Genomic DNA, 144,179 nt, shown 5'->3' with positions numbered 1-144,179 from the left:
CACCTTGTCGGAATGTAATGACTGTTTGTTGTTTGTGCATGTTTGCTTTTCTTCATTTTGTCACTTTGTATTTGTGAGTCAGCGAGTGATTGCGGCAGCTCTGTCCTTCGCTCTTTTCTGACAGACTTGATTTAGCAGGGCAATAGCTCTAATCCAAAACCAGTGATCAAATTGTCACGGCATACTGCGAACATGCTCAAAATGTGACAAGTCTGGAGAACACGCTAATGGTATCACTCATGTTAATGACACAGCATGCTTTCCCGATGGCTTCTTTTTTCTCTGCGGATATTAAACCAGGGAGAAATACATAGCTTAACAGAGGAAAATCCTTTTTTTTTCACTGTTTGTTTTCAATAATGGGAGAAGGAATACATGAATCGGGGTCAGAGCTCAGCCTGGCAGACAAATAAGGCCTATAGGTAGGAGAAGAAAGGGATTGGATTGAAACGAAGGAGGATTGGACTTAGCCGAAGTGAGTGAGGGAAGCAAGGAAAAGTTCAATGGTATGGGGATGAATGTTAATACGGTCAACGATATCTTCAACCGTGGGGACTAGAGTCATGAGGATGGAGCTTTCCCGAGGTGTTTTAATGACAGAGGGAAGCTCACTGGCGGCAGAGTGGCAGACGCCCTGAATTTTTCATTGCGGGCTTCACGGTGAGATGACCAAAAGACACCTTGATACACTCGCATCTTCTCCTCCGAGAGCAAGCCTTCATCAGCCATCCGGCCCACCTCATGCGCAGGAGGTGATGAGATGAAGTCAGGAGGAAATAAAAGTCCAAATTGTTTGGGGAAAGGGGAGCATAGGAAAGTTAATACTGAAGAACTTGCAAGCGTACTTATGATGTTGTGAAAACATTTGATGGATACGGCTGATAATCTAGCAGAAATTAATATTATATCCGTGCAACGAAATTGAATTTGGCGAGCCATTCCCATGACAACCGCACACTACATTTAATGGACTTTCATACATTTCACGGTATTGAAGCACCTCTTAATAAAGCTAACAAATGGGTCCTCCCTGAACCTTCTCATCAAGACATTTCGCTTCACACCTCCAGTTTATTTTTAACATTTGTACCCCCAAATCTACGGGTGGCCAACTGACAGCCCCCAAGCCCCATGTGGCCCTCGCCCACACTTTCACTGATTAATCCTCCCCAATAGGGGGGGGCAGTTTTTTTTTTTTTTTTTTTTTTTGAGGCGGTATTAAAAATATGATTCCCTTGCTACGAGATGTCCAACACATTTGTGCTTTGGCACCTACAAATTCACAGTCATTTTCAACATTTTCTTCCTTTTTTAATGCAAATAATTAAAAAAAAAAGTCATATAGCCTTTCAGGAAGTCTTACGTTTTTAGGAAGCGCGTGGTTCCTTTGGCCCGCCAGTATCGCTGAAGAAAAGGTTTTTGATAGAAAACTCCTCAGAGCCTTGCGTCGGTAGTTATGTTTTAGCGCCGTGACGATGCCGTGTTCATCAAGAAGAACATGCATACATTAGGGGAAAAGGTGGCTTTGTTGTCTGACATGTCGAATGGCAAACCCCTGTCAATCATGTAATAAACACACCGCATCTCTATTTATAATCCATGAGAAACACAAGTGAAGCGAAGGCAAGGAAAAGCACGAACAACAAGATGAATAGCAACCTTCCTCTATAAAGTGGGTATTTGAGATGTGCCAATGATATTCCCTTCCATTGCTTAACACGCCTTTTGTTAACGTTATACACAATTAATGAGCTCTGACATCGGCGTACAGTTCATTTCATCTCTCGGAACAGCTTACAGATGATGTTTCTAAAGATCGTTTGGAAATTATAGCATCTCCTGATTGTACTTTTCCCACCATGTGTTATTCCCCAGCTAAATTGTTTAGGTATGTAATATTGAATATCCCATAACCTTTCATAAGTGCTATAAAACGACTGTGAAGCCTTGGAGACACAACCACAGCGGATCATCTGAAATCCACTTTGCCTGTGATGTCAGCCATACAGAAAATCCCTTTTGGCCTCCTTCCTATAACGACTGCAATTAGACGAGGTAAAATGATAATGTTTTCGTCTTTAGCGTCCCTTTGGTAAACATTGCCGTTAGGATCAATTAACCAGCGGCTAATGAGCAAAGTGGGGTTCTGTCTTAATATTGCACTGCTGTTCATTGGCATTTTTTAATTAATGAGTTTTAATGTAAAAATTGCCAAAGTTTTTAATTGTTTTTCTTTTCGGGTGGGGGAGGAGGGAGATCATAGTCTTAATTATAAAGTAAGGGGTTTAAAGTGAGGGGGATTTAGACTTTTAATTAAAGTGGAATTTGATGTAAGCAACAGACTGGCTTCATTTTCGACAAAATTCCCCGCCACGGCTCCGCTTTCTTTGGCGATCGCTTTTCCTCATCAGCCCTAATGGTGTCAATGTCTGCCTCCTTGTGGGGTGTTGCTATTGGGAGAAGGATTAGGGATTTTGAGAGTTCTCTTCTCAAATTGGTGGGGAGAAAGAGGAACCTTGTTAGGGTTTGCTCATTTATAGGAGTTTCCAGATTGAATTAGTGAGCTTCCCATAAATAATCCTATGTTTCTTACCCCCTTTTCACAGCCTGCACACGTTTCCTTTCTCTCTCTTCATCCACCTCCTTCATCCTCCTCGTCAATCCCTTAATAGCACATAAAGTTGTTTTCATAGGGGTGATGAATTAGGCTGAAGTGATTAGTGTGGTGTGAAATGTGATTACATACACTAGCTTTGCTGATTTGTTGAACAGATGCCCTCTGCAAGCCCTACTTTAGTATGTTACAGTGTTTAACTAGTCATCCCCCAGAGCTAGAGGTCCCGGTAGACTTTCTCAGGTTAATTGGCTTGATTATGGATATACGGTACCTCCAGGATCTTGCCGAGAATGCAATCGGCGGTTCATTAGCTATGAGGGCTAGCTCATGGCAAATCACGCATAGACATCATTCATATGCACAATCAAGGTCGTATTCATCAGGTTTTTTTTTTTTTTTTATCACAGTGGTATCTTGATTTCAATAATGAATACAATTTTCATGATATTTAGGCAACATTTTAATTTGAAAAATTCTTTTGCGGTGAAAATATTTTATTCTTCGTGTTAGTAAATATTAGTGTATATTCTTATCATAACATTTCGGAATGTGACTGTTCTTTTTGAGTTAACTGAGAAATTTCATATTGAGTCTATTTCAGGATTTATTAATATTGCTAATTATTGTTAAAAGTCATAATTCCAAGCATATATTAATAATTTCTAATTAGTGTCAAGGGCAATGAGTCCTTGTACAAAGTAATTTGTCATTTTTCAAATTATAAAATGAAGAGAGTCTAAACTAAAATTGTTTAAAAATTGTTAGAATTAGTCCTGTGAAGAGATTAAAAAATAATCTTAATTCATAGAGATCTGTATTTAAAAAAAAAAAAAAAAAAAAGCTTTGTTATTGTGACAGATCTAAAGATTGGTATACAAAAACAAAAAGTAATTTGTTTTCTTTTTAACAGATGCAGTTGTAACAATTTACCTTGTGCTGCATTTAAAACTAGTCCTAATCCATCCCATCATGAACAATGTTGTTACTTTTGATTTATTCATTGCAAAATAATTAAAAAGTAACATTAAAAACATTTTCCCTTCTGTTCGTCACAGAATTATTGGAGTGTTCAAGAGTTCAGTTTTGCAAACATCTTGGCTATAGCTCGCCACATTAGCATCTTTAATGCTGCAGCTGGGTACTTTGCATTTATGTGGTAGGCTAAATTGAGCTGCTTCTGTGGTTAAGTGAGCTTCTTAAAAGAAATACATATCAAAGGTGTCATCGAGGCATTTTATTAACGTTAATTTTACCATTCAGACCGACAACTCTCTGATGCTCTTCTATTTTCATGTTTTCTACTCCTGAACATGCCCTCCCACCAACATGAGCCTATCAGATTATGCCAAACACATCAACAGCAGCACTTCAGGGTGTGATTAACCTCTGTTTTACAAATCCTAACAACTCAAGCAAAGAAAAAGAAAACCAATCTAATGAGCATACAGAACTCATAAAGTTAGAGATGAAAAATGAGATTAAAGATAATGCTTTAAGTATGACTATAATTAATTGGTCACTCGTTAGTCTGTTAATCTTACCTGCGTAGTTGTAATCTGCCAAATTGGTTTTCCAGATGAAAATGCTGCACTGCTGTGTGCAGATCAGACTACAAATGATCCCACCATAGCAGAAACTAGAAAAAAAATGTAGGAAAAATTTAAAATTGGTTCAAATGCAGGCACTAGCGCTATATTTAGAAATGTAATGCATTTGCAGTTGATTATAATAAAGCTAGGGGAAAAAAGGGGCGTGTAAATGTGTAATTCTTGATTCTTGTGATATTGTTGTTAAGGTGGGGGGAAAAAAATCTTCTGGAGAATATGTATCCTCTAAAAGTGAATAGCATTAGCAAGTGAGCTGATGCCGCCTGTTGTCGTTCTCCTTCCGCTCCTGTTGCTGTGATTATGCCAATCACTTTCATTAGCATGCCTCGCCATTATTGTGATTTCATGCTTTCTTACATGCATGCTAATGACTAGCACCCAGCTGTAGGTTGATTTACGCTGCCCAAACTATCTCTCGCTATTACTCAAACCCTCTGACACTGAATTAACCCAACTCATCAGTATACCGTATTCATAAACTCTGATCCAATCCTGATGAACAACAATCTAGCATCCTAATCAGCCTTTATCAATTTTAGTTTATGAGACTCATCCGTTTTTTTTCTTGCTGTGCCTTGAATTAATTTCATCTCCTCCTTTTTTCTTATTTTTTATCTTTTATCAAACAGTAAAAAGTAGATTTAGTATTGCCAGTCTTTCTTTCGTTCCTCCAAATAGCATTTTGTTGCTTGCCAACATTTGCGTAACTTGTCTACTAGACTTTACACGATCAGTATTTTTTGGGCCAATCACCAAATTTAAAAATATTTGATAACCGTCACTGGTCAGCTCACAAGATAGGACAATTTAAATATATTTGTTTATTTTATGTAGACTGTTTGTAGAGTATCAACAAAAATATTTATGCAATATGTATAAAATATAACACTTTTATCTTGCTTTATTGTTCTTTGCTATGTTCCCCAAACTGACAGTAATACAAAAGTAAAAATTTCAATGAAAGCGATCAAGAACTAACCAGACATAAAGTTCAGTAAGGCACACAATCTGAGCCAGATGTATGTAATTAAATTACTCTACTGTAATTAAATTACCATGCAGCACCAAGAATATTCTGTAAATAAAGAGCTGATGCTCCAGAAATCATTCTATAACGATAAACAGTCACACTCGAGCAAATACATAGCATAATGTTGCCTACATCAAATTGCCTAAATGATCAATTATGTCATGGCAAATTATGCCCACGTGTAAAGTGCACATGATTATACTTGAAAAAATGCCAAATATTGTCCGATCACAATCAAGTTGATCGGATCGGTGTGAAGTCGACCGCATATGTTTATCCCACTCTAGCTAATCTGCACAACAGTCCCCTCTCAACATTTACTGTTTGCATTAATACCTATTGTTCCCTTTATCTAACGCTTATCGCCTCCCCTCTCATGTGTCTCTCGGCTTGGCTCAATGTTTCCCTTCTGCACATTAACCGCTTACTTAAAAGAACGAAATGAGTGCAAGGGGACTTATAGAAAAGGATACTGACAATGTTGTTCGGAGGCAAGCTCCGCCATCTGAGAATTTTAAAGAAATACAGGGTTTGCAATTTTTTAAAAAGAGAAACATATTTGGTGCTTTAAGAAGATCCTTTTGGAAAGACATGTTTTGTGTTTTGTATTTATTATTATCATTTCATTACAAGGCAAGGCAATCAAAGGGTTTCTAGAAGCATGACACATACTGCCATGTAAAGTTTTGCCCTCATGTTCCAGATGTAGGAAAACAAATCAAGGCAAAACAAATGTTACTGTATATTAAAAGACAAAGCTATATCTTTTACCGATGCAGCACAATGAAGAAGAAGAAGACCTGATCCCAACTATCTCATTGATCTTAACTGATTTTTATTATTTGAATAAAGATATGCCAAGACTATACCTTTTTTGAATCAGCAGTTTTTCGAATCAAGTTAAAGAAAAAAAAGATTCTTGGCTTCAGACTTTATGAAATTGCATAAATCATATCCAATCCAAACCCAGTGCCAATCAGCTAAAAAAATTACGTCATAAGGCTCGATTTTCGATCATGTTGATTGGATCCCGACAAGCCGATTTCATTTGTCTTTTGATTGTGAGCTGTTCATGCTCTTCAATTTTTATTTTATCCGGTTGGATTTCAAGGTACATAAACTCCTGTTTTTTTTTTTTTTTTTCTTAATTTCCCAAAGCTTACTTGAACAGCCAATTTGTCATGATTAGTCCTACATGGCACCGTGATAATGACAAACGGTGGAATGAATATTCATTAGTTGCTCTCCATCCACTGGGATTTTTCCAAAAATACAGTAAATAGTAAAACAGAAAATGTGGCTAATACATTATACAGTCAAAGTCTGGTTTCATTTAGAATGACTGCATTTATAGCGAGCTATTCAAAGACACAGCTAATCATATACTGTTCTGCGCTTTTTGTGTTGGTAAACATATGGCTGCTACATCCCTCAGAATGTTTTCTGTGTGGCATGGCCAAGGTTTTTCAACTATTTTTTTTTTTTTATTGCTGGAACTCAGTTGAATGAATTTGATTATTCGTTTGGTTTCTAATGCATTGCATTTGCTGACGCTTCTCTTAACACTCTACCGAGGATTTGAAGTGGAAAATAACACAAGGTTTGCTTTAAACAGAATACGTTTCCATCCCACTGCACAGCTTTGAGACAGAGACTTGCGCGTGTTGGAAAATTGTTCAACAAAATTGTGTATTTTTGCCACGTGCTCCTGGATATTGGTGTGAAGAAATAGTTACACTTTGGGTTTTCCAAGTTGTGCTGATGTAGAGGTGATTTTACAGAAGGGAACCATTTTCACTTTGGCTGGCCTTTAACTCTGCAGGTTATTAATTCCTCGTAGTGCTGTGCGGTGTATATATGGGAGTGCCACGTAGTAATGGAGGTTGTATTAGGAGGCTGGGTTGAGTTTTTGGTAGCACTTACTGCAATTTTACCACACTGGTGCTGCACACTTCAATCACTTCATTATACAATCTTAACATTACTGCAGGCTTTGTTGCCAATTTGAGTCGTTCTTTTCATTTGTATTGCCCAAGGAGGTTATCCTGTTCAATGATGAGAAGAATGTTCATTGTTTATGTATATGTTTATGTGTTGTTGCATGAACAAGCGTACCTAGGTTTGACAATTTGCTACTATTTCTAGAATGCAAGGTGAAAAGTCAACCCAATTCCAACCACCCCAATTTATACAGTATGTCCAACCGTTACATTCGTCTTCATTCACACGTACAGTTTACGCTAATGAGGTGCATTCAAAATAACTTGATCGACTTTTTCTGGGAAAAATCCTGGTGCACGCAAAATAGATTCCCACTCTATTGCAGGAGAGCCCAGCCTGAACAAATCCAGAAGTGTGAGAAGTTGCTGTAAAGGTGAAGAGGGACACAGGGACGAAGCAGAATTGACCTAGAAGTGACATGAGTGAAGAGACAAACTTATTAAGAAAGCAGCTGGGAAAGACGATCTGGAGAAAAGCGAGACAGAGGCAAGAAAAGAGACGGGAGGTAGATGGACGGAGAAGGCTGGGTGAGAGATTGATGATGGAGAGTGAGAAACTAATTCTCACTTCACTCTGGGCAGGAAGATTAAGGAAGATTAGAGAGATAAAGAGACGAAGGGAGAGAGATGGAGTGATAACTACCACTGCATGCAATACAAAGATCTTTGAATGCATAATGTCCACAGTGACAGAGAGGGAGAGATTTTGAAATAGAATGGAGAAAATGGGCAATAAATGCACCGGGAAAGAGTTAAGAACAAAGAGGTGACTTGGCAATAAATGAACAGATAAGCTCACAAGTAAATCAGGCACAGAGGGGTCCTAATAGCGCTGATCTGCAGGTGTATAAACGTCTTTTATCTCAGAGACCATTTTAGCTAGCGTGCTGATATCCATGCTTCAGAAGAGCGGCTACGGAATCCAGGTCATCTCCATACCTCCTTGGATATTTTCCTTTGGGATTTATTCTCCTGTACGGACCAAGTCTGTGTGACGGTCTCTTTTACATTCTGTTCTTTAGCTTGCAAAAAAAAATAAAATAAACGGGGGACCTAATTTCCATGCCACTGTCATCTATTTATTCACACTTTCGAGTCTCTCTGCAAAAATTTCAGTAGCTATAGGCGGCTGAATATGTTTAAGGAGAAAGAGGGAGGGAAGGAACAGAGTTTCATGATAGAGACATGGACCAACTGTATCCAGTGGTGTGTACGCAACACAAACGCTTTGATGTTTTCCAACGTATACCCACAAAAATCCTTGAGCAAGCACGGGACTGTCTATAGGAGAAGGGAAAAAGGAGAGGGAGACTTCTGCAGTGGTAGTCTCGATCCGTTATGCAGGATTATAGTGTAAGCTTCTTCACGGACCTAGATGTGGATTTTATGCAGGAAACACACATGGCTTTTCTGCACATAGTGGCCCTGTTATCCCAGCGCCATATTAGAGACAAAAGCAATGGGTGGAGGAAGGCGCCAAAGGGGTTCTTCTCCTGCGGTCTTCATTCTGTGATGTCTGGCATCCAAATCCCTAAAGCCTCGGAGTCGGGGGCTTCCAGGGTACAAGTTTGAGTGTGACTTTCACTCTCATGCGTGTCCTGGAGGTGGGCTCATTACCACATCTGCACTAAGGAGGAGGTCACTCCACAAGGTGACAAGAGACTTTCTGTCTGTCCCACATGCGATTCTTTTTTCCAGGGCTCCTTCATTCCTCATTCTTGCTCTGTATTAAGCCACATTTATAGCTGTACTGGTCCCAGATCATTGCAAATTGCATGAATGCGCCCTGCAGGAAAAAAAAATGTCTGGAAAATGTAACACTGCCAAACTTTGATCTCATACATCACCCTGCAACACACCACTGAGTTAGGCAAATGCAGCTCGGAAATCTTCCCTCCACACACACCCACAGCCATCTTGTGCTTCTTTGAACCAGCGAGGAAGAGACAAATATAAACAATGCTTCCGCAAATATTATTGGAAAGGGAAAAAAAAAGGCTAAAGCGCAGTTTTTGCCCATGTAGCAGCGGCTGTTTTCAGTCGATGACTGCTTCTGCTCAAATTTCTCGATGCACAGTTTTTCTTCTACCTATCCAATACGCATATTAACGTACATGGCAACCTAGTTGAGGGAGACATATAAACAAATCGTTACTGCAGCCGAAGTAGACAGACAATAAATCAACACGCATTTTAGGTCATGTAATTAAGATGACAAAAACAAGAAGCGAAGGATGGTGGGTGTGTACTCCTGGAAGTCTGTGACTGACTGATATTAATGTGGAAGATCCATTGGTGTGACAAAACAAGCTTCCGGGCCTGAATGTCCACATGTAATTCAGCACACACTCAAGAGGTGACCCAATGCGGCAGTATTGAACCAACCTGTTTATTTTTATGTTGTTTTTGCGTGAGCAGCAGAAAACATCCTCTTTTTTTTTTTTTTTTTTTACTTTCTGATGGCCCATCCAAATTCACTCATATGTGTTGTTGGTGACAGATAGATTTTAGTTAATAATTAGTCCATCTTGCAATTTTTTTTATGTCAGATGTCCTTGTTAACGTCACAAGTGAGCTGGAACTTATATCTCTCAACTATAAGGCAATTGTGAGAACCACTTGCTCACTAGCGATGCCCCTAATGCATACCCTGCATTATAGTGCTGTGATGTTGGGTTGGGTTGAGTGTTTCTTGCCTTATGTTCGCATGAATAAGGTAGCAATTATCACACATATCGAAGTGTGATGAAATTTGTTCTCCGCCTTTGATTCAAGTACTATACTCACTTGTGCTCAGCATGACTCGGAGTGAGTTTAATGAACTCTCACAGAGTAGGACATAGAAATTATGGGGCTGCATTGCTCAGTGGTAGAGTCGTCCTTCGATCGAGATGTTGCGAATTTGAACCCCCCACTATTGTGAGCATGTTGAAGTGTCCTTGATGCTGGGTCATCAGTAAATAAATGAGATGTCAGTGTAAAGTGCTTTGAGCACCTAATGTTATATACAGTGAGTGTAAGTCTATTTTCAAAACATCCATTTTCATTCTGTCCACCAAAAAGCAATGACTGATACGTAGAAAGATTTTGGAAATGATTTGATGAAACCAAATCAGAACATGTCAACTCAAGTTACATAAGAAGGAGATCGTATTTTTTTTCAGGGCTCACTATATTGCTGCAACGTCAAGCAAACAAGTTTATAAAATTTGGTCACCCTACATTAGGTAGGGTGGTAGATAATTAATTGTTATGATTTCACCATGTTAATTTAACCATTTTAATATCGAGACACAGATTGGGTGAGCGTTTTTTTTTTTTTTTTAAATATGCCTTGGGTTACGAATAAGTGATTTACACAACATTATAGTAACATAGTTTGGATCAGTAATTTTGGAGTTTTCAATTCAGTGATGCAGGCAAACCTGTTGCGGAAAAAACAAAAGGGCAAAATGACTTCTAGTATTCTAATAGCATGTCAGAGAGGCGATTTTTCTTATCTAGCCAGGAACGCATTTCTTTTTAACAACCGACAGGTAGTATAACTAGATGTGTTGTTGATGTCAAAGAAGGTGGGACTGCTTATTGATGTACACATGAAAGTGTTAAATAATTTATCATTGCCCTTTTTGCTAAAAGATTCTAACTACCTGTGGTTTATAGTTTTTTCTTTTGCCTGTTTTTTTCCTATCTTTGCATCGAGGTGTTGTCAACTTGTCACAGATATATCGATATAAATACAGGCTGCACAGGATCATGAAGTACAGGAACATTGCCCCCAGACAGGTTTAGCAATTATGTGCTTTTTTTTTGGCTAAGAGTCAAAAGTAGACATAGGAATAACTACTTTTTCCATATAGAGAACAAGTTGAAGTACTTCTTAAAAGGTGAAGGGACATTCTTGTGCTGTAAAACTTTTAGAACCACACAACTGAATCCCCCACAATAAGAAGACCAGTAGCATAGCCTCTCTTTCAATACAACATATTATTCAAGCTGTTTCCCACTCATTCGATTAGAGACTCTCTACTTTACATTTAAACTTCACTTCTAATATGTCTTCAGTGAATTAGTCTTAATTTTTCAAAACAGTCAATTAATAAAATTCTTCAGCGAATTTGCTGAGGATGATATCCTTAATTTAATGTGATGATGGCAATAGATCAGCGGTCACCAATGTGGTGCCCACGGGCACCAGGTAGCCCCCAAAGATCACATGAGTAGCTCACAGGCTTGTTCTACAAAAGATGGTGATTTTCTATCAATTTTAAAAATCAATTATACATGTATACATTTACATTACATATTACACTTGATTTACATAGTCACTATAGCTGTTCCTTAATTATTGTGAAAAATCATTGACATGATCAGTGTCTTCACATAAACTGGTCCCCCTCCGTATTACTCAGTACCAAAAAAGTAGCTTTCAGTTTCAAAAAGGTTGGTGACCCCTGCAATAGATTGAGGTAGACTAAGTTGAGTCCGTCACAGAAGGCCCAGGCACCAAATGCGCCGCCTGCTACCGGATTTTTGGAATGTTGTAACAACATGTAATATCAAATCTAATCTTCTAAACCCTAGTGAGGATTTAAAAACACACACACACAAACAAAAACAAGCATTGAAGTTTGCAAAGCACAACAAAGGCATGTTGAATCTTTGTGATGGTCATTAAAAACAAGCTGCTTGAGTTCGCCATTTTCACAGTCTCACGGGAGATAGACATGCAAATCTTACCCAGATGTACTTTTAGGGGAAAAAATATGGTCAGATTGAGGATGATTATCGGGTGTCGTTATTCACTTTCCTTCAAGGCCAATAGGACGTTTCTAAAGCAGCCCCCTCCTGCTTGGCAAACCATCACTCATTATCACAGACAACCTTGGCGGTCTTGTATTAAAATGCATCTGAATCAACACTTACCAACCTTAGAGTCTCAACAGCAACAACCTTGAGATGTTAAAATGCAGTGAAAGCCAGCGTTATTCATTAAAACTTAAATATCTTCAAGTGCTGTGCAACAAAGGCTTTTCTTGAAGTGGACTTACAGGGAAAATTGTAAAAATGTGATAATAGAAAAAGTAAATACACTGTACAATATGTTCATATATTTATGAAATTGAAATAGGAATATCAAATATGTCCTAATTTTGCATTATGGGAGTCCATGCTAAGCCAATCAACAAAGTCAGTGAAAGGCTTGCAAATGTCGTAAGTTGGCCGCAAGCGCCACCCGGCAGTTTTGGGATGTCAAAACAAACATTTCTATTGCACCCCGTTCGCAAGTTGCCATTGAAAGGATTCATGCAAAAAATCGGGGAAATTGCAAGACAAAACATAAGGTTTTCAATATGTCCACAATTGACAATATTTTTTCCATTTGAATTCTTTTAAATTTCCCGCTTGTGCTCCATCATAATGGAGAAATGCAATGTGTTTACTTTACCGCACCCCCTTTACCCTTTGTTTATACATAGATTGTTGTTGTACGGAAACACCTTGACCTGTTTAGTGGGAGGGAAAAAAAGAATAATATAAAAGATGATATCACATAGGTCGTCTCGTCAAGGTCAGAGGAATCTCCAAACATGTCCCGCTCTGTACACTCAAGGGCACCCTGCGATTTCTCACCAGTGCTCTCAGTACACATTTCCAACTCTCTGGTGGCCACTTTTCCTTTCTTTAAGAGAGGTTTGTAGGTTGGGATGAGGAAAATAATGCTATCACCAAAGAAGCCAAAAGGGGACACAAAAAGGGAAGGACCGACTAAAAAGGCTTTTTGAACCCACAGTGTCCGTAAGACTTCACTGCGGTCCCCTGAAGGAAAACATCTCTCCTGCAATATTTTGGCTGGATTTTTATTCTTTTTTTAAAACTCATTCCCATAAGAGCTTTTCACACATGTTTAGGTAATCATCTATAATATTATATGCCAATATTCAAGAGTCATCGGGTAATGCAACAAGCAAGCATCCCCAGACCAAAGGAATTTTTTTTAATATAAAAAAAAAACAAAAACTGGCTTTACTTAGATCCATTAGGAGGTCCTACCTAACTGGCTAGTTATAACCTATGCCTATATGTATAACTATAGTTATAGTTATACTTATAGGCATCTTACGGTACCATAACTTGGGTCAGTAGTTCGTTGAGTCTAGTAGGGCAAGAGATGTGATGCTGAAAGTTGGTCTGGGTATTATAGTAGAATCCAATGACTGAAATCAACGGGATCTCGCCTAGAGCTTATGTGTAACATTTATATACAAGTAACATATATACACAAAACATATTTTATATATATCAGCTGACATTGCGGTGCCATATTTGTAGCAGTTCTGAGGACATCTAGCTGAATGGCAGCCAGCTTGTTGAAAGGATCCCTTAGCTTTTTGATGCCGCATATGCAGCCAGGCAGAAGAGGGAGCGAGACAAGCTTGTTAGGCATCAGGTGTAATTGCAGTAAGGGTTTTGGCAGCAGATGACTCAACATTTAGGGAAAAAAGAAAAAGAGCCCGATGTCTTACCAAGAAAGACATTGGCAACAATCAGAGCATGTGCCCGACACTAAAACAGCCACTGACCTTTGCGCATGAAGATCATTGACGCTGATGAGCCTCATTTCTCATCAGGGAGGCCTGAAGGTGAAGTGACATCAGATGTTGTTGCTGTTGGGGAACACTCTAATCATTTGCAATAGCTGTAAGATGGAAGTATGTAAGCTTTGTTTACATGTGATTTGATGCCCTATTATAGGATTCACTTCAAGCATCTCTGTCCAGACTAATAGAAATTGCACATCTATGATTGTTTTGAAACCATTTGTTTTTGTATTCAACTAAAAGAAGCAAAACATTTTACAAGATGAATATGCTCAGGGAATATAATACCTCGGCTCTTTTAATCATTGTAAGTATCCTATTATTACAGAAAATATTTTATATATATATATATATATACTGTCTCATAAACGTTGTCCAAAGTAATACCTTTTACTGAAACATACATTTACTTTATTTTTACTCTTGTCATTGATTAGGTTTTTTTTTTTTTTTTTTTTTTTTTTAAGACACCATCACCGCTTAGACTGTAAGGATATTTTCTAATTCGGAACAGCTTTTGGGCACTGTGGTTATTGTATACGTAAAATGTAAGAACGTTTTGTTCAGTAACATTTTTATTAGTTGATAATAATTAGAATAATAATTCATTGAGTTTTTTTTCTTTTTTAGCTTTAAAGTGCGACCGAAATGGAGACGTTGTTACAATATATTACCAGGAACAGATTATTACTTTTTCTTCTCATTTCTTTTTTTTTTTTGGTCTGTTTTGGACAATTTCCACCTTTGGCTATGACAGTGTGCACCTTTACAAGCACTTTGTTTTAAAAAAAAAAAAAAAAAGCTTAATTGTGTCCTCTATATTTAAAATTTTCACCCATTTTGCATCTTGCTGAAGAGTTTGCATTATTGCAGCATTTGTGCCACGCTATTTTATTCGACAGTGAATATCAGCATGACTGGACTTTCGCCGTATGTCTACGATGATACAACTGCAAAGAGCTTTGCCTCAGCATGACAGACGACAGCCGGTGATAAAGTAAAACGATGCGAGAGAGAGGACAAAATGGGTCAGGAGCTTTGAACCATTCCCTCTGTATGCGTGTTAGTCACCAACGGATGACTGAACGGGTGTTAGGAAACTGAAGTTCTTTTTTTTTGTTTACATTCAAACTCAGCTTGTAGCAAACACAAGTCCCGTCATGTACAATGCGTTCACGAGGTTACAATGTCAACATCTATGATTCCAGCGCTCAGCCTTGCAGACTTCACACTTGTGCCTCTTTCTTATCGAAAGACTTCACACAATGTGGACTGTAACAAGAAGGGAAATTGCCTCCCCTGTATGATAAGTCACTGTAAAGGGAGTGCTTGTATTGTGTTTTATATTATATGTACAGCACTTGTTAAACTGCTCCAGACGTAAAATTGAGTGGCAGTGAGTAAGGACAAGTGAGGTAGAGTTATCATTTTCTCCAGCGCACAAAATCAAAATGGCCATTTTGTGTTTATAGTCACAAATTAAAATAAAAATCCAGAAGCTTGAAACTAAACATGCCACTTTCAGCTCTCCTTCAATGGCTGGCCCTAAAACCTAAACGGCAATGAACACAATTTATTTGCAAGCTGTTATGTGTTACTGTAAGCACTCAAACTGGCTTGAAGGATAATGTGCAGTAGTAATAATTAACATTTATACGCACCAGTGACTGACATCACAACCAATCATGGTCTTGGCCTTTAACTTACATCGCGTTTTTCTACATTTGGTGCTTAAAACACGTTACACTAACACAACTACTGATAGCACCGTTACTGAGGGTTCAGTGTCTTGCTCAAGGACACTTCAACATAGTCTCAATGGTAATGGACAGGGAGCAAACACACGCTTGAGAGATGAACCTGCTACCATTGAGCCAGGATGGCCCACAATCATATTTGTACTGCTGTAATGCTGTCCTCCTCAAATAGTGGGGCCGGCTCCCCTGGGTGGGGGTGTGTGATGAGGTGCAAGAGGGGGCTCGATTTGGTTTTGCCATGTGAAGTGTAATCTCAATACAATAAGGATTTGCATCTTTTTTTTTTTTTAACTTCAGGCACTTTGATGCACTTGGCTCTTTTTTCTGTTTTAGACTAACTTGTAACCGCTACAAACGCTGCAAAAAGGTAGTTAATAGTTGTTGAAAGTTGATCTACGTTAAAGTCTGCACGATGAGGGGGCATATAAGCTTTTCTCCTTTCCAGGGGAGGGACTTTGCACAAGATAATTGAGAAGCGCTACTGTAATTATTGACATCTATTCAATTCAGTGATGCAGCCAAAGACAGATGGCAGGCGATCCAGACTACGCAGAAAGGTAGAACTGAAAAGGAATCTTAAATGTAAATCAACTTGAAATCAAGTCAGTGAGGCACAGCCGTGTGGACACCACATGGTCCAAATACAATGTGGCATTGTTGTACTGGTTATAATATTGCAGAAATGTAATAATCAGTAACTGTGTTTACGTACTCCAGAAAAACAGTGACGATTATGTTAACTGTACTCATAAAATTGTTCTTAATATTAGCCAAGAAAATGTTATACATACCTCTATGATATAATCTATGATACAATTTGTCACACAGTAATAAAAAAAAATCAATAACAAATATGTTTTGGACTCTCAAGTAAAAGGGAAAGTTACTTGCATCATGACATATTTGGGATTGAGTTTCAAATTTGGGATTGAATTTGCACCACCACCATTTGCTTGGATGTTTTCTTTCTTTTTCTTTCCGTATACATTCCAAGTCAAGCATTCTCAGCTGATTAAAGACTGAGCGGCCCATGGATGTGATACTGAGTTATGGTTAGCGTTCTTTGTGACCTTGAGCAAGCTTAATGGCATTGGAAATCGACTGATGGATTGTTTGTTTGTCTAGTTTTAACCCCGTATTCAATGCTGTGAATATTAAGTTTAATGTGCAAGTCCACCTTTTCGCACATTTTGTTGTTTTAATCAAAGTTAATAGTAAGTTATGAAACAACTCAACACATTTTATAGTTTACAAGAGGACTTAAAATATTGATACTGCGTGAGGACATGCACTGTGTCTCATCGATGTCAACGATGAACTGTAAATAGCACAGAGAATGGAGAACATAGTCTGAATTTTGGCATGCGAATGTAGCCCACATGACTCACTAATTGCTGCACGGTTTTTGCGTTTGGATTCAATGAGGTATTGTTTTACCCTTTGTAAGATAGTGCTTCAGCTCAGTTTAAAAATAGCTGGAAAAGGTTTCATTATTTTTCCTATTATTGTAATTTCATGTTCTTTTGATAAGTTCAAGCGGTCTGATTATTTGCATTATGTAAGTCCAGTTTATGAGGCAAATGAAGCTTCAAATTACAAGCCATCATTGGGTCAGAGTTGGCGTATCTGCACAGTGTGTCTGCATTGAATGTTACAGCCACACAAAGCGGACTGAGAACTACTTGAACTCACGCCAAGGCAGTAAAATATGGGCCACAAATGTTGTCCCTGTCACGACCCACTGGCATTGTGGTTCTCTGAACTGTCTCCTGTCAGGATTTATTAGATTTTTATTGCACCTCTCACTTTGTACAGTGTAACCTAAGATAGAGCAGCACCGGCAGATGGGGGGTAGGATCTTGTATTTGAGGTTAAGAGACTGTTACATCAACTTCAAACAAGTACAGTAGCAGCCAAAGTTAAAACTTCTATCTTGAGTAAGTGAATCATCTCATAGATAGATTTGAATTAATACTTGATAAAAAAAAAAGAGAACCTATTAAAATTTCATTCAGACCTTGGAGGTGTGAATGTTCTTTGTTTTTTTTTTTCTGATGTAATCTTCAAAGCAAATATAAAACCCTCATGGCTTTTCTTGTGACTTTTCTTAGTTTGTTTCTTAATCTTAATTATAGCAACAAGGAATTATCCACGTTCTAAACAATATACACAAATTCATACGTTTTTAAACAAAAACAAGCGCTTCAAAAACACCAGATTAAATGTTACAATACATTACATTTCGAGTGAGGCGATGTTCCAAACAGCAGAAAGGAAAACTTTATGATACGAAGATAGCTTTTCCTTGTTTTTGCTGTTGTAGTCATATCTTGGGTTTCCGTATAGTGTTCAAGTCATCCGTAGTAATTGAAAGCTCCTGTATGTGTTCCCAAGAAGCGCAATGATATCCAACCAAATTAATGAACAAGGGAATCTCATGTTGCGTTTAATTTAAATGTGAATTTTGATATTTCAAGTTTTGTTTTATTTATTTTTTTTGTCTTTTATACGTTAGGTAATTTTCATAATATGAAGAAAAAAACTGTACAGAAGCGACCATATCTTGAGATTTGTCTCTATTTGCTGTAAGAGGTTTTTAATGCTATAAGAGGGTTAATAACAGTTTTTTTACAACATTCTAATTAAATGCAAATTGACTGGAACATGAAGCAACTAATTGGTAAATTGGTGTTGTGGCGACTCTTGTGTGAAATGTTGTTTGCCTTTATTTTGTTCAGTTTTGTATGGATGCGTTATTGTCTTTAGTGACACATTTTTATGCAGCAAGTGGCAGGAACAAAACAGATGTTACATGATCTATCTTCGGGGGTTGCTGAAGGAACCGCGCCTAGAGATACCACTAAGAATGTACAGTAGTTCCAATGGTTGATGCATCACACATGAATGGCACATCACTCGGTTTTAGGGCTTTTTTTTTCAATCAAAAATGCCGTGTGCAGTTCAAAGGGTATTTAACTGAAAAAAAAATATACCAGATATTACATCACTCAAAAATCAATTCTGGCTCTCAACCTTTTCAGAAGTACTGTCCTAGAACACAGAACATGGTTCATAAAAAGAATAGATCACTGTCGAACAAATCAATTGTTACCACTGTAATGCAAACTGATCGTGCTTCCATAAAACTGTGTGTTGTTAGTCAGACCTGACCTTTGACCTCACTTTTTTCCCCTGAAGAAACTTCTCCCAGACATACTCCAAATGTTGTAAAGAAGAGTGAAAGCCATTATAGTGACAAAATGCTGACCAATATCTTATTTTCTTCAACTGTGTAGGTCTGAGGGGACTTTTGCCTTCATATGTAAACCCATTTCATTGATCTATGGGGTTCAATAGTATGAGCACTATTGATTGTAACATCCTACTGTTTACTATAAGTTGGCAAAGGATTTTTGTGCTTATTTGGCATGACTTCTTCTCCCAAGAGGCATGGGCACCTCCTGTCATCCGTCAATATAGCTGAACCCAAGGCTGGGACATATTTGAATTCATACATTCAAAAAGGAATGGCCTCCTGCTGTTTTTTCCCTTTCCTTGCTTACTGACAAGTATACTTTCATCTGCCAAAGTTCAAGGCAAGGGTGACGAAGCTGCATGATGCTTTGCACTTAAACACACCGAGTTGCTCTTCCAACGACGGCCGCACGCCTCTCACTTATACTCCGCCTGCAACGTACTTCATCAGAACTTTTTTATTTCCCCCTTATCATTTTTGCTGTTGTTTGCCCTTATAAATCCATGCATATTTCTTTTTAGGTGCAACTTTTCTTGTGTGTGAGTAGACTCCAGTTTTCTCTTTGACATCTCTGAGTCCAGAGAGGCAGTCCCCTGAGCTTTCTTTACTTTCCCAAGCAGCCTGAAGGATTTTGGTTTGTTTGGGGATTTTTTTTCTTTTTTTTTCGGGTGGGTGTGAATTTCTGTTTATTCTGAGCCTCTTCAAAATGTGCTTTTGAGAAGCTGGATGATAGTAGTCTTTGAGCAGAGCATTTTTTAGCATGTAAGTAGAAAAGTACATGATGCGTGTTTTTTGTCTAGTTTATTGTTTTGGAATGGGTGTGCGTGGGCTTTCTACTGTGTCAATGTCTTTCTGTGCGTGGCGGGAACGTTAGCAGAACTAAAAGAGGATTGACAGTGAGCAAGCGGGCAAATCGTAATTACAATTTCCAGTCTCGTTAGTCAGGTGACAGGGAACAATCAATGGCAAGGATCTGCCTCCAATACGAACACGCCTTGAGATCATTTGCGTTTTAAGTGGGTTGGGACTGGTAGTGGAAATTTAATTAAGATATTTATGGCACCAATTAATCAAATCACAGAGAGACCCGCTGCAGATATACTGTTTTCCAAAGATACTCACAGCTACAATAATGTGCGCCTCGAAAAAGGAAAAAAAAATAGCGCCTAGGCTACACATTTTTTAAAACCTCTCGTTTAAGAAGAACCCTGTGGTGTTTCCCACTACTGTCATGTTTATTTACTTGAATTCATGGTGCTACATGTACTATAACAAGCAAAATCTCTGCTTGGATATTTGCTCTTCTATGAGCTCAAGATCAACGATTTAAACCTTACATTATATAAAACTATAAAGAGAAAATATGAGCCGTGCGCGCTTCAAACCACTGCATCTAATTATCTTCCCGTACTGCAGCATCCTGTATATCTCACTGCCCAAGATAATAATATTACAGTGTTAAGTTAGACATTGAAAAAAAAAAAGAAAAAATAGTTCCATGGTGCTTGTGCTGCTGGTAAAATAATAGTAATAGAAAATTGAACTATCAAAGCCCTCTGAAATATTCGCACATCCACATTTGAAAAAAGCAAAAAAAAGTCTTAAAAATAATTGACCAAAAGAGGAAAAATGGTCAAGAGGGATGCAACCCTAAGACAGAAGCCTACATTATAAGAAAAAAGTGTGTGTAAAAAGAGAATTGTGCAGTGGTTTGTCCAATAGAAAATTGGAATAGAAGCAGAATAGAAAACAGTGGCCGGACGACCTTTGTGTTTTTGTCCACTGTATAAAAATGTGTACCTTTAGCTAAGCCATTTATTAGCGTCTACAGTAAGTACAATATCTCATGTTATAGCTTACCTTGAAAATTGACTAGGAAATAACTGATTTGGTGTAATATGGAATAACCGTCGCGGCAAATGCTCCTCCACAAAAAATTGGTGCTCAGCTGTGCTATGTTGATATGCTGCCCTACATCCCACAACCTGCCCTAGGCTTGTTAACAAGGTGCCCGTAGCAATGATTGCCTGGCCATCAAAATCTCTGCTGATAAGTTCCTCTGGGAGGAGAAAGGGCTCTGTCATTGAATTCACCCTGATCAGCACCTCATGCTGTACATTGGTGATAACACACATCCAAACCTCCGTAATGACTCCTGTGATGATTATATCCTGTCAAATGAAACTGACATTTTGCGGTTACTCCGTTGTCAATACGTTGCATTCTCTCTGCCGTTGTTTCGGCAGATTCATATGCAGAATTGTGTGGCGATAGCCTTGTTGTCGAGAGGCGAGACTCCTGTCACTTTTGATGCTGCAAGGCCCCAGGAATGAGATTGGCTGATTGATTGAAGCGTCAGCGCTCAAAGGGTGAGGGACACGCTGACAGCCTAGTGATTGACACGGATGAGGGGGAGACAAACTAGCTAGCGAGTGGGCATGATGCTAAAACAAAAGCAAGTTAAAGTGCAGTCAGATAAGGACCTAAAAGGAGGACAGGTGGTTTTCTAGGTGACGTGGGAAGAGAGAAAACAGTTGAGAATGGATTATCTTTTCTTCCTTCTTCGCTTGTGATTACAAGTTTGTTGAGAGCAATAAAGAGACAGATGAGAGAGAGAGTGTGGAAAAAGGGTGCAGAACATTCCCCCCAGCTGTACCCTAACTTCAGTCAGGCCTTGTGAACTGCTGACAGGATCTGACATTGCCAAAGAGAAGGAAGTGTCACCAGCAAAACATACTGCTCAGGCTCGGATGGAAATTGTGCTTGTGATGTGAAACCAAATGCCTGCACTATATGGAATTTACTTTTTGGGGTGGGCGGGGGTTCTCAATGTCAGTGAAGGATTCTGCCAAGTTATCTAATCTCTCCAATCGAATATCTCTTCAAATCTTGCTTATACTGCCTCCTGAGTCACACGGTACTCTAGGATTCTGCAACCACCCACATTTCTGATGGTGCACATGCACTGAAGTGTCAAATGTATATAGGCAGTGATAACTGAATATTATTGAATTTATTTCTGTAAAGTAGGCATTGGTATTGTTGTGCATCATATGCAGTTGCCACAATGTTAGGTTCCCAGCATTATAACAGATTTTTTTCATTGCAGTTTTACTTTGATTGGATTTTTTTTTCAATTTCATTTAGTTTTAATTAGTTTTTGAATTGGCTTTGTTAGTTTTCATAATATTATTTTATTCATTTTTTTAAATGCTGACTTTTATTTTATTTTATCTATTTTTAATGCTGACTTTTCATTTAGTTTTTATTAATTCCAGTGTTAGTTTTGTTATTTATTAGAGGATATTTGTCAAGCACAAGCTAAAAAAAGCGTTACAAGAAGTATTGTGAAATAAACACAAAACAAAGGGAAACATTAAAGCATTGTGTTGATTTAACAACTAGAATATCACGAACCATCCACAAATCAAGTAAATGCACTGCATAAAAGTCCATAGTACATGAAGTACAATGAATGTGGTCCATAACACAGCTTCTAAGATTAACAAAATTAAAAGAATTTTCCACTCGTGGAATTCTCCAGGATCAACCAAAATAAATGACTTTACCTAACCCGAAGAAAGAATGTATTTCTACATGTGCGTGGCAAAACAAATGAGATGAGTGTGTGAGTGAGTGAGTGCCATTTTGATATGGTATAGAAACTTAATTTATCTTTGTATAAATTCCATCTGCTCTCTTTAGGTTGGTTGGCACTGAGTTGTTGCAAGCTACAATACAACAAAGAAAAGACTATATTTAACCTTTTTTGACTATAAGCACCTTGACATTTTGGTTTAATGTTTGCAATTCTCCTTCTGATCGTATTTTACATATTTTTTGGTTCAATTCATAGATTAATTTAGTTACTTTGGTTCATGTATTAGTGGCTCGGTGAAGCAGTGGTTAGCACGTCCGCCTCATGGTTCGGGGACCCGAGTCGAAATACACCTTGGAAGTATTACCTGACTTATTTATCTTTTCCTTACATGTATGGCTGCCCTCTTGTTTTCTCATCAATCTATTCGTCTTTATTTCAGTCAGTATCCGTCTGTTTCATGTTGATTTAACTGCATGTCAATATAAACTGAAGTTTCCTCTAAGATGCAACATATTCCTTAAAAAATTATGAATGAGAGTGAAACTTAACAATGAAAAGTATAAAAACTAAAGAAAAATTTAACCGATATGTACACATTTTTGTCAGTTGACTAAATTTATCATTACTTTAAATACAAATAATATGAAATTTAACTGATATCTACAAATTTGTGTCAGTTGACTAAATTTATCATTACTTTAAATACAAATATAATAAAACTCTAGCATCATATACATCCAAAACTTCAAATTCCTACAGACTTTAATCATTAAAACTATTCTGGCTCTGCACTTTTAGCCCCATATTGCCTATAAAGCTATTTTAAAAAATAAATAACAACAATGACGCAGCGCTAAAGTTCATTTATGTTGGACAGGAGTTGGTAACTTTTAGTACTGCATAAAATTGTATTTTAAGAAGGAAATTTGGACTCACAAATAACTAATCTAATCTAATCTTAGTTTTTTTCATGGCCACGTGCGAAAAAAAAATGTAATCTTATTTTTCCATTTGCAGTATTTTACAATTATTGGAAGAATGAATTTTTTATGAATATCTGGACTGGAAATGTCTTGCAATGATCTGGGCTGTACACTTTATTCTTGATGCAGTGGAAGAATTTTTATTGATGCAAATATGAACATTTTCCCGGTGGAGTGTTTTCCTTCCCGAGCAACATTGAGCAACAGCTTTACTGTATTTTACCGGAGTAAGCGCCTATCCTGACATTTTTTTTACATGTTTTACGGTAATGTGACACACTACCCGATTATTACTTGTTACATTCAAAAGCATATGTTACTAAAATACCACTCTTGACTGTTTTATTACAAATCCTGCAGACTGATTGATGCATGACATTTTGATTTGGTGTAGGATTTCTCTGCGGGACTCACATTATGAAAGAGACATGCAGAAAGAATCAGTCAAAAGTGTCTGACAGCGACAAGAATGTGCCTCAGCATCAATGGCTTCCATCTGTATTGACGTAGTAAGTGACTGATCAAAGTCCAATGTTAATCCAGCTAATAATTAAGCATGAAAAGGAAATTAAACTGGTTGGTCAATGTCTGCACAGTCAGAAATTCCTGACAAGCGTTTGCGTTATGAAAGGCTAAGAGCATTTTTGTAATGTTGTGACATCTTTAGCACAGCTATGTAAACCAGAAGAACTGTGGTTCATTTTGTTCCTGCAGTTTAAGGATGTGAAGAATAATACTTGACCATTATAGTGGTATGAATTGATGTGTTCTGGGCCTTGTCATGCCCTTGTGCTTGTGAAATGTGATTGCTGTTCTCTTAATGGGTCTGTCATACCCTCTTGTCTTTGTGTGTCCTTACCTGTCTCTGAAGCTCCACTTTTAATTAACCGAGTGCAATGATTAAAGTTTTAACTTCATTATCTTTATCTTTTTCTCTCAGGATGTTCAACCCTCTTGAAAACTGAATGATAATCTCAGCAGGAGGAGTGGAATAAAACAAAAACGAAAAGCAGAGAGAGAGACCCGGAGAGATAGACGGACATATTAAGTACTGTAGGGGAAACGAGGAACGAGTGACTGATACCTGCCCTCCAGCTCATTGAAGGGCGTAGATTGAAAGAGTGACAGGTGGGGCATGAAAAGAGGGAAAGCTGCAGGTATAATGAAGACAGCTGGAAAACAAGACTTGGCTCATAGCAAATCTTGCTCCAATTAGGACATCTCAGTTCGAGGCAAGATGATTACAAGAAATCTGCTGCTGTTGGTTTCCATCTGTCTGTGGGATGGGCTGTGGGGAGGGACTTTGGCCAGCAAGATTGTGCGGATGAGAGGAGTAGGTGGCTCGCACGTGATAAAGATGGAGGAGAACAGAGCTCCCAACCAATGGGAAGGAAGCATGGCCACGAATGTCATGCCTGTGGTGACTCTTCGAAACCTGATAAGCCGTGCGCACGCAGGTGACACTGGACCTATTCCTCGCACCAAATCACTGCCCAATCGCGCCGCTCCATCTGCTGTCATCAAGGAGAGGCTATCTATCAAGCCTAAGCGTGAGGTCGAGTCCGTCAACAAGAAAGAGGTGACTCTGCGCAAGGATTTAAGTCAGAAGATAAAGAACAATACGAAGAATGCTGACTCTAAAATAGGAAAAGCAATCACATTGCACCATAAGGTTGATTTACATTCCAATAAAACCCGCATTAGATTAAGTCCAAAAACCAAAAGCAGAGCTGATTTGAGTGTTCATGCAACAGGTGTGCCAGAGAAGGGACTGGTTGAAGTAAACCGAAAATTAAACCTCAGCGGAAGTTATGAGGTTCTGAAAGTGCTGTCAAAAGAGAACCTCGTGAGGATAGTGAATTCCCAGATGCAGAATGTTCCGAATCTGAACTTTCCCAGCAAGGGTAGCCGGAGTAGAAAGAGAGATTTGATTGACGTTAATCACAGACAGTTAGAGGCGCTGAAAATGTCAAGACAAGACACATCCATCACACAGTCACATGCTGGTTTTGATAATCAGACCACATTTCAATATCTAAATCCGGCCAGCACTCCAGGCCTTAATCGGGACCAGAGTTCCGACACTCATATCAACCCAATGGTGAACGCGCCAGGCTTGAGCCAAGACATTTTGGAGCCACAGGTTTCAGACGACGGCGACAGCAAGAAAAAGCATCTTGTTTTACTGTCACCGCTTCTTGAAAAAGAAGTGGTGAGCTCGGACAAAGAACTACCCATCAACCAAACACAAACTCCTCTTCAATTGACAAAACATTTACCACTGTATGTTCCCTCTGAAACAAATGGCTCCACTCCATCTGTGCTGACAATGCAACCCCAGGGAGCACGACCTGGGAACAGAACAGCAGATTCCCACAGAGGCCTATTAACAGAGTCAGCTCAGGCTGCTCAGACAGAGCTCAGCACAGCTCACTACTCAGTAGATGAAGACAGAAAACTCGTCAACAGCAGCCATGTCCTCAGGCTCCATCCAGCTCCGGAATGGAGCCACTCAGCCAAAGGTGCTGGCGTGCAGGTGAAAGAACCCGACGACGAGGGTGGCCTGGTATTTGAAGAGCTGGAGTCCGAGGACGAGGCGAGTGATCGCCTGGAAGGAAAGAGGTCCCGCTCTCGCAGCAGGAGAAGTTGGATTTGGAACCAGTTCTTTGTGATCGAAGAATACGCTGGACCCGAACCTGTGCTTATTGGCCGGGTAAGTAAAACAAGCATTACGTTTACCATATAAATGTATATGGGATGATCTTACTCTGAATATTTTATTAATTTATGAGAGGCGTTTCTATTATAAGCCCCTTACATGGAACATTTAACCTCAGGTCCCCTCAGGTACTTATCTTACAAGATGTGTTTTGCATAATCCAAGCCTGCAGTTTTTTATGCATTGTTATAAACTTGCAATTGGAATCGATTACCATTGCTCCAGTGTAACGCTGTGCCTTCAAGGAAGCGGTAAAACTTCCAACGAATCAATGGTTAACTGAGGTACAACATAATCCCTAGATTCCATCTGACCAAGGGGCTACTCATGATCACTACCAATCTGTTCCCACCTTTGGGGATTGACATATCCACAGGAATTAATAGTCCTACTTTCCCTCCTCCAACATTGATCGACACCCCAAGGCAGAACTCAACAGTGTTCCTTCATTTCACTGCATGTCAGTTCAAGTCCCCCATGGTCACAGATGCCAGTAATGCCATTTCTTTCCGGTTGATTTGCACTTAGTTCAACAGGATTTATCACCGAATTGTCAGCACAACAAACAATGGACCATAGTCATATCACTCTCTCGAGTAATTTATTAGTTACTGACTGGTCGCAAGTCACCTCTGCCAAATGCACTCTCTCACTTAAAAGAGAAGGATCCGAATGACAATGAGGTCATGACAACTGGACACAATAGTCCAAGTACAACATTTTTCTTACCTTAATGTCCAACAAATGTCTCAGTACCCAGCGGCAGTGCAGTTGATGAGTTAATTTGTCAGCTTATGTAGCTATATTTTGCAAAGCAAATGAATAATAATGAGCCCTGCGTAACTGCCGCGGGCAGTTTTAAACTTCACAGTGGGAATCGGCTGTATTTGATGGCTGGATGGAATCGATGATCAAAATACCCAGTGTGTTGAGTAGTTACAAGATTCATTAAAAGGTCACCTCTATGCAGCCTTTACAACCCCCACTGACAAGTTCACACAGTAACTGATGCTATTAGGATGTCTTTCTACTGCAGACATCTGCAATAACTATCATGCTCATCAGTTCAAGTTCATGAGAGGGGTTGTGCTTATTCGCAGACGGCACGAATCGGTGTTATTGGTGGGTCCCTTTCGCGAGCTTGTCCATCAGCTGACTTTTTAATTTCACATTTGTGTGAATTTTGTACAATGCCATGACTGGGCAGCGAACATTTTCTATTGAGTGTTTTCGCAATTTTTTAAATCCCCATACATGGGACCATGTATTTGCTACGCCGCACTGAAAACTTACTTTTGTAAGGCACAGTTTAGGTGATGAAATCCTGCTGGAAAGGGTTCTTAAGAGAGTGGGAAGTGGCGCAAAATCAAAAAAGGTCACCAATGATGACTCCAAGTTTTGAAAGCAAATTTTGTGAAAATACGAGCATGCGACTCATGTCTCTATTTTTATTGTTTCGTGAATATTTAGAGGGAAAGAGAAAGATTAAAAAGAGAGGCGTGATTACATCATATGGGAGCATCTCTGACTTGGCTGTCAACAACAATGATCACGGAGAGAGTGCTGATTGATGTTTTTGGGGTTTGGAAGTACATTGCTCACATTTGCTGACCGTATGTCAAAATGACAAAAAAATATTGAACTCGGACTAAACTCGAGAACTAGAGTCCCGCCATCAAGATATTTTACAGTTCAACTTGCTTGTAAAACAATGTACCTACCCTATGAATATATTTCAGCCTCACTGATGGTACTCAAGGAGGGAATAAATCCAGACCACACACTCAGTGGCACATTATGATGCTGACATTTGGAGTATACCCAGATCACTATTATGTGAGTATTCCGGGCTGAAAATGCATACGATTAGACCCAGTTGTATTAGACAGTGACGGCGCACAAGAGAGAAAAATGCTCTTAGAAATCCTATTATGCTTATGAATTTTTAATCTCCTGATCTGCATCCGTGTAGGCCAGCAATATAGGTAAGGAGATAAATGTGAACGCTCTGCCTTGTTTTTACCCTATTAGGGACCTGATTATGTTTTAATGGAGAGATGGTGAGCGTTAAAAGTCAACTTTGCAGTAAAGGCTCAAACAATTGCTAGTAGCGCACACGCACTTCTTTAGTTTACTACCGTGAGGATGATACATGAATACAATTATTGTGTATGCAGAGGATGTAATTCTATTTTTATGCGAGGCCCTTTTGAAAATCTGCACTCTAACATTGAATTATGGCGTTTTTGTGTGATCCCAGAAAATTCGGTTAGGATAAATCTCTAAAGCTGGAAACGGGAGCCAAGGCTATAATCTACGATGTCAATAGAGGACAAATGCACCCTACTAAACCAAAAATGATCTAAGGGCTACCTTTGTGGAACCAGTGACAGCGCTGATCATAAATTTTAAAGGGTGCTTCCTCTGCTTTCACTGTGTTTTAAAGTACAATAAAAAATTGATGTTAAAACAAAAAGAGGCCGGCACTAAGGCGTGAGTTGTCCTCCTGAGTGCCCCTTGATATGTCCTTCAAGGATCAAGTGTTTGTTGACTGTGACATGTTGCTTCAGGATAGTTGCTCAGGTTCACCAGAATTGTGTAAACAAGCAATTACTGACATTGTCTGACTCAGTCTTCCAGTCTACAACAGCACTCTCAATTTGTGTGTTACACAACCCCTTCCACAGAAGCGTTCCCAAATACATACAGGCACATACTGTTAACACGCTCGTACATTCACAGATGATGCTGCATTTTCTCACACCGAAGCGTCTCTGCTCTATAATTGTGAATTTAATTGATGCTGTCACATGGTCTGCAATGGAGTTTCAAGTGATTGCAGCAGCTATGGGGGGTGGGGAACTTCTGAGCTTTCTTTAGGGCAAAAGGCGCCTCAGCAGAGATAGGATTAAGAAGAACATTCATTCCTGATCAGCCCGAATTCTTCTGTGCAGTACATCACACTTGACGTGAATAGGGGTTGCCTTACTACGTACTCTATTTGACCTTGATGAAACCTCATGCATCCGAGCTGGTGAGCTAGCAATTTATGGGATGCTGCTTCAGGTATCGCGATCATTGTCTTAAACAGATGTATTGAAGTCCCGTTGTAATAAATAAACAACATTGGAATTTTCATCTGCTGTGACCAGAGTTCCTGTCAGTCATTAGGTTTGTGCAAATACCTCATTGCTTACGATGTATTTTCTCAAAAGCAATGGATGGGCGCGTTGAAGGTTCTCTGTAAATTGGCTCAATTAGAGATGACAAAAGCATGTGATTAGCGTTTAGTCGACTTGAAGCTTTAAATGTCGATGTGCAGGAGTGAAGCTGACGAGTCGACTAATTGATTCAATGTCAGTCGGTATGCGCTTCTTGTCGGAGCTCCGTCAGGCCAATATTTTTCAAGCTCAGGGATAATGCAAGGATTATTGTTTTTTGTCAAGGGACAGCCTTATTCACTTGAAATGTTCAGGTATGACGCAGGCGGATGTAAGTTAAGTCACAGGTCACATCAAGCACATGACCCATCTCATCTTTCTGACAGTATCCATTTTCAAGCTATCCATATAATAAAAGTTTTTCTTTCTTTTGCTCTATGTCAAACTGATAGGTTTACCTTGTCACCCTTTTAACCGTTGTCACATTTCTCCATGTGTGGCACCTCTGGGTGTAATGTGCACTTGCATAATATTATGAAAGCACTCAGGAGGTTGGCGACGTGATGCAATAAACTGAAAGAGGCTGTCACATAAAGTTAAGTGCTGGCTTGTATGTTTTCCTCTGATGCTCATTCTTAGTGAAGACACAGGCACCATGAAGCAGTGGCAAAAAGTACTATACACAATTTATACATAATTTAATACATGAGCGATGTTGACACTTTTACATTAGTGTTTCTGTTCAACAAGCAACTTATATATATATATATATATATATATATATATATATATATATATATATACATATATATATATATATATATATCGCATCTCAGATTTTTTCACATCTCACTCCTCGGACATCCAACTACTGCAGTGCACATATTTACTCATACCTCATACAGTAACTGAACTGTTGTCCCTTTCCGTTCCCATTCCCATTGAATGTAGTCACGGAGAGCCGTGGTAATATTTGCGGCACCCAGAAGTCAAATTAAAGTGAAAGCTGTAGATGTCCAAACATGATAACAATGACAGTTTACACTTGAATTTCCAATTTATTAGAAGAAATCTATGTCATAGATTTCCAACGGTCCAGTGAAGGTCTTTTATCCTCTCCCTTGGCTCTATCCAACAGCGTGCGTGTTTTACGATTGAAATGGGCACTGCTTCCTTGGTCTACCTAATAGTGAGAGGTGGGAGTAGATTACAAAATCACGTGTCTTGTAGGAGTGCTCATCTACCTCATGAAAGCATGTCTGGGTGCTGAGAATCTAAACGCAGCTGTCGGTGATTACATTAAAAGGTGTATTCGGTGACTAATGATTTGAGTAAATTTATATACTGCAGTAATAATTGTCTTAAATATGTATAGTATGACGACATTTTAAAAGAAACACACAAACACGCACATGTATTATTATATCAATTCTAAAACAAACATAATCCTAACCCACTTTGGTATAGTATAGAACTTTCTGCTTTCACACAGCTTTTGTAAAACTACTCAAAACTATTTTATAGCCAGATCTTTTGATTGGACAGCAAGAACAACTTGCAGTTACTGTTGACACACCTCAATTAAGGAAAACCTTATTCACATGCTGAGTGGTAATGCGCACCATCCTTATGGATACAATCTAAGTACAATCAATGCCCTCACTTTTACAGCACTATTACAAGTGCAATGAATTCATGAGCCCACTCTGTAGTGAAATCGGTAGGTAGCTAATGAAAGCTGTGAGATAAGAGGGAAGGAGTAAAGTTGAGACCAGACTAATGTAAGAGTTTTGTAACTGCACTGAGATATTATTGTGGTGTACTTTCAGAATATGGTTATTATTACGGTTGACTTCAATATGACATTTATAATTATGGATGAACATTTTCATAAGTGATTGCTTGTCTGATGTAAATTCATGGAGGTAAACTCATGCTAAAAAGAATTCTGATCTCATGATCAAGAGGAGGTCATTAAATCACCAAACAGGTGCATATTCTGTCGCTTAGTTAATGTTGTCAATAATAGTTTTCTGTCAACAATTATAAAACTAATCCATAACTTGTTGTAAAGCATGTGCACATTGCAAGAAAATGATTGTGGTTTTATTTATTTATTTATTTTTGTACTATGCATCCACGCATAGGACCTTGATTTTCATGCAGGTACCATGCGCCTGTCTGCCAGTTTTACTGAATGGTTTGCACTCAACTTGGCATTCTAGTGTTGTGTGCCCTTAAAGATGACAATTTAGTGGCTGAAAGTTGAAAGGTTTAAATTTAAGCCTGCTCGATCACGTCTATCGAGATTTGGGTAAAATTTAATTGGGCGGATTGTGTGCCTTGTTCCGATGTGAGTAGCCTTTGTATTTCATCTACAAATATGACAATTGTGCGCATCAAATCCTTCTACTGGATTGCATGAATATAATCTAGTTTTCAATAAAACTACAGTTGACACATTCCTAGAAGGGACATCTATGTATTGAAAAACTACATTTTGATTTTTAGCAGAGCAGATGAAAGCTTTTGCACCCTGATTTTTAATACTTAATAAACATTGTGCTATATATAACGTAAAAAAGATTATTTTTTTTTTTTTAATGTCAATGAATAATATATGTGGAATGTAGCTTTTAGGCTGGCGTAGAAACAAGAAATAACAATTGTCTAAGAGTGTGCCCAGCAGTAGCGTAATCACACAGCTCCTTCTCAGCAGACCTATAACGCAGTCTTTTTGCTCACATTTGCGTTTAAACTGAGCTTTCTCTCCTGAAGAAATCATTTAGCCTCCAGGTTTCAACGCAGACGAGGTGTGACAGTAATTAGTGATTAAATGGTGTTTGGTGGTGGGTCGTGGGGGAGAATGGTTCATATAACTTAAGGCAAAGAGAACCATTACCAGAGGACGAAGAAGGGTTAATATGAGAGAAAATTGGCATAATTGGAGAGAGAACAGAAAGAGGTTAGATGTGGCACGGCAAGCATCAAGTTAAAGGTATGTAGCAAAGGCTAAGGGGAGAATCCAATGCACAAGGTCACAAAGGGTTAATTGCTTACAACTTGCAAAGGAAAAAAAAGTCTTTTAAAAAGAGGAGGGAAAATGGTGAGACATCGCTCACACAGTCTGCCAAGGCCTAAACCAAGCCGGAGAAAGACAGACATCAGACAGTCGGAACAGGTTATTAAGAAGTACACTCCAAATCCAGGCAATCAGTAGAGATGTTTACAAGCGTATCACACTGCAGAAACACTGTCTCGTCGCCCTCATTTGTCCTCATGATTCTTGCATTCAAGTAAATGTTCAAAATTTGGATACATTATTTGTAGTGCTTTCAAATGAAATGTTACTGACATCTAGCTAAACCACAAATGCAAACCCTGAACTTTGGTCGCAGTGTGTGCGTGAGATATAAAGCACGTAGGTGCACAAGGTGACCAACAGCGGTGAGATGACCAATCACACTTCTCTTGTCCATGGTTAAACATTGAGAACGCAGCACATTGAATGCAAGGCCTGCGATGTCCTCTGTTATGACCTGGGTCAGTGGTCACGATGGTGTTATGTACAGTGTTTGAAAGAAGAAGAAAAAAAAAAGAAATCAAGGCTTTTGTGTGTATTTTAAATGTGTGTGTGTATATATATATATATATATATATATATATATATATATATATGCATTCTGTATATGCGCCCAAACAAACAGACCACGTGGCATTTATCCTATTATCTTTTTATTATTTGTAGAAGAAGTCGTCTTGCACAATGTGCAATGAGCGACAATGAAATTGCATCCTGTATGACTTATGTAAGAGAACTATTGTTCATTTTAATTAGAATATAACATTTTAAATGTTTTTATGCTCAAATTATTATTGTTGTAATTATTCTTTTACCATCTAGGTACCACACTTTCTGAGAGCCAAGGTTGTTGTGCAGTTATGTATAAATAAATGTGAATTGAGTTTGAACTAATTACATGACATTCGAAAGGGTTTTCATTCGCCAAAATTAAACAGTTGTTCCAGCTGGGGCTCAGACTCATGGCAGTAAAATGATCACCCTTCACTGGAAAAGCCACAGGCAGTAATCACTCAGCCATGGCACTGGCCACTCCTAAATAGCATTGGGTATGTGGTATAAAAGATGCCAGAAAGGTCATATTCTGCAAATAGTTCAAGACTTTGAAAGGTACAATTAACATTGTTTGCATTTTAGAACATAAAATGAATGTGATGTTTCAAGTTCCATCTAATTTCAGTGGAAGAGAAGTGAATAAGACTGCCAAGGAATTGAAGTCATTATTACTGTATTTTCCGCACTATAAGGCACACCTAAAAGCCTTACTTTTTTTAAAAAAAAAAGCTGATGGTGCGCCTTATAATCAGGTGCACCTTATATATGGATCATAATTGAGATTGGGATTCATAGATGGGGAATGAACTGCTAAAGTAAGCTTTACCTGTTTCTTTTGTGTGTTTACAGTTGAACAAGGTTGGTCATATTGACATTGAGTTATTATGCTATTGAGAGTTTACAGTTATTATTTGAGTATTACTATATTGTGACTGAAAAAGTTTTAAAATATGTCATTAATTGAGGGTGTGCCTTATAATCCGGTGCGCCTTATATATGGAAAAAGGTTTAAAATATGTCATTGACTGAGGGTGCTCCTTATAGTGCGGAAAATATGGTACTCATAGTGAAATGAGAGCTTTGTGACCATGCCCAAGTGATTATATGGACGCGAGTGTGGCTCTTTGGCACCTCTTTCTCCTGTGACTTGAAGAACCCTGGGAGCCGGGTTGTTTAAGGGCATGGTAAGCCAGACGGAATCAGCTTGAGCGTGATCACCACAAAGCAGATGCTTTTGTTATTCGTAAAGGTGCTTGCTTATTTTGGAATCTGCTCCCATGAACCAGCTTTAAATGAGAATAAATTTTTACTTTGGTAAATGTTATGTTTGTGCATATTCAAATCATGTTTCTTCTAATGCAAAATGAACGTTTGATTGTGATAGTACAAACTTTTATTACGAAATCTTAAAAACTATAATCTCCCCAAATTTCTATAGCGAGAGTACATTGTATATGACACCTCTGAAATGGAAACATATGACTTAGATTAATTTCAGGTTCTTGGAATAAGAATCAAACTGAATAATCAATCGACTTTTAAGTGTGGGTGCGGTGCCGGGCAAAATCATCAACTCACCGGATGCGATATTAATGTATTAGTAGTGAGTTTCCTGCTAACACTTTGCACCATTTAACTGTCACGGACGATTTGCAGTGAGCTCTGGATTTAATTATTCGAGCCTGTCTGTCACAAGACCAAGATGGAAAACAATTCAGCAGCTATCAGAGGAAGTGTATCAAATAACGGATGTGAAAAATGTCTGCAAAAAGAGTTTTCTGGGAAATTTCCTTGCCAAGGACCCAAAATGTCAATGATTTTTCTCTCTAAATGGTTGATTTTGTCACACTCTTACTGGCAGCACTATCTTTGCCCATAAAGCCCTTTTTGCATTGCAATGAAGACTGAATGTGTTTGCTTGCCGGTAACTATGGTAACAGAGGAAGAACAATGATTTCAAGCATCACCGTCCCTTTAAACCTGTTATTCTAACTCAATCAGCATGACAAAGTGATCTCAAACCTTGTCATCAACTCTTTCACCTGTGCCAACGAGAGAATCTTCTGTGTTAGGGCTCAACTGCAGTGGGAATGTGTAGGGTGGCTGAATTTCATTTTCATTGTGAATAGGGATTTTGCAAATAATTTCAACTCATCTGATCATGTGATTGCATTGTGGAGTACTGTACATTCATATTGCCATCATAAAAAATGAGGCAGTAGATTTTGTGAAAATTAATATTTGTGTCACCCTCAAAACCTTTGGCCACGGCTATACAAGGACATTGAATTTATAGCGTGTTGTTATGGAATATGTACTCACTTTATAATTTTTTTACTATATAAAGCAAACTGTCAGGCATTTTGCTGTGGCAGGTTTGCCAAACATGTCAAAATCACCAATGTGCACTTGTGAAATTGATGAGACCTAAAAATGTCAAGCCACTAATAATAAAGTACATGAAGACAAATGCAATGTTTTCATTTTTAAGACTTCAAAGAAATTAATACCTAAAACATATGCACATTTAAAACGCAACATGGTATAAATTTGATGTTTTTGGTTTAGTAAACCTTTCTTCTGCTCATAGAATTGATTCATTTTCTTAATCAGCAAAAAATACTTGATACACTGTCTTTACTCGAGCTTGATAGTTTATTATTCTTTTGACAGTGCTACAGTTGCCAAACCAAATCCATTCTGTTGAACCTTAATAAAATAAACAAGCAAATCAAAGGTATTGTTCAGACAGAACAATTCACACCCTGCTTACATGAGCTGGCTTGTCATCTGCTTCATTCATGCTTCACAATCGCTGGCGCCCTCTCAGCTGTCTCATTTGAAACTTCCAATCACATTCATGAAGATGTGTGGGGCAGCCATAGTGAGCTGGCACCCTTTATTGTCTCTGAAGTCCAACCCTATCTCTGCCTGCACTGTCATAACGATTAACTATGCTAATTTTATACAGAGATGCATTGAGTACTGTATGTTCATCTTGAGGTAAATAGTCATCCTGCCAGGCAAGGCTGCCGCGTTTCGCTGCATCACAGTCTCGAAAAGTTTCGCAATAAATGCAGTCATTTTCATCCAGAGTCGAGTAATAATTGAGACGTGCTGTTGCCCTTGGAATGCATACTGCCAATCGATAGTCAGGGGTGTACTATTCTGGACCGGTGTGGTGGACTGTTGAACTACCAGCTGGCTGACCAGCAATGGGACAGTTTGTTACCGGGCCATTGCCAGGGCAAGGTGAACCAGTAAAATTAAACGATTTCTGTTGTCGTTATTTTTTTACAGTGGAAAATTTACCTACAAGTAATGAATGATATCTTTGTTCGTCAAGTATGATAGAGGGAACTACTATCATGAATTTTCACCACTAGCCTGATATGCATATGCATTGTCACTCACTGTTAGTAGTCTTGAGGGCCTTGTTTTTTTTTACATTGCATAGTAGATATAATGTTGCTTACTTGTACTGTTAATAAATATTTAATGATAGTTTGACCCTGGTACTGTTTATTAATTCATTTCCAATGGGAAATTTTATTCAGAGAGATTTACAGTTTCAGTGTGCATTTTTGAACAGTCGTTTGTTGTTGAGAATTTTCATGGTGGGGAGAAAGCATGGTGGAAAAGACAATAGTAAGAATAGAATAGCAAACACATACAAGCAGCAATTGGTAATAACTGATGTGTGGTTGCAAGAACCATGAGGAGTGAGGCGAGGATTGAGGCGGAGTAGCGTCGAGACTAGTCTTTTTCAAGTTCCAAGAAACACAGTGAGATAGTTGAAACCCACGACCAGTTTAAATTAAAATAAAAAAAAATTGTGAATGGTTACTACCATAACACGCCTCTAAATATATGTATTTTATGCATATGTTCAGGCTGACTCTGCCATCTAATGCAAGAGCCCTTGACTCTTCTGCCGTTCAATATTCAGAATAATATATTTCTATTAACAAACATGAATTTAAGTGAAGCAGCACTGTATCTCCTTCGGCAACCCCGATGATTTCTCACTTAACGCTAGTTTACCAAGCGAGCCCCGAGGGAGTAATCTAGGCGTGCTGACAAATTCTCGCGGGGCCGAGCTGTAATTGACACTTCACTATTCAGATCTGTGTTGAAATGAGCAAATATAGTTATCTATGACACGTGAATCAGAATGTCACCTTGTCGAAGGAAAGTATTAACAAACCCTGTTGGCCATTATATTATCTGTATCTGTGGGTCTCAAACATTTTTTTTTAATGATTTATCTTTTTTGAAATATTGTTTCAGCGTGTACCTCCTAATGAGCCCAAAGCATTTTTGGGTGTAAAAAAAAAAAAAAGAAGAAAATATGACTGCTGTGCCATCTGTGTATGATTGATCAAACTTTGTGCATTTATACATTTGTAGTGGCATCTGAAGGCATATTTTATTCAACATCTCAAGAGTATAATTTTGTCACATCATCTGTCTTATCTGTTTTATTTCTAGCTCATGACAATGCATATCCGTCTTAAACTTAACAAATTAAAGATGTAAAATGTTTTGCAAAGGTATTACAATAACACAATTTAACAATAATTTCATTAATTTTCGAATTATTTTGCTCTTAATTTGAAAAGAAAAAAACGTTTTGTCACTGTCATTAAATTTGATTTTACCTGCAGAAACCCTGTTAAAACTTACACCCACCGAAGTGACCTCACGTATCCCCATTGAGAATCACTGATCCTTAGCATTGACACCGTTTTAAAGGGTTTCCCCAAGTCACAAAAATTTACTGCACCTCTACAAACTGCAACGTTGTATCAATCTAGCACCTAGTCTGCACACAATACCAAATCAAAGAGGTCACAGCAGTTGTAACTTTGATGGGAAGGACTCCTCTGTTTACAGTTGCTGTTATAGTTAGCATCAGTCAGCTAAGTAGTGCATCAGGAGTGAAAAGTGTGAAAAGGTTTCAAAATAACATTCTGTACAGAAAGTAAATCGTGCTAGCTGCCTTAATTTTAATCTTTTGAATATGGCTTGTTAATTGCATCCTGTTTTGTCCATTTGTCTATTGCTTGCTTTTTTCCTTTTGCCAAGTTAAATTATTTCTTATTTTAAGTGCATTCACTTGGATTTTTTTAAAATCAAATGTAATATGGATGTTGCTGGGGGGATGCTAAACTATGTTATGCTGATACACTAAGAACAATAATTCCATGTCTTTATTAAAATGTTGTGAACTGATGTTGGCCAGTCTGAGGACATGTACATAAAACAATTGAAAACAAAGTTCTGTATAGTTCAATAATAATATAATAATATAACAATACTACTACTACTACTACTACTAATAATACTAATATGAATAATAATATGAATAAGAATATGAACAGCATGATTAACAAGAGTAGAGTAGGTCCCCGACTAGAAACGAACCTCCTGCATAGGTGGTGACATGCTTTGAAATATATAGCATGTAACAACTTGCCCTTTAAATGTAACAGCAATGAGTTAAAACCTCAGTGGCCTTTTCCAAGCTTGTTTCCCTTGGCTAAAAATATGTTGTGAAGTGTTCTTCACCAGAGCGGTGAAGTGAAGCAATAAAGTACAATCAACCAGCATGCAAACAAATGCAGCCCCATTCCCTCTCACATCAGCTAATTATGATAATGAAAATTGGAATTTGCATTTTCGGAGTCTAAAAGCATCATTTTGTCCTGAATAATGTATTGCCGGGCAAGGGAATAATATTGTGATGCATCGAAAAGGCTTACGATGTCATCTGAAAAGTCTAATAATGCTCAATAATGAATGTGTATGGATGCGTGTGTGTCCAAGTAGAAGCTCACAGCATAGCCTCTGGAGACAGGCTCTATTAGATCAAGTGAAAACAGGGGTAGAACATTGTCCACGCAACAGAATTAAGTGTTCTGTTGCTTGAATATAGAAAAGTTGACCAGTAGTTAGAATATCTAGCGCGCAATTTTGAGGTTCCCCGTTCAAATCTGGGTTCTGGTCTTCTTGTGTGGAGTTTGATTGTGTGATGATTGATTATTTGAAGACTTGTTTTGGTGTTGTTGTTTATCTATACGAGTATATGAGTGTTATCCGAGACAGAAGAATTGCCCCAAGATCTGCTGGGATAAGCTTCATGTAACCTAAAGACCGGATATTGGACAATGCAATATCAGAGGTTCGTTATAGTTTGAGGGGCACAAATGTGTGTCTCTGTAAAATGTGTTAATTTATGAAATAATTATGGAATTGATCTGAAAAAAAAGTGAATCGTTTACTGTGTTTAAAGAAAGGTGAATTAAGGCCGTGTTACAAAAATACATGAATCATGCATTAACTTGAGATCCTGCACAAATCTTGGAATTATTAAGAGGTGTGTGTTTTTCTGTTTTAAGATATTATAATAATGATGATAACCTAGTGTCTGAATATGATGTGAGGAATAATACAAAAAGAATAAGGGGTAGACTTCAATAAGTTTTTGTACTTCTTCCTGCTCCTGTAGAAACAGTTGAATCTGTTGTGATATCTATTGAGCCTTTTCAGCTTTTAACTTTTATTTTTATCTTATTCATTCATTTCACCATGTAACGGGTTCAAATGTTCAATAAATCATCCATCCATCCATCCATCCTTCCATCCATCCATCCACCCATCCATTTTCTATAGCTGCTTATCCTCACTAGGGTTGCTGGCTCGCTGGTGTCTATCCCAGCTGGTTTCGGGCAGTAGGCGGGCGACACCCCGGACTGGTTGCCAACCAATTGCAGGGCGCACAGAGACAAACGACTATTCATGCTCGCAATCACACCTAAGGGCAATTCGGAGTGTCCAATGTACCTACTGTGCACGTTTTTGGAATGTAGAAGGAGACCAGAAAGCCCGGAGAGAATCCATGCGGGCACAGGGAGAACATGCAAACGCCACACATGAAGGACAGGGCTAGCCAGACTTGAACCCAGCACCCCAAAACAGACGTGTTAGTAAACCCTTCAATAAATCAATAAATCAATTAAAATAAAAAAAAAAAAAAAACAATAAATGGATTGTGGATAAATGGAATGTATGCTTAACAACAGTGATGAATGCTAAACAGTGATTTGCTTTTCTTTTTCATACGTTTAAACCAAGTCACTTTTCATTGTAATACCGAGCCTGAGTAATGAAGTTTCATAAGAGAATTTTCTCAGCGAGAGAGAAAAAAAAACAAAAAAAAAACCCACGCCTACCGTGAAAGTGTATGATAAGTGGAAAAACATAATCTGACAGAATTTGAAAGTTGTCGCAGTACAAAGGTGGTTGGAAAAGTGCTCCCTCGGAGCTGCAGTCTTCCTCCTTGGTGCTGAATATGAATGTCTCAGTCTGAGGGTGGGAAGGTGTTTATACTTTTGTGTGCCGGCACAAGGAGAGCAGCGTGATGAGGATGTATGAATTTGAATGCAAATAGATGTTCCTGTGTCACACCTGCGTGAGACACTAATTGCAAATGATTCACGGTTGTTTTGTTTTACGTTAAAGTGGCTTGTTTTACCGTGTTTTCCTGCCATTATGTTGTTTACGGGCAATGCTTTTACATGGACAGATGGCTTGTTAGTTATCAACGCAAGTTGGAACACTTGAATGAAGTTTTTCGCATCAATTTACCGCCATCACTACGACCTTGTGTCCTACTTACAGCACTGTACACTATACATTTCCATTTAAATACATGTATTTTCCCTTAAGTTGTTTGCTTTAAGAGCAATGTACATTCATGCAAAGGATCATTTGGTAAACATGGGGAAATCTTTGCCTGATTGCTTTATTCATATACTACTCTTCGTGAGAGGTCTTTTATTATTATTTTCATTTATAATTTCAGTTTCATCATTTTCTTAACTGCTTAACAACATTTACAATGACAGTTACATAAAACAAAATTCATTTATATTTAACCACATGTCATCCGTCACATACACAAGTAAAAAGTAAATTTTTACCGAGTTTATGATATAATGCCTTTTGTAATATATATAATGCCTTGTCCATTTGTTACTTGAATGCAGTTACCTCTTTACCCGCAGAAATGTAAGCAGATTGCTTTGCTCAACTGTGTGCAATCGATTTATTCATTCAAATCAAATTTTAAACACAAAATAACGCAAACATCTCTTCATACTTAATTCTACACATTACTTTTAATTTTAGACCTGTACAATGTATGCACTGAGCGAGATTGTGTGAAGTATGCAATTCAGTTCATGAAACACAGCACAAACATTGACTTCCCAGCCATGCGCTAGTTATTTGGTCTTCTGTGTTTATATATTTGACAAATCAATATAAAACAGTATTTGATGTAATTAATTCTCTGTCTCAATATATGCAGCCCTACAGGAGAAATACAGGATGCTGCGATTTCTCTCAAATCACCTTTAGGGATAATTTGGTTTTACAGCTGAAAAAAAAGATGTTAAAATATTGGCAGGTATGACAAAGATGGTTTGCAAACCGCAGCTAACACGAGCTGTGTGCAATTTGGTAAGCTATTCAATTTTAAGAGATATCCCAGCAATAGCTGAAAAATGATCCGGCACTTCTTTTATATTTACATTTGCACACTAGACCATTAATTTTGTTGTTGTCTGCTGAGTAATAAGACAGCATTTTGAAAAGCGGAAAATTCATGTTAGGCATTATTTCATATTATACGTTTTCACACAAATCTGTTTTGCAGACAATCTCGTGAGACATCTTGTCTGGTGGGATATGTGTCTCGTCACATCTCTAATAAATAGATCATGTATAGCTGCTACACAAAATCATTTATCATAAGAAAAAAAACATGAAAATGAATTGAAGCGTTAACTTGTAAACATAATTTGAATCCAGACACGGTGTAGGTCTGAGTTATCCTTGACTCTAGGTGAAGCCAGATGGAGATCCAGCATAAATGATCACAGCTAGTCATAAGAGTTGTTGACTTTAATTATGTTGCTTAGATCATGGCCTGAGCTTTGCGCTGCTTTATCAGCCAACGCACATTTCCTGGCCTGCTCTCAACAGTTTCCTTCTTTCTCCTCACCAGGTTATGTCTCGTCTATAACACACAGCTACAAACCCCATACAGAGGCACACTCTTAAATTTTGTGTTACACTCCCTATTCGCTCTACAATGACAGTGCCAAGTACAGGATTTGGCATGGATACCTTGGAACCATTACTCTTTTAGTCACATTTACCCCAGCCATTTTTTACTTGAAGAGTCCTTTTCTCAAAACCGGCTCCTCAAATTGACAATGTGTTGGGACACCTTGCCAAAAGACCTAATGCACAAGAAAGAAATCATAACCTTTGAATACACAGTTGGGGTAAAATAAATAAATAAATAAAGTAGGGCTTGTTTTTTTGGAAATGTATTTGTAATTTTAAAATGTTTTCAATTCATCTTCCATGTGTTCTACGACTCAAAAATTTCCTTTGTAGTAATAGATGCTTTTTTTCTTTTTTTTTTAAATTAGAGATACACTTTTTAATTCGCAGTACTTCACCTAAAGCTCTTTACATCAAAGGCATTTGACACCAAAGGGAAAACATTAAAAGACACCAGGGAGCTGAAATTTCACCCAGATGGTGACAACAAATAAAGGTTCAACATGGCACAACCACTTAATTGTCACACTAGCAGGAGTGTGCAATCCCTTAGCGAGTACAATGTGGAAGAAAATAACCACTAAATGATCAAAATACTGCATAAGGGTTAACAAAGTAAAAACTGAACTAAAGCACTTTCTATGGAATTTCAAAGGTTAACCTCACAAATCTAATCCTAGCAGTTTCACCACCTTGAATATTATTTGTACGAAACAAGACTTTTATGCAAGTACTCATACAGAGACAACCTGAAATGCCAGCGTGCTATGTTAGCCTCGTTAATTGAAGTGTCTAAATGACAGACATGTTTCAATACACTGCATGTCACAACTTGCTCATTACCCAACCTAGGTTAATTTATTTTTTCAATGCCATAATGGGCTAACAATACACAGGCTCTGAAATAAAAAGCCAATGGATATTTCTATCCATGAAAACTGATTTTCAGTTCCATTGTCATATATACACGCCATTGTTCAGCACAATGCGCAAGCTTCGTTTTGTTTTCGTTTCCTTGCCATCCACACATGGAATGTGCTCATGCCTTTGTCCCTCCGACCTTCATATTGCCAAAGGCTTGAATCTCAAAAAAGGACATGTCCTCACTACCTATTTTCATATCTATGGGTATGATTTTCAAAGTTGTATTCTTTTAGTGAACTGGAAACTAAGCTCGCTTGAATCTCTGTTGTGTTGACGCTTATTATAATATATACAACTTTCTGTCAGAAAAAAGAACACATCACAAAATGAAGATTGAAGAAAGATAAAGAAACTAAAGATTTGGTCTCCCTTTTGCTGCATTTTGCTGTCTATCGAGTTGTCGACTACTACATGTTTATGGCGTCTATGTGTGGAAAATGTTCTGTCCATGCAACCACAAGGACATTTCTAAGGCTGGGGGTCATTGTTAATGGATAGGAGGGCCTGCTTAACGTGCATCCAAAAGGTTCTTGATGTGATAGAGGTCACTGCCCTCAAATCCTTACACAGCAGTGTCACCCAAGCACGCCTTAGAATGAGACAATGTTAAGCTAGAGCAAACTGCCTGAAGAAAAACGTTGTCCAAAAGGTCTTGAATTGAAATTCAGATTGTCCTGATGTACCTCTCCCAAAACATCCTAGATGAGTTAGTTGATTTAGGGATATGTGTCAACATTTTTACCCACTCGTTTCTCTTTAATTGCTTTAAAGCTATCTTTGGCTATCTGGGCAGAAAACATGATTTAATAATGCGGGGCCTCAGAAAATGTTGCCTTTGTATTGCTGTTCTTTCTTCCAACAACTCTTTGAATTGATGGACCTGCTATAAATCGATGGGCTCTCCCTATTGCCCTCCTTCACACTCTATAGCAAATAGTAAAGAGCCGGCTTATTCTGTGATACATGTAGTAGCCATGTGGTATCATTTGGACAGACCTGCGGTGCTTTTAGTTATCCAATTGGCTTGCAGATTTTTTAAAATCAGCAAACACAGGATGATCAGTATGCTCTGCTGCACAGACGTACAGACAAGATCAGGGGGTATTATCAACTGTGCAATCTCTGAGCTCTCTAATGCCCTTCACCACCATGCTACTCCCGCTAGAATTTCATGTCTCGTCAATTTCATTCAGCAACCACATATACATGAACGAGAAAAATGGGGCTGTGCAAAACATCACACCTTCCGTGTGTTCTACGATTTATTATGCAGCATAAACAACATATTGTGCAGATGCGGCATTACTATAGTTGAGAATAAGATTTTTATTTGGCTAAAAACAAGCCATAATCAACGGAGGAGTATTATACACAAGTACATTGCCATTACAAAAAAAAAAAAAAAGTGGCAAAGCACTGAGGAAAATCTTGTATTTTCATTTCAATATGAAATTTAATGTCTACCATTGCAAAAGTTTATATTAAAATGGCATGATTATGGTGTTCCATGTGCTCCATGATTGTTGACAGCGGCAGCAATATATATATATATATATATATATATATATATATATATATATATATATATATATATATATATATATATATATATATATATAGTATTATAAGTATAGTATATAGTGTTTTGTGATGTGACTCCTCACACAGAACACAATGTGTTTTATAACAATACTTAACCATATTTATTTTTTCACATGTGCTTGTGGGAAAAATTTATGTGACCCATGTCTTCTGTCTGTAATAATCTGCATTTACCTTCAGTGATTAATTTAAACAAATTAATACATTATATTGTGTGAGCAACCTCAGAACACAATACAGACTTGAACAATTTAGGAATTCTTATGTCAAATTGCCCAATGCACAGGGACGAGTGGACAACGGTCACTTTTTGCAATTGTCGGGTTGCCATCTGCGTTGTGTTTGTGTATTGGCCCACAATACAAACAGCCGAACTGCAATAACAGAACAGAAGAAGACATAGCTGGAACAACAAAAAGGAACTCTAAAGTTGTAGTGACAGTAAACACTGACAAAATCAAAAGGCAAAGGTGGCTATAGCAATTGTGACCGACAAAAAGGAACTCTGATGTTGTAGTGACAGTAAACAATGACAAATCAAAGGCAAAGGCGGCTATGGCAATTGTGATGACTCAGCAATACTTTGGCACCTTTCTTCTGTGTCTACCCTTGATTGTCAATGTAATCTATGAAGCTGTGCCTATCCACATCAGCTCAGGTGAAACAAAAACAACAGTAATGTGGGACATGGAAGATAAGATGAGGCATGTTTTGTTTACTTTTTCTGGTGGAGGGGAGGGCTTGCTGGATGTTCTTTGAACTCCCCAACTGGTTTGGGAACGTGAGAGCAAGGCAAACTATGCACGGACATGCAAAGCCCACACAGGCCTGATCCAATATCTAAAGCCAGAAAATTGTTTCTTTATTTTTTTGCTTTGTATTAATCTTTGGGGCGGAGATAATGTTGAGAGGTCAGTGTTAAATAGATATGAAGCAGCTTCTCCTGCTGCAGAATGAATTTGAGGAAACCTTTCGATCACGACTGCCACCACTCACTCTGGTAATGACGCCGGGCTTCATTAAGAAGCTCATTAAGTCCTGTCGTTAAGCAGCAGGGCTGTTAAGGCTTTGATTGTTAATGGCTCTTCATTCTGAGGCTGCAGAAACCAGGATTCCCAGGAGGTTCTGGCCGGTCCATCGCCCTAGTGTTTTTGGTCACGTCATGAGGTGGAGAATGGGGGAAAACTAAAATTTGTCTCGGTAAAAACGTTTTTAAAAAAAGTTGTAAAGGGAACATAAGGTTGAAAAAGTCAAAGGGAAATTTGGGCTTTCCTACTGAAGCCGTAATCCCTACGACCCAACCCTAGATGAGCGGTAGATAATAAATGGATGGTGCCACTTTAAATTTCAAGGTGTTCAGATTCTCATTTTCCACTTCTTGAATCAGATCTTACCATCTGGATCGACTACCACTTCACAGCCATATTGCTGTTTTACAGTACATACTCCGTACGCAATAACTTGCACACAGAATAGAATAGAATAGAATAGAATAGAATAGAATTAAATACCGTTACAGCAGGTATACAAAGAAATTTGGAATTTCAGAGAAATAGGAAAAAAGGATAGGGTGCATTCTACATAACACTCAGGAAAAAAAAAAAAAGTTTTATTTATTTTTATTCTTTTTGGGTTTTTTTCCGTCACCTGAATTTGGTTATGTGACATTCGCAAGCTAAGCAGTGATTGGTCACTCCGTGAGACATGAGCAACAGTGATCTCATTTTTATTTGTCAGCTAGTGGTAAAATGCTGGGATAAATAAATACTGGTAGATTTGGCCTCTTGCTTCATATTCCAAAAGTTAGCTGTCCTTGTATCACTTTGTAACGGTGTTGGCTATGTTTGACTCTACCAAGAGTTTAAAAAAAAAGGGATGGATGGAATTCAAGGTGAGCAATATAAAAGGCAAAATCAAAACACACTCACTCACGCACGCACGCACACGCAATTAATTTAAAACCAACTGTCTGAATAACACGCACAACGGCATTCATGTTGATTGTTATCTAATTACTCTCAACAATATAACAACTTGAGCAACAACTTGAATTCATAACCTTATTTCTGGATTTTAGTGCAAGTGCTGCATTGAGGAAATAACGTGCAGTGCAAGAGATTGATTCTGCACCAGAACTTCTGTAGGTGTCCACTGAGGGGGAACAAGGCGAAGGAAAGAGAGATTGGACGATAGCTTTTACTGACAAGGTGCTGTCACGGGCCATTGGCTCGTGTTGAGGTGAAATAGCCATTGTAGATCCGGGAAGTGATTGGGCAAAGGTGCTAATTGATGATTATGAGAGATTGAGTCCAATACAAATAGGCAGGTGCACATAATCCGTTTCAATAATCAACAATCAATGACATAGTCTTTCCAGAGCTTGAGTCTAACTGGCCTCATGTTGTGCAGTTTACCCGACTAATGTGTTTTGGCCGCTTTGAAATTGAAGAGCAAGTTACAAACTGCCACCTGTTGCTATACACGTTTTAGCATTGTGGAAGATATGCTGCAATCAGTGTAGGAGAAAACTTGTGGTCTATCCCACAGCTTCTTTTTCTGCATTTCTATAAATTGCTCACATGCGTATGTGAGTGCTGACGTGAAATACGCTCATTCTTGGCGATGACATGTTTCAGTGCAATCTGTCTACAACAGAATCTCTGCCATAAATATGTAGTTGATGTAGGTGTAGTGTGGGCTCCAGTAAACATAGAAGTGGTGATAAGACCCGCATTTAGAAAATAGATTATTAGTCAGCACATAGTCAGCAATGACAGATGACTGTGAACAAATGTCTGAAGCACCTGACAGAGTAGCTGCCTGGAATTTCGTGACGACTGTTTGGACAAAAATACCTATTTGCAATAGTGGTTGCAGCCGGATTTATCTAGTCTACTCATCATGGAAATTCCTTAAATTATGTTGTTTTTTTATTTTATATTTTTTTATTTTAAATCTTTCAGTGATTTTTAGTGGAAATTACTACTTTTTTTATACTCTTGTGTTCATTTCAATCAATATCAATATTTGATGTACAGTATGTAGTACATGTGTCCTGTTCTGAATTTAAAAGTTACATATCAGAGGAAAACAGACATGAATGTGTGCATAAATGGTTGTTCGTCTCTGTGTGCCCTGCAATTGGCTGGAAACCAGTTCAGGGTGTCCGCCGCCTACTGCCGGAAGTCAGCTGGGATAGGCACCGGCAAGCCTGCGGCCCTTGTGAGAATAAACGGCTCTAGAAAATAGATGGATGGATATTAAAGGAAAGCATGCTATTAAAATTTCTAAATTTACAATTGAAGGTAGCAGTTTTATTCATCTGTTTTATTCATCTGTCTGCTTTTGGGTCCAAATTCTTCTTGGGTCCAAAGGGTGTCTTATAACTGTGATCTAGATAAGTGCATGAACCTATTTGTGTTATTTTAAATGATAGTGACATGCATAATGTTCTGTATGATTCTGTCAAAATAATTACAACATTTCAATTGAGAATTAGCCTCAGTGTGTCGTGTGGGTTATCAGTCATCCAGATTACTGTAATCCACATAAGAAGTGCATCTCATTTTTAACCAAAACGGCTTCTTATTCTTTGATCTAGAATTGACATTAGATTTGTAATGAATTGTTGGGAGTATCTTTTGATTGGTAGTCAGTTGGGAATGCTTTTTCCCGATTGGTGAGTTGGCATAAAGATAGTTTGTCAACAAAATAGCTCACAAAAATAAGTGAAGCCGTCTTCCTTTGCCTCATATTCAATCAGAGTTGTTTCCATTGGAAGACCGCAATGTGATGTTCTGCTGTTGTTGTTTTTGAATTTGAATTGAATTTAATGTAAGACATTTTAATACATGGCTGTTGAATGTCATACTTTCCCCTTAGTTGTCCTCATTGATCGAGAGGCAACATATGGCCATCTATTTTTTGGAGAGGAAAAAGATGTTCAGGTTTTTGCAGCAACTTTGTAGCTTCAAGATCATTTTGTCATTCTTTATTTTAATCTTGGTAAAATACATTTCAAAAACTGACTTCTGCCCTACTGTGATTTTTCTCTTAGCAAAAGTACTTTTCTGTTTCCATGCAACATTGCTTTCTCGAGCTTATAGACTTTGCCGTTTCACATTAGCTGTAGGGGTGAATTGCCTATTCTTACTTTTTTTTTTTTTTTTTAGTCACAGGTGCCATTCAGGCCACTAATGCTGGTGAGGAGAGAGTGTTCCTTTATATTACCTTCAGCTGAAGCCCCGGCTGCTCCGCTACGCTAGCAGCAACCCACTAGGAGTTAATCTAATAAAACTCAACAGAAGGCTGAGATCGATACAGCCTGTCCCTCTGCCGCGCACTCTGGACTCAGCCCCATACATTCCTATTAGTTAGGGAATAATTGATTGGTCGACTGTTCATTATTCCTTTGATTTGGAGTTTTCATTAAATTGCCAGGGCGCTCCACGTGCATGTGCTGGTAATTTCCCTACACCCAGTCACTGCTTGGATGTGAAAACAGACTTAAAGAGGGGACGGCATGTGCTGTGAGGAAGGGTGTGGGGATTGCGGACCCAAAGACAAGGATGCTGGGAGGTTGATGTGCAAAAAATAAAAATCTAATCCAGTAAAGAAGCAACAAAGATCAGAGCAAAAACAGCAAACAAAATAACAAACTCAAATAAGCATAAAGACTATGATACCAGACTCAGAAAACCAATAATTGTAACTCAGGGAATCAATGACAGTGTGAACAATGACATGGCAAGAATCGAAAAGGAACGATCTGGCAAGAATCGAAAAGGAACAGGAAACCAAATATAATCCAATAAGACAACGATGAACACCTGGACTGGACATACACCTGCACCACGCAGGGAGCTGATTGGATAACACGGGGGAGCAGGTTGACAGGTACAAGTACAGGGGCTCGCAATCAAATGTACTAAACAAATGAACTAACAAGTTACAAGAAAACAATGAACAACTAGAAAGAAAATGAAATCCAACACAAGCCCAAGACACGAAAGGAACAAACAACACTGATACCCCCTTCAGAAAAATAACTGCAGGATTGAAGGGGATGAGTTTTTTTTTTTTCGTCTTTATTGATTTTTAAACTGGGCTCAGTGACAGTGTTTTCATTTGCATACCTAATTTTGATGAAGTAGTTTCCTGTCAATGCTCCAGTCTGTTGGAAGGATTTTCAGCTGCGTCCCCACTTGGAACAGGATAAGAAGTAGAGAAAATGGCTGAATCTTGTGTTTAACCTGGTGTTTACTCTTAACTTTTCTCTTGTCTATTTCCTCCCACCTAGCTCCACACTGACATGGACAGGAATGATGGACGCACTAAATATGTCCTACGTGGCGAGGGAGCCGGCTCTGTCTTTGTGATCGATGAGAAGACAGGAAACATCCACGTCACCAAGCCGCTGGACCGCGAGGAGAAGGATGAGTACCGTCTCATTGCCACGGCCACAGACAGGCAGACGGACCGTGCCCTCGAGCCCTCGTCACAATTCATAATTCGGGTGCAGGACATCAACGACAACCCACCTGTCTTTGACGAAGGCCCCTACAGCGCCACTGTACCAGAGATGGCAAACATAGGTATGATATCTTTTTTAGTTTTGTTACGTCAATATCAAAAATTACCAGCACCAACAACAATATGCAATAACAACAATATATTATTGTGGACCTTTTTTTTTTAATTACAATTGTCTAATCGCAATATTAAAGTCTATCAACCTCAGTCAGTTACTGGCATAGCGATCAAAGTTTGCAATATCGTGGCGTTCATTTGATGAACCAATATGGACCTGGTCGCTAACCTGATAGTAACTTTTACCATGGTTGGGCTAATTCAGTGCTTCTCAATTAGTTTTTGCAAAGTCCTCCTCGGAAAGAGAAAATATTTTGCACCCCCGCGTCAAAGTCCACCAAAAAAAATAAAGAATGGGCCACGCAACCGTGTTGTCAACAACAAAGAGGCAATCGAGGCAATTGACAAAAGTGTATTTTGCGATGTGCTCTAAAACTAAATCGAATTAGATGTACTGTATATGTAATCATTTTAAGCCTTGTACATGACATGAAATTACTTATTCTAATGTTGACTTATGACTAATGTTATTCAAACCCAAATATGTGAAGAAAATTGGTTTTAATAATGCGGTTATTAGTAGACCCAGCCTTTTGTAGGGTTTGAAAACAAGAAAAAAAAAACTCGACTTGTACTCGGAGAAATACAATAGTCTGAAACTGAAAAAAAAAAAAAAAAACTTCAAGTGCATCATAGTGCCAGAAATAAAAAATAACCTCCATTTAAAATAAAAACATTTTTGATCTCATTGTTTGATGCTGGCAAAAAAATATTAAATCACTAAATAATAATACATGTAAATTGATACAGAAAAGTATCATTGGCTGGCAAGCAGACCAGGATGTCCCCCGTCTACTGCCCGAAGAAGACTGGGACTGCCGCCGGCAAACAGCTTTAGAAAAAGGATGGATGATTGGATGGATGATCTGGAAAATTAACATTAATAAACATTTTAACCTGAAGAAGGTGTAAAACATAGTTTAGATTTTTTTTTCTAATGCACATTTAAAAAGACCGGAGTCAACCAAAGTGCTGGACAATGAAATAAACGTACAAATAGAAACATAGAAATTACGTTTTTTGGAACTCCCGCACAGGCTTTGGCGAAGAGAGCGCTACTAAACCACCTGGTGCAGTAGATGCACAATCCCACGTCACATTGCATATGCTTTACCTTTCGCGTCACAATACAGTCTTTAGATTCCAAATGCAACTAACAGTCAAATGTCACCAGTGTACAGGTTTTATTTACTAACTTGAATGTAATCTAAGGGATGTAGTTTCTGTTTTAAAAAGGATGAAAAAAAGCAATGTGAACAGCAATGTCTTTGAAGCTTTGACATGAGTCATCTTTTAAAGCGCACGAGTGTAGTGATGTGACAGTCGTGAATGAGACGAGTCTTTTGAATGGGTCTTCACTGTTAACGAGGGCACTGGGTCTTTGTAAGGTGTGGTTAATTCCCAGGTTTGTGAAGTCCCCTCAAAGGGCCAAAAGTCCCATCACTACACAACTGGTTCACTGCTCCAAAATGATGGGTGTTTTCCATCAAAGCATGCATGTAGGTTTTTTTTGTCCTATGAAAGTAAATGTTTTAGACTTTTGAAAAATCTATTTCGGATGAACAGATTAACAGAAATGTTAGCATCTAACCAGTGTGGTGTGGAACAGTATTGTATAGCGCATTTTTGTCAATATTTATGACAAAAATGACTTATTATTATGAGTGTCTGAAATGATAAAATATCTCCCTCATCAGTTGAATCAAGACACTATATTTTGCAATCAACAAAAAATATCTTCCCTCGCCACCTTGTCCTCCTCCTTCCATTCAAAATTGTCCACCATTGTGACTGTGACAGAGTGCTTAAAAAACAAAAAAAAAAACATATTTAAATATTTTTCTAACCCTATTTACATTTGTATGCCCAATTTGATACATATACCAATGAACCTGTGCGATACAATTTCATCCGACAAACCGATTGTCACTGTTCCGAGCTCTCCAACGTTTATTTAAGATTTGCAGTGTGCACAATCTGCCTTTTTAAGATGTCAGTTATTCATATTCAGGTTATGCATAATGTGTCGCTCCTACTTCCGCAGTTTCTGACTAGCCTGAACCTCTCAGGACGTTCTCTTCTCATTATAGAACTCACCTTCTATTTAAAGGAAAAGGAGAATCCAATGTCATTGGTCACAAATGTAACCTGCCTTGACCTCACTTGCAATTAATGTATTCCGCACACTAATAATAATTCTGCTCCAGTTCATCCGCTGTTGCAAAGGGCTATGCTTGTGAACATAAATCATAATTTGTGAGGGAAAACAAACAAACAAATAAGCCACTCCCAATTGTGCTGTTATTTTTTGACGTGATATTACGGAAGAGAATCTAAGCAAACTTTTTAATAATATTTAGCATTTGATATTTTCCGAAATAACATAAAGCCCCTTCACCACAGATTCCGGCTTTGCACCCTGACATTTTGTGCTTTTTATGGTAAGTGTTACTAATTTCACCATTTGTTGATATGTGGCAGTATTGTTTTAAATTTAAATCCTGTGAACAATGCTTAAATTCTGCCTACCAATGCCATGCTGTTGTTTGTCAGCATAATTGGTTCGCTATGTTATGTCAGTAGTCATGTTACTCACCTTGCTGGTCACTTCCCGGTTACCCGCACTGTACATAATGCAATCTTATCAGTGTGGCTGGCTTGATATGGATCCTGTACTATAAATATAAATGGTTGTTTGCCTATAAAGTATACGCCGCACAAATGAATGGTGGCCAGTCCACAATGAGCTCTACCACATGCGCAAAGTCTGCTGGGATGAGTAGCAGCTCACCTATAACCCTCATCAGGGCAAGTAGACAGGAAGGTAGATGGATTGATTGATTGAAATGTTCAATAACCTAGCTCCCTTGGCAGAAAAAAATGTAACATACTGACAGCAGAAGCATGTCAGAGCCAAAGTGACCCCGTAATATTTCCGTGACCGCTAAAGGATCATGTAAAATATGACGGATGTGCTTGGAATAGGAATGAAGAGACCTGGTGAGAGATAGGAAGAGTTTTTTTACATATATTGCAGGGACATTTGCAGTGACAGAATCACTTTTTAAAGTGGTAATTCAAAGCATGGCTGCAGAGAACCTGTATATACAAAAAGTGCTCTAATCTTCATTTAAACTCATTCCTGCCCCTTGAAAAGACCTTCGATTTTGAGGAAGCAATCTTGCTTGCTAAAAGGAATATTAAATATAGCAGTGACCAGCCGTGCATTTCCCACCATTTGGCTCCAAAACAGCAAACCAATCCGATGCAAACAACAGGCATAACCAGCAAAAGCATTTACAGAGTTTCTCAGAAGGTGAGAGCACCGGCTTTTTGCGCATTTTGTAATTTGTTAGACAGAGTTACACTTCGCTAGTCATTCCAGCCGCTGATTTTCCACGCCATGCCCACCTGCAAATTTGGCGACAAAAAAACTAGACAAATAAACTCAGAGGTGGTACAATGCGTGGTACAAGTGATGTCATGTGATTTTGGTAGATTTGCTAAAGGTGTAGGCAGACAAATTCGGGACTGTGGTGGGTAACATATTTCATTCCTAAACCATCAACACACCCAGGGAACACTGCAATGCAAGTTATCCAATTCCATTGGCGATAACACACCCCACACACAACATGCATGATTTCCATAAACAATTTGAAATTTAGCCTCTTCAGACCAATGCACACTTTTCCCACTTTGCCTCCGTCCATTTCAGATCAACAAGGGCTCAGAGAGGCCAATGACATTTCTTGATATGTGGCTTTTGCGTTGCATGATACAATTTTAACCAGCATTTGTACAGTAGCTGTAACAACAAATTCTGTTAACTTAAAATGTTTTTTGATGGATTTCTCAGCCCATGTGACAATATCCTTTAAGATGCTGGCTTTTAATGCTGTGCCGCCTGAGAGATCCAAGTCACGGACATTTAATGTTGGTTTTCAGCTTTGCCGCTTACGTCCGGAGATTTCTCCCTGAGTGTTTGATAATTATGGACCATAGATGATGAAATCCCTGAATTCCTTGAAAGTACACTGAGAAACGTTATACAGTAGGGCTATTTTCTCACGCAACTGTTCACAAAGTAGTGAAACTTGCACCATCTATGCTTGGTAACAACTGAGCCGTTTGGGGATGCTCCCTTTATACGTAGTGATGCCACTCATTTTTCCTATTAACCTTTTCACCTGTGGAATGTTCTAAACAGGTATTTTTGGAGCCTTCAGAGATTCCCAGTCTTTTGTTTAAAAGTGTTTCAGGCATCCAAATCAAAATGATAGTATATTTGCAAAATAAATAAATAAAAAAAAACCCAGAATAACCCTAATTGGTTTTGAAGTTAAACATTTTGTTTTTGTCATACATTCAACTGAACATTGGTTGATTTTTTTATTTTGTTTCCAATTTTGTTTTAATCAATGTCCCAATGCTACTGGAATTGAGGTTTGTACATTCTGTATTTAATCAGTTTCAGGGTCAAACTACTCAATTTGGACAGGCACCCATACCAACGCAAATCTCTTGTTTCCCATGCTGCTATGATTCAAACATATATAAAGTAACAGTTGCTGTCATGATTCCCTTTCTTCCTCCCACATTGTTTGGCTTGAGACTCACAGAAAAAAAAAACTCATCTGTTCTTAAGTATAAATATAGAATTTGTGTGTGCTGGTCTATATGAATGCAAAACGTCTGAAAGAAATGCGTTCTGGATTTTGTTTATATCCATTTTTTCTGCTAACTAATTCAAAAAATGCCGCTGCCAAATTGACACTCCGTGAGCCGTAGAAAGAAGATTTAGGGGAGTAAGAGGGGGACCGTGAAAGCGGCAGACGGTCCGACCGAAGGAGGGAGCAAAAAGAAATTGGAGACGGAGATGAAGAGAAATGAAGTGAGACAGTGGGAGTCAGAGGGTGGGGGGACGTTAACAGTAGCAGAGTGAGGGGGTGTGTTTGTGTGGGTGTTTAGATTAGGTGAATAAAATATTTGTCACACGTTTGTGTGGAAAAAGATAACAAATGCATGTGTGGGAGAGGGTGGATAGAGGATGTTTGGGTATAAAGCTTTCTAATACACCTAAAGTGGTGAAGTATATTCCTATTTTGCTCCAGATATACCTTATTTTTTCTTGTCCAGGTCCTATTTCTCAAGCTCAAATCCTTCTGTTTTTCTCCTCTTCATGTCCCCCTCCCATCCACCCCTTTTTCTCTCCTTCCTGCAGGCACTTCGATAATCCAGGTGACAGCGACAGATGCTGATGACCCGACCTATGGGAACAGTGCCAGACTAGTGTACACACTGGTGCAGGGCCAGCAGTACTTCTCTGTTGATCCCCAGACAGGTGAGTGTGTTCCTATTCATGATTGTGAGTGTGTGTGCTTCCATCTGCAGCTCAATCCTCGATCAACACTCCCAAGCCAAAATATGCGGAACGATACTCAGCCCTCTGAGTTAGTCTTGATGCTGTGTCAGCAGCGGGTGACACTGACTACATTTACATACACAAATTAATCGAGATGCTGACAGATTGTGGTCTCGTTCCTATTTTTACTATTCTCTGTGCAGTTCGAGTTTATGAGGTGCACTGGGTTCAGTTTGATTGGCCAAACTACACCTGCCTGCAAACGCTACGTGGTGACGATGCTCCCTGAAGCTCATACAGTTATGGAGTTTTCATCAAGAAATACATTGCGGTCCACAGATTATTGGTGACTGGGGCAAGTTAAGTGGTTAAATTGGAAACTTTACTACAAAGGAGGTCTGCATTAGCTCTTCACTGTAAAGAGAAAATTGTAAAATGAACAGTGTCAACAAATGTACGTAGTAAATTTCATAATTACATTTTACTCTAAAAACTGTGAATTTGCTCCCTCCTTAAACAGTTCTTTTTTTTCCTTTATATTTAATCAGGGACAGTAGACATGAATCAAAATTTCGATTAAAGCACCACTTTTACCGAAACATCTTGCTTCCAGCTGTATTCCCTTTGCAAGGTGTCAAATGCATTAGCTGAAAAATAGAACTGCATCAACATTATTAATTAAAAAAACACGTCACATTACATACACTTTACTACAAGAAAGGAAGCACCACTTAAGAGTATTTGAAAGTTAAATTTACCTTTGGAAGAGAATAAAACCTTTAGACTAAATCTAAGTGTAAATTTTACTCTGTTTACACCAAATATAGAATTTTAAGAGCAAAATGTAATTTGTAATTTGTGTAGATGAACTATTACTGTACTTCAAATGGATGGTGTTCACACTAATAAAAAGGCGCTGTTGACCATTAGTTTTCCTTATAGGGTTTTGTTTTCCTTCCAACATTATACCAAAAAAGAACATCTTTAACCTTATGTAGCATGAACATTCAGTTATCCCCCCCAGTAGTTACAGTACAGTAGATGTTGTACCCGTCAGCTACTGAGGATGGCATATGGCACACCCGGCTTCAATGTTTGAGCAATGGAAATGTATACATGCCTGAGGAATTTGGTTACCAATCGATTAGGCTCGGGGTGTTAATGCAACTATGAGATGTTTCCAGGCATTTTACAAGTTTGGTTTATCGCAATACAGTATTTTTGTTTCCGTATTTTGTTGTGCATCTGTATGTATTGAGTGGTAAAAGACTTTGAGTAAAGGCAGAAAAGGTTATTGTCATTGGGTTAGACATCAATTCAAGAGTTCAGAATTCTCCCTTGGAAATGATTTTGTATGGTTCTCAAATGGGCACTAGAGGTTGTGTGTTGTTGCTCAGTTTTTTTTTCCCCTGACCCATCAATCTTAGGGTTGTACTGTACTTAAAGAATAATAGCACATTTGGGCAAATCGGGTCCCACGGCCCACGCCTGGTCCATTCACAGTCTTTGAGCGGCCCTTGCAATATTTATTAAGTATGTGTGTCAACAATGAAAGCAACAGCAGCAACCTGTTTTTAATTTTGCCAACTTTATAGAGATGTTGCTGCTGAATTTAGCATTTGCTTCGGCTTGTTGAATTAGCTTCTTTGTTGCTATCGTTAAAATAGAATAGAATAGAATAGAATGTCTTTATTGTCATTGTACAAAGGTATGCAACAAAATTGGGAGACTTACTGTATTATATGCGCAATAAATAGAATAAATATTTTATAAAGTATAAATCAAATAGCATAGCAAGCTTACTTTTATTGTTATTTTCATTGTGTTTTTGTTTTGTTCTTATTCAGAGATAAAAAGTTGTTTCTGAATCTGTTTGCCCGGCTTGTTTGAGCCAAACAGAGGGCAACAGTTTGAAGGCATGATGACCAGGATTTGTTCGTCTGACAATCTTCCTCGTTCTGCTCAGATAGTGAGAGCTGGTAATATCAACCTCAGGGAGATTAAGGAGCATCCAGTGATTTTCTGGGCAGTGTTGGTCACTATCTGCAGTGCTTTCCTATTGACTGTAGTGCACTCCATGTGCCACACCGTGATGCAATGCACTAGGATGCTCTCAATGGTGGTTTGGTAGAAGTTCACCAACAACCGCTCCTCAAGGCAGTTTTTCTTTAACGCTCTCAGGAGGTAAAGTTGCTGCTGGGCTTTCTCCACCATCACCTTCGTGGTGATGTTCCAGGAGATATCGTCGAAGATGTGGACTCCCAGGTGCTTGAATGAGTGGAGTCGGCCAGACAACTCACACATGCTCTTCCATTTTCATGTCTTCCTCCTGCCCTCCTATGAGAGCTAGAGTCCTCTTCAGGGTGTGACTGACCTTGTTTTTTCAACCACAACAAGCCTAGTGCAAGAAGTCCCATGCATAAACACTGATCTGCTCAGCATACAGAAAGGAGAAAAGGGAGAGATTAAAAATTAGATCAATGCGATTAATAAAATAACACTTTAACACAATCTATAATTAATTGATTACAATTAATCTGTCTAATTGATCCCACAGTTATTTAAATGTGATTATATATTTTTTTAACTGTTTTAATTTTTATTTCTTGATGACAAACTACAAGTAGTAGCATCCTATTAAAACTATTACTATTACCATGTTTCAGGTTAGAATAATGGTGTGGTCCTCAATAACCATTTAATTTTCTCACATGGTGCTATCATGAAATTCAGTGCTCCCCTGTCTTTAAGTAATTAACTACACGCCCAACTTAAATTTCAGGATCCACAGCATATCATGATACTGTCGCAAAACTTCAAATTTAATGATTTAAAAGTCAGTCCATTTTATTCAGATCTTTCTTGAGACCCAGCCTATTAATTAATATCCACTGTTGTATCTTATTAGAGTAGCTTGTGTGATTCAAAGATATAGACCAAAATAATGTCCACTACAGTGGACACAAATGAATAGTCTGTGTCTCAGGGGTATATAGTGTAGTACCAATTTGCAATAATAGTTTTCTCAAGAACCTTTACTCATTGAGCAGGTGAAGATTCACGTTTATACTTATCACAGCTTTCAAAATGGGGATTTGCTTGTGTTAAAAAAAGATGCAAAAAGACGGAAAGACAAAAAAAGCAAGTTTGCTCAAGATGGTCGACTGCAAATACATCTTGTCTATGCAAACACGTGGATTTAGTCATGAGTGGCATGCTCACAAACACACAGCTTGTGGAAGTGTGGGTAAACACAACTAAAGCAACATACAAATCCAGGTGAGCGTGCAAACATGTGGCACACCCCGAAAAACGCCAAGATTTCCTTTGCCTGTCTTTTTCTTAGCCCTGCTCTTGCCATAATTCTTTGCTCATCGGATTCACACTGGCAAACCAACACAAATTGACATATTCCCCTGTGTACGTTCCAAGTTGTCTTTGTCACTCATCTATCTTCCCTCCTCTAGTCCTGAGCACTCAGCTTTACCCTCCCGCGTGCCCTGGTCCACGCATGTTCATTCCGATATAAGTCGGAAGAAATATACTCTTGCTTTTAAGGGTCTGTGTTCATGCAACAAAAGCTTGCAGTAGCTCTGATGTGACCTCTGGATGAGGTAAATCAAAAAGAAGTGTGTCAGCAATGGTCTTTAGACTGCTACACAGATTACTAAGAGCTCAAAGGACTTGTTTGCTGTGTGTGTTCTCACTATCCCTCCGCTATATAAGGTGTCACTCAAGGACAAGTGGAAGTCCATCGTAGTGGAGGGCACCTTAGTTTTTTTTTAATTTTATTGGATCACAGTGTTATGGTTATCAATGAGCATTCAACCTTTGAGTGAAATTGTGGATCAGAGGTGAAGGATTTGGATTTCTGTTTGACACATACTCTATCGATTGGCTAACACTCACAGCATTCAAGTCAAGACGAGGCTGCGGATATTTGTAAGACACCCTTTATGTAGTCTATATGCGTAAAAGGCTGATGCAGGTAAAAGGTGTGTTGCTCAGTCAATGTCAATCATCGCTGAATGATTGCTGATTTCATGCTTTTGAGGTAGGCCAAAGACCTCCGCAGCTTTTTTGATTTTAATTGTTCCACGCAAGATGCTCGCTCGATGTGTAGTAGATGTGGCAATGTTTAGTATTCCAAACATGTCTAACCTCTTCTCACTGCTGTCTCCTTTTTTTCAATCACCCTCTTCCTCAATGGCTCAATCACTGGTAGACAAATTCAAAATGCATCCATACACTCGACCACACTTGTGAAATATGCTGAGAAATGTTGGACATTCTTATTTATTCAGAACAGCTCGATTGAAAATGACCGAATGTGATCTGCCAAGTCACCCAGACCGCAGCAAAGCCTGCAATTTATGTGCCCACACAAGTCACACAATGAGGTCATTTACACAGAGGTAATCAATGTGGAAGGCATCTCAACGTGCCATTACCGTAAGAGATACAGAACAATATATTCTGCTCTCTGACTGCCTGTCTTTCATGGGTTGTCATTTTCCCCTATGTTGGCTTTAACACACACACACAATGGTACCTTGAGAAGTGAAATTATGAAGTTTTTTTTGTATCTTAAAAACAGGTTCATATGACATACAACATATACAGATGTAGTTTTACAAACACCCAAAAAGAGTATTAAGTGAAAAAGCTTATTATACTTATTATTTATCATTGTGGTTTAACTTTGATTGACTTACAGTATATTTTACCTACAGCATTTTGTTACAGCTTAAATTTCTGTTTAGGTGCTCTGGATAAGTAAAACTGGACACAGAGTGGTCGTCCAATAATGCACAGAAGTGATGAAAAAATGAAAAAAGAAAAGAACTGCGGGTTGAAAATAAATGGTGGGAGAGAGGTGATATTCAGAAGAAGGTTTGGTGCTTGCCCAAAGATTAAAGAAGCTACAGTATCACGTTTTGTATTTTGAATGTGCATGTTCAGTTTTCCATTTTAAAGTACATGGAAGGATGTTGCAGAATATAACTGCAATTACACTCTAAGATCCAAAGTTCCTGAAATAACTGTTGAAACATTAAAAGATGAGAAATTACTAGAGGGCTCATATCATGCTTTAATACATATATAAATGCCCATAGATGAGAGGGAGAAGGAGGCAGTGCATCATGCTGTCCTCTGGCAGTCTAATGCTGCAGAACTCAGGAAGAGTTCAAGGCATGTCTGACTCAGCCTTCACTAGAATACGAGCCGACCTAAAAAAGGAAGAATTGAGGATAAAGAGAACGAGCCTTCCTTGCAAACTAAAAGTGGAAGATGTTTCCATAGGAGATTAGCCAAATTGCTGAAACTGCTCACTGGCATTCCGTCTTTTACAGACAAGGAATCAAAAGCAGGTGCTCTAATGATATAATTAGGTACCATGATTTTTTTTTAAATATGGTCATGTGAAAATATAATCACACATGGCTTGAAAAGAGGTGTTTTGTGTCACTCATTGCTTTGTAAAATGTGGACATCATGAGATGGGCCTCTGAAGGTTTCTTATTTTCCCCAATTGGGGTTTTTGAGTTTTTTCTTCCTCTTCTAGGAGCTTTGTTCAGGGGATGCTGTTAAGTATTTATGATGAAAAGAAGTCTATGTATGACTCCTTTTCACCTGTGAAGCCCTTTGAGACTTCAGTTATTCAGGCGTGAACAAATAAACTTGATTGATTGATTACTGTTTATTTGATGTGCACTGACATGCCAAGGAAACCTCATCAGCATAATGTCATAACATGTCACCTACATACTAAATAAGTAACCTTCAAAATAAAAATACCAAATAATACATGACATCAGAGCAATAGCTTTATTAGGCTTTTATTTTGAAGTGTTTACTCAGACCAGTTGTTACATTCCTATTAGATAGATACATCCTTGTCATTCTTTTGTCACAAAATATTGCCATCACATTACATAGCTACCAAAATTACCATGCCATTGAATAATCATATTGAATCACTCAATAAGGAAACGGAAAAGCAATAATAGAAATGTAGTCTTAAAAAATATAGCCTTTTTCGCTATCAGTGATTAATTCGAGATTCCTAGTGATGGACCAGGCTTTATATCATTTGTAGGTCATTTCCTTTTAACAGCAGTTTATACGTGTAACGTATTCAATAAAAAGCTGTGCTGTCGATTAAATATTTTGTACATGAAACTGCTCTTTGCAGTCAAATGTAATTGTAATTATTTACAATTACATTTTAATTGGATTGATGATTTATTATCAGCATTTCAGCAGTGAAACAAAACATTGCTTTAACTGTTAAAAAATGCTGAATAAGGGACAACAAGGTCCTGAAATTGAATAATTGCTGAAAACATTAATATACTGCATAAATTGGTTAATAAATGATGAGTAACTATATGTGCACATTTTAATGAGGTTTAGGATTCGCATTGAATATTCTGGTTTCCTGATGTTAGCACCAAGTTGAAGCTGTGAAAGGATTTTAATATAGCAATACTTTTATTGTTGTGACTGTATTTTGCATTAGTGTATGACTGCACTGCATAATACTGAGTGCATAGTTATAGTACACAAGGAGACGAAATTATTAAATGTTTTTCAGTAAAATTTTACCTCATTGCAAACTAAACAACAATAATAAACATATTTCTTTATTACTGTTTGGGCTGCTACTAACTGCATGATGCTTCTGAATCTAACTAGGACCCTGCGGTACATTGGACAAAATTAATGATCAGACTCCCTGAGATTTTAATTGTGAATTTGCAACCTAAGTTTCGCCAGACAATAGGATGTACTGTAATGTTTTTTTAATCCTTTAAAAGATGAACAACACTCAAGGATGACACAGACTGCATATGCAAGAAGACATAGGTGATAAAAAATAGTAAATGAGAAAATATTGAAAGGAGAGATCTCTCTCGTTCACTTAGATTTTACCAGTGCAGTATATTTCCTGCTTGTGTACATTTTCACTCCTGAAACAGAATGAAAAAACAATGATTCAATAATGATAAAATTTAATACCAAAAAGAGAATGAACAAACATGATAAGAAAATACAAAATTCCAAGTCAAACCTCAAAAAAACATTACCAGAAAGTATCAACAAAAAACGTGGAATAATGGGGTGGACGTGTCCATGGAAAATGTAGGATTTGCACTTCCAATGGGCAAGACCCGGAAATGATAACTTGTGAAGACTCGACTTGATCGACTGGACCAAGCGAACGCGTCAGGAAGTGGTTTGATGGTTTGGTGGGTGCAAAGCGCAATGGTGATCACCTGTCATTTCACCTTTTGTGAACTCCTGTTACATCTATGTGTGCAATCGCAATTGTTTTTTGAGCACTGTTGCAACTCTACCTATGCGAAAAAGGAGGATTTCCCCTGTTTGGGAACATTTTGATTTGATGGCTTCAAATCAGGATAAAAAAGACTGGTTTTGGTATTATAGCTAAATAAAAATTCATAACAAATTATACTTACCCACTTGTTGTCATCTTCTTCAACAAATAGCCATAGCATTCACAATACTGTTGAATTCTTGGACTTCTGGACCACTTGATGGCGCCATAGAGCAGCATGAAACTTTGAAACATGTGCAAAGCTTCATGAAACCTCATTTGGCCATTACGATTATGGCCAAAAATACTTATTGGGATGAATCACAAGACAATGAGATACAGCAAAGACAAGAACGGAGCGCAGAACAACTAGGAGAACACAGTTGAGAAAACGTCATCCCTCTGTTTCAACTGCACTTAAATAATCCGCTGATGACTGATGATCTGCAGGTATGCAACCAGAGAATCCCCCCGGTAGAGAATCGGGAAGCTCTTAAACAAAGGACAAAAATAGCCACAAAAGGGACCGAGAGCAGACACACAACATGATACATGATATGCTATAGTTAGCTATGTTGCTACATGCACCAACTGCACCTAAAACCAGTATCTGAGATTTATGAAATCTCATGGCGGATTCCCATGTAGAGTGGAGTTTAGCTGCATGACTCAATGTCAAAAGTGACTGACTTTTTGCGATATTCACCAGGTATTCTGCGCACAGCTGTCCCGGACATGGACAGGGAAACCCAGGACGAATACCTTGTGGTCCTCCAAGCCAAGGACATGGGAGGCCACTTGGGCGGATTATCCGGTACCACCACCGTGACGGTTACTCTGTCCGACGTCAACGACAACCCTCCACGTTTCACTCAGAGTGAGTAACTTAGCCTCTCAGGCTACTCCATAAAGGAAATGAACAGCAGTATGTTGGACATTTGGGAGTAAATATAGAAATTCAGAATTATGATCTGCCTAACCCCTTTGCTACACTGTTCCGCTCATAACATGACTACAGACAAGAATTCACCTTGTTAGTGCAATTATCGTTTGAGATGTGAGGAATATGTCATGTTTGCGTTATGCTTAAGCATACCCATACTGCATGCTTATTTGTAAAAACACACACAAAGCTCAGTCAGCCTCCTACTGTGATGGGGCTTTTTTTTTTTTTTTTTTTTTTTTTCCTGGCGGCCACATGAGTTCTTGAACCTTTTTAACCTGCACGTCCTGTCAGGAGTTTCATGGCCGCGGTAAGGCAGACGACCTCTCTGCAGGGCAGTGTGATGGCTCATCAAATATTCAGTCAGGGATTCCACGCTTCCTCGAGAGTCTTTGATTTAAGTTTCTTATAGTGGTTTCCTTATAGTGATTGTTTTTCCTAAAATATGATGTAGATATGATGATGTCTATTACTCTTTATTTTGGTGCAGAATCATTTAAAGCAGAGTGCGAAATTGTAATAATTTAAACATTTTGGATTATTGGATGTGATTGACCTAGTTTGAATAGACTGTTAGGATTCCGCTAATACCCAGAAGGAGGCTGAAATTCTGGTTAGTGAATTCTCTTTAAAGTTACGTACTGGAACAGGGTAATAACTACATTTTTTATTTCAGTTTTTTGATGTTGCAACTCTAAACATTTCTGTTCTGGTTGATGTAAAAACTTCCACTTGAAAGTACTCTTTCCAAAATTTGAGGGCCATGAAAGCAAACGGTAAATTTATCTCATAACAAAAACTGTTATTATTTGAACAGAGAACTTCATCAGTTCATGAGCAGGCATTTTCAAACTTTCAACTAAATGCACATCAATAAGTCAAAATTTGAGTTCTACAATTATGATGCATAATGTTGCAAGCCGCATTTTTTTTAAATTGTCTATTGAACCTCCGTTTCATTTCATATGCTGTTGCAAAATTTACAGCTGATCTGCTGTCAATACTTAAAATTAAAGCTGAATTTTAATAGAACCATTTGATGAGGATGTGGACATGACTGCAAATAATGCAAATAATACCTGTATGAAATAATTTTGAAATACTGAAGTGTACATATATATATATATATATATATATATATATATATATATATATATATATATATATATATATATATATATATATATATATATATATACTGTATATATATATATATATATAGATATATATATATATACTGAATATATATATATATACAGTATATATATATATATAGATATATATATATATATATATATATATATATATATATATATATATATATACTGTATATACTGTATATATATATATATATATATATATATATATATATATATATATATATATATATATATATATATATATACTGTATATACTGTATATATATATATATATATATATATATATATATATATATATATATATATATATATATATATATATATATACTGTATATATATATAATGGTAAAGGTGAGTTTGCAGGGGGTGGCACGGTAGAATGGAAGCATGTTCAGGCAATCCCAGAGTTTTCATGTTCTCCCCGTGCTCGTGTGGTTCCTCTCAAGGCACTCCGTTCTCCTCCCACATTCCAGAAACATGTATTGGACACTGAATTGTCATTAGGTGTGGTTGGGTGCACGAATGATTGTTTGTTTCTGTATGCCCTGAAATTGGCTGGCAACCAGTGTACCCCGCCTACTGCTGAAGATGGCTGGGATAGTCACCAGCAAGCCAGCGTCCCAATGCTAATTAATAAATTAAATGAACGTGAGCACCGGATGAGTAACAAGGAGACAAATATTATGTTGTATATTTAAAATTGTATGGACATCCACAACATCATGTTGCAAGCAGCGCATGTTGAGTCAAGAGGAGGCTTGGCAAAGGCTGACAACTCGGCGGCTCGTCTCGAGTGCAGCCGACTCCTGGCTTTAGTGCCAAAATTGGACTAATGATGTCCTGCGGTGGGCCTAGTGCTTGTCAAATTGAACCGCCTTCAAAGATGAGGTTTTGGACTGCAAAAGTTTCTTGGAAGAAATCCGGGTTTACTCTGATCACTGTGGTAGATGAGAACTTAAGGTGCCAAAAAAAAAAAAAAAATCTTGTTTCCTTGAAACACCATGATGACTAATTGCATATCTTTGCTTTAACTGCATCCTGCCGTCAATTTATTCAGTAGATTTTTTTCTTTCTTTCATATTTGTTTTCATGTGCCTTCATAGATTCATGCTTTTTCGTTTGCTACTTTGTGTGTGCGCATGTGTGTTTAGGTCCAGAGCTGCTCACACACCATCAAAGCCCTTTCCACTCAATTGCACACCGTTGCTTTTTTTTTTTTTTTTTTTTTTTTTTTTTTTAAGCAGACACTGTCAGATCTCGCCCTCGTGTCTCCCAAGGTCAACGTTGCTGATTCCTTGTGACATTTACAAGAAAGAGCGGATTACATTGGAGCATACAAACCAGATAGTCGCTGTTTACGATAGCCTTAACAAGATGAAAAAGCAAGTCGTGCTTCGTGGGATTTTTCACAACACCTTAAAAACATCTCCCTCGTTCAGTGCATGATTCCAGGAACTAAATGGGTTTGTTGTGTGAACAGTTTTGGAAACTATCAAGGGATTTCTTATGCCCTAGAGGAGGTAGAGCAGCAGCCGAGGAAAAGTAGGCTACCGTAGATTGTTGTCGGTTAAATGGTAAGGGGAAACTGTGGGATATTTTCAGAAGCTTCCTTTGGGTCTCATTATCAAATGCCATACTCCGTGTTGCAAATGTGTTTGGACAGCCAAATATTTTTGATGCATAAGCCCTGAGTTCCTTTGCGTGTGGCTTTCAAATGACTTGGAAAAAAAATAAAAATTTAATTTGATCTTCATCCATATCAAATGAGCTTTTAAAAGCTAAAAGCCCCTTTTGAACAGGTTCTCTGTGACAAATATTCAGCAGAACAAAGGAAGGTTTTTAGCATATTATTCAAAAATGTTTTCAGACAAAGGGTTATTTGATGGCTGTATCCCCAAAATATCACTGGATTCTTGTTGTTTTCCGTTTGAATTTTCTACAATTGGATGCATTTTCCCACAGTGTTTCATAAAATGATAATATTAGCTGATATTGTCTCCCTGAACTGTGTTAACAAGTAAGATGGATGTACGAATTTAGCAAAAGCGCAGTTTGTATTACTGTCTCATTCCACATCAGCTCACTGCCTGATTAGGTTCTTAATTATTAGAAAGCTCTGTTGTGGACTACACGGCTGGATAATTGACAGAATGTAAGCAAGCGTGTTGGGCTTCAAATCACATTTCAGGCTATCATCATCTTGTTACAAAGCTTTGCCGATGATGAGATCTTGTGTGGCTGCGAGCAATCCATAGGGAAATTACAATGATGGGACGTTCATGGTGTCGCCTGGCTTTGTAGTGAGGCGACTGTGTTGACGGGCAAAGTTGGAATCTAATAACTAAGTCATTTATTCAGACATGTTTTCCCATGTTTACAATGTCTGAATAATTTATGTCAGCTTCCACTGTATCGCTGAATTCCCTACTGGATGGATTGAAAGATACTTGTAGCGTTGTATCTAAGAATCAGAAGTTCACTTAATTCAATATAGCGTTCTCTTTTTAACTAGCAACTCTGAAAAGGGGTCATTTAGAATAACCAGTCCAAACTGAAAGTATGTAGGAGACATTAATATCGTCATGTTTTTTTTTTCATTTACTTTGTTCAGCGACATGGATTTTGCATTGTCATGAAATAACAAAACAAGACATCCCATTTTACTTTATTTACCTAACAATTTCTTGAGGGAACTGTAAGCAAGACGGCATCAATGCAATAAAAGAAAAACAATGGGGGCAAGCAGATTTTTCACATCTAGAAATGTAAAAACAAATATGACCCAGTTCTTCCTGGTGTCTGGGAAAAGTCCTAATATTTCCTTTTTGAGGAAAAAAATGGTCTGTATTGTTTATTAAAGCACAAACCTCAGCATTTGCACAAAGACAGTTTTGCTTGTGATGAACACACATTGACAAAACACAAACAGAAAAAACAGAGCAGGATTTAAGTAGAAGAGCTGATATTAAATTCACGTTTGGTGGATTATGGAGTCATTTTAGTGATTCACCGGCACAATGTACAGTATGTAAGTGTATGAGGTTTGAGGGAAAAATGTAAACATTTATACAGATGATGATATAGATACACTTGCCTAGAGAAAAATTGTTCCGTTACGGCTGAATAATTGTTTTTATACAGTATCAATTAAAATAACACACATTGTAATTCAGTGGTTTTTTTTCATTATTTCAAAAGTTCCTGAATTGTAGATTAATTCATTGGTCGTATTTGACATGGTGAGGAAATATTGATTTTTTTTTTCATAATAACCACAAACGTGACTCAAAACAGAGCTTGTTTTATATTTGTGATTCGTCATTAAGTAATAACTTCTTTGCACATTGCACATCTTGTCTCCCTGAACTGCAGCTTTGCACATCTGATCTAATGATCTGCAATGGCTTTCAGTTCACAATTGTTTATTACCCAGAATCCATCCATCCATCCAGCCATCCATCCATCCATCCATCCATCCATCCATCCATCCAGCCATCCATCCATCCATCCATCCATCCATCCATCCAGCCAGCCAGCCAGCCAGCCATCCATCCATCCATCCAGCCATCAATCCACTTTCTACAGCCGTTTCTCCTCACAAGGGTGGCCGGCTTGCTGGTGCCAATCCCAGCTGTATACAGGTAGTACTGTAGTTGCAGTGATCAAGAATCATTAGCTATAATTTCTTGACTTTTTCATGTATTTGACACCATTTGAATATGAAGGTGTTTTCCAACTTTTGACTGGGCCCTGTGATTGACGGTCTTTTACCCCAAATCAGCTAGGATTGCCGTTGTTTACTCTTGACCCTGAAAAAGATAAATCGTTTAGGAGATGGATAAAATATTGAATAAGTTGAGCAAGAATTTGGATGGGCTCTGGCTTGACAGTAGCTTGACAGCATGACAGCATTCTGTCATCGTCAGGTTATTATGTAGTTTGTGCCAATTTTTGCTACAGTAGGAGTGAAGTGATGCAAAAGGCTTGTTTTCTCCATATTGTGCCATGGTATTTTGGCAATTTGACCTTGCCAGTACGAGCTTCGTTTTCCTGTTTCAAACCCATTATGACTGCTTGATGCCAAAAATGGTAGCAGCGGTTATTTCAAGTTAATATTGTCAAACCACTTTGGCCATTCTACTTTGACCTTTGCATGAAAAAGGCATCTGTGCCTCTTGGATATTTGCCGTTTCATATATTTTATTCTTTTGTTTGCTTGTGAAAATCCTGCTGACTTAAAATGGGTGTGTGCAATTTAGGCCACTTAGGGTTGCAATTAGTTGCTAACATTTGGGGCAAACAACGTTTGGTCTAGGAATAGAAATACAATACTAATGTTTGTTCGAAGTCAAATGGAATTGACAGTGATGATTTCCTCTTTATTACAAATTAGTCAATTTATGCAGATATAGACAGCTTAGTTTGAATTGAATATTACTATGTGATATCACTTTAATTTTCCTGCACGTACACTCTGTAAAGTATATTTTTATTACTTGCCACTTTAATTTCCATTTGATTGCTCTGGCCTTACCACATCCCTTCTGTAGAGTGGCTAATTGATCAGAATACAATTTGGATAACTGGAGCCAGTTGAAGTGGCTCGGGCAGAGGGAAATCTGCGCTTCCCTGCTGCCCCCATGACCCGAAACCGGATAAAGCAGTAGATGATGGATGGATGGATGGATGGATGGATGGATGAACTCACTTTTCCAAATGGAAGATATTTTCCACGGTGCTTGGGTCCACCTATGATAGACCACCTTTGGCCCAACTTCAGCTGTGATTGGCTCTAGCTCACCTGCAATCAACCTCTATGTTCACTTCCAATCTTCAAAGTTCTGGAAAAGAATAGTTAAAAACAAACTTTCAAATATTCCACCTAATTTTTGGTAGTTCTCGGCTTCAAGCAAAATCCCTTAATTAAAACTGAAATGTTGATTCAGAACCACAATCTTCTGTGAAAAGTAAAATGCCACTCATTGAACGTGTGTGCTGGTGAAATGTCAACATCTGACGTCTCCTTTGTCACAATCCCTCAGATTTGGGTTGTCAAAGGTTAAAATTTGATTTCCACATGACACTTGGAATATATCATGTTTATTCTTCATAAGTATGCACACAGAAACTCACAGATGCATCTGGGCCCTCATAACCTGTCCTTCTGCAAACTTGGGTTCTTCAGCTACTTCTACAAGAGACGCAGGTGCCATTTTGAATTTTGATGAGGTTTTCAAACAGCCTGAGCTTGCCAACAGTGCCCCATAAATATATTGAAGGCGCATCGCTCTCCCAGGGGTGTGATGGATGCAAAGATAGATGGTGTGACAGCTGACTGCATAGGTAGCTCTGATAAGATCAGTGTCATTTTATGTGCGAAGATGTTGAGGAGTGGTGCGGAGGGGAACGTGAGTAGTTCGATCAGCACCTGCTCATAAATATGTCTAATTAATTCATGCGATAGGAGAAATGTACAGAGGGGTAGTTTAGTCAGTACACTGTAGAAGGCGCATTTTTTCTGATGTCAACACGTGCAAAACCCAAAGACTCATCTAAAGATATGCATTCAAAAAAGGAGGCGGGGGGTGTCAATGTTCCTCTAATTTTCAATGCGGCTGAGCATTCCCACAAACTCCCTTAGCAGACTTATGACCAAGGTGAGCAACTTCAGACATGCACACATTGAGTCACCATGTGCAAATCTAACGTCACTCCCAAAGTGACCTATATCACATAACTCACATTTTGTCATTAATGAGCAAGGAAAGGGGTGGGGGGGGGTGGGGGTGGGGGTGGGGGGGGGTGTGTCTGAGTATCTCCCGGGGCCTAGCTGCGGCCCTGGAATGAGCCAGCCGTGGCTCACGCTTTGATGACGCAAGGCTGCTCGGAACTCTAAGAATTCCTGTGAACAGCACAACCCCATCCCGTCCAACAACTTGTAAACATATGTGTAGACCGGTAATGAGGGGATAGCTGAGGTGACAACTACAAGCGTCATCCAGCACCAATACGGGAGAACGATACATCTATGATTGTTTTATTGCATACATATCACAACTATTTTTGTTCGTTTTCAACATTTTTTTTTCGTTTTTAATCTTGAGCAATAAGTGTTTTTGACATGACAATGTAGTGTATATTCCAATTGTCACCATGGTAATAAACAAGCCACAAGTTGTGAAAAAGAAAAAAAAAATCTCACTCACTTTCGCCGCATGTTCTTCTATTTGCATTTACGCCGACAGCCATTCCATCTTAAAAGAAGAGCATTTCTTTTTCTGTTGGCTTGGTGAGCGGATGTGTCGCTCGTTTCGCAAGGAAAAGTGGTTTGCGTCTCTTAACTCTGCATTGTTGTTAGCTAGCTAACCTACACAGGGTGTATATGCAGGGAATGTTTCTGTCAATGCGTTCGATTGGGTGAATAGTGTAAGTGAAACTAAGCGTATGAATGGCTGGACACTTGTCACTTGCTGAGTCACAATGTAAAATGGAACAGAAAACAACATTATTGGTCTAATTAATGTGTTAAAATGAGTTGTAGTATTAGACATGATTTAATATGTTTGTATTGCATTTTGTCTGATGCGCAGCATAGATTTTCTTGTGCGCTGAGAATTTGCAAGCAGTGCGCAACTGCGCACGCGCGAAGCTTTGAGGGAGTGCTGGTGGAGATGTATGCCAAATGAAGGGAATCAGGGACATAATCATGTTATTACTGTATGGTCTTTAGCAAAAACGGAATATATATACTGTCTCAAAAAAGGGTGAGGGGGTGAGCTAAGAGTATTCACGGCATCATGTCATGAATGATCTCTGGATTATTTGTCAACACTTACAAGATGGAATGTTAAAAGTCTTTGACGCCTTGTTCAAATTTGTCCAAAGTTTGGGGACAGATGTGCCTCTTTATGTACAGAAATCCATAATTAAATTGGTATATGAGCGTTAGCGCCAAAGAAACTCTCGGATGCATTTGTGTTTGTGTTTTTGTGATACCCATGACAGAAGGTCACCTCTGGACAGGCTCCAGTCGATCACAGGGCACACAAGACAAACAGCTATTCACATTAACACCTACTGGCCACTTAGCAACTTCAATCAACCTAATGCATGTTTTTAGAACACGGGAGCTATACCTGGACCATAACTCTTCCTCAGTGGACATCATAGTGTTACTATCTTTGTGCAATAACACTGAGGATATCAGTCATTTATATAATAGTGTTCCCTTGACCCCAAACCAAACATAAATGCGAAAGCCTCTTCTGTAATCAGATCGTCACCTTAACTAATTCCATTGCTAACCTGTATTTTATCCACCACAAGTATGGCGAGCTTGGCCGTCACAGCTGCTGTGGTCATGACTTATGTTCCTAATTAACTGGTCTTTGGTCTTAAATGTGTCCCACATCTACAATCACACCGCAGTCACACTACACACGTGTGCGCACACATTCCCTCCGTGCGTGCTCTTGACACACCGAGTACCCTTGTGTCCCTTATCATATGCACTCCCCATCTGTTCTTGCTTTAAACATCCTCAGCACACAATCATTTTAGTTAGTGTGGCAGAAAGTGGCGATGCAGAGAAATCCCACTTGTCAAGTCTTTCATTTCTTAGCACTACCATGAACGATGTTAAATTGAAGCTCTTGTCTGTTATGTGCTCTTTGCTCCCAGCTAAAGCCATTTACTGAATATGTTTAGCCGTTTTTACTAAGTTAAGCATACCACATGATGCGGTGTTATTTTTATTTCCCTTTTTCTTTTTTAGGTCCTCATTTACAACATGTGACACAGATGGCATTGAGGAAACTCGAACTCATTGGTCATTCCACCAGTTCAGCCATTACCTTTTCAAATGTTGCATGTACAGTAGATATATCCATATTCATTTTTCTCAGCAACCATTGGTCCGATTTAAAAAAAAAAAAAAAAAAAAATCTCACTTGAGAGGTTAAATTAGAAGGAAGCAAAATTGTTTGTTTTTTTTTTGGATCAAGTACTTTTGACAATTTACCTTGTGGCCTATATTTTGACCTTAAAAATCCCAAAAGGGACATGCCCAGCTTCACCAACACAAATATAAAATGATGTAACCCTAAGTCAACCACAGCATGTGAAAAAAAGGTGGAAAAAAGTGTTTCTTTCTGAGAATATTTGACGGAAAAAATTGGCTTGGGTGGGTCGACTGACTTCTCAGGCAGGTATTTTGATTGCAAAGGTTTGAAAATATCAATAATATACAACAAATAATATCAATAAAATTAACTATAAGAATGAAATGTTCGAGTCTAAAGACAGACGAGACAGACGAGACACACAAAGTGTTTTAAGATGTGGCCCCTGTTTATCACTGATTCAGCTTTTTGCATTTGCATTACTGTCTGGAATGCAAATGGAAGCTGTTCCCTTCAAACTGTGAGTTTGTCTTTGGAAAAAAATAGAGGAAAACATTCATTTAGCCACACATAGGTCCCAAGAGTCACCAGTCTGCAGGGCATCTGCCCTGTAGGTTAGATGGCAGTCCAGTCCGTGAATAAAGTAAAGTAGTGTTGGGGAAAATGAACCTTTAACTTTGCTTCATGAACCGACTGTAATCTTTGATCCTTAAAACAGCATTTTAAGTGAAGGGGTTAGAAGAATGACAAGGTCAAAATAAAGGCCAAAAAGTAATTTAAAGTGAAATTAAAATCAGATGCAAAAACTTGTTTTCAGAAAAAGTGAAACAATTAAAATTGCAATATCTCAGCAATGTTGGCTTTTGTTCTATTATTATTCTATGAGTAATACCTACACCAAATTTCACTCAAATTTGAATTGGTGGGGTTTCAAAGTCCCATTCTTCTAGAGGTAGAATGATATTTCAATATTAGAAGATATCCATAAAAGACATCTGAAATTGATCTCCACATTCTATTTGTGAGCAATTTGGTATCACACGGTAACTACCACTGAGGCACACAGTTTATTTTGGCCCTAGTAGTAGTCCAAATAATGGTAAAAATGTCGAGTCGGAATGGGTCCTTCAAATATAAGATGTATGAACTGCTGAAATTTGTGCCACTAATTTTTTCCTCTCTTTATTTGTAGTCACTTGCTTGAAACGCACCAACATATTACCATGAATAAAATGTAATTTTGATTTAAGTTAAATCCCTCCTTAGTTTAAAGGGAATATTGCGTATAGTGTCTTACGCACCCATAATGAATTCCGGATTAATGGTAAAAATAATAAATGACAAGTAATGGCCTTGTTGAGTCAAGGGCTTGGCTTGTGGCCCGGCACGCCGATCGCCCGTGCCTTGTCATCCTGTCCCATGACCATCCGCCACGTGCTGACGTCTGCCATTGTTTGGAATGGCACGATAACGGCCGCAAAGCTGGCGCTCTTTAAAATGCATGAAAGTAAGTCCTGAGGGCAAGTGCAACAAAGCGTGAAGGAGGGAGGAAAGAGACAACGTGATGGAAGGATGGAAAGGAGGGAGAGGGTAATGGAAAGAAAAGAAAAGGGGAAAGCTAATGGCTTGACAGTGATAATCAGGCGTACTGAAATGCACGTCAATTTCACACAGAGTTGAGTTGATGCTGGGAAATTGAATGGAGCAGGTTTTCATTGCTTTTTAGTAGCCAGTGCAGATGTGTGTGTGTTGACGCATGCACATTACTACACACACACACACAGACACGTGCACACAATGTGCATAATGAAAGCGGTCTGTTCTCACCCCTAGCCTGCGTTTACGCATGATCGTTAGAGGCGTGCTCAACAATAGGCCAAACTTTCAAACTTTGCTTATCCCGCTGCTGACCTAAAGCCCTATACCTTTGGCTGGTGTAAGTTCTCTAATTGGTACCATTCACCTCCGCTGGCATGGTAGGTGGTGGAGGTGGTCCTTTATATTCGCCACTATAACTGCATAAAACACATAATTGCATGGTCATGTGACAGAAATGTGGGTTCACAAGTGATAATTAATATTTTTCACAAATTACTCATTGATAATTGGCAACTAGCATACTAGAGTTTGAAATAGCTACAAGCAGAGTTAAAAAAAAAAAAAAACAATGAACCCACATCATGGTTATTTAGGCCCTGTTAGGAATAAACCTCAGAACCTGGACTGAAAGTAGACCCCATACAGACTGAATACTTGTAGATTGTTCAAATAAGATTTAATTACCAAAAAGTGCATCTATGAATAGATGCATAGATGAAAATGAAAACACAAAAATGCCAAAAAAGGTTTACTGCTGCAACTAAAAACACAAAGCCAAAAATACAAAATGCAAATAAAAGTGAGACACAAAAGGTCCAACCCAAAAATACACACCAACAAGGTCCACGGGAAAACGACTGACCCTAACCCTGACCCTAGATAAAGTAACAGAAAAATAACAGAAAAATTCAATCATTGAAGGAAAAACACGGAACTTCAAATTAACCAAAATTCTATGAAGCAGAATTTAGTGAGGAAAGCAGACAGTAAATCTCTGGGAAGCAATGCAATTGTAGGACGAGTAATAACCCGGCGTAGTTCTCCTGCTCCGGGCGCACTTAAGGAGATACTCTGTAAGTTTTTGCATGAGCCTGTGGGAGGTCTTGGGGCATTACGGTAAATGCAGCATCACCCTAACCCTAACCCTAACCCTAGCTATAACAGACATGGCGACCTCCAGAGGAGTGCCAATCCCCATGTAATATTTTTTAAATGATAACTCAACCTGCGGTTATATTCAAAACATACTGTTGGTTGTTAAGAACAAATTTATTTAAAAGTTTTTGAAATGTATAATAATTTAATATATTCATTTTTAATGAAAGACGGTCTAAATCTCACATATTGTCACTTAAAGCAGGCCCCTAATGAATGATGAGAGTCAGGTGTGTGGCTGGTGATGGAAAGTTCTCCGCCTCTAAATCCAAAACACACAAACAGTTAGCGGGAAACATGACAGGCCCCTCCAGATGGCAATGATAAGAGATATTTTTTTTCTAGAATATAACCTTTAAAAAGCACGTGTTGGCTTTCAAAACACATGTATGTGAAATGAACAAATCACCAAAAATTTAGAACATTTCATTCAACTGTATCATGAAAAAGAGTCATTTTTCAGCGCCAGCGTGTTTCACAGGACAGTATTGAGAAAACTCAGGAGCAACACTGTCTATTTTTGCATTGAACAGAAACAGAATGAGCACATTTACAATTGTAAATGTGTAAAATTTGTTTTTTTAAAGGATTTTCAAAAAACACACTCAGTTTCTCCTTCGTTAAATTTTTTGAAATGCCATGTCCCATGTGCATATTTATGCTTTGTAATCATGCATCCGAACAGCAACACAAACTGTTTTACTTTTAAAGACTTTTGCATGTTGTCACCTTCCCATTAAAATATAATTTATAATAGGAATATTGCATTAAATCTAACTTCACTTTCCATACCTCTTGTTCTTGATATGGTGAAGGTAACCCAACTAGTTTACCCTTGATGACTTGTTGTGATATTAGTTCCTATTTTTACATATTTGTAATTTTTTTGTATTAATAACATTTGTCCTATATTGTTCTGTAGTTACAGTTTTGACTGGTTGTGTTTGGTTTGTGAGGATCATTTCAGTTGCTATGGTTCTTGAGTGTGCTTTGTAATGTCATGTATGATTGATGTCTGACAGTATTTAAGATTTAGGTTCGCCGTGATATCTTGTCAGAACGTCAAGTCAAGCTATCAAGCCGAATCAGTTTTCTGAGTCAGTTTTCAGCGTCTCTTCTCTGACTCTAGTTCCAACGCTCAATTAGATTGCATTGGATTTTAGTACATAAAGAGTTTGTACTTTTCCACTTCTCTGTTCTGTGTTCTGCTTTCTGCGTTCTGCACACAAAGCAGGTAAATCCACAAATTCAGGCCTTTAAAAAAAAAAAAAATCAAGTCATCAATTAATCTCACACACCAGTTCACAATCACTGGTGGAAAGGGCCATTTGGTTTATTCCTGGCAACTGCTGTACTAACTGGCCATACTATTTATTACCATAGCTACACCTAAAAATGTGATATAAAGATTAAAAAAACAAAAAACAAAACAAAGAAAAGCTGCAGAAAAAACATTTTTTATGCGTTCTTATAGATCTGGGAATGTCATTTCAAAATACATTCACTTGCCAAAAACTCCAATTAAGTGCGTATAAGTTCACCCCGAGAATGCAAATGCATCTTTGCCGAATGCATGCGAACAGTTTCTCGAATGGCGCACATGCATTTGTATAAGCTTCCTACTCATGGGGGTAGACATTGTTCAGGCAAGAAAAGCCTTTCCAGACAGAAATTGCTCCCTTATATCATAACGCACAGTTGGGCCTTCCATCGCAAAGCCTTTGCCCTGGAGTCAATGGTAGCGCATTACAAACGGCTGCTTGGATAAATTCCTCTATGCCCTCACTCAGGCTGGGTGGGAGTGCTGGTGCAGCCCACTAACTGCATTGTGTGTGTCCTATAAGTGCATGGGCGTTTAAGTAGCAAGTCAGTTGCTCCCATGGGTTGTGGCTTTTTGTTCATGACCCCCTCTCTCTCTCTTCCTCCACTTCCCTCCGCTTCTTCCTCACATCCGCATGCAGCATCATTTGAGCTGCATATCGTCGCCGACTGCTGTGTGCAATCCAAACACAGTTTTTCCCTTCAATGAGGTTTTCTTCCTCAATCCAATACAGCTTGTGAAGGGAAAATTCATCGCGCGGTAATCGCCACGTACAACCAATTGTTTCCAATAGACGTACAATCGAGAAAATCCAGGCTTTTAAAGCCCAGGAGGGTCTTCAATTCCCCACTCCTTTCCCAGATCCCATTCTTCTTTACCTGCCACATATGAGGAAATCCTGGGAAATGGAGACCTTCATTAGATCCAACAAATGGAGCCAATTCTCTCCCGGTATACTCTATTAGCTCACTTATTAAGTAAATACATCACTTACAGTATATTTTACAGCGGCAGGCTTGGCCTTTGCTCTCAGAGAACACACACAGGAAGGAGACAGGGCGCGGAGATTGTCTTAATAATTTCCGATTTTTTTTGTCTTACTTCATCTGACCTGGCAGTGTGCCCTCTCACGCAGAATAATGGGAGCTAAAGCCCCCCCGCCCCCCCGCCCCCCGTTTTTTTTTTGCCCAGCCATCAGTGAGCCACAAAGTCGCAGAAGAGGAAGTGATTTCCATGTTAATAGGAGCTTTCCCCCCTTTTCTTCTCTCCATCAGTCCAGACTCACTTCCCGTCGGTTAAACACATACACAACTCCACTTGTTCAGCGGTCCTTGAACACTCACTTCTTCTGCTCCTTGTGCTGCAGTTACCTTTTATCCTCTTCTCTTCTTCTTCCCCCTCCTTGCACTCTCTTCCCTCTGTCGAACTTGATGAATGGACTTGCCAGACTGAGAGCAGCACATCCCAATAGGGTATTCTGGCCCACTGCAAGCCGCTTTACGTCATTGTGCATTTGGGTGGCTTTTCACCCCGTGTATTTGATTTCAATTAACCTGCCTTTCATGTACTGTATTTTTCCTCAAATCTGTAGAATTGGCTGAAATTGGCCACATGCAGTGGTGCAGCATGGGGCTGTCTGAGCCCAGGCTGATTCAAGCGTTTGACCCTGAGCCCATGTAGTTGCTTGGGTCTCCTCCATCAACCCCTATTGAATGTTTTTGCCCTTGTAGGGTTATGGTGTACGTCTTAATGGCGTTGGGGAAAATGGAAATGAGCCCAAAAAGTCTGGAGTTGACATCTGCAGCAAGCCACATCACCGATATCTGTGGTTAGTGATGGTCAAAATGTGGCGACGCTTTGAAATGTATGTCAGGCAATTCATTCCTGAATTATGTGGTGAATTTGCACAATTTCATTTCATTCAGGGCTTTTACACAAGAGAATAATGTGGATCCAGATACGGTATTTTCCGCACCATAAGGCTCAACTAAAAGCCTTCGATTTTTTAAAAGCTGACGGTGCGCCTTATAATCCAGTGTGCCTTATATATCGATCATATCAATATGCTGACTGCCTAAACAGCTGACTTCACTAATCAATGAGTTGACATTCCCTTGAGCGAAGCTCCAGCTAGTGGATACATAACAGAATGCAAATGTAGCCCAAGTATCACTGTAGCTTTTGATTCCATGCGTCTAATAATCCTTATATGTGATTTTTTTTTTTCTTTTTAATTAATATGCCATTCATTCAAGGTGTACCTTATGATCTGGTGCGCCTTATAGTGCGGAAAATATGGTATATTTATTTTGTCATAGCCTATCTGTCCCTCAACCTTGCCTGTCCTGAAAATATGTGTTTTGGAGGATATAATTCACGGTTGTCATAACTGTTGTTATGAGTTGTGGTTTCCCAAGGGGACCGATTTTAATAGTAAGAACTCGTCTTACCATAATGTATCCTGTGCTTTGTTGGTGATGCGCTTCATTTTGATGCCAGTAAAACGTTTCTTTTTCATTATTAGTGATCGCAACAACATTAGCTTTTTAGTTATTATTTTCTTGTGATCGGTTGGCTTTGGAACAACGTCATGTGGACACAGGGTGAGAGTTGTGGCTTCAGTCAACGATACGTTTGCCATTTGTTGAGGGGGAGAACAAAGAAAAAGTGGTAAATGACTCCAAACCATTGTGCTAAGAGGCGTAATTGTTTTCATTTTGAAATCCTAAATTATTTATACATTTCTCCTCTTGGGATTAGAATACTGAAAAATATGTCCTTGCTTGTGACCTCTATGCCAACTGAACTCACACACAGAGGATTTCTCTCACCACCTTTTCCTGCACTCTTGACCCTCTTAACCAATCCCATTCAAATGGGAAACCATGTCTCTTCCCTCGGGGTATGCTTAGTGGCTCCATCCATTACAAGGTCTCAGTCAGTAAAACAGCAGTGGGTAAACCCCTTAGCTCAAGGGGTGCAAAACCATCTCCGTGCCGCATCCTCATCCTTTAAACATGCTCTAAACGCTGGCAAGGCTAAATATTCTTTTGCTCTTTTCTCATAAATCATAAATGCACGTCCATGGTGTAAACATATGATTATTCAGTGAATTGCTGTACAGTGAACTTTGAGGGCTTGGAGGATGCAATAGCAGTCTGGGCCCAGTGGGGCCTGCAGTCGTCATTGGCTTCCAGCTGTTTACTGTGACAAAGAGAAAGTGACTACTATGTGCATTTGAAAGTTTCGGAATGGAAATTGCAAGCTGTAAAAAGGATTGACCGTCCTGAATATAACCTCAGAGTAAATCGACTGCGATGGCTCTTGCAAACTAATCAAAGATTCAGCAACTTGACATGATGAAGCAATCATGTTTGTATGTACGGTAAGTAATTCATCTCTCTGAACACTGTCTCTTGCATCTGTACATTTTTTTTCCTGTTTCTCTAGCTATTGTGCCAAGGCTCCCATGTGGTATAACATGTTATAAACCTTACACTCTCATTTAGACATTTCAGTTCTGTGCATACTCAATTTTCATGAAAGAGAGAACAATTTTAGATAAAACACAGTAACAGAGTCAAGATAGTTGGGAAAATACAAACTAATTTAACATGGTAAATGTATGTTTTTTTTCTCCATAAATACAAAGAAAACATTTATTCATCACATCCTGTGTTATTAATGAAGTGACAATGAAACCAGCAGCTGTTTTAATTTGGCCAAAATGACATCTGCTGCATGTTCATTCTAAATGCATTTAAATGGATACAAAAAACTTTGTTATCAATGTTCAGCTGTTAAAAAGTTCATATTTTGTCAGTAATTCATTTGATAACTACAACGAATTCCATGTAGGAGTAATAACTTAAAATAAATAAATAAATAAATAAATAACCCTGGCAACTGAAAATGACATCGAGGGCCCAATTTTCTGGGCTCAATTTTCAAAAGACTGGCGCAGAGCGCAGACATAAATGTGTCATAAATTAGTGAAGCTTTCTTTCTTTTGACATTTTACCAGACTTTGTGCATGGTAAAATTGGGTGCGTTGGGACGTTTGTGCCATCGCACATGATGGTGGGACAGAAGCAGTCAATCCTGGCGTTATCACTGCTTGTGCATTAGAAATTACAGCATGTGAAGCGCAAGAGAAATTTAACGTTGCAGAAGAAGAAATGGACTCGCTAGTCCGCTTATGACATTGGCACGCATTCGGGCGTCACTGCATATTATTGTATTGTTATTTTTGTTTTTTTGAAATGATATTGATTGTAATTTGTTTAATTTATTGATTTATACCAATCGTATGCATTTAGTTATTGTATTCAATGAATTACCGATAATTAAATTCTGCAAATGTATACATTATTGTACAATAAAATAATTCATGGGGATTGAAACATTTTTGTCAAGTGAACTGACTGACTGCGTGTAATGTAATACTGCCTCACTGCCCTGCTGGTCTGTTATGAGGATATTTTTTTAAATGATCCATCCATCCATCATGATCATAAGTCTCTCATTGACCTGTATGACCCAAAAATAAAATCTCCTTTACTTTCAGTCAGGCTGGATAAGGTATGATTTTAATCAATCGTAATCAAAGTAATAAATGACCGAACATAATTAAAAAGCGGACTTTACACTTGAAATTCCAATTTATTACAAATGGTAAGAGGATCCCAAAGCTTTCTTTCCTCCTTGTGTGATCTCTTGCAACTACAGGGCTGAGACTGGCACCATAATGATCATGCACACATTTTTATGCCGAGTGCACGGGTACCCAGTTGACCGAAATAAGGCTCCGCTGTCGTCCGTGTTTGGTCATGTGATGTTTGCAACATGCGCCATACTTGGTTGTTACCTCACCCTGAGCACAGGTGGTGTCGTTTTCTGTCAACAGCAAGTGGCAACGTGTGTTTTAAAGGTATCAGTTGTAACATATGGAGTAAGTAAAAATATAGAGTATAGACAATGCTGAAAATAGCTAAATAGCTAAATTAGTAAAGCATCCCTTTAATCCTCAATAGACTAATTTGATTTTGGTGCCTTGAGACAGCAACGTTGCCATTATAAATGTATTGAGAATTCCTACCCCTAATCTGGTCAAATCAGATTTAGTCTATTGGCTGCCTTCAGGTGAAACGCCACCTTGTGTTAATTGAGCTCAATCGCTGCATTTGCTTGCGTTGCAAAGTACAAGGGAAAAAAACTGACTGCTGTGATCTTTAAAAAGGTTGCCAAATTTCTTCTAGCTGTTGCTTAGTTTGCAGTGTTATGATGATTATGTCGATAACAATTAGGTAATAAGCAATCATTTCCAATAATTATAATTCTTAATTACGTTTCACATCTTTAGAGCTAAGTTAAGAGATAAAAAATAAAAACTAATTAAAACAGTGATTGCTGGTAACAGCATACATTTTAATCCTTTCAATTTCCCTGTACAGTATGTCTTTCCTGATATGCATTCATATTTAATACCAATTTCAGTGCTTTTGGCTTTAATAGATGACAGAATCACTACTACAAACACAGCCATTGCTCTCTCTTCCTTTCCGTTATCCTCTTTCTCTCTCAGTCGCAGCCCGGTGTTATATTTTCTTCCTTTCAGCTTTCGCCAGCATCTCTCTCTTGCGCGCTTCTTTTCTCGCTTCTCTCAGGTGGAGGCAGAGAGTCTAAATGGTTTAAGCCTGTCACAGACGGTTCTTTCTCCTTTCTTGGTCACATCAGTCACTCATTCAGTCAGCCATCCTGCCACTTTGTCATTTAGCGTCAAGGCCCTTCTGAGCCAGTCAGGTTTTTTCAAAGCCTTTTAGCCATCCATCCAAGCGTTCATCCAGCCATCCATTCATCAGCGCTTGTGAAGGATGGCAATGCGATGAAGTAAAGTGATTCAGACATATAAACTGATTTTACATCTTCCATCATTTTGTCACCCGTAGTTTGCCGGTTGTTGACATTCTAACACAATCAATATCAAGAGAGAAAATCATTTGCGAAGAGTGAAACTGTCGACTCCAAACCTGAGTTTTGGAATGTAACCGTATCAAAAAGGTTTTAGCATTAATCAATTAACCACTGTTAATACTGCAATATTCTCTTCCTACCTTATACTTACAAGTCATTATATATTATTCTGCTGAAATTCACTCTATTTATCTGTGTCCATGGTAGTCAACTGTCATCAACATTTGTTTTGAATGACTCAGTACATTTAAAAGTTTAACCATCATGTCCATCACTAAAAAGCTCCGTCTCAGGATGTCTTGATGCTTTTTATGCCTCTTCATCTCTTGAACCAATCAGTTGGTAAATGGCGTCAATAACGACACAAACTTAAGCAACTTAAGCCCACCTGAACGCTTATTTATGTTACACTAATGGAAATAATTACATATATTTACATATATTTGTACATATCCTATTTAATCCGACTTCCTCACACACTACATGTTTAACGTATGTGTAACCTTGGCCCCTTTATTGTACATTAAACAAAAATGTAATAAATTTCTCGGTAGTGAACTTTAATAATAATAGGAGCTGGTTAAGAACTTAACAAGAAAGTTTAATTAAAAAAAATAAACAAACAAAAACATCATTAATAGCACAAATGATTCAAAATACTATACTATGAATCTAAAAGTACTTGTTACCTACTGGAAGTATCAAAATAATCAAAATTGTGCCTTGCATTACTGTGACATTATTTGCTCGATTACGCAATGTAGTCTGCTCGGGGAAGTGAAAAGAATAAGAATGTCATTGTATGGTATTACGATGCATATGACAATAAAACTCTTGACTTTTGAATCTTTTGCAAAGTGCATTTATATAGATAGACTGGCAAGGTTTCTCCGTCTGGATGATGTAGTTGACCACACATGTGACATGACGTGGTTGTGGATCTGTGACCCTCTACACAGCTTGTGAATGTCACATGACCAAACTCAGAAGAAGTTAGGCCTGAACAATTGACAGTAAGGGTCAAAATGTCCCTCCCTCCAGAGACTGATTTTTGCTGCATAATTCATATTTCAAAAAACGATTATTAAGCAGAAGGATATGTTCAGACTATCGTTGTACTGACAGAGAACATATTACTGTTAAGAACTATTTTTTCCTTGACTTCCCCTTTAAAAACGACAGAATATGCCCACACGTGGCAATAGTTAACTTGAAGTCACAATCCATTTAAATTTCTTCAGTTAGAAAGCAAACATTCTTATCTCAACAACATTCAATATTCCTGCTTCTTATGGGAGTTACATTGGTACATCAGAAAACATACATACCCTCTTCAGTATTTTTGGTCCCCCTTTAGGGTCACTGGCCAGTTAAACAGACTTGAAACAACCTTAGTTTAACAACCAAACCACCGCAGTGTACCGCATATTCTTTTGTTTCCACCACCTTACGCTTATCGTCTCAGGTAAAGATTCAAAAGAACTCCTGCTTACTTAGGATCATGAAATTCAATTTAATGTGGCTGTTAAATTAAATGGGTATAAAAACTATTATGTAAATACATGCATTCGCTGACTAATGGACATACAGAAGCACACTACCATTTTATCCTACTCTAGTGATACCAGAAAAGAGCTCAATAATGGCTAATGACATACTTTTTAGCGCAAGGCAAGATAAATAGCAACAGGTCATGTTTTATATTGCTTTGCTTGGAAAATGAGAAAGAAAAGTGGCTCTCTTTCATTATTAAACCTAATAGCAGTGCGATAGAAGTCAGTGTCTTATCCACACTCTCCACATTGCAGAAATTAAATCATGTCTGGGCAGAGAATCTAGTTGTCATCTCTCATTTTTCCACCCACCCAACACCCAACTCTGATGCCTCAATCAGAGGCACTCCTACCCTCCTTCTTGCCATCTTATTGCCCTTCTCCTTTAAGCCACTTTCTGGACTCGCCATAAAGAAATAAAAGCTTTTTCTTCAACCCGTTTTCAGATTACTTCATATGTGTTAATGTCTCATTTTGAATTAACTTCAAGTATCACAAGTAAACTCGTCATTCATCTCCTTTCCAGCCGTTTTACGCCATGTTCAATTGGTGTATCAAAATGGTGTTATTGTTGGTGTTTTGAGGAAGAACAGTTTTGGTAGCCAACAGTTTTCAATGAAAGCCATTTTATGTGTGATAAATGAAAATAGTGTGGCTAACATGCCGCATATGTATATTTTGTTGCCTACAAAATATATGTGCCATGTGAGAAATCAGTCCAACGTCGACCCTAAAGCATAATGCTCAACACGCATTTTATACTCTCACCCAGTTTAAGGTTTATGCTATAATTGTCCTAAAAGAACATTGCGTTATTGTTTTCTTTTTCTTAATTAGTGACTGTTAATACACCAGAATGGAGAAATAAACTAAAATCAGTATGAAATGAGGGCACTGTGTAATGATCTGCACACTGTTACTGGACTGGGGAAACAAGGAGGGATGGATTTTTTTTCTGTGAAAATCTGTCTGTCTCTCTCTCTCTCTCTCTCTCTCTCTCTCTCTCTCTCTCTCTCTCTCTGTCAGTTTTGGGTTTTGTTTAATCTTTCTTCTTCACATCTGGAAATACACAGGATGAATCCGGGCCAATTTAAAGTTCGCTGGGCCAGTTGTCATGTGTTTTACAATGGAGGAGGTGTAACTGTTGACTCCTGTGTGTCTACATATCATTTGACATGATAAATGTAAACGTTTTGTGGAACAAAACCATGTTTGTGCAGTTGTTTAGGCTATCATTCAGTCAGTACAGTATGCACATTTCATTGTAAATTTTGTGTGTCTGTATATATATATATATATATATATATATATATATATATATATATATATATATACACTCAGAATCATAAGAATTTAATTTCTTGGCCTTTCATGTCATTTTCAAACGAAACTGCAATGAGTGCATAGAGTCTACGTGAAAATGAGAAATGTCCTCTTTTTGATGTTGTGTCCGAATACAGAGTGAGGGACAACATTCAAAGTTTTCCTTCTCTGTGTATATAATTATAGGTGGGCTCAATGGGGATTAAAACTTGAGGCATTGCATCAGTATGCCGACGTGGTTTTCTCTGCGCTGTTTTTACCTGCGCAACAACGGAAGCGGACAGAACCTAGTCACTCTCCATTTCTATCTTCTGTGAGATTCTATCTGAGACCTGTACTGCTTCTGTGTGCCAATGGGATAGAGCTCCTTGGCTGTCAATCAGCTTTTTACCATTTATCCTCTTGTAGCCAGCCTCTTTCTCCTCCAGTTCATCGCAAGTGGAAATGATGTGTGACTTCTGTTAGAAATGGCTTTCTCCTTTGAGAAGAAAGCTGATAATTACTACGTGTAACCTCTTTTACTTACACTACTGGTTTTGGCAATGCTCTATCAGTGTTCCCCATAAGTGACAAGTGTGTTTGTTGGAGTGACAACAGGCTCTTCACAATCTCTGTGTAACTGAGAGCTATACAATTGCACAGATCAATAGCAACCGCTGTCTCTGTCATGTAAATAACTTTCCTAATTTGCAATCTCATTAACAAAAGGCATGTTATTTCGAGTTGTTTGCTATCCAGCCGTCTGATGCGATGTCAGTCCCAGATGGTAAGCGTGGCAATCATACCACATAAAATGCCATTTAGCACTGATTCACTGGCACTGACTGTCCTTTTTTCAAGCACACTGTGTACAAAAACATTCACTCAATTAAAGATTGTGTGATGTTCAACATTCACATGAAAAGAACATAACGATTGAAGCAGAATTAAATAGCTATATAAATATATACAAGCCCATTCGTATACGATTATAGAAATTCCCCTCCATCTGTTCAAAAGGGGAATCATGGCCACAGGTGTATTTCCAGGCATTCACCCTGTTTGGACACAAGGAGGAACAAGTAATTTACTTTATTATGCTATTATGCTAAACTAAACAGAAAGAAAGAATACTGTCAAGCAGACATCACTCAACTACTATGACCTTGTAGAATACTATATTGAGAAGGAAAGTGAGTATGTGATTAAAAACACTGCTTTACCTCCCACAGCAACTCTACAGAATTAATTTCCATCCTGCTGATCAACTTGAGAAATGCCTTGGTGGGCTACTACTTGCTTTTTGTTTGCTTTTTTGTTTGTTTTCATTTGTTTTGCATGGTTATTTCGCCTTAGTTTTCCAGATGATATCTTACAGAAGTGACACTATTTTTTAGGAGAAATAAATTGTGAAATAATATTATTCGAGCAATGCACCTCTGTAATAAAGAGAATGCTAATTTCCAATTCTAAACTAAACGTAAGAAGTAAGAATGGGCTTGAAGGCCTCTTCATACTTCTACATGTTATTAAGCGTTCCTCTCAAACAGTCAAGCAGCAATTAAAATAATCAAGCAACATAAAAACATGTTAATTCTCAAATCAATTAATTTATGTGCTGGGATAACTAAAACAGGATTACGTGGGTGTCTTATCCATTTCACATATAAGCAGCAGCATTTCCTTTTCGGCTTCAATCGATCCGATACGCCATGAAATTGTTCATCTGATAGATGAGGTTTCTCTTTCTTCTGTCGACTGCTTGTTCCAATATGCAGAAAGACACGCATCCTCTCTGTTTGGAACAGACAAGTAAGTCAACACCGCATCTTCCTGAAATCGAGTTCTGCTTATGCTCAGCAGGTTCTTTTGGTGGAGTTTGTCTGTTTGCCAAATAATTACTGAGTCTCAGGAAAAACACGGCTAACCATGAATCATAAACATCTTGAGGCAGATTCAGAATTTTGTTTTTCTTCAATCCTGTTCATTTTTAGGATACTCTTATTTGAATATTAGATGGACATTCATTAAAAACATGACATATTAGGAATATTCTGCTTTATGTGCGATGGCTTTTAAGAAGCATGATAATCTTTTTCCTGCAGGTGATTTATGCTTTCCCGCTGTGATCTTAAAATGCGCTGTTGTTTGGTTATGCATTTGAAAATGTCACCTGGCGGATTACTAAATTATCATGTAATGTGACCTCTAAAGAAGCTCCTTGTTCTTGCCTGAACCTGCCATTTTGAGAATGCATTAGTCACAAATTGTGTAACATGTCAGACTAGAGCAGTGCTTCTCAAAAAGCGGGGCGGGCCCCCATGGGGGGGCGCGAGGTAATGCCAGCGGGGGCGCGGATGACCCCAGGGATAAGGCTTTGTTTTTGTCATGTGAAGTGTAATTGCAATAAAATAAAAATTTACTTTTTTTCTTTTTAATGCTTCAGGCACTTAGTTTTTTTTTCAGTTTTAGACTAAGCTGTATCCTGTATAAACACTGTAAAAAATAATGAACAGTTGTTGAACGTTGATTTATATTGTTTGTTTCTTTTGTAATGTTAAGAAGGATACAGTTTTAGTTATACCATTTTCGTAGATAATAATCTTATTCATAGTCAGCACATCAAGTGTGTGTGTGGGGGGGGAATGGCAAAATATAATTGAGAAGCACCAGAGTAACCAAACAAGAAAAACATTTTTGAAAGGACAAATTGTTTAAAAGTATTCATTCTTGTGCAGATCCAAGTACTGAAAATGTTACTACCAAAAGAGATTAATGAATAAATCTAATAATTCACGTACTTTTTTCTTTTCTTTTTTCATAATTTTTTGCCACAATTGTTTTACGTAAACTGTATCAATATATTGTTGTGACTTAGATAAAGATCTGTTCACATTATGACAAATTTATTAAGAAATCCATGTATGTCTGAAAGTATCACACAATCCAACTCCAATGGCACTTTTTCACTTTTCCCGAGACTTTGTGGGCTACTTTGTGCTTCTAAATGTATGTTTTGGAAGGCACTTTTTTGACACTGCGTGCTGTGCTCCAGTCCAGAAAGCAAAACCCAAAAAGGCATGGTTGGGTGACTGGTGTGGGAGAAAATGAGTGCCCTGACTTTGATTCCATTAAACAACATGGATCGTGTGCAAGTGTCACAAATGTTTTATTCTGAATGAACAGATATTTACCGGGCACATTTCGTAATCGTAAAAAAGCCTGCAAGCTGCAAAGAAACCATGTCTATAACTTCATCTGTGTGTTCTGTCACTGTTAAGTTGTCCCCAAATTAGTGTCCTTATAACGTACAGTATGAATCCTGGTCCTACTGGAAATGTTGGCAAAAACATGGCTCTCGGATATTTGCATTCACTCGGTATTGATCAGAACTTTCATTCAAATCTAATCAATTGGAGAAGGATCCAATAAACATCGTTCAAAGTCGAGAAACTTGCCTTTCAGATTCAATAGTTAAAAAAAAACAACAACAACAGCTACCAAATGCAATGAATGATAATTCATGCTGTTGTGATATCTGAACTGAAATCCTGATCCTCAAACTAAAGCATCTCTCTCAGTGGGCCATCAGATTTACACAGTTTGTCAGAGTGTTTGTTGGCCCAGATTATGGTTTTGTTGAAGTGGCGGCTATCTTTTATTCTGTCAGCTCGGTATGTTTGCGAGATGGGTGTTCTCCCACATTTACAGATCTATTTGACTCCCTCATCTTGAGAGGTAATAGACAACAACTCTGTTTGAATCATCCTGTCTGTCTTCTGTGCAAACCAAATATAGAGTAGTTGTGTTGAGTATTACATCAGCATTTTTTTATGCAAGTAAAAAGTTCAAAATCTTTACAATAGCTTTTATTTCTACTCACCGTTCATACTATTTCAAACCAAAACATCAGGAAAAAACTATCCATTTACACAAAGTTAAGAATAACATCTATTTCTGTCGGCCAACTTCTGGCATCTGTCAACTGGTGTTCTGGCTCAAAACTATGACAACATTCTACAATTACTTTACATTTCTGAAGAACGTCTTGCCGCCCACAAAGTCCATTGTAGCGACTTGCTGAAGGGTTTGACTGAAAAACATAGTGAATGCCCTCAAAAGAATTTGCCAACATTTTGCAAAAGTGCTAAAGCATAATTGCATTTTGTTGTTTTTTAGGGCTCACAGACAGCTTTTCAGATGAACCCTAAACACTTAATTCAAGGCACAGATTAAGTGAAACCAGTGGCGCAGGCTAGCATATGGATTAAGGCATCGGGACATGTCTTACCTTGCATGATTGGGTTGGGGTGATTTACTGCATGCCCAGTATTGTGGATGCATTTGAATACATTAGAATTCTAGAAGAAGCCATGTTGTCTTACGCCAAAGAGAAAATGCCCGCACCACAAAAGCATGAAGCATCTTGGTTCCAGACCAACATGATTGACGTTACAAAGTGGCAAATCCAATCCATCAAACAACATTTCAGAGGACAAATTAAGACATTATACTATATGCTAGAGAAAGATTAGTTCTGAGTTTACAAAAATTTTCAACAGAGATAACCATTTTGGGTTGTCTACGAAAACAACCTTCTGAAAGTCTCGACTTTCATTTACCGGTAGCCCAAACATCCTTCCATTTTCTAGCCACTTATCCTCACAAAGCTCGCAGGCTTGCTGGTGCCTTTCCGAGTTGTTTTCGGGCTGACGGTACATACTGAACTGGTTACCAGCAAAATGCGGGGCACACAGAGACAAATAACCATTCACACACTCAATCACACCTAAGGACAATTTAGTATGTCCAGAACAGCTCCCATGCATGTTTTTGGAATATGTGAGGAAGTCAAAATGCCCAGAGAAAACCCACACGGGCAAGGGGAAAACATGCAAACTCCACACAGGACGGCTGTAGCGAGCTGGAATTGAACTTGGGGCTCTGTGAGATGGATGTCCTAAACACTCTTTTTACCATGCCTGCCTGACCTGTAGCCTAAAGGTTCAAATTGTAATAAAAAGTTAATGAAAATAAGGGATGAGAAGTCATCTTTCTCAAAACTAGGGATTTCAACTTGCCAACATTCAAATTCTTGTAACTTAATCTTTTTTTTTTTTTTGGCTACCCTTGTGTATTATACAGTATATGATTTTGAAGGGAACTGAGAATATAATTTGAATCTATCAATATCTCAAGTATATAAATAACAAATTCCTACAATGTGTTTATGACAATAAACACTTTGAATACCTGTCCATATGTACACATATTTAAATATAGTCCTTAAGTGCAATACCGTTGTCATTCAGTGTTTACATGTCTAGTTTATATTCACAAAAAATGTGGATGCATTGACATTTATGGAAATAAAAACTAATTAGAGGATTTTGAGCATGTTGCTTTTATTGTGAACACCAGTGTAATCTTTTTTTCCACATTAGAGAGTTCTCTTGTTACTTCCATGCTTTAGATGATGCTGTGCAGTTATTGCCAGGTTCATCTGATCATATACATCTTCAAAACATGCATTTGATGTGAGTTTGTTACAGAGTCTTAAACTCCCTACTTTTGTTAGCGTGAGTTTTCTGAAAAATTAACAGACGCCCTTTTGTATACACAGCAAACGGCATCAGAAAATACTCATAATGTGCTTAGCTTCGGTATGGACATTAAACAAACAACTTCAAATCATTTGGCATTAGCAAATTTTGGCCCAATTTATTTGCACGGTTTGTTTTTAGTGTTTAATGTTTTAATTATAGCTTGTTTGATTATAGTGGGGAATGTGAGGTCACTGGCCAACAGACAAACCAATAGCTGCTGCGATCACAAGCTTTTTAAATGCCGACACTCTCATAATAAATAGACTCATTTATAATCTCGAAGTACATTTATACAGGATGCCGGGAGAGAATAAAACTCCGGACCTCCTGTATGTCATTGAGAAGCAAATGCATGTCTCGTCTTCCCTGCTGCCTGTGGGGAATTATGCTGACATTTTAATACAACTTGAGAACGCCAACAGGCTATTGGCAAAACAGGTAGAACTGTGACATTAGGACTTCTACGCTTCATTCTGAAGAAGATGCCCTGCTGTTTTGATGTCACTACACATTTGATAATCATGTTTTTTTTTTTTAATTAAAACAATGAAGAAGTAATAATTTAAAAAATCTGACATATAAATATTAGTTATGAGAAAACATTGAGACACTGTTCTACATAGGCCATAATTGAGGTGGCTTCGGCATCTGGTTTGGATGCCCCCCAATGCTTCGTTGGTGTTCCGGGCATGTCCCATCACCAGGAGGCCCCAGAGACAACCCAGGACATGCTGGCATGGGAACACTCTGTGATTGTCACAGAAGAGATGGATGAAGTGGATGGATAGTGGATGGATGGATAATACTTTTCAGTTCAACTTAATTTGTACTGGGAGTGGGAGTTATTATTTTTTCCAAAATCTCCTTCTTCTTCTTCTTCTTCTTCTTCTTCTTCTTCTTCTTCTTCTTCTTCTTCTTCTTCTTCTTCTTATTATTATTATTATTATTATTATTATTATTATTATTATTATTATTATTATTATAAGTAAGAATAGTAGTAGCAGTTAACTCTAATGTTTCATATCAGCATATTTTTCGGACTATAGGCCGTGACTTTTTTCTCATGTTTTGAGCCCTGCGGCTTATAGTCCAGTGCGGCTCATCTGCATTTTTTCTTGTTGTTGTTTTCTAACAGATATCCATCCATCCATCCATCCATTTTCTATAAATATGTTGGGACGAAACATGCAGGCATGTTCAGTGTGTTAAAGAGAGGATGTTGCTTTTGGCAGACAATTACAAAAACAAATCATTAAAAAAAAAAATCCTAAACTTCATATACCATCTATTTGCGTAAAGATGCTATTATCTTTGGCTTGTAGTCTAGTAGTCTAGTGCGGCTTATCTGTGACAAAAATCAATTTTTTGCATATATATAGCACACTGTTTCAGGTTTGGTTGCTTTAGTACAGCTGAAGTTGACTCATCTGTATTATTTGTTTTGTATTTATTCTAATGCAGCGAATTACCTCTTTATTTGAAAATCAGTTTGAAGTATTGAAACAAAAGACTAATTTTTTATCACTCTAATCCTCTCAAGTATGTAAAATCAAATGCTGTGCTGTGTAAATAGAATTTTATTGGCGTAAATATTGGCTCACAGCAGGTGAGAAGCATCCTTTTGAAACACTTCAACAGATAAATGAGATGTTTAACTCGTAAGTGAGGCGCTAATGAAATTATACATACGCAGCCTCCCTAATTTTATTTCTCATGTCTGCCTCAGGTATGTGGTCCTTTTCTGTTTCTGAGCTGGCCATCCCAGGTGCTGAAATAGGACGTATCTCAGCAAGTGATGCTGACCTTGGGGATAACGCCAAATTGGAGTATACAATCTTGGAAGGGGAGACTGGCGACACGTTTAACATCACAGGTGTAAACCAAGAGGCGGTCATCATACTAAACAAGGTGAGTTTTTTTTCAACAGTGTAGCCTGTTCTATTATCGAACATCTCTTCAGAATCACATGACGCGCGCTCGAAGGTGGTCTCAATTTGACAACAGCATGGACAGTCTCCCTGAATAACTATATAAATCAGTTCATTGCATGAATTATAATCATTATCATTTTAAAAATATTTTAATAGCTGCCCCATCCTGCACGGGGAAGTAGGAGGTACACACTGACGTCTCCATTTGACAACAATGTGGGACAATCTTTCTGAATAAATCAATGAATTGAATGAATTATTATAACTGCCCTCTAAGCAGTACGGGGCACATCCTGGGGAGGGGGGGGTTACAAGGTGATATCTAGTTCCCCACGCCATAGGCAAAGACAACTACATCATCGGCAAGGGGTGATTGTATCCAGTTTACTTGCATGAACGCATGACAATGTCATGTCTCTTTGTGCTTCTTTAATGTCAGACTCCTCATGTGCTGATTTTGATGGTAAATGAGGGATATCGCCGAGATTTGGCTCATTCCATCCCATAATACCACAAACACCTGTTAAGGCTGATTCTATCAAGTCTAGGAACATGGCAAAATGGAGAAAATTCCACCAATCAGAAAGACTAGGCTTTGCGCTAGAGTTGCACATTACACAAAAATGGGGCCCATATTCTTTTGACAGTCAGACAACCACATGGTGTGCTAACATCATGATTTTCAATGCTATTTCTGGTAAATTGTCTGCACACAATATTTTAAGATTCTGAATGAGTAAATACTCCGAAGTGTGTATAATAAAGCAGTTGCTGCAACATTCTGAATACTGAGGATAGAGCAAAAAGTCATAACATTTATAGAAAATAATTCCAAATGGGGTAGAAATATGTTATGACAAGTTACAGCTGCCTTTCAGCCAGAGTTTCCATTTGGAACATTTGTATATGCAGAAGGCAAAATGAAAATCTGCCGTTTCATTCTGGGTTCAGCTGGCTAATAGTTCCCTAAAGTGTAATGCTAGATTATGACAATTTTGAGCAGTCATTTGCTAAGATGGCTGTCACCCCCGATAATCATACCCTGGTGAAGATGTGTGGCTACAGCGGTGTGATGAGTGTAGTCACCTGCTCATTACCATTACGTTTTCTTCAAATGCATACTGCACATCTGTCTCCGGAAGGAAGAGTATGGCTATCATCATCTTCATCATCATGATACATGTATCATATGAACTGAATGGTAAGTGGGAGATGGACTGTAAGAGATATTATATTTCGAGCAGCTACTCAAAAATCTCTCTGACACTTGAAAAAGAAATATATTCACTTCATGCCATCAACCATGTATGGAATCTCAACATGTGTCTTATGCTCACATAGCAAGTATAGAAAAGCTGTCTGATTTATTGCATTTGCTACAAGTCCACTTTTGCGAAACAATACATTGTTCCATCATTATCACTACCACAGTTCCTTTGTCTTGTTTGCTTTTTTTAATCTTCCTGACATATAGCCGAAAGCTGTTGCTCCTAAGATACTGACAGTATAGTATGTAATTCACAGCAGACTACATTAGCTCCTTCAAGGGCTCAAGACTACAACCAATATGTCACAAATATAGCCAACATTTCATTACATGCGGGTAAACATTGTTTTAATGCCATTTCTGCAGTCTGTTAAAAAAAAAAAAAGCTGGTCGAAAATCTTTATCTTTTTCACCAGTTCTGTCAGTCCCATCGTCCTACTCACTTACATTGCAATGAGAGTTTTGTTTGCCTAACTTATGGGCATGCTGGAAACTGAACTTCAAATGTGCTCTGCTCCACTCCCACCTTTTGGCAATTCAGACTGTATTTTAAAAGTATCGTCTTCCAGGTTCAAGGCAAAGCTTGAGGGAAATAAATTCCGGTGGTATTTTGTTGTTGCTTGATTGTTAAATAATCACATAATAGAAGCTCACATAAATGGGAATGACTCAATAGACAGCAATACTGTCTCCAAGCAGAATGTATATGAATTTGTTAAATTGCATGACATTTGTCTGAAAAAGGCATGTAGGTGTATGCAGATCCATTAACACACCTTCAACAATTTAAAATCAGATTTTAATATTTATAAATAATAAGTCATTCTAAAGGCAAACTAAGGAGACTAAAGAAAATGCAAATGTTATAAATTGTGAATATATTTGAACATCATGATTATGGCTCTCTTGACGCATTATTGCACCTTAAATCTATTTCATGTGTAGCACTTAATTTTCAATGACAAGATCATCCTATGTATGTTTTACTCAGGAAAATAGAAATGGTGTTATTTTTTTAATACTACTAATCTGTTTTGGAGCAATCTGAAGTTACTTGCATCTTGAGTGCCCCATTTTCATGGCCAAAATCAATACGCCTGCACAGCTTGCATTGATGTCACTGAAGAAGTTATAGACAATTTGTATAATATTTACTGCTTAGCGTACATTGCTTATTATGACGAATATTATTATAGCAACCAATGGTCAGGTGATAAAACCAGAAGGATATGAATTACCTATTTATCAATTAAGTGCCTTTTATATCACTTACAGTGCATTTTTTTTCTTTCCTCAAACATAAGATGTTTTCAGTTATTTCAACGTAAATAGACCGTGTATAAACAATATTAAATCCATGTGATATTCCTTTGATATGTCTCTGCTCTGTTCAGTAGGATTCATGAAAACAATCCAAACTGAGAGGAGGTTTTGCAGAACAGGATTGTTTTCCACAAATCTCCTTTGAAGTGCAGCAGAGAGTTTGGGAGAGGGCGGATACAGTAAGATATGCTGGAAGAATTGAAATTGAAAGTTAGGCCCGGAGACTGATGAGAAAGAAAAGGGACGGATAAAAGTAGGGGAGATGAGAGGGCTGAGAGAGAGAAGCCAAAATGAGGTCCTGTGAAGCAGTGACAGGACAAAGTGCCGTAACAAGGAGGTACGTGTTAGATAAAACTACAGAGAGACGTCTTAAGACAGAAGGCGAAAGGTGCAGAGAAGCACGGACAAATGACTTCCAGCGAAGGAGGATTACAACGGGAAACACAGTCTGATACAAATGTTCTTTCAGACAGAAGTTACACTGAAGAGGTAGTTTGTCATCAGCAAGAGGCAAAAAAGGAATAGACTGACTATAAAAGTCAAATCATAGTTGGACATTTCACAGGAACCAGCAAAAATTGAAAATAATGATTTAAAAAAGTAGCTAACAATGATAAAAATCAAAATAGCCTATTTCACTCCGAAGAATCTAGTGAGGCATCAGTGATATATTCAATAAAATCCAAGGCTGCCTGTGAATAAATGCATCCAAATCAAGTTAGGATAGGTTTGGAAATTACATTGGCGTAGTAGCTGTGGATGACACATACACATACATACAGTAATAGCATCCCAAGTTAAATTCTTGAATTTTCTTTTGCACAAGAGCCAAAGAACAATATGATGATGGATGCATGAATAGCTTCCTGAAAATTTGGATAGGAAACCATTTCCTGGAATTTACATTCAATGATTACTAGAAATATTTTCCAAGTAGACTAAAACTTGCCCCATAACCATTAGCTACTGAAATGTATCTATCTGTTTCATTCTATCCATATTACTTACTTTATTTTACTTCATTTCACTCTTGGATTAGCGATATCACTTCAAAAGCGGAGCTATTCATTTATTATTTTGGTGCTGAGGTGCATTGGCCAGCCATCAAGGCAAAAAAAATGTGTGCACCACTGGCCTAGAGATACTCCAGGCACAGTAAAGATCCATCATTGGCTTTTATTTGAAAGGTAAGAGCTATGTCTTCCAGTTTGTCAACTGTGACTAGCTGTTGCTCTGCTTTGCTATATAGGCATGAGTAAAAAAGTGTCAATCTCTGCAATGCACCTTAAAGTGTTTCTTACAAATATTTTTATTACCAGAGAAAAGACAATGACTGATATTCACTTGTTAAAATTACGACTAAACTCTTGTAAGCTAACATTTTTTAAAAATAAATTACAACTATTTTCAGAAATTATATGAATGCTACTTTTTTGCCAATTCAACTTTTGGTTTTCAAAATGGCTTGCATTCTGTCAGGAATAAACCCTGGACTGTGAAAGGAGATGGGACCCCAAACAGATAGGTGGCTAACGAAAAACACACACACAGCGTGGAGGGTGAAAAAACAAAAAACCTAAAAGTGCACGCACCGCGGAGGGGAATAGCTACACAGTCACTATAAAAGGGAAAAGTATCAACAAAAGGTGCAAAAGTGAGCAAAGGTGCAAAGTACAACTAAAAGAGTGACACAAAACATCGATACAAAAACACACGCTACCAAAAAAAAAAAAAAAAAAAAACAGGGCAGGCGAACAACTGAAGCAAGCATAACAACTAAAGATAGCAATATAACGAGGGGATACAACTTTCAGGACTATAAAGTACAACAAAAATACAACAGTCCATACAAGACTAAATACTCGGGAACACATGGAATGGCGAGGAATAACCCGGCGCCATTCTTCTGCTCTGGCCGCACTTAGGAAAGGCCCCCGATGACAGATGGGAGACAGGTCTGCGACCAGTGACTCCACCCCCTCAAGGTGGAAAGCAATCTGCCTCTAAAAGCAACATTAGCGGGAGACATACCACATACTTGATCTGTTTGAGACGACATTTTTATGCATTAGCTCTAACAAAAGCCAAACAAAGCGAATAGTCTTTTATTGTGAAACAGATGATGCATTTCAACTTGTTAAGCCTTCAGTTAAGCCAAATAAAGAGCTGCACGTTCCATATAATTTGTGCAGTCAGAAAGCCAAAGTGACGGATTTTAACAGGGATCTTGAGGTGATCCGTGTGCCCTCAACCCCCCAGAGTAGGAGGGGCTTCGAAGCGGAACAATTTGTGTTGCCGCCAAGTTGGCCTTGACCCATGCTTGTCACCTCGCTGCTGTGGGCTGAATCTCTTTAAGAGCCAATCTAAGATTACACACACATGAATTCCGGACACGGCGAGCGGATACGCACAACTACTCAAGCACTGACAAACCACAGGGAGATAAGTACACACAGGCACATAATATGACACACTTGACCTTGCCGCTCCCTCTGTTTAAACTAAGAGGAGGGAGGATATGAGGTGAGATTGGTGGCTTAAGGATGGAAGGGAAGACGCCGCGCGGTACTTGCTCGTCTACCTCACTGAGATGATGTCGGATGGCAGGTGCGTAAGAGACTCGGATTGGATGTTAAAGCAGATTTAGAGAGAAGGAGTTGATGGAAAGAGTTAAAATGAGGTCGGAAGAGTAAAGGAAGACCGCGGGCGGAAGACGACGATCCAAAGATGCATCCGAGAAGCCGGAGGACGACAACGTAGTGAAGACATGGAAATGCGAGGGACATGGAAAAGAAGGCGGGTCATTAAAATCCTGCAAGTCTAGCTGCCGGCTGAAGCCGCCTGCTGCTTATCACTGCTTATTTACTTTCCGTCCCACAGAAACCCCCAGCAACAAAAAACATCTATCTCTCTTCCTATTGCCCTCCTCGCCCTTCCCGCCATCATCGGCCACTGTCTCTATGCATTTCGTTACTCTCGGCCTCTCTGACCGATGTGCCCACAAACATCACAAATGCATGAGACACACAAGTTTAGAAGCAAGCAGATGCAAACTCACAAAGAAATCTTCCAAAGCCCTTCTCCCCATGCTCCCTTGCTCCATGGTCTTATCCGTGCTGCATTTTGTCTACGGGCCATGTCAGACAGTAGGAATTGTTTGTCTGTGACTAAGCCTTATTCGCACGCACGCACGCACACTCACACACACAGCACAGATAAGTATGTGTACCAAACATATCTAATTCATTTGTTACTTCCAGATGGAATATCCTTTTTGAATTCCTAGCTTCTCTTTTGACGGCTAGCATGTTCGGAGCTCATTCATTTACTAAAAAAGCTCGACATATTGCACCTAATTGAGTTTTGATAGAGCATATGAACAAGGCCAAAGTATAAGTGGAAGGTAATTGGAGAATTAGCATAGCCTTCTGTGATGCAATTGCTCCTTGACTTCAGTAGTGCCTTCTAATGGGCTGAGGGAAATATGCAGTGAGTGGGCTCTTGCTCGTTGTTAACGTACTAATTGAGGTTCTTTTCAAATATTCAAAATCCGCAAAGGTTGCGAAGAGCACGATCTCACACATATCAGAAAGATTTGAGATTTGACTCTGCTGGATCGTAATGAATTGCAGCATCATGTCAGCCATCCCAATATGGAGCAATTAAATTTCGTTCTGAAAATTATCATTTTTTTGCTGTAGTAAATAGTCAAATGCCCCTTCTCCACTACACGTAGCAACTTGGCTCACCACCGCCTATCTTCCTATTAATGGATTGATGTCTTAAAGACAGATTAATTCAGTTTGAAATTCCCTACAAATTATGAAAATGGTAAAACGTCAAGACTCTACATGAAAGCATTTCACATTGCCTAATGGGCTCTGACACGTATGATTTTATTTATTTTTTTATGCTTAAGCTGACTGTAGTGAGTCAACTCACACAAACAAACAAATATATCACAAGAGGTATGTGTAAGTCTGAAAAATGATGATCTTGTGGCTTGCAAGTTGCAAGTTTGGTATTTTAGCCAGAAACTTGAAGACAACTCAGTATTTGGCGGTCCACATAAAATGATGCGGCGGGCCGGATCTGGCCCACGGGCCTTGAGTTTGAGATCTGTGGTCTACTCTGATTTAAAAGGGATACATTTAAGTTCAAATCAGAATGTGTTTAAATGTGCCCTGAAATGAAATGAAAATATGCGATGAAAATTATTGTGGTGATTCTCAAATTAAGATGATGATCCCAAACTGAACCAGCCACCCCACCCATGCACATATTTGCAGTAACTTGTCAATACAATACAGTATGAATAAATGTGTTGCTTTGTATTACATTGAATGCTGAAAGAAAAGCGCTGAACTATCAAAATATATATATGTTTTTGTGGTGAAATATAATTATCTATTGTAAAATATCAATAAAGTTTTCCGTTTTCTCTGACAGGCCTATTAGAGAAACATGTTCAATTGCTGAACTTACAATAGTTACCTCTTCTGAAGAATCCATCTTTTCATCAAAAATTGATAAGAATGCTGCACAATCACACACAAGGGCATAACATGCTGCGGCAGACATCATATTGAAAGAAAAACCACAGTATTTTTTTTTTTTAATAATGGAGAATCCTGGAACAGATTGAGGGTGTGCATATTCATGCAACCAGATTTTGGTACTTATTTTTCCCTTCAAAAGATATTTTTCATGGAGTTGAACTTGAATAGGTCACATAGATGGTGGAAAAAGATTTAGGTCTGATATGCTTTTTATATCCACTACAGATAAATCAATTGAAATAATTATGCATCATCCTTCGTCAGGAGTTTCACATTTGAGGCGCGTCCCATTCGAGCAGCTGTGAGCTATGTAAGCCTCCTGTTTATGCACCTTCAGAATCTCGCCATATACCTGAGGGACAAGCAAGCTTGTGCATGTGTCAATTTGCGGTTATTAATGCCATATGCTCACACTTAAAACGGCTGGCTAATCCTCGGTCACACGCCAGCAGCTAGCTCAGGATTATCTGTGTTTGTTTTCTCACGAGGGGTGATTGTGTTAATATATCCAAGAGGTAAATCCGCACACAGCGGGGCGAGTGAGGAATGTCTTGATCAGAAGTTGAAAATGGGAGGCTCCTTGCATTTGAGGGTGAAATAAGAGACACGCAGACAAGAGCCCATCAGAGAGGAAAAGAGAAGCTGAGGGAGAACAAAGTCAAAAGGGAGATTAAGAAGAAGCTTTGTTCTCTCAACTGTGGAGTTATGCCGGTTGGCAGAAATGTCCAAAGTTCCGTCATCAGACAAACGTGATGTACGAATTTGATTTAGAATCAACAGTAAAAAAAGGAAAGACCAAGGACAGCAGGACACACACACAAGAATTAAAGCTGTCTGTGCTGTAAACTCTCTGGTCAGCATGAGGCGTGTTTCTCCTCGTGTTCAAATGATCATTGACTCTTTAGTATATCATCAATTACAGTACAGGCAGAGAAGCCGGAGAACCACCTTGTAACATCAAGCCGGGCTGGGCACGTCTTGTGCATTGACTGTATGTGAGCCAAACACGCACACATGCGTACACACTAGAATTCTTTTTCTCCAGCAAGTAGGTTAGCTCAACAATTTCTTCTAATCGTGAGCGGCATTAAAAACGGAAAATACACAGCGTGATCAGACTAGATGATTCAGAATGCAAGTTTCTACTATATACATATTTTGTGAGGAGTTTGGAATTTTTGCGTGTGGGTTCTCTCCGGGCACTCCGGATTCCTCCCACACTCCATAAACATGCATGCAGGCGAATTGGACACTCTAAATTGTCCCTAGGTGTGTGAATGGTTGCTCGTCCCGGTGAAAGTTCAGGGTGTCCCCCCCTACTGCCGGAGTCAGCTGGGATAGGCACCAGCAAGCCTATGACCCTTGTGCGGATGAGCAGCTATATAGCTATAGAAAATGCGCATATATATATATATATATATATATATATATATATATATATATATATATATATATATATATATATATATATATATATATATATATATATGGGACTGGACTTGACCTCGTCAACCTTTTCCGTTGTGTCACCCAATCAGCTCCCTGTACCACTTGTGTCTATTCCAGGTACTTTGGTTAGTATTTTTTTTTCTTCACCAAATTAAATTGTTATTTTGGATCAAACCATACCTCCCTGTTTTGATGGTTCACATCCTCCTCAAACACCACATCAACAAATCTAACCTAACAAGTACAAGTACAAATATCACAATCATTAATCCAAGAATCTTTTTTTTTCTATATTAGGTAAAATTCATTCTTTATGAGGTTTGTGTTAGTAGATTTACCCGGCTTAGGCTTTGATCAGTATTATCATCATATGGCACTCCAGATCAGTTTGTTTGCGTCTGGCTTTAATGTCTGACAGGGTGTAGTGAAGCTCTGTTTGCTTTTTCCCTCCTGTTGTTTATCAATGATGATTATTGAGCCCGTCCTAGGAGAAGCCATAACAGCCCAAGCCATGCTATGCTGAGTTTTACAGATGAATATGTGTGAATTCACGAACAAGTCCAGTATTTCTCTAAGCTGCAGCTTTTCTATCAGTTCGGAAAAAGGTTAATCTTTGTCTCATCGTAATACATTCTCTAATACAATACGTTTTGACGCTTGTCTCTGTTCTGGTGGCTGAATTTCAGCCGGGTCATTCTGTTCTTCTCACTAATAAACTTTTTTTGCTGATGTCATCAACAGAATTCCTGATGTGCAATTTTAGTTCTGGCCTGCGGTCTTTTTAGTGTGTTTTGTTTTGCAGCATTGTACCAGTGAGAACGAGATAAAGGTTATGTCCAGGATTATGATGAGCCTGGGATTTTCCAAACGCACCTCTTGGTTACTGGAGCTCTGAAAAATCAAGGGGCTGATGTTTTTTTCTGCCATCTCAACCAGCCCTTGCAGAATGTCTTTGTCCTTCTTTGTGAAAAAAAAAAGAAAAAAACAAACCAGACTGTGATGGATGATTAGAGAACTAATTCTGTGGCCGCTGTGTAGAAATGCCTCAACAGCTCCTGTGGGAGGCCATGTTTACTCAGTTTCCACAAAGTACATCCTGAACTAGGACTTTTTAAGGATGAAGTTCATGATGCTCAGTGAGAGAATGTAGTCCACAGGAAATCAAATGCCTAACTGTTGGAACAAGGCAGCTGGAATTTCTGCAGCCTTGAGCATGTATACCTCAAGGTTGTATATTCTGTACCAAAGGACCAGTCGCTTCAGACCCCATTAACAGTTGAATCAAATTCGTCACTTTTCGATGGCATGGATGACTGTTGACGGCTTCAAGAGTTTGCAACTTATGAATGTAGAAAACTGTTATGCTGGAAGAGCTGGCTATCAGAAATACTTAAGGTGTTGCCAGGCATATGGGCCTCTCCACATCATGCTTTATTATCAGTACTTCCGCAAAAAGAACAAGCAATTGCCTCAACAGACAGAGAGCAGACAGGCCTTGGGCGTGAGAGCACACCACTGTCAAAGAGGTTACAAAAGATAACTGAGGCTGAGAAGCAAACAGACTGGACTAGAGTAATAGAAGGTTAGTTGGCAATTCATAGTGTTTGTGTGTGCATTGATCACTATCTGAGTGATACATTTGTTTACCTTTGAAATCAGAGTAATGTAGATGATTGTATAAACTACAAATTTCAAAAATGTCATTACATAATACGAAACCTCAAGCTGCGTTTGTTTTGGATTCTTGGGCACAAGCGGATGGTTCTGACTCGCCAAGAGCCAAAGGCAAACCTCAATCGCTGTAATTCATATCAGCGGATAATAGCAAATTGTTTGATGCTGAAATGGGATGGAATAAAGACCCATTTAAATGACACCCTGCTTATTTGTCTTGTCTTTCCCTGCACTGCTGCTGTGTTGGCAGTACAAAAATCTAAATGCAGCAAATCAAGTTGACAACACCTGCAAACGTTAACAAACGTGAAGCTTCAACACCAGATTAGTATGTATATTAACACCAGTCATCGGATTACAAACTGGTGCAACTGAAAAAGCTTCTTCGGATACCATTTTGAAGGTTACATTTTATAGGTATGATCTTAGAAAATCATTGTAAGGCTCTGTTGATTTGTAAACTTTCTTCTGGTGGTGAGCATGGTATTACATGTAGCTAGTTAACAATGCCGGACGTAAAACACACTTTGCTAAGCATTCTACGTTGGAAAAATTAGCTTTGATCGGCATGCGTGAGTCGATTCCTCCACACACGACACCTTTCTGCCACTTTGGAGGTTTAGGACCAGCTGGCAAATCCTCAAAAGACTGAAAATGCTATAATAATCCAAGTATTTTATGTTAATAGGTATTTGTGCGTGCACCACACATGGAGCCCCACCATGATGGCTGCGATGGAGGAAAAATCATCCCAGCATGCTTTGCTCTGAGCGATGTGAAAGTGACATACCTGAAAACCTCTTAACTGGCATAAATAGTCTACCCAATCATCTGTATCTATCTAGTCATTTTCTACAACATCAAGGTCATGGATGTATGTACATTTTTTGTAGGTGAGGTGAGGTGCAATGTGGACTGGTGGTCACCAGTCAGTCATAAAGTAGAGTTCTGTTCCAGCATAGTTTTGAGCACTGTATAATATATTACATTTAATAATGGCATTAGTGGGAATCTTTTCTCTCAACACCCACTTAAAGGAATTTTAAAAAATGACCATGAAATTAGCGTATAAAGAAGACAAAATACGCGCGTGCATGTGTGTGTGCGCGAGTGCGTGCATGCGTCTGTTCTGGAGAAATAAATTAATACTGTTTGGGTTCCAAATAACAATGATTTGTTTTCCATTAGCTGTTCTTTTAAACAACCAAAGCCCCAAATTATATTCCTCCACATTAGAGAGGCAGTATTTTGGATATAAAGCATCTTTTCTTCATGAACAATTCAATAGCTGTTAAGTAGTGTTCATCTTGTACCATAATAAACCTTTTTCCCCCGCATGTTCACTTATCAAATTGTTTACATTCCAAGTGTCCTTCATTCATTTTTTACTTCACTACATCTCCCAATTCAGCTGATCCCTACCAGTAAAAAAAAAATCTCAATAAAAAAAATCAACATATTCACAAACAAGATACCCCCAATTTTTTCATCTGTATTAGACATAGACATTGACAAATGTTATATCATAGGCACCGTAGATATTGACAGTGTGCAGAACGACGATGTTTCTGGCAAAAATGTAACACCATAGTCAGTCCTTCCGGAAGTCCAACCATCAAATTTAGGAGAAACTCTGTGCCAATTTCAACAGCTCGAAACGCTTGCATACTACACTGCATGCTTGGTAACACCTTTTAATCATGTGCAACTCATGTACATGTCAGAACTAAGTAAAACCTAAAGGGGAGACCTTAGAAAAGGCAATTTGCCGGCAAGATTTTCAGCATTGCCACATGAAAAAGATCGAAATTTTTACATACTTGCCTTAATGTCTTTGTGAAGCGGAAAACTCATTGAAAGGTTCGCTTGCAACAGCTTTAGCTTAACTTTCTGTGAACCCCCACTATCGCTTCCCCTCCATTCCTCGCTCAATAAAGAAATGACCATTCAAACAGCAGCCTTTGCGATTATAAAATTGTGCTTTTTCAAATCTCGATTATATTGAAAATGCAATTAATCGCTCGGCCCTATGCGGTAGGTAAGTCTGGAGGGGAGGGTTCACATTAATGAAAATCACATTTGTACAAGGCTTGAAAAGGGACTACTCAGGACTATAGGTGCCATCATTTTAACAAATGTGATCTTCGATACTACCAATCTGTTATAAATTCTCTCTCATGGGGAAATTCAATTCACATTTTGCTTACCACGACACACCAGACGGAAAAATTATCATTCACCGGTGGGCTACTCATCGTAGCTCAAATTAAGATGAACATCTTACTGACCATGTAAAAAGAATGATCAACTCCTGTCATGTAAAATTGATGGCCAAGGTAAAAGAAAATGTTCTTGGAGGCACAGGAATATAAAAACGTGAAACTGTTAACCAGTAAAACGTGTTAGTGCATCAAAAATATTAATGGACGCTTGTTGGATAATTTATGTGTGTGGGGGGTATGGTACACTTGAGCTTGTGGGTGATAAGTGTTTCCTGTTAGGATGAATGAGGGCGAAGCTTTTGAGTGTGTGATGAGGTTTGTTCGAGCTTGCTCCCTGTCACCGACACATTAGGAAAAAGAGATGGGTGGGCATCAGTGGGTGGCTGATGGAGTGTGTCAGGAAGGAATGGGGGAGGCGGATTGGCATGATGGTGTGCTGGATGAAAAAAGGAGGGCGTTAGTGATGAGTGTATGCTTACAGTGCAAGTGACACCTCGCCTCCTCAGACTGATTTTCTAGTTCATTCTGTAATAGGACCCATGTTAGAACTTCTTTCATTCCCAACACAACATGTTTTTCCTTGTCTCTCTCATCGTTCGTCTGACTTTTTTTTTAAACAACATATTTGTTTTTTTTTTTTCGTAGTGGCATCCCCAGCAATTATTTTGCCTTCTCTCCTTCAATGTAGCATTTGTATTTTCTTGCTAAAACTGCTGACTTCCTGTGAAGCAGTTTGCTGAGGTTTACGGCTCACAGAGAAGGGGATGTGTTGGAATAGAAAATGAGAGATCAGAAATAAGGAGAAGAGGAAGTAGGATATCAATATTCCCACTGAAGCCTGAATCCTCACAATGATTTTTCTTTCCGAATAGAATCTGACAGCAAATACCCTGCAAAGCCATGGATCCTGTTTATCCGCTACCCACTATGCTTTTTTCATGCCACTCATAAAGAAATGATGCATGCTTACAGACATACTTTAAGAACAAGCATAGTGACAGAAGATCTAAGGCCATGTGCACTGAAAAGGGCCACTCGGAGGGAGCTGATAATCACACCCACCCTCATTAATGTTTTCCACACAAAAAAAAAAAGTCTCCGTGTATGTGTGCCTATTTGTCTACTCTCTGTAACAAGCTGCTGCACAAAGATGATCAGAGGGAGATGGTTGCTTTACATATAAAGCCCACAATCAAATGGCCACCTCAGGCAAATAGGTCTCAAAAAATGTTTATAACAAGCAAGCGTTACGTGAGCAGGTTCCATTTCAAAACATCTCTTTCGCTATGATTCAAAGGAGGCTTTCAAGTCAATGATTTGTCAGGCTCAAATTAGATGACGCTTGGAGTTGTCGTGGTGATGCATACATTTGGAAATAATTAATCATAGTAATGAGTTCAAATGTGAAGCTTGTGTTCGGGAATCCAGGATGTGTTTTTTGAAGTACGTGTCGAACTATGATTCATTGCAAGGAAATTATGTCATTGACGTGTGAAGCCTCGCTGTTTCAACAAGGGGTTCATGTGCTGGCATATTTAACGGACAGACAAGGAAAATCCACATAAATATTTCATGTAATTGAAGAGAGTAAACAATATGCTTAGTAAATTTTTCAGGATATTATCATGCATCATATGTCTACAGTATTTGCCGTTACATGTTACAATAGAATGAATGAAAGAAGATTATATAGCTACTTAAAAATGTATCTGGATCCAAATGATTTTGTTTTGTGCAACGACTTGAAGAAATGAATTTGAGAAACGGCAACCTTTTTTTTATTGAAGTAAGAAGAGCGGTAACACCACGCAGGCACCAACGTTGGCATAATTGTCAATTATAATTGTTGTGAAAAGTAGTGAAAAGTGAAAATCTACAGAAACTTACAATTGACAATCCTCTTTAAGGTGAAGATGAATTAATCCCAGCCAATATAAGATGATTTTTTTATTTATAATAAATAGCATTCACATTTTGTAGCATAGCATTGATCACAAATTAGTCATAAATATTTTACATTGAAAGAATCCCAGAAGTCTGAATTTTAATGTTTTGATTGCATTAACTATGTTAAGGTGGACACTACTATTTTCTGAATGTATAATGACTTTTGGCCCTGCTACCATTTAAAATAGAGCAGACAGTGTAAGAAATATGATATAACATTTTGTTACTTAAATGGCAATTCTGTTTTGTTTGATGCTCAAAAGTTGTTGTGCAAAAAAAATTGCAGTAACAGTACTGTACTGCATTATAATATGAGCTGGCTCTTAAACAGTGTTTCCCTCAATAAGACCTTACACTCAGTACCTTTCAATTTCATACCATCATTGTAAATACAGTATTTGAAAAAATTGAGGACTATCATCGCTCAAAAAAAAAAAAAAAAATATATATATATATATATATATATATATATATATATATATATATATATATATATATATATATATATATATATTTCTGATTGTTAATGTAGTCAGAGGTTTTTTTTCTTCCTTTTGTTATTGCACAATAATTCATATTTTCCATCTTTCTGCTTTTGATATGCAAACAGGCACTTGCGGTATTTGGAGGCTGAAAATAGTATGTAAAAAAAAACGGCTCATTTGCATTTTGCTGTTCTTAAAAGCGCTTTCATTACAAAACACATACAACAGTTATCAAACGCTTGAGTACCCAACATGTAATGCAGCTACCTGTATTCCATTCATTCTCTCTCCAGGCGGTGGACTACGAAAGCCGCAGTTCCTACTCTTTCTCTGTGGAGGTTCTCAATCCCACTGTGGACCCACGTTTCTTGCGTCGAGGATCTATCAAAGACCGAGCTTCAATCAGAGTAGCAGTATTGGATGCGGACGAACCGCCAAGGTTCTCCAGGGCACGATATCACATGGATGTTTCTGAAAACTGCCCTCCAGCCTGCACTGTGGGCCGAGTCAGTGCTGTAGACCCAGATACTGGCCTGACTAATAACATCAGGTATAATTAAATATTCAACACTTCTAAATGCCTCTATTAACTATAACATAATTTAATTTCCAACTTTGTATGGATAGTATCGCAGTACCCTCATTTTAGTAATATAAAGAGGTGAAAAATATAAAGTGCACAGTGATTAACCTTTTTTCCTGTCAAAAAATAAAGGGAAAGTACCTGTATGTATTTATTTTCAATGATTTCAATGACAGGCGCAAGTCAGTGTTTAAATATAGCTTTGTTCATACTTGCTCCTGTTTTTTTTTTTTGACAGATCAAAGTCTTATCGTTCCATCAAACACCTAATTTAAATAATATTTTATCATAACATAACAGCACTGCTGTACTTTTTTTTTTTTTAATCTCAGAGGGAAAAAAAAGATCATCAGACACATTTGTAAATCAAGTATATTCAGTTCTTTGGATTGAAGCTTAGCAACGTTTATGGCTAAACAAATTATTGAAGCTAACCAAGCCCACTCGCTGTTCCCCAGAGCCGGAAACCGACCGCCGTTTTTACAGATCCTAAGCTTCTTTGTTACAGAAGGTTATTCCAATGGTTTTGTGGAGAATAAGGCAATAATTTGTCTGCAACAAAACTGAATTATGTCCCAATTAGGCACAAGTGCAAATATTGAGTGTGTGGGGGGAATGATAGTTGATGTATCAAAAGAGATATTCAAATTATCTCCAGCACTTCAAAAGAGTCACTATCAGCTTCGATAATCTCCCTATATTAATTCTTTGGCCGTTTAAATGCAGACTTTTTTCTTATCACTTCCTTGCACACTGCTGCCCTGTTTTCTTCTTCCACTCGCACAGTGCTTTTTTTCTTCCCTTCAGCATCACTTTTTTTGTACTTTACCTCTCTATGCCCCCTTTTTCTTATACCTTACTTTACCTCTCCTCTTTCTCGCTATTTGTCTCACTTGCTTTTCTCTAGGTTCTCAATTGATCCTCAGTCAGACCCAGAGGCTTTATTTCGCATCACCCCAGACTCTGGCCTCATCACTACAGCCATGGAACTGGACCGGGAACGTGAGCACTGGCACAACATTACTGTCATTGCTACCCAAAGAGGTTAGAAGTCATTATTTGCATGACACCTAGCAGTGATACAATTTTCATCCAGAGTGTAATGTGCTGAATAAACTGCAGAGCCTTTTACCCAATCATCAGTGTGTTTAGGTGTAAATTCTTAATTATTTGAACACCACAATCCAGTATATCCCTTGTGTAATGCACTTTACTAAGCCGCTTAGAACTTCCAAACAAATTGGAAGACTTTAGGTTGGAATTCATACTTTGTTCCAGCATTCCAAAGGATCAATAAACAGCAAACACTACATTTGGAGTCATTTGACACTATGCTGGGATTCAAACTGAAAAGTGAGAACAAGCAATGACAGGACAGAAAATTAGATGCTTCTTTTAAACCTCAAACTGTGGTTTTAGCATCCCTTCTTTAACTAACAACCATACATTTACAAGCATTAACCTTCCCTCCCACAATCAGATTAGTACTATGTTCAGACTGAGTCTGACAGTTCAGCAAATGAGTATAGGAGGCAGTTGGTTTTCCAATTAATTGCAATTGCAAAGAAAGTAAATACTAGTAATACAATTCTAGTTGAAGTAATTGTGCATTCAAGTGTATCTGTAGAGGTTATTGAAACTAAAAAAAAATATCAAACTATAACACTACTTCAATCACACAAACACAAAAATTGACTCACAATTCTAAGATGTAACTGACGGCATGCTCTGAAGGTGCATTCCATCCAGAATCCAATCAAGCCAGAGATGTGCCCAGTCAATGCATTGTCTCCCTTGGTGTACAAGGCATTACAATTAAAGAAATTAAAAAGGGTGAAAAAAAAGATACAAATCGTTATATTTGATTTAGACCAAACAGGATTAGCAGTTGGCAATCAGTCTACAATGTCACACATTAGAGTGCAACAGGGTTCATTTGTACTAACAAATTTGAGAGAACAATTAATGCACCATGGACAAAATATGAAATTTGCCTACATTATGAGGCAATACCGGGGGAAAAATTAGATATTGGGGGGCATCTTGTGTCTGTGACAAGCCATTGTTGTCCCACCTAAATTAGGTTGTAGTGGCATGAAGACATTGGACAGCCTCTTGATAGAGTCCATATTTCTTCAGTTTTCATAGTCCTCATGTTTCTTATTTCATTTTTTCCCCGCTTCTTATTCCAAATGGCTTTTGTGACATTTGGAGTTGTTTACAGTAGAAGATCCTTCTACGGATGAAGAGCAAGTTGGCATCAAAGCAACGCCCCGATGTTTGTTCGAATGAGCATCAGTTTTTGTCTGCTGTTTTTCTCAATTGAGTGCATTTATTCATAGGACTTTTGCATTTATTTGTGGGTAAACAAGATCGATAATTAATAGGCTGTTAGACTGGTTCAGATTCCCCCCGTAGACTTAGCTTGTGCAGTGTGTATGTGTGTGTGTGTGTATGTATATATATATATATATATATATATATATATATATATATATATATATATATATATATATATATATATATATATATATATATATAGACTTAAAGGGGAGGTCATTCATAGGCAACTTCACAGGGTTGTGCTAGCTAGCTTGATGAATTAGACCATTTTTTGCAACATTATGTATTGTCATTATTTTCATACACTTCGATTGCAAATTGACACTTTTGGCTGTTGGGGAATGTAAGTCGAAACCTTAAGGAGTTGTTTTTTGTAGAAGTCCCGAAATGAACATCTTAGTCCAAAATTCATGTTTTCGTCAATGACTCAAAAAAGTAAAATCTGCAACATCGTCCCGAAAAACATGAATCCTCTTCATAAACATTCATTAATCCTGCATAAGTCAGCATTTACACCAATGCAAAACACAGTACCTAATTCTCACCCCAAAAAATGCCTCCCAACTTTTCTAGTACTGGCTCACATTGGATATAGTTAATCTTTGCTCTAAATGCACTCAGGGCCTGTTGTGGCAGCAGTGCTGTGTTGACAGAGGAGCACAGCAAGTGTCTGTCTTCAATAATGAGCCCCATCTAATGCGCAAACTGTTGGAGGCAGTGTTGACATTGTGCACAGCAGGTCTCAAGATGGCCACAGGCACACTATTCACCCCTTTGGCATTACAGTACAATGTTGTTTTCAGGAATGGGAACCAGTGACGTTGTGTATGTGTCCATAGAAAATGTTACCTTTCCCTGTAGCAACAGTATGTGCCGGTTAGTTAGAATTGTGTCCAAACCCATCACAATCGCAGCCTAAAATGCACCATTGAATTTTGGAGCTCAGAATGGGACTCCACACATTTTAAGCATGGCTGTGAGAGTGCATTCAAGTGTGTCAATCCAAGTGAATGAGCAATGGAAGACCCTCTGCTAATCCATTTGAACTACACTCTTGTGTATCTCCATGCGGATTGACTGTTCTCTGCATTCACACACACACACACGCACACACAAATGCATGCACACACTCCAGGCTGTTGTGCCGCAGAATGGAAGAGTTTTATGCGTGTCTTGTGTCGTGGAAACGTCAGATATTTTCCAGCCGAGGACCTGAGTGTTGCAGCACCAGCCAAATCGGACTTTATATTCAGCAAACTCACTAATGGGATCTGAGTGCTAAGGTTTGGATTAACACCAAAATGGTTGAGTTTACCCACAAGTGCAATTGAGCCGATTTAATGGAGTGCACATTACACCTTTGTGTGCATTCACAGGGATGTTTATTGCAGTTGGGAATTTTGTTCATAGAATTTTATATTTGAAGCTGTTTGTGTGGACTTTGTGCTGTAAACAATCTGTCTCTTGATTGCTTTTTCAGACAACCCCAGCCAGGTGTCCCGGGTTCTGGTTGCAATCGAGACGTTGGACCTGAATGATAATGCTCCAGAGCTGGACAGACAATACACAACGGCCATGTGCGACTCGTCAACCACTGGAAAGGTATCCAGCGCATGTTCGATATTACATATGTGTCAAATGTACATACAATGAGATTCAACAAAAGCTTTGGAACTGTGAATAAATGCATAAAGATGGAATTAACCTTGACATTTCAGATCTTCCATGTCATGCGCAAACAGAGAGTTGTATTCTCACATTATTTGGTGGAATCACAATCTTTTATAACATTCTAGTCTAAAGTACAACACTAATTACTAATATAACACGTGGGATTCCATGTAACTATTTTACAAAATGCCCTTATTAAGAAAAAGCATGGCACGTAACTGTCCACCTCATCAGGGTATAATTTTAGAATTAACTCTGTTTTAATATATATAAAATGTGTATTTTTTCACTATAGTATGATGTGGGATTTGTAAAGGTGAAATCTGTCATAAAAAGACAGCTGAATGGACTATTCACAATGGTTCATAATGCATTTCGTATATGACCTAATCTATGATATTATGACATAATCTTTGTATATACCTTTATCATTTATTTGTAACGCGTCTCGATAAATCGTATGCCTAAAGGAAGGATTTTGAGAAAAATAATCTGTATTTTTAAAATTTTTTTATCAGTCTGACCTGATTGTACTTTAGTAAAATGAAATCTGAAGGGTTAGGGTGAGGGGTTGGGTTAGAAATCAATCATCATCTCTCTTTGGCCCGATCATTCTTAAGAAATCGCCCCGCTCAAATGAAATACAACCAATAAGAGTAAGAGGGCATAACAAATAACGTGTCAATTTGTCACGTGGAAACATGTGCATAGTTAACACAACCCCACAGCCTATCGCTGAGCTTTAAGCTTGGGCTTCAGGAGCTTTGCTGAAATAACGGTGGAGAATTAATAAAGAAAAAGTCTGTTCCTTGTTTTGTAAAAGCTGCTCTTAAAGCTAGAGAAGCAGATCAAGGAACCTCAGGAAGAAGGCGATTAAGAAGCAATGCAGAATTAAAAACATCTGCGCTTGATTGAAAAGCTTATCCCGTTTTGATTTTTAATTGATTGCAAATTGCAAAATATAAGACTTTAAACCCGTAACATTTAGGGATCTTTTTTTAATTTCACAAGGTCTGGAGCAAATCAAGGTGTATGACTGCATAGGGGTGGGCCGGACTTAGTTTGGGCATTTTTCCAGATTCGTGTAAGCCAGTGAAATGCAGGGGCATTTAAAATGAAGTGTTTTGGTCTGTTGTGGACATGAAAACATCTGAGCTTCTTTCGCCACCAATCATAGTAGATTATCTCATTTCTTTTAAAAGCCACTCATGAGAGGTGCACTGTTAGTTCTTGACCTGCCAGACTAAGACATTCATTTGCTTGAATTGTGCTGCAGGTTAAGGCCTGCAAAATAAGTTCATAAGAAACTGCAATAAGACCACCAGAAGTTAGTGACAGAAAATTAGACTCCGGAATGCCCATCATAGAGAGACAGATGCACCAAATTCCCAAACAAGTGCAGAGATGTTTGCCATAGATGTTTGCATCTTCACACGTTATCAGTGCAGCTATGCTGTCTATGAATATGAAGCTTATAGCATGGGTGGTCAATGTGTGATAAAAGCTAACTGGATGAGTTTATTTCTATGCTATTGCCACTCAAAAAGAACATTTCTGATGTTACTAAATTATGTTTATTAGGTATTTTGACAATGCAGGAAGAGGCATAAGTAATTACTCTACCCAATTGTGTGTGAAAGACAACAGAGGGAAAGAATTGACAACATTAAAATGAAAAGCAATAAACTACAGAAAATCACCTGATTTCTAACACTACCCACTGAAGTCGCTAAAAAAATAACTATACATTGTAGGACACCCATCAGATAATAAGGGGAGCTTTGGAATTGAACCTAGAGAAATGCATTATGGGATTGTATAAAATTAACAATCATGTCTGAGCGACATCACAACATTGTCAAAATGCAAGCAAGTACCATCGCTATTTTGAGTTTATATCAGCTGAAAACAAAAAAATTAAGTTTTGTTACATGGTCAACGGTGTTATCTACGATTCCAATTGAATGTGACAGAATATAAAGTTGCAACTTAACATTTAAAAAGAATTTGCCAGTAGTATAAGGTTGCGCCAGTCAACAAATGAGACTGGTCAATTCTCCCCGCCCTGTAAATTCATGCTTTTATTTATAAAAAAGAATTGCATTAAAACTTTCTCTCAACTGTTCTCTTGCATTTCCTTTGCCCTATTTGCATTATGTATTTGTTTAAGTCCGACCAAAACCACTGATAGCATCTCTGTGCTCTTTAATTTCCCACTGGACACCATGCTTATTTTAAGCTTCTATATGGGCCGAAGCATCGTTATTTTGCATTTTGAACCATCTGTTAGGTTTACAGCTCTTTGCATTACTCGTGCTTTTGGTTTTATTACTAGATTCTATAGCAATATTATCAATTCATTTTTTTCAATTTTGATGTTTGTGTTTATGCAGTTATTTGACTGAGCTGGAGTGAGACTGCACGCAGGAAAAAAATGTGAACGATGTGTACACATGTCTCCGTGTGACAAGTCATTAGTCACAACACAATCCAATATTCATACACGACAATTGATACTTTAATGTGGCCATGCTTACAAGGCCTCGGTTATACTATCCAGCTCAGAAGGCATGCAAACCTCTTCAGCTCTGCATTCCTCAAACGTGCACTCAAATAATCTCTAAAAGGATGTCTTGCATAGTAATGACTGCTGTTTTTCATCAAACAGAAATTACCCATCAGCTTAGGCTGATGTAAGACATCCTTTTAGATTCATTTTGTTACCGCTGCCACTATAGACTCATGCAAATGCTCTTACCAAATTGAAAGCCATATAGCAGCGAATTTGTGCAAGGCGATTCATGTCAGCCAGTTATTTATTTGGGTGTGTATTACACTTGGTTCACATGCGCCGCTGTACTAATTGTTTGGCTTGTTTTGATTTCTGCTGATGCCAGCTAATGGCTTATTGCTTGCTAAAAGCAATATATGTGCATCTCTCTCATTACTCTTTCTTTCTCATCTTGCTGCCCCCCCGTTCCACACACATACACATTGATGCTCGTCCCTCTATCTCTGGGTTGCAGGTGGTGCAGGTGTTGCGAGCGATTGATAGAGATGAAGGAGGGAATGACAGCACAGTGTATTTCAGCATCCCTCCGGAGTCCAGAGCTGCCCTCAACTTCAGTGTCAGGGACAGTGGTGGTATGGGCTCAATCATTTCCCGTCACTCTATTTGTCTTAATTCCTTTATTGTTTTCTCAGCAGGGCAGCATGTGGTTGTTGACATTTTAAAGCTCTTCATCACAACTTTTTCTTTCAGCTTCACTATATCTTCCTTTCTTTGTGTCCTCTTCTTCACATCTGCAGTACGTTTTCATTTCTAGTTATCACGTCTGACTCTTCTTCTGACTCCCATCCTCAGCATCCGTTTTTTTCTTACATCCCAGAAAACACCATTTTGTGACGTACATCAGTTACTGTTAAAAAACGTTCACAATCTTTCATCTTCATTGTCCATCTTTCATTAATATTATGGTAGTCTGAATAATATGGTATTTAAATTTGAGCATGATTGACATTATGGCGCATGTTCTTCAGTACATGAATTGTTATGCATTCATACCCGCACCACTTTTCCTATTCCTGTTGAGAGTGGGAGCCTTTACCTGATACATGAAGAAAAAAAAAAAAACTCACACTGTCACTGAGCGTGAGGTACTAGTAACTAGTATAATACCACAGAAGAAATGATTGCCTCTTTGATGTAAAGTTCAGTAGTAGAACAGAGAAAATCTAAGATCCCATTGTTGGTCCAAGGTATTTTTCTTGTGTTTATCTTTCCCTTTCTGACATCAAAATATTTGCTTTATTCAAATCGCCGCTTGATTTTTGACTTGTGGTTGTTTTGTGTCGCTTTTTTGTGAAAACATCTCAAACCATAGTGCTGTTATTTTTGGATAAGATGGTGCAAAAACACTCAATAATGATGGCCAAATTCCATGTCTAAATTCCAGAGCCGACTTTGTAATTGTTTTGGAAGTGCACATCAGGATTGGGTCTTTTTTACTGTTCAACTGTATGTGGAAATATGATAATAAATAGAAAGCAGTACGTCTATCTATTTGAAACCCGAGAGTTGTTGTTGCTGTTGCTAAGCAGAAACAACACAGACCCAAACTAAAGGAGAAGACAGGACAATGACCTTTGTAATGTTTTACCACATAACATAGTAGTTTCCATATTGTACAAATAGCCTTTATAGGAACTGTGAGTAGTGTGGATAAGATCATGGATAATCATGATGATATAATAGTCTTGGTGGCATTGCTGTTGGTAGGTTTTTTTTTCCAACTTTGATTTACTCATAGAAAAGACTAGAACAGCATATTGAAACTGATAAAGGTTTCAGCTGGGAAAAGTAATAGCTCAAACTGCATGTGTTGCTCTTCAAATCTGATAGTGTTGCTATGATGGGGGAAAATGAGCAGAAGACTTTAAAGGAAACAAGGTACTACAGTACAGTATTTCCTTCTTTCACACACATTAACATGATTGTCACTGATATCTGTGTAGAAGACAGTCCTTTTACTGTATGTATCGCTTACATTAGAATATATTGTAGAAATCACAATAGATCACATTGCAAGAATGTTGCTGCTATGAACTCATTCGCCACAATTGGCAGGTATATGAGTCCAATTCCATTTTTCCTGTTATTGAATGAGAAAAGATCTTTCTATTCTGACAACATTTAGAAGATTGTCACCTGAATTACCTCTCTGCAGGTCCCACAGCAAGCTTGGTTTTGCTGTCCCAGTTGCAGCCGCTGTCCCGTTCCCCATCATCCACCCTGACACTTTATGTGCCACTGGTTCTAAGAGATGGGACATCAGGTCTCACCAGCACAGGCACCGTTACAGTGTCTGTCTGTCCCTGCCTGAGAGGAGGGGCAAAGACTGGGGAGAGAGAGAAGGGCAAGCAGGCTGATGGTGAATGGGACTGGGAAAGAGAAGCAGTTTGTCTGCCCCAGCACTCCACATTGCCTTCGCCTGGCCTCAGCACTGCAGCTTTGCTAGCCATATTGGCATGTGTTGCAACACTGCTAGGTAAGTTTCATTAAGACAGAACAAATGGGATTGTCATTTAAAACAAATTCAGTAATTTAGCACAAAAATAGTGTCTTTATTTGTTCCGTGATTTTTGTCAATTAGAACAGTCGATATAATGTACCGTATTTACCGCAATATAAGGCGCACCTAAAAGCCTTGTTTTTTTTTTTTAAAAGCTGATGATGAGCCTTATAATTAGGTGCGCCTAATATATGGATCAATATTGAGATTGGGATTCTTAGATGGGGAATGAACTGATAAAGTAAGATTTGCCTGTTTCTTTTGTGTGTTTACAGTTGAACAAGGTTGGTCATATTGACTGAGTTATTATGCTATTGAGAGTTTTGAGTTATTATTTGAGTTTGAGTTGAGTATTGTTATCACTCTGAGTATTACTATATTGTGATTGAAAACGTTTTAAAATATGTCATTAATTGAGGGTGCGCCTTAAAATCTGGTGCGCCTTATATATGGAAAAAAAAGCTTTAAAATACTGTATGTCATTAATTAAGGGCGCACCTTATAATCCAGTGCGCCTTATAGTGCGGAAAATACGGTATATCTTTGTGACATCATTGTATTGGAAAGGCTACAAAATGTTTTATACAAATCTACATATGAAAAGAAAGGTAAATTGACTTTAGAGACACTTCTCCTTCACCACGTGCCAGCACGCTTAATCTCCATATGAAAGTATGAATGAAAGTGCGTAAATATTTTATAGTCTGAGCTGCTTGAAAGGATGGGTTCTTTTTTGCTAATCACTTCTAAAATAACTATTATGCTTGATATTCTTGGCTCGTGTTTTGGGTAGCCACACAATGAAATGTCACTTCCACCTGAGCAGGATTTCACAAATGCTCTATTGAATAATGTGCAGATGCTGAGAAAGCGTTGGGTTATGGCCAGCCTCGTTGTCATTTCTATTCACTCCGTTGAATCCCTACTCATGCCTTGTTGATAGGGACATTATCATTGTGGATGAGACCCGTTCAGTCTCGAAGGAATTCAATATTGCGTGAAGGTGATGCAGAGAGGCTTTTGGTGAGATGAAAGACTATAAAGAATTATATAAGTTTAAGTACGTAAAATGATTTGGCTTTCGACTCGACCGCCAATTTCAGTGTTGCTAATGACAAAATGCCAAAAATACTTTTGAAAGCTCAGTTACGATTTCTGCTATTTGGTGGTATTATGACTCTTAATCAGTGAGGATTAAAGGTGGCACCAAAGGTAATGAAATGGATGGTATGATTCATATGAACACCAAATACCTTTTTTCTGATATTTAAGCTATCTATGGTTGGTGCGCCTCTTATCCACTCTCCAGGGATGTATATTTCCATCTGGAAAAATATATGAAACTTGTTGGGCATCAAAGGAGCCGCAATCTGTATCTTTTCCCAGTCAAATATTATGCTGTGTTTTGGAACGACAGAGTCATGAGAGAGTAAAGCTTCTATTTGCCTGGCTGGAGCTCAAAGTCAATTACAGAATGGTGGCTTGCAGCCTGCTGATATGATACACCTGCCCTCTAACCCAAGGCCTCCGCTGAATTTGTTTTGTCTCACCTCTTTGTCTACCTTAATGTTTCTCCATCTCCCTCTCCCCTTTTACCTCCTGTTCCTCCTTTTTATTTCCCCTGTGACCTCCTTTTACCCTTTTTCATCATTCTTTTTTTTCAATTTCATCCCTCAATTGCCTTTGTACCTGCTGCCATCACACCATAGCGGTGAGCGCCCTGTCATTGTCGCTGAGGCGTCAGAAGCGTGACTCGCTGTCACCGCTGGAGGATGATGACGTCCGTGAGAACATCATCACATACGACGACGAGGGCGGCGGGGAGGCCGACACGGCTGCCTTTGACATCGCCGCGCTGCAGAGCGCCCCTCACAGCTCACGCTCACGTGGCTATCGCACATTGGACAGCAGGAACATGTAAGTCGGTAATGTTCTCGTAACCTGTTCCATCCGGTTATTCAAATGATTTACAGTCAGAGATGTACAAGAGGAGCCCGTTTCTGCCCCAAGGTAGACTCAGTCTGGTCTATGTTTTAACAGTAACCCGAGGGCCTTGGACAGTCGACAAAATGCATACAAAGTTGATGAATCCATATGACCATGAGTCAGTCGAACCATTTATGTGGATGGATTTTGTTTTTGAAAAGAATTTCTTAACCTCCTTCTGACTTTCCTTCACATGATTTTTCCAGAGCTAGCCCAACCTTGTTTATATCTAGGGAATCTTGTTCTGATCTACCGTGTTTCTCCTTGTACAAGTCGACCTTGTGTATAAGTCGACCCACCTCTTTTTTTTTTTTTTTTTTTACTGCAACCTGGGTGAATTTGACATAAATGAGATAAGTCTACCCCTAACTTTAGCGGTTACAATTAAAAGACAAGGTGTGTGTTGTTAAAATGACAAAATTGCAATATCTTTACGTGCATTTTTTCATCGTATATATCAAATAACATACTGTTGTGGTTACTGTTGTACACACGCGCATAGACGTAAATGCTGAAACTAATGTTGCATCATTAGCAATTTGAAGTTTCTATTCTTTATTTTTTTGACACAGCTGAATATGAATTTGTCAAAAAGCCCTAAAAGTTATCACCACTATCTGACAAACCAAATAGGTCCTCCCATTTAAATCCTCTCGTTCTTGCTCGTCATTTGCGCAAACATCCTCGTTACTCCTCCACGGGTAGTCATCTTCGGACGCTTTCAATTTGTTTGAAATGGAGGTCGCCAGAAATCCTTTACTGAGGTCTTTTTTATCCAAGTGACCGCTGTGGCGAGATCAGAGTATGGATCGGTTGCTCTTCGCTCTGTTCCTCCCCTCACCTGCTAACATCCACATGTGCCATGCCACTGCCCTCACATTTTTGTCTTGAACTGACAAGTCAAGCTGTCTTTTTCTTTTCATAATGGGTCAAAGACCACTGGAAAAATTACCCACGCAGCCTCGTTGTTAACAACATAGAGGTAATAAGGTGGGGCTTGATGAAAGTGCAAATGCGCTAAAACGGATGCGTACTATATCGAATTAGAGGTATATATAATCATTTGAACCCTTGTTAATGACATGATATTACTTATTTTACATTCCAATTAATGTTATTCAAACTCAGATATGTGGAGAAGATTGGTCTGGTGTTGAGATCTGCATCAACCCCCGCCAATATGGGGGATGAAAATGAGTAAAAAAAACTCGACTTGTACATGGAGGATTACGTTAAAGTTTCCATTTCCATTTGAAAATCATCTACAGGCTGGCCACCAGCCAAAAGCTTTCATTTGAGAAAGCTTCTGTGTGAGACTTTTATGTGGTTGTTTTCTGTTTGTTGCATCCCCTCCTTAAAAAGGGAGTCCACTCAAAGTCTACCATAAACACATGGCAAATAAAATAACCTGACTATATGCGCAACCCCCACCTTATTGTTTTTTGTTTGTTTACTGGGGGTGGGACAAGTCACAAATCCTTCGAGACAAGATGTCTCATGAGTCCACGAGAACGAGACCAGACTTTTGCAAAATTTCTAATATAAAATAATGCCAATTATAAATGTTCAAAAATGCTTTATATTTACTGCAACAAAATTAAGGATCTAGATTGTCACTGTAATTATAAAAGAAGAGCCAGGCTCATTTTTCAGCTACGGTTGAGATCTTCTGTAATACTGTACAGTTTAACAAAATGCATGGAATCATTAGGCCTGAAACCTAAAGCTTTCCTGCAAAACTTCCCAAGATGACAATAAAAGCATGTGCGCAAACACACGATGTAAAATGTGTGCTTTGTGGTCAGACTTTATTTTGCGCAGGATGAAATAAATGATGATTAACCACAGACTGAGTTTTAGTAGTGTGCAACAGCTACGCGGCATGAAATCGCGTAGTCTGGCACATGACCGTGAGTAAATAAAAACAGCCAGATTTAGATAGAGCCAGTGGCCCAATACAATCAATATTCAGATGTTCAAAAGGCTTGCTTTTTGCTGCGATTAGGTAAACAGGTGCAGGCTTAATCAACCATCAATGCGTAGGAGTCACCTGGCGTACATGATAAGATTTATGTGACACATGACGTTTGACCCTGCGGCAAAAAAAAAAAAAAATACATGTACCGTTCTAGCAGAGCCTGAGTTGTAGGTAAAAAAAAAAAAAAAAAAAGTTTTGCGCTAATCCCTGTCTTTAGGATGGGCCGTTGGTTCTTCCAGTGGCCTGACAAAAATTACAACTATTGCCTTAACGTCTAGCGGCACGTGGCATATTTCGTCACCCTGGGGCCTACTGGGTTTACACATAGGATTAAACCGTGAAGTAAAAATGCCAGCGACAGCTACTTTGTGTGACAGAGCAGTCATCAGCGAGTTCAGCTGCTTTCAATAATGTCTGTTTTGCGAGGCAATTTTTGAATTGCTCAAGCACTATAAATTCAGACAAACTCAACATCAAAAGTGTTTACATTTAGAGCAGAACACCAACAACCAAACTGCCAGATTATATCTCAGGCAAATTCAATGAGCGTTTGGCAGTTGTCTTTCACCCATTATACCGTATACGCTTTTGACGGTCTACCCCTGGGACAAATTCATACACTGCGGCTTTTAATTTTAAATAGTTCATACAGTCTAGCGCACTAAATAGCCACCTAAAATCCAATCCATGTTCTCTGTTTGTGTTGATGGCAGTGAAGTGATTTGAATCCTATTTATTAAAATTTTCAGAACATCCAACAACCCATCCTATCTCCAGAATGGTCTCCCTTTTTAGTTTAGGCTTACTTTAACCAAAACTCCAAAGTATATTGTGACTAAAAGCAAAATCCGGGTCACCGGATGTATCCTTCAAAGGAGAACACTTGCCTTCACATGATCCCACTGCACATAAACCTACATCACACATCTCAAGCTTACTATTTAAATGACAAGACTCAGAACCATGTAATAAATTTCAGTATGAGCCAAGTTTGAAATGTATAATTCACTTTTCCACACCCACACAAATCCCCATTCAAATCACCACTTATTCCAATCGCCACATTATAGCAAACGTATAACCCCAACCTGAGTCAGGATATTGACATTGTAGCTCAATATCTATAGATTTAAGAGGTGGAATATATCTTGAACCCCTCCTCTAAATTGCTCTTAGGAGGTTTTATAAAGATTATGGCGGCTATAGAAAATGGATGGATGGATGGTACCCCTGTGAAGGGTAGTTGTGTGTATAATGTCATTTTTCTAAACCGCAGAGCCATATTTTGTCAGATTATGTTCAAGGATCCTTTTTATATCCCTTCATTGTTTTGATAATTAAATGAATAACTGACATGAAGCGTTGTTCATGTTTTGGTGAGCTCAATAGTGACGTCAATGTAGCTTACCTGTTTTCATGGGTCATGGTGGTAAAATTTAGCATCATAGCTGTTATGACCTTGGCTTTTGGTATTATTCCTCCATTTTTTTAAATCACAAAACATAATCCCTAAATTCATGCGAATCAAATTTGTGCTTAATGAGGTGGCCTCGACTTTCTGCATCATGCTGATTTGCAGCTGAATCTTAAAGGTTCTTAAAAGGCATCAAGTCCATCTTTCCAAAAAAAAACTGCTTAATTGGCATTAAAGTGTTTTAAACCGGTCCTTCAAAAATCAAAGCAAAAGGCTCTTTTTTCCTTCTTCTTTTTTTTTTCAAACTGGGCATAACGGGGCATATGCGCCACTCTAGGCCATGGTTGGACGGAACCAGACGAGTCCCAGCCAATCCTGACACTATTCCTCATTTGCATTAGAAATCATGGCATGGAAGGCACACACAGAGTTTGACGTTGCACAAGTTCGCACAGCTGCATCCCTTTGTGAATGATGACTGTACACTTACGTGATTGTATGATAAAAAAATTGTCACACTGTTGTCAGATGTAGACCACTTCCAACCTTGCTTAATCAACCGGCTAAGCCTCCTACCCCCACTGGGCATTCAGTTAAAATCTTTTTAAAATGGCCCATCATCAATCGGTCGATTCGTTATTATAATTCGTTCAATGCATTTATTTTAAGAATAATTCAGCGGGATTGATGGTGCGTCGCTTACTCTAGCCGGCACTCCAACAGCTGTGCCGGAATAAAGTGCTATTAAAACACATATGAAATGATAATGATTATAATTTATTTAATGATTTACACAATGATGAGGGGATTACTATCCCATGCACGCCGTTGTCAAATGGTGACCGCACTCCTCACCTCTCCTCCTCCCCTGCCGTGTAAGGGTGTGATTAAAATGTTATTTAAAATGATCATGATTATAATTTGTTCAGCGAAGTGATTTGTATATATTTCAGAGGGTTAGAGTTACCCATTTACTGTATGAATGAAATACGATGCCATTTATGGACACGTGTCTCAGAGCATGGAATCTGTCCACCTGCTCCTACTTCTGATCCACCAAAATCGCGTCTAGTTAACACCACCTGCGCTGCAAAATAGACCAGCAGTTGCACCGGGAGGCGAATCCCACTGTGTTCGCCGGACCCCCAAATGGGACGTAGCCGGTCTGCTAAATTCACAAACACGCAGAACTAGACTTGCACTAACACAAAATTTAAGTTGTGCTCATTTTTCCAACAAGCGCGGTTTACTTTCTGTGACCAAATTATTGGTGTGTCAGGGGTGCGGCAACAATATGTGCGAAAGTATGCCCAAACTGGGACAACACCATTCTAAACAGGGTAGACCATATTGAGGTTATGCACATCTTTACCACCTGTTGGACGCCTGTCTACCAAATTAGGGCCCATTATATTGAAGTCATAGTGAAATTTTGGTAATACCAAGTCAAATTCATTCAAGTTCAAATCCTTTTTAGTATTATCATTTGTAGTCAAATGTGCTTGCGTAATGGGATTTGGGAACATTTCTGATTTACAAATAAGTCCATCCACAAGACACAACCACAGGCCTCACACCTACTACATCACCTCTGTAGTTAGCCCCATGCATCAACGCACCTTCACACGCAAGCATGTGGTGACATGTGGCTTCATTTAATTGCAACAACCTAATGACTGGGGCGGCTTTTCACACACTAAAAGGCTTCCTGAAAAGGAGCAATTTACTGCTTCGGCGTGGAAGCTTTAATCTCCGCTGGTACAATAATTGATCCACTTTTGGAAGCGATCAAGCCATAACTCCCAGGTCATAATCAGGCACCATCAAACTGCTGATGTGGAGTGCTATCAAGCCGAGCAGTCCTGGCGGACCACATTGTTGTTCTCATTTTGTTAAGGCTTGTTTATGCACTGCTACATCAATGACTTGTTTGCACACACTTTGATGTTCCTTGAAACATTTTATTGCCTTTGGTCTAATAATTAGCTCCAGTGAATTCATGCAATTTCTATGGAGAGACCATAAAAGGAGGGAAGGCTGCCTCCCGTGTCAAACTTTATGGGGTTTTTTTTCCGCACTTTATGGAGATACTGTAGACACTAGAACACGAAAGGCCCTCTCATATATAATGCAATTCCCTGCAATAGATTATGCTGTTGTAAAATTAGTAACTATTTATGTTTTTATTTGTTTCTCAGAGGGCTAGCACCCTAAAGTTGGATTTGAAAATCTTCACATTTCAAATTTCATCTTCAATGCTCATGTGATAATAGTGGCACAGTCAATTATGCTGTTGATGATGTTTTTGTAGTAATACTGTATGTATACGTAAGCTTCCTAACAATAACATTGTCATTCGCATACTGTATATGACTCATCCCGGGTCTTTTAATTACACTATTCCTATCTTTTCTGTCCTCAAAAACATTGAAAGTGGGTTGTTTTTCCCAAGCCACCGTATTTGAAGTGTCTCAATTTTGTTATACGAACATCAATGTGTGAGGATTAAGCATCGAAGGGATTTCACGATCTTAACCTATTCACAGCCAGTCCAGTTAACAATTTTTAGTTATATAGCTGTCAATGGCAAGTTAAGATGGATCTTTGACATCTTTAGCCATCAATGGTAGTGAACAAGGTAAAGTGATGGACTTCTGATGTATCCTCTGTGGATGTATGAAAACGGGCATGTGCCAGCTGAACCCTAAAAGACAACGGACTTTAATCTAAATTATCACTGTTTTTATCTTTCCCTGATTATTTATTTTGAATATACATATTGTTCAGAGTTTCTGTTCTATTTGTGTTATTATTGTAAAATAAAATAATTACTTCGATAACTTCCTGAATGTTACTGTGCTGAACATACCTATTTCTCAGATTAATTTAGCCTCATAAAGGATATAAAAATGTAAACATTTTTTTTTATTTACATTCAACATAATACAGTAGCAGAGTATGCACATATATATTACCTATTTACTGTTATAAATCATTCCAAATATGCACTGCACGCTTTGGAAGGGTGGAGGGATAGGGAGATTAGCTTCTGACAGACCAATCACACTCAGCTTTGCATCTGCAAAGTTGTGTGCTATGAAGATTTAGGCTGGGTTTTTTTTGTTTTGTTTTTTTCCAGCTAGCATTCTGAGTAAGCAGATGCTTTTTCAGATGGGCATGAATTGGATTTTGTTACTTTGTTACTTTTATATTCACGGACACCTGTTGCTTTCACCATGGTTTTCATGTTGTTTAAACCAAAACACATGATCTTAATCATTGCAGAGCGATGACTTGACGTGTCGTTTCGTCTGTCCAATTTCCATGCTGCAGTGTATTTTTATGTGTGTGTCTGTGCATGTTTTTCTTCTTGTCTACTGTGCTACAACAGAAATAACTTGTTTGTCACTGGATAAATGTATAGTAGTTAATTAACTAATTTGAATAGAATCCTTTTATTGTCATAGCACAGGTGTAATAACATTTACCATTAAAAAACATTTACATTTAACAACAACAACATTTACCAAGAACACATAACATAAAACTGTGTCATTCCCAAGTATGAGTTGTTTTTAAAGCGGTAATAGATGAAATAATTATGCACATTACATTTAAGTTATGTAAGTTTGAGTTTTTTGTTTCCTACAGACACTTTTGCTCTGGGATCACTGTGCTAAAACTAGCTGACAGGTTTGAGCATTAGTTGTTGGTGTTATTTTTTATTTATTTATTTAGTTAGTTAGTTAGTTTTTTGGCCTAATTCAATGGAAATTACTTAAGGAAGATTTCCATTAAGAAAGGCACCATTATTGTGCAAGGAAAGAAAGCACTGGACCGTGCAGCGTGGCTTAGTGGTCGTTTAGTCATCTCCCAACTGAGTGCTTGTGGGTTCAATTCCTGACCATTGTGACCATGCCCCCCATGCTGTGTCATCAGTAGGTAAATAGTATTCATTGAAAGTACCTTGTTTACCCAAGGTTAAAAAAAAAAGGGCTATGTAAGTGAAAGGCTTTTTACCATTTGGGCATTTCAAGAAAATCATCGTGGACTTATTAAGCAACTTGAGGGAGCAAGCTGGTTTGCTCTAATAATGGCATAAAAAAGATTTCTTTAAAATGCATCCCTTCAAACCAGCAACTAGTAACAAGCCACTGATGAGCAGCAAGCAGTGATTTGAAGCTGCTGGTGTCTCTGGAGTCCCAATAACCTTCTCTATGCAGATTCCTTTCATGTTTTGCAGTCAGACATAAATCTGTGTGTTGGACACTCTTAATCAATGACACAAGAAAAACTCTTTGCAGTGAGCTAGATCTGCATGAGCATTAATTTGTAAACACTTTTCTAAACTTATGAATTCCATGCAACAATAGCATTTTCGAGTGTGTTTTGATGGCTGCCATGTTCCAACAAGGTTGCAATGTCAGCAAGGATGGGTCATAGTGATACTTTGGGGTAGAATAATGGTAATATTGTATAAACCCACTAAGCAGATATGAGTTATTAGTCCCAGGCAGAAACTACCCTTAGTTTAAATTGTTGTTTACTATATTTTTTGGACTCTTAAGGCACACTTAAATTCATTTAACATTCTCAAAAAACAATAGAGGGCTTTATATTCAATTGCACCTTATATATGGATGTCAAATTTAATTTGAATATATTTGGACTCATTTTCTATACTGGTTTTCCCCCCTTTATTGTGTAATCATTTTCTATGTAAGGGGTTATAAGCCACTGTGTCCCAAATATGACATTTAAAAAAGAAAAAAAAAAGGCTTTGTTGAGGCAGCCCTTTAAAATCCCATACATATTACAGTCCAAAAATATTGTACATTATTGTTTTGGAATGTAATGCCTAAAAACGTAGTGTATCCCAATAAACAGATACAGTATTGCAATTATTCCATTTGTTTAAAAGTACGTCGAAGTAAATAATGTCAAAATTGCTAAAACGCTTAGTTCACGATCCCTCTTTTAGATTGGATGTAATTGAAAGTCCAAAAACTCAGGAGGTTATTGAGTTGAATGTGATTTTGTGTGTTCCAGACGCTACACCCAACGTAGCCAGGATAAAAGTCGCACCTGTAGTTGGGCTCAGAATCCAGTTGTTGATCACAACTACTCGGGGCCGGGAGGCCCTTTTTATGGTCGCCTCTGCTACAGCAGCCACACATTACCAGTTCTACGCCGCACACCAGGCGAAACATTTGAACCAGGCCTGGCAGAGCTTGGATATCGCTTTCCTGGAAGCCAACCCGACCATTCACTCGTCATCCAAAACCAGGGCGCCATGGTTGGCCCTATAGAGTCAGGGGCTGTATACATAACCCCCACAGATCTCAGCACAGGAAGCCGAACAGCAAGTCATGCGGGGAGCCGCGATGGGACTGCAACGCAGAGTGGTGTGAGCACATCGGATGAAGGAACGCCTCGGACTACTGACAGCCAGGAGAAACGGCGAGGGATGGGAACATCAAGCAACTGTACTGAGGAGAGCTGTGACGACAAAGTCACCCACAGTCATGACATGGACTGGGTAAGCATTACAGACATTTTTTTTTTTTTTTATAAAGGTAAATAAAGATTTGTGTAGTTTACTTATCACATTCCATTCATCATCTGTTGCTGGCACTGAATTTAAATTTAACAATGGACAATTTAACGGTGCCTTTTTTTTTATTGTTTTGTGAGTTAACCAAATACACACACGGCTGAGTAAAGAAGTAATTAAGGAAATATGAAATCATGATTAGGTTGGGGTTGAGCTCATTGTTATTTCAGTGATCACAGAACAGTAATATGTTTCATCTCGTGCAATATTTCCGTGAGGTTCAAGACAAGGCTGAGAGTGGTGATGAGTCAGGCTTGTCAGCACATTTCTTTCCTGCTGTTCATTATCTTTTCTGTGTTGTGTTTTATTCATTAGGCCAAAGCACATCTCCGTAGTCCTTAGCGTCACTCATCTCTGTAGTTCTTAGCTTTATTTAATTTTCGAATATTTTAGCTCTTAATCACTCCATTTCACTCTCGCAACGCAGTGTTATTTTTTTCTAGTGTTCAATGAATCTATCTTTGGGTTATTCCTACTCTTGACTTCTGTTTGACTCTATTCTACCTCTCCTATTGTCTCAAATATTATTGCCATCACTCTTGTTCCCCCATCTTGCCAAATAATCCACCCTACTTAATCCACTTTGACATCACAGTACTTTAGCCTACCCCAGCCCCGAACTGAAACCAGTCGTGCTCACCTACATCCCCTCCAGGTGCAGTCGGAGACACTACCGAGGGAGCATAACCTGGTCCTGACACGATCCGGCTCCGTGATTGGCCACGGTCATGGCGTGGGTGGCTGGGTGTGTGATTCGGCCACCCTCCCTATAGCCGGGCGCAAGGCCTCCCGTGTTGGCCTGTCCCCAAAAGTTGCTGAGTCTGAATGCAGCGCTGGAGCTGGAGGAAGCGGAAATGGAAGTGGAACAACCCCCAGCGATGGACAACAGAAAGCTGCCAACCTTCGCAACTATGCCACCGTGTTACAGGGGGAGTTACACAGGCAGAAGGAGCCCCCAAGCGGTTTAGAGAGAGGCGGACTAGAGATGGGGAGCAACTTTGTAGTGGCAAGGCAAGAAAGAGAAGGTGGTGGGATATCATTGACTGGTAGTCCCTCTGTCTACCCAGAATCACCTGGCTTGATTGGAGACTGGCGTGATCGGGTGGCTTTAGGTGGCTATGTGTTGGCAAGAATGGATATGACCCCTCAGCTTTTGCCCTTCCCCGGTCAGCCCCGAGGAGCTTATGGGGGAGTGCTGGGCATTGGCCCCAGCTGGGTTCCGGGTATTGAGGCCACCAGAGCAGCACCAGGGAGTGGAGGTCCCCCTTTGGCTCTGAGGGTAGGCGAATTCCTACGCTTACGTCTTGCCCAGGTCACCTTTGACCCCTCACAACCACCGTATGACTCGGTGCAGATCTATGGGCTGGAAGGTACCGGGTCCCGGGCCGGATCCCTGAGCTCACTTGAGAGCGAAGGAGAGAAGGATACAGATAAGGAGGACTGGGGCGCCGGATTGGAAGAGTGGGGGCCCCAGTTCCACAAGTTAGCTCAACTCTTCCAAGACCGAGACAAACAGAAAGACGAAAAGGAAAAAGTTGAAGATAGTGCCAAAGAGGAGAAAGAGGAGCCAGATAAAAGAGGGGGGAAAAAGAGGGAGAGAGGGCTCGATACGAAGGGAAAGACCGAGGAAGGATAAAGAATAAAAATAGAGGTAAAGGGGAGAAAGCGGAAGGGAGGGAAGAGAATGATGAAAAGACTACCACGACTAGACTAATGCGAAGAGAAGTTAAAGGGGAGAAAGATGAAGAGGCAAAGTAATAAAAAGAGACAGAGAAAAATGAGCCCAGGGACGGTGAAGAAAGCGAGGGAAGGGGAGGGAGTGATTGATGTAATTTAAAGCAATAAGTGTTGAAGCGCTGATATGGTTGAGCACAGATAGTGAGACAATGCAGAGGATGCTTCTGATGGCAGCGCCAACTATTTGTTAAAACCTAGGACAAAGAAAAACAACCCAAATAAACAATACACAATTGAATTCGGCATGTACTGTACATGTGAAATGTCAAACAGCAGGAGACACAAGTTGTCGTTTAGTTGTGTGTTTAAGAGGTCAGTGAGAAAGTAGGAATAAATTTGTGATTATATTTTGTGAGCATACCTATGAGTGTTCTGTATATGTTAAAGACATAGCCGTCCATTCCGAATTCTCAAAAATTGGCTAAAGAAAAATGAATATACAGTGGTACCTTGCCTTGCGAGTTTTGTTTGTCCCGTGACCGCGCAACTTAAATCACTCAGTTGTTAAAATCAATTTTCCCCATTGAAATTGAAGCAACCTTCAATAATCTGTTCCAGCACCCGAAAAGAAAAAATGGTAGTCACGGGCAGGGGTCACCAACCTTTTTGAAACTGAAATACTTCCTGACTACTGGTTGCAAAGAGATTCCAGTCAGATACGGTCTTCTGAAATCAATGTTATACTTTATTGACAATTAGTAATAGTCGCTGCTGTGAATATATACATTAATTGATAAATTACAATATGTGACACAATTTTTTTAAAACGTTCCCGGTATTTGCATTTTCAAAGCTTTTTTTGCAACACATCCACAGGTTACTTACGTGTTGTTTGGAGGCTACCTCCATGCAGTTGGAGAGCCCTCACAAATATTGATCTTCATGAAAAAATACGGTAACACTCATCAACACATAACTTAGCCTATTGTGTCACCGGGAGCTGGAGCCTTTGTTTGAAAGGCAGTTGACACATATAAAATAGACAACCGATGTCAGGCGAATGTACCATGAATTCATCCATTAAAAATATGATTAAAGAGAATGTAACAAATTCAACGGTTTTTGTTTGTTTCTTTCTTTCTTTCTTTTTTTTAATCACAATGTCATGCTTCATTTCAATGGACGTGGTGCTACATGGAACAGTATAATATTATTGATACATTATAATTTTATTGATGAAACTAAAATAAAATGACCAAAGCTAATCTGCAGTAATATATATTTTCATGCCTGTGTGGCACTGGCTCGTAACTCGAAAACTCACAAGTTCAAACACTCATAAGTTGAGGTATCACTGTATATTCTTATGCCAATACAGTTCAGTAAATAGAATATGAACAGTTTTGTTTTGGAGATGTCTTTTGTAGGACTGGTTTTCGACAATTAGCTGTGTAATTACACACATATATACTTCAACATGCGTAACATTTCTAGTCGTTTCAATGCTATGTCACAGTTAATTTAAAATGAATCCAGTTTCAGACCTCAAAAGAAGCTTGTTAGCAACCATTACCCAAATAATATGTTGCAGTTTACTACTTAAAATTTTAAAGAAGCAGTACACTCCAAATTGCCCTTAGGTGTGTTTGGAAGTGTGAACGGTTGTTCGTCTTGTGCACCCTGCGATTGGCTGGCAACTAGTTCAGGGTCTGGACCACCTACTGCCCGAAGACAGCTGGGATTGGCTCCTGCATGCATGCGAACCGAGTGAGGAAAAGCGGCTAAGAAAATAGATGGATGGATGATTTATTCAGTATATCTGTATGATATATTCTTTTTTCTGGGTTGTATTCCTGGGTTACAATAAAATATGATGTCCTGGGCAAAGAAATTAAAATAGGATACTTCACATTGACTTGAAAATATATTTAAATATGAAGCGATAAGGGAACGAGAGATTGCTATATTTAGACCGAGGTTGTTGAGGAATGAGAGGACTGTAAAAGAAACGAAAAAGTTAATTCAATTTCCTACAGCCGAATTTCCTATAATTTTGAGCTTGCTGCTTCATTCTAAATGAAAATGATGAATCATCCAAATAACGGAAAAGACTCATTTCACTCAAAAAAAAAACCTTGTGAAAAGTTTTATGATTTTTTTTTTTTTTAATGATTTCAGGATGTGATAGCCCCCCCCCCCACCCCACCCCACGCACACACACGAACTCACACTCTCTCTTGTTTCCCATCTTTTAGTAGTTGAGTGTTGCTATGTTTACAAAGATACACACATAGGCACAAATGGAGCTCATTTACACTCTGAGGCTTTGATTGTACTACAGTCAGTTATAAAAGCAAACACATCTCCTTTACGGAGTAATGATAATTCCATTACTGATATCATAAATGTTTTATAGAAGAACTATTTTTTATGTATAAAAAAAACAGCCCTGTTGTCACACTTGATACATCTTGAGGACAATGAATGCATGACTTTTGATAAAGAATTTAAGAAAAAAAACATGTCTCCTCAAAATCCCAATTTAGAACTCATACTGCCCAAATGAACATCCTTGTATTTAAATAAAACCGATGACTCCAATTATTTTCTTGAAAAAGGTCAAGATGCAAGTGATTTTTCATCTTGAATGCACTTTCATACTGTGTAATAGATGACAGATTATGTTCAAGATTATAGTTGTCTTTATAAGATGTGGATTAAAGAAGTGATATCGTTTTTGACTATGTAAAAACATTTTAAATGTAAATAGCGCTGGAAATGATCGCAGAGAGAATGATGAATGGATTTTGTTTATCTTGATCAGAAGCAGAATTTATTGTACATGTCCAAATGGATCACTGTTAGGACTGTCTGACTGTATGTAGTGTAGATTAGAACCAAAACAACAAAACTGGATTCAACAGCCGTGTGGACTGAACATAGTGTATTCCTCATTTGTGCAAAGTGAATAGTACATTTTTTTTTTGCGACAACTGGGACTTTTGGCTGCTGAATGAAGTTTATTGTGCAAAGTATTAGTCTCTGGATGCTTCAGCACTGTCTGGTCCCACTGAGGAACCTTTTTGATGAAAAGGCAGTCAAGTGGATAGAAACTCTATTAAAATGCTAAAATCAAAATCCATCTTATGTAGTTTTCCCAATTAATACTTGGTTTTTAAGGGCATTGTCATCGTTGCTTGAGAAGTATGGGAATAGTTCATAGTTCACGTTATGAATACAGAGCTGAATGAAGAATAATGTAGGACAGGGATGCTCAATGTGTCGACCTTGGTTGACCGCCGAGGTGCCGTTTGTTGACCGCATAACATCACGCTACATGAGGAGAAAAGCTCAGCCAAAAAAAAAGAACTTAAAAGAAAAAAAGCATGGGTCGTGAGTCGCTTGATTGACATATTGGGCCAATTGATTAGCCAGATTGTCTCTGACCTTTGGGTCATGCACATGCAGATCTTTGGGTCACGCACATGAGCAAACAAGGGTGCCGAGCTCATTGCAATCGCACTACAACAGTGCTAAGCCAGTAAGCGAGGAAGTTACCATCAATGTTTGTCTCTCAGTGTGTTCTCGTTAAAAGGATTTTGAAAACACTTATTTTTTCACACAACATTCTTCAAAGGCGAAAGCTGCTGTCTTGTTCTGAGTTGTATCAAAAAGCCGCTTATTTGAAGCTTTTCATTGGCTTTTAATTGTTCACCATGTCTTTCTCATTGGCACACATTTTGAAGCCTTTCTCAACAACAAATCCTATCATGCATAGTCTTATACTTCTGGGCTACGGCAAGTAACAAAGGACAATAACAATTTTTGTTTTCCAAACAACAGCCGCAACTAACGCATTGTCATCTTTAAAGACAGGACTTTGAAAATAGGTGAAAATGTTATCAACAAAGAAAGCTCTGCAGTTGTCCAGAAGTAGTCACAGCACCCTGTAAAGCCATGGCTATGGATGTAACGCAGCCATTGTGGAATGACCTTGTGTTTCTCACCTCAGTTGGACGAATCTACAGACGTGAGTGACACAGCCCAGATGTGCATTTTCATTCGTATGGTGTTTACTAAACAGTGATGGCACTACTTGTTTAGTGATATCACTGCAAAAACAGAGCTATTCGTTTATTATATTGGTGCATTGGCTGCCAATCATTTTAGGTCACCCGTCCCAAATCCCCTCTTTCTCCTTGTAGATTACGGGAGGTTGGCTGCTTGAAAAGGAGATCTCAGAACAAAAAAGTTTTGGGCAGTAAGATCCCCATAAACAAATGGTGTCTGTGTTACTTTTCTCATGTTTACATGGACAATATTATTCCACTATCAACCCTCTGTCAATACACTGCAATGCAAACGCTGCTTTGTGATTACATGTGACAATCAAATTTGGGACAGTTGTTTCCAATGTCATTTTTGGCATTTTATTACATGTTTGAAAATCCATTTGAGTTTTTGTTATTTTACAATAGTTGTTAATCCTTTCTAATCTTGCTTTAACACATTTGAAAACATTAACATTCATTTCCTGGCAATGAGAAATAAGACATTTTGAAGCACTTGCTTTACTTGCAATGTTGAGATCTAAAGTGTGATTAAAGAACAGCAAAAACAGTACTTAATTTGGATTGGTTAAATGGTTATTTACAATATTATTACTGAATTGATTGTTGATGTTGATTAATGAGTTCTGTGTAATATTTTGGATGCTCGATTTGCAAAATAAAACTTTTAGGTAACAAATAACTTAACCAGTAAAAGCTGCAGAAAACCAACATTCAGAATTCAAATAGAAGTTGCAGTCAATGTTCAGTTGACCTCCACATGTTTGCGGTTCAACCAATAAAAGTTATAAAGTTTTGTGACCCTCCAGCACGGCATCGTACGGAAGCCACATGCACGCATAGCCGTGTGGATGATACACTGTACATGATCTTCCTGACCTTGAAGTAGGTCATCATGCCATCTGAACGTCGGCAATGAATTCAAATGTATTTCATCGTCAGTTCCAGTCTTTTTCTTTACTGAGTTTATTTCTACTTTTAATTTAATGCAGATCGGGACATACTAAATAGTTCCTTGATACGATTGGGTGCGTGAATGCTTATTCGTCTCTGTGTGCCCCGCACTTGGTTTACAAGCAGTTCAGGGTGTCCCCCGCCTATTGCCCGAAATCAACTGGAATAGGAAGCAGTAAGCCTGAATCCCTTGTGATGAGAAGCGCCTATAGAAAACGGATGGAGGGATATAATTAGGATTCATTCATGCTTTAAAACAAGTTGTGTCATGACAGTGTTTGTTTACGTTAGAGTAGCCCTTCACATTGCATAGTCAGTTGGATAAAAGTTAAAAAAAAAAAAGGTAAAGCCTTTTTAGTCATCATCGACTCTAACAATCGAATGTAAAAATAATAAAATGTAAATATAATGCAATGTTTTTATTTCTCAATGTGATTCACGTAACGTTTACATACTACTGATGACACATCACGTACGTGACAAATCAGTCTGTGACGTAGAGCTACCACCGCAAAAATCAAATTTGATCTTCATTTATTTGGCACGGTGGAAGACTGGCTAACACACCTCACAGTTCAGAGGTCCTGGGTTCGATTACCGGTTTTGCCCTTCCTATGTGGAGTTTGCATGTTCTCCCCATGCCCATGTGGGTAACCTATAGGAACGTCGGCTTACTCCCACAAAACCGAAAACATGCATGGTAGGTGTATTGGACACATCAAATTGTCCTTAGGTGTGTCAGTGGTTGGTCATTTCTTTATGCCCCGCAGTTGGCTGGCAACCAGTTCAGGGTATCCCCCGCCTATAACCCGGATACAGCTGGGATTGGCTCCAGCATGCCTGTGACCCTCGTGAGGACAAGTGGTTAAGACAACGGATGGATGGACACATTCACGAGTGGGTAGGCACCATCAACCTCACCTAACTAGAAGACATGTTGACAGTTGGACAGTCAACTGATTTAAACAAAAAAGTCAACTGATTTAAACAAAAAAAACGGATATATTTTTAACTCCTGACAATCAGCATTCTGAAATTGAATTCTCACTTTTCAACTGTTTACAGTAGGTAATAATCATACAAGATTTATGATTTTTTTTAGACTAGATGTCATATTAGTTTTTATTTGATTTATCAGTGCACATACGGTAGCTTCAAAAATTTAAAGCAAATATAAAATGTCATGAAAAATAACATTCCTCTCTGCCTTGTTGTAACGCATCCTCAATCTACTGCAGTCAAGTCTGTTGGGTCAACATACTATTTTTCTCTCACGCTGGTCAGACAACATGACAAATTATATAACCTCATAATAATTAATAACCTCATATACTGTAGGCTTGTCTAACATTTATCCGAGCCACCAATTCAAACAATGTATGAACCGGGTGGTAACTGGACCAATAAACAAACACATTTGGAAAATATGAGGGGTGTGGAACTTTGAGTACTTACAATGGACCAAAGTAATCACTACAAAGTTGATGCTAAACACGCTGCATGGCCATTAATAATATGTTTAGTCTGTTTATTTTCTCATGGATTTACCAACATGCTATTGACCTCGAAGTCAAAATGACCATGAAGTTTTGCAGTTTCTTGCATTTTTGTCACAGTCTCCATTTGACATGGACTCACACACAAATACACAAGGTAATTAGCTTAATTGAAGTGCATCAGTAAATGACTTGTATATTTGTGTTTTACACATTAATTGCACCACTCCTTATGGACAATTGGCTCCAGGTCCTTCATATCTGCTTATTGGTCTAATTCAAACACAAGCACTGTCTGATTGGTGAAAATCAAAGCAATACATCTCTGGAGGTATGCTGCACGACAACAAATAAAACCACATGACAAAAATGATTATTAAACCCTGTTATCAAGATTCATTGATTCCATCTGAGGTGATGTGATTAATAAATTGTGTTGAACTGAATAAAAGAATGAATACTGCGGCTCCCCGCGGGTCTTGCAGCTCCAGAGTAACTGATGAGATTGTTTTATACAGGAAGTCTAGAACATCGGACAAAGTCAGGATTCCTGCAAATAAATATGAAGGTTCCTGTTTGAATGTCATTCTGTATGTCATCCAGAGCCTTTTAATGAAACCTTGTCATAGAGATCCAATTGGTTTTACATCCCCACTTTGTGTCATGGCTCCCGCACGATGATACAGTTCTACAATTGTGTGCTGTACAAAGTGTATTTATTTCCGTTGTACTTTTTCTTTTTGTAAATTTGAATAAAAAAGGAACTATTTCAAAGAGATGAATCAAGCCCACCTCGTGCTTCTTCTGCTGTCTCCTGAATTTTTGGATAATCAGAGTTCTGCTGCTTCAATTTGCTACATAGTGTGAGTGTGTGCATATGTGTGTGCGTGTGTGTGTGTGTGTGTGTGTGTATCGTATGGGTAGATAAATAGCAAGAAAACAACCGAGAGAGCTGTGGAGCGCATGCAAATGTGTCCTCACAAGTCTTTTGAGTATAAGGGTGTGTCTTTTTGAATTGGCCCCTTGAAATTTCCAAACCATAGACTGTATGAATGTGTGTCTGACTGATGATGTGTCTGCAGGATGAAGGAGAAACATATCTGTTCTGATCCACAGATTCAGGGGATGTGGGGACTGTGATAGAGGGCCGAGTTCTACAAAGCATCGAAGCTTTCGAACGAAGGTCGAGGATTGTTCAATGGCACAATGAAAAACGTAAAAAATGTTAAACGCCAGAATCGGCAGCACACATTCTGAATGGAAATGTGACGCAAAGTCTAATATGTAACTCTGGAGAGCTCATTCTGCAACATTCTTTACAAATGATGCTTGAGGGGATGTGCACTATTGCTGTGCGACTCAATGGCTCCCTAAAAAGATTTATTAAAACAATCACATGCGAAGGGGGGGATTATTTCTACATGTTGGTTGAGAAAATGATCGCGTTAGCTGGGTCGCCGCTTGATTACAATGATAATACCCGCCTCAAGTCAGAAACAAGAGGCAGATACAGAGAAGCATATTAGCAGTTAATATGCAAGAATATTGCATTGCATCAAACTGTATTTGTGAATGGGTTTGAAATGAAACAGCAGTGTGCAGAAGAAACCTGTTATACTGAGGGGGGGGGGGGAGGGGGGTGTAGAGAGCGAGAGGGAAGAAATAAAAAAGGAGAGATAGGGTGAGCAAAAGGGAGAGAGAGGAGCAGAGAGGGTGGGCAGAGAGAGAGAGAGAGAGAGAAATATCCTAAATATGAGATTCATAAGTTGGGTGGAGACAGCATGTCTAAAAAGGATGGAAAGTAATTTGGAGGCAAAACACAGCTTTGACTTCTCTGACCGGCTGTCTGCTACACACACACACACACACACGCATACACATGCACGCAAACGCTGCCACCAAACTGATAAAACATATTCACCTGGAACCAAACAACATTCTTATCGATTTACAACTCCTATAGGTATGTTTATCAGTCTCCCTCAAGCATCAACATCGCAATGCAGCATTCTAGGTGAGATACGCCGTCATCGCACTGTCAATAATTACTGCATGCATAATTGATCATAGCATAATGGCAACAGTGGAGATAAAATGTACTCTGCGTACAGATGGGAATGACACTGTAGTTGTGACTCAAATACACACATACACACACTTTTTCATCGTCCTGTTTGATTGCATCACATGACTCTCAGGTTGGTGTGTGGCTGTTGTGTGTGTGTACTGAATTCAAGTACATAGAGATTCTTCATTCTGTTTGAACCTTACTCTGAATCCCTCTGGCAATTCTGCATCGTGGAAATGTGTGTCTCACTAAGTGTGTGTGGGAGTCTGTACACTTGCACCCATTCGTATCTGTATTTCACTAATAATTGTCAGCTTTTCAGGTCAGTATGAGCTTTTAGAGAATTTTCGACATTCAGCAAACAGGTAGTACAGTAAGACAATTTTGACGTCCGACCTGTCAAGTACAATGTTAAATATTTATTATACATACACAATGTAGCCAACCAAGCAACTTGATATTTGACCTTTTAAACGGTCCATATCTTGAGGTTTTAAACTTTCCACAGTTAGGTATAAGCATATAAAATGATGGAATCTTACCTTTGGTGCAATGGAAATTCAATTCCTTATGAAAGATGAGGTTTTGGGTGGCTGGATTTCTAACCAGGAAGTAAAACGGTTTGTTGATTGAAATCCCTCCTCTCACCATCTGGATGCTGCACCCTTTTCATAACGCCGTTCTAAAGCTGACTGCCACGAAGAAACAAAGAAGCTAATGTTGTAGCGATCATGAATGGAATTCAGAGGCTTAATGAATTAAGAAGACAAAAACAGGCATTTTACTGACATTGAAATGAACCGGAGTTGCCAACAATGCAAAAGACGTGTCTGCGGAGCAGACAGTAACATGCGTTCTTCCTATCAAATCGGTCGCCTCGATAAACCACTACTCATCACAACAGTTACGCCCGCAGGTGAATTGTAGGCTATACTAAAACATTTGTTGTCCGGCCATGTGCTCCCAAACACACATTTTCGCCACTTGGACATGTTCTATAGTAAAACTTTGTAACTAGTAAATCGAACGTTGAGGTTTACTTGGCTGACTCGGTGCAGAATCTCCCCGACTCCAGAATAAAACCAATAGTAAAAAAAAAAAAAATAACTACAGTAAATTAACAAGGTACCTCCAAACCTTAGTATCACAATTTCTTCATTTTTTATTTAATCACCACTAATCTATACTATTTTAGTTATCAAACACATGTTGTTGGTGTTTTATGATTGACAATGCTCTTTATGACAATGTAATCTTAACAAATGAACCTAACATGCTGTTCAGGGTCTCCTGAAAAGTGATGACCTTTGAAGTACAAAGATTGCTCCCAATTTCAACAATATAGGTTAACACTTCTTGTAAGAGTAATAATATTTTTGTAGGAAAACATTTCATAAAACAAACACCGATGACAAACACCAGAAACGGCGTCTGTCTTCTCATGTCCGATTATGGAGCCAGTATCTTGTGAATAAATTGCCGACTCCAAATAGCAGAGCACCTGTTGTCAGAATTTCAATTATGTATGCATCTTAAATTAATAAAGGTGATAACAATATGTTCAATGACTTGATTCCCAAATTTTCTCACACACACAATTGACATAATTATAAATAAAATTTGATCACATCCACCACACATATCAGCGGAGATTAGAATCCATCTGCCTATACCTCAAATTCATCACAATCACAGTAAGCCACCTGCTGCAAAGTTGGAAAGGCAGGTGTAAAGTGTTGTCTACTTTCAGCCACCAAATTGTCAGGTGTACTGGAGACCTATATAAGTAAATGCCCTTGGTCAACCGGAATGCCTGGCATGCAGCAGGGCGATTTGCCAACTTCTCATACAGACTAAGTGAGACTTGCACCCGCACGAAAATCAAGATATGCCAGTTTTTAAGCCCAAGCGCATATGCGTTATCTCCGAATAATGAGCCCTATGTATTAATGTCCCCTGACTCAAAACATTTTTAAATGATGATGTGTAATTATAATTGTACTTTATAATTACAATGCAGTCAACTTTGCCAGCATTAACATCTCTTCGGTGACTAACAAAACCTGATGCAGACCTAAATGAGTCACTGAGGCAATAATGATATTGTTGAGCAAATGACCTCTCATGTAATATTGCTCCAGTGATCTTCACCTCCTCATCCCTGATGTTCTATCCTCACCTCCACTTAGTCCCGCTTCCTCATACTCTCTCGCTCAAGCGTTTAGCTCTTCAGAGTTCACTGACTCATTAGAAGTGGAAAATTAAATCTTCATTAACAATCTTAATTAGAGTTCGATCTCTCCATACAAAGCCGACAGGGAATCCATAGTGTAACAGGGGAAAACCTGGAGTGGGAGTTGGTTTCAGCTTGGTGGGGGAGGATTAGAAGGGTAATTAGTGAAAGAGAACATCGGGGTAAAATACACTGAAGGTATTTACACCTTGGAAGCATGACAAATGGAAAATGAAAGAGGTGAATTATTGAACTGCACCCCCAATTGATCATAGGGGAGAAAGCCAATGACCAATATTGGAGGTATGCAACTTTCATCGTGTTAGTAAAGGCATTCAAGTTGGAAGAAAGTCTGAAAATTTTCACAAACCCTCCTTGAACTTGATACTTGTCTCACTTTCTGGCTGTGCTTCTCAATTATATTTTGCCAAGCACCCCCTAGGACAGAGAAAACTTTTCACCCCCTCCCTCTCAATGTACCGTCTATAAATAAGATTATTATCTATAAAAATGATCTATAAAAAAATTATATCTAAACCTGTATCCTTTTTCAGCAATTGTTAATTATTTTTACAGCATTTATACATGTTACAGCTGTCTAAAACTGAAAAAAATAAGTGCATCAAAGTCCCTGAAACTCAAAAAAAGGAAAGAAAAAATAAAATTATTTTATTGGAACTACACTTCACATGACAAAAACAAAAACAAAGCCATTTTCCCTGAGATCACCCCCAACCTTCTTTTTTTTTTTTTATTTGTCTTGAGCCACTGCTGTCAGCATTTCTATTGATATTGGCCCTCCTAAGAGAAAACATCAAAATCCTTTTGGCTTCACATCAGTACGGAAGAGTTCAGAAAACGAGCCCATCCGGTTCACAAAACCAAAAAACAAATAAATAAAAATGAAAAGGCAGCCCCCCCCTTCGCCCTGCAGAACATTATTTTTTTTAGCTGTCCACCTGATGCTTTCTTCACTGAAAAAAGTAACGCTACATAATGGCCAAGGGGTAAGGGCAGAAGATAGTGTCTGGACCTTGATTTCATTTATCTGCTTTGCGTGGCCTCCAGGGTGCCAAGCTGGCCCATTGCTACAAGCAAGGTGATCATATCTGAGGTAATGTTGTGGCAGCTGAAGATTTAGGAGGGAAATGTGTGTGTGTGAGTGTGTGCGTGTGCGCGCGTGTGAGTGCATGTGTGCAAGAGTCTTTGTTTGTATTATAGTGTCCTACTGGACAGCTCATCAGCAGAAACAAAAAAAAACAACAACAGTGACATTATACCAAATTAGATATTCATAAATCCACAGAGAGAAATTGTTTGTTCGCTTGTCATATCACATTTTTTTAATTTGCCAGTGATGTGAATTGAAACATGAGGGCGGATAATATGCCGCAAGTAATATTTTCATGGGGATTTCCTCTGTGTGAAATGCCTGTCCTTTAGATTGATTTATTAGATGTGCTAAGATGAATAAGAAAAAGTTGACAGAAATTTAGGATGCAGTGGCAAAGACACATTACAATGGCAACATGACTGTCATAAATGGCATTGATCCCGGTGAAATAGTCCACCTCCATTAATAATGTTTGTATTTGTTCAAATAATTGATCTGTAACATGTCTATGATTTTGTGGGCACGACCGTGCATTCTTCAGTAGCTGTGCAATGAGAGTCATGCTGCTTTTGCGCCTGGGTAAACTATATAATCACAAGAAGATAATCAAGAACTGAGGGATTTTGAAAATGGGCACTCGGGTCAGCTATACACTTAATAGGTTTGATACCTGGTACGATTCATGGCAGTTTCAGAAGGATTGTAAAATATTTGAAAGCAGCCTGTACGAAGTTATAGCCAAGAAGATGTGATTATGAATGCATTTTCATGTGTGGGTGTTTGCCCTTGGCCAGCAAACGTGGAATTTTATCAAACGAGTTGCCCTAGATCAGAAGTATTCCAACTCTAGCCAGTGAGGCCACATGCAGAAAAAATCATCAAATGTGGGGCCCACTTAATATTTTTAAACTTGCGTTTATCAAACAGGATCAAATTAATGCATTGTAGGTCAGGACAAGTTAAGCAAGCATACAGGTATAGCTACAGGAAAAACTGCCCTCTGTTATAAGTGAGAAGCCACTACCTGTGAGGTTGGATACCATTACATCTGCTTTTGCATTGAAAATAACTTGGGCGCATTTTAAACAACCTTTCTTTTCAAGTCCACTTTTCTTTGAATGAATTCTTCTGTGTTGCCAGTAGGGTCGCAGTGAAGACCACTTTTATCGAGTCCAAGACAAGCCAAGTTCGCAAAGGTCGGAGTCCAAGTCAAGTCCAAGTCACAAAGGTTCGAGTCAATGGCAAGTCGACAAAGTCCGAGTCCAAGTCCAACACGGGATGAGATCATGGGTAATGCTTGAGATAAATGACTTGACTTGATAACTGCATTATTTTTCTTTCAACCTTTCATTCAATACTTTTAAAAACACATTTTTCCACTTGATATTGGCTGAAAATGACATGCTGAAGACTTAAGTAAAGACCAATCAAAGCAGATGAGCCGTTATTGGTCATTACCCAAGCCTTGAGCACAGGTGGTCATTTTCAGTTGAAGGCAGGTTGAAAAATGTGTTTTTAAAGGTGCAAATTATATGTTCAAAATAAT

At 38.5% G+C, this 144,179-nt stretch overlaps 1 protein-coding gene and 1 long non-coding RNA gene across 2 annotated transcripts; one reads left to right on the top strand and one right to left on the bottom strand.

The window, feature by feature from the left end:
• Positions 1-24,690: 24,690 nt before the first annotated feature.
• On the top strand, positions 24,691-130,750 carry cdh24b (cadherin 24, type 2b). The gene is made up of 13 exons (XM_088429248.1): positions 24,691-26,166; positions 49,934-50,228; positions 55,508-55,627; positions 63,700-63,867; positions 93,230-93,411; positions 108,654-108,910; positions 109,851-109,987; positions 112,767-112,888; positions 115,984-116,101; positions 117,685-118,005; positions 119,739-119,946; positions 128,457-128,946; positions 129,677-130,750. Exons 1-13 carry the CDS (start codon positions 24,691-24,693, stop codon positions 130,655-130,657), a joined length of 4,875 nt encoding a protein of 1,624 aa, XP_088285374.1. The 3' UTR covers positions 130,658-130,750.
• Positions 57,492-139,921, bottom strand: LOC148414883 (uncharacterized). Its single transcript, XR_015867433.1, has 3 exons — positions 139,829-139,921; positions 117,675-117,855; positions 57,492-58,079 (listed from the first exon to the last, which is right to left on the bottom strand). It is a non-coding gene; the product is annotated as an uncharacterized LOC148414883 (long non-coding RNA).
• Positions 139,922-144,179: the final 4,258 nt, after the last annotated feature.

The sequence above is a fragment of the Hippichthys cyanospilos genome, chromosome 12, assembly GCF_059441005.1.
Source record: "Hippichthys cyanospilos isolate Australia breed blue-spotted pipefish chromosome 12, RoL_Hcya_1.0, whole genome shotgun sequence".
NCBI lineage: Eukaryota > Metazoa > Chordata > Actinopteri > Syngnathiformes > Syngnathidae > Hippichthys > Hippichthys cyanospilos.
This window is presented reverse-complemented; position numbering and strand designations above follow the sequence as displayed.

What these genes read in the sequence shown, in the direction of transcription:
- cdh24b (XM_088429248.1), top strand. Translation starts at nt 24,691, where the DNA reads ATGATTACAAGAAATCTGCTGCTGTTGGTTTCCATCTGTCTGTGGGAT. An exon ending in CTCTGTTGATCCCCAGACAG is followed by an intron (nt 55,628 to 63,699) that starts GTGAGTGTGTTC and finishes GATATTCACCAG; the next exon opens with GTATTCTGCGCACAGCTGTC. An exon ending in GGCCTGACTAATAACATCAG is followed by an intron (nt 108,911 to 109,850) that starts GTATAATTAAAT and finishes GCTTTTCTCTAG; the next exon opens with GTTCTCAATTGATCCTCAGT.